This window comes from Cynocephalus volans, chromosome 12 (genome assembly GCF_027409185.1).
Source record: "Cynocephalus volans isolate mCynVol1 chromosome 12, mCynVol1.pri, whole genome shotgun sequence".
Classification (NCBI taxonomy): Eukaryota; Metazoa; Chordata; class Mammalia; order Dermoptera; family Cynocephalidae; genus Cynocephalus; species Cynocephalus volans.
In genome coordinates this window covers 104,818,278-104,962,456 of record NC_084471.1, presented here as the reverse complement: position 1 = coordinate 104,962,456, position 144,179 = coordinate 104,818,278, and the positions used below count along the sequence as shown (strand labels likewise).

Genomic DNA, 144,179 nt, shown 5'->3' with positions numbered 1-144,179 from the left:
ACAGACTTGAAAGACTTTGGGAAGCTCTTATTATCTTTGTCCCCTGGTGTTCATGCTCTTATGTAATCTCTTTCATTACATTGTGGATGGGACCTTTGATTTGGAGTATGTCAAAGGCGATGGAATGTATGTGATCATTTATATGTGATTATATAAGATGTAGTAACTATTATGCTAAAGTCTTTCTTTCTCCTTCTCCTCTCTCTCAATATTTCTTTCTGTCTAGATTTAAAGAAGCAAGCTTACATGGATCCTACAGCCACAAAGAAATGAATTCTGCCTGAGGGAGCTTGTAAGTGGATCCTTCCCCAGTTGAGCCTTTAGATGAATATGCAGTCCAAAAGCCACCTTGTTTGCAGCTTTGTGAGACCATAAGCAGAGGACCCAACTAAGTTGTGCCCACACTTCTGACACACAGATATTATGAGATAATAAATGTGTGCTGTCTGACATTGCTGCTCACATAATTTGTAATATTGTGCTCCACAGCCTATAGCCTAATATAGCCTGTGATAAACTGAATTGTTCTGTCTTGCTTATCTTTCTTAAATCCTCTTACTCACTTTCAGTGCCTCTGATGGTGCCACTTAATACCTACGCTGTGATCCTGACTCATAAGAGACACTTCCTAGTGGAGCTCCCAGTGGTTTCAAGATGGAACTGACTTCTTCTGCTGTATTATCTATTTTTGAAGCCATGGCCGTGGCCCAACGTAATACCCAGTCCTTTATAGCCTGAGGTTGATGCCTCAGAGTAATAAGAGTCCTGGCCTCTATTTCATTGAGGCTTAGAGAGAAAACAAATCTGTGGGGGGCCACCTGACTTAGGCAAGGTCAAAAGGAGAATAATTAAAGGAATCAGAAATAAGCAATTCTTTGGCTACACTTGTTCCAGCAATTGTACAGCAATTCTCTGGAGCACAGGTGAAGAGGTCTGTGCACATGCATCCTCCATTTGTTACACTCCAGTTCCCCAACCACCTAGGTAATAGTTAATGATTAACAAGCTTAATGGAACTACACAAGATCGGATAGGATTGGAATGAGATCATTGCCCTCCACTCCAGCTACCTGCCCTTCTGTACCTGTCCAATGTATACCTTCCTTCATCTTCTCACCTGAGTCCTCTGTCCTCTCTCATCCCCTACACGAAGGCTTTGATAGAGAACTGAACTCAGAGTTAAAACTGCCACAAGGCATAACCACTTTCATTAGGATAAAAAAGAAGTTGTATTTCCCCAGGGAATAATATGGTGAGAAAAAAAGAAATGGCAGTAGGAGTCTAAGAAAGAAAAAAACATGGGGAGGTCATTAACAGAATTCTATTTTGTTCAAACCTGTCAGGAAGCTGGAAGGCAAAAAGATGATGGCAATCATATGGCAGGAATGTGCGATAGGGGAAAATGTCATGCTAATTGGCAAACCTGTTCCAGCAGGTGAAGGCTAGCATGGGTGGGAGAAGAGACTGCCAGGCTAGCAAGGAAAAATATTTAGGAATTGGAATATTAGGAAAGCTTCTTAAAAAAAATAAATTTACTTATTTTTTAATTGAAATGTATTGATTGTTCATATTTATAGGGTACAGAGTTATATTTCAATACATGTATACAATGTATGATGATCAAATCAAGGTGGTTAACATATTCATTGCAAAAATTCACATGTCTTTGTGATGAGAACATTTAAGCTCATCTCTTCTAGCTATTTGAGAACAATAAATTATTGTTAATTATAGATGCCTAGCACTACTATACACCACTAGAACTTATTTTTCCTGTCCAGCTGTAATTTTGTGTCCATTAACCAACCTCTCACTATCCCCCATCCCCTCCCCAATCCCAGCCTCTAGTAACCACAATTCTACTCTCTACTTCTAAAAGTTCAACTTATTATTTTTTTTAGCTCCCGCATATGAGTTAGAACATGTGGTATTTATCCTTCTGTGTCTGACTTATCTTGCTTAACGTAATGTCTTCCAGGCTCATCCACATTGCTGCAAATGACAGGACTTAATGCTTTTTTATGGCTGAGTAGCATTCCATTGAATACATATATCACATTTTCTTTATCCATTCATCTGTCTATGGACACCTACGTTGATTCCATATCTTTGCTATTGTGAACAGTGCTGCAATAAACCTGTGGGTGCAGATATCTCTGACATGCTAATTACCTTTCTATTGGGTAAATACCTAGCAGTGGGATTGCTAAAATATGGTCTGGAGAGGGATTGGTACAAAAATGTACATGAGAGCATAGAGGACATTAATTATCTGACATATTAGGATTAAAGGTCATTGGCAAAACTGAATGAAAATCAAAATAATCTTAGCTAACATGTAAAATACTCATTATCAGGACCTTTACATGCAATTTACACATACTAACTTATTTATCTTTATAAGCCTATGAGGTAAATATTAGTACCCTCGTTCTATATAAAATGAAAGAGTCAACAGAGAGATCGGATAACTTTCCTAATATCATGCAGCTAATATGTGACAAAGCAAGTATTTAATTCCAGGTATCCTGGCTGGGCTCTTAGCCGTAGTACTGTACTGACAAGAAAAAGAGAAGGGAACGGTTTATGATGCTTCCCATGTACATGACACTCTGAATAGAAATACTCTATTCAGAATGCCTTCTTGTCTCTGATTTTACTTTCTCTATGAAAAATCTAAACCAGATCAAATGGGCACTCCACTCCTGTTTTATGAAAGGGAGCATTAAGGACTGGATAAGCTACATAATAATTTAGTGGACAGCCAGAAGTAAAGTTATGTTCTCCTTATTCTAGAAAATACCTCCATCTTGCCAAGTTTTCTATTGAAATTTGGAAAATACTCTTTATCCCAACCCCAGCGGCCTTCCTTGTTTAAAAAAGAATGTCAGTGTCCGTTTTGAAACTGACAAATTTTAAATCACCAGTAACAAACCGAGCTATTCTCTCACTGTTTGTTTCTCTTAGCTGAGAAAAAAGGAAATGTTTATATTCTTCACTCTCATATCACATTGTCATGCTGGGTAAGGGCCACCAGAGTGTGAGGGATCACACCCAATAGTCTCCCCTCGACTGCCACTTAGACTTCCAACATTAGAAAGGATCCGAAAGGTGGTTTTATTCAATTCTCACAAGATAGGTATATCACTGTAAACTAACTTCTAATCTTCTTATAAAATACTCTGTATTAAGTAAAAGATTACCTACATAAGTATAAACCACTTATACAGTATTTATTCCTGTATATATGTTTCTTTACAAGTATTCTATGTCCTTTCCATGTATGTTTATTTTTATTCTGGCTTTAGGTTCTATTTTCTTGAGTGGCAGAGTTTATTTCTCAATCAGAACATCACTTTTCCATAGAAAGAGAGAGAGAGACAAACAAAGAAATAAACCTACAAATATTGGAACCCAGTTTGTGAAAAATATGTCTAACTTATCTGTTTCAATGGGAACTGAAGTCAAGGTAAAGAAAAATGTCATTGTTATCACCTAGAAATTCTAATCTTCAAACCTGCTTTCTCCAAAGACAGGATGGCTTTCCAGTTCATTCGGCGACTTCTCAGTCCTACCCCAATGGTTAGAAATAAATGGCCTGGAACCAGGAGTTGATCATCAACAAAGTGAATGGGAGGGCTTCAAAGAGCAAGGAGGAGGGGGGGGGTGTTAATCCCACGGACGGGGGTAAAAGGAGATTGGCAGGGTGGCTTTCAACCTTCAGCAGTCATCCTGGAGTGCTGTGGTGAAGGATCAAGAATCACTAGTCTTCTGATGAAGAAGAGAAGAAATCTGGTGACCAGCAATCTGCCTTGGACCCTTCTCAAAGCCAAGTTTCTCATCACTGACTACAAAATAATAACTCACTCAGAGGACAAACGTGTACCCTGAATGTCTTCCTTTTGGGGGCAGTAGGAGAAAGAAAGTGAAAGATATAGAGAGGATTAATAGTAGAAAGGAAGGAAAGAAGGCAAGGGAAGCAAATGTATAGACCATAACAGCAGAAATAGAAATAGAGAAGGAAACCAGGAGGAAAGGGGAGATAAAGGCCATAGAAGATAAAAGCCAGAGGGAGTAAGAGCAAACGCTAGAGAGAAAGAGAAGAAAAAACTGAGATTTATTGCTGAGAAAAGTTTCTCTCCTTAAGAATTCTAGGTCAAGAAGTCAAACATGGCCCAGAGCACAGAAAGGAGGCCACGGGCACCCAGTGCGTGATGCTGAAGTTCAGGCTGATGGGAGTCCGAGCCCAGATCGTGATGGCCTCTGCCCTGGTCTGTTTCATCCAGGTGAGTTCAGTTGTGACAAGGCGGGATGAAGGCATTTTTTTTTTTCTCAGATAAATTGACTTTCAAAAGAATGTGGGAAATGGGAATGGATGGGAGGGGAGTGATGAATGTGTGTAGAGCCTAGGGGGTAGTTGGAAAATAAGCAAGGGCGGTGTTTCTGTAGTGTGGTGGGGTTACCTAGATGCATGTGGCAATGCCAGTGAAAAAGGGGACAGAAATTAGGGTAACTGAAGGTACAAGTGGGATAGCTACAGGACTTTAGAAGTGCCACCTATGTATATTTCTCTCTTCTAGCATCTTATCACCAGCTCTCAAAATCCCAAGTAAATTATGAAAACTAACTATTAATTTCCCTTACCGGAGTTTCCTACATCAACCCAAATACTATTCTAGCAGTTTAGGTGCCTCTAGTCCAGAAATAAGTTAAGGGAGGTAGGGTTCTTTGAAAATACTTTGGACCCTTTACTTCTTCCCATTATGAATCAAGAGGCCTTGAGTAATTAATCTGCTGGCTGAAAAAGGGGTCACCGGACTGGGGGATCCTGGACAATTGTCAAAGGGAATTTTATACAGCAATGCAATATGGTAAGAGAGAGAACAGATGAAAAAACTGGGTGTATCAGATTCCTGTACAGCTCCTGGCAGAAAGTGGGCTGTCTATTTTGCTTCCTATATACCACTTAAACTGATCTGAAAATCTGTTTTTTCCTTTCTTTCTCCTGTATTTTCTGTTTGCTTCCTCTTCTCTTTCTTTTCTTTCTATTTCCTTCATTTCTCTTTTCTTCTCTCTTTACAACAAAGCCTGAGAAGTGGCATTTTATCTGCTGAGCACTTTAGGCTTCTCTTAACTTTAGCAAAGAAAGGGACGCGAAGTACCGCAGTTGGGTTAAGGAAACCCACTCTTTCCATCCTTAGTGGCCATCTGTTTTAAATGACACCAAAAACTGATAACCAGGAGTTTCTCAAATATTACCTGCAGAGAATGGCTGTCAATCCTTTTCCAAATCTGTTTCAAGTCCTGAGTACGTGTGTCTCCTTGGCCCCTCACACCTACCATAAACTCTCAGTAAATCTTTCTCTTTTTTAAGGGCCTCTGTTGTTGCTTTCCTGAAATAACAGGTCATTCAAGTTACTGGAGGACAGAAACAGCTTCTAGAACTAATGTTTACCTAGAAGAGTCTTTGAAGGAGAAAGTCAACTGAGATATAAGGTAGAAGAAGGAGTGGAAGGTTTCTTTATGAGGAGTAGATGGGATTTTCACGATTTAATAGAACCGGGGACGAGCAATGTCAAGGGGTTTTAGAGCAAACTTGTCCCGGTTTTATTAATTCATTCAACACATATTTATGATAGAGTTTGATCTGAATTCTGGCTGTATCAATAGAGTGTACAGTTGGTCACATTACTTAAAATCTTGTGTCTTAATCCCTTAACTTTTCAAAATAAGGTTAAATATACCTGCCAGGAGGGTTATTGTGAGCCAATGTTATAAATTATTAAAAATTATTAGCTATTCAATAAATAAGTGTTCCCCCCTTCTTCTCTTGTATGTTTAGTTATTGGCACACTGAGAGGATGAAAAAGGGAAGTGGGGTAGAATTCAATTTGCAACTGGGCAGGAATAAAGACAATAGCAATATCCTACGAGACAGATCAGGAAATTTCTAAGACAAACACATTGATATAATTGACTGCCACCACAAAGGCGGTGATGCTCACCCACCACCAAAAAAGCAATTAGATACTTACTCTTCCAGGCTCCCACCTCAAGTCCAATAGTCAGCAGACACAGGAGCGATGAAAATAACAATTTTAAATATGGACTGACCCTGTGACCCTGTCCTCATCTTTATCAATTGATCTAGCAGAGCGCAGCCATGAGAGATGATTGATAGGCTGCTGAGCACAGCAGATAAAACGATGACCCTGTCTGAGACTCTTTCCCTTCCTACAGCTTCCTGGGGCAAGAGGTGAGGAGAACTGTGTCGATCCAGAACAGTAAGTACCTGATAGTTCAAGCTGAGAGGGAGGGACAGACAAAACACCCCAAAAGGGGTCAAGATGTCATTAGATATCTATGACTTCCCTTTGTTTATTTCTGTTTAAATGGGCATCCACCTACGAATCCCATAGACGGGTTATTAAAAAGTAAAGACATGGGTTTGTGTCATCCTAAGTACTGAAAATAACAACGCTGACAGCGATTTTCCCAAAGCTCGTCTCCCCTTCAAAGCAGCACAGTTAATGTCAGTTTATGTAGTCATTAAGACTTGCGAAAGACTTTCTTACCCACGCTTCTCAGTGACTCATCAGGACAAACTAGAGTCAAAGTCTAGTCACTGACTGCATTTGGGTGATTTCCAAAGTAGCATCACCACTTCAGATCTGAAAAACATTTTCTAGTTTTCAGGACATTTTAGTATTTTCTGCAGACTTCATTTAGCTATCACTTTGATGTAGTTATCACTTAATCTAAACCTGTCACGATTAGGTTTTATGCAGAAACAGAGAACATAAAGAAAAATGCAAGGGATTCATCCTACCTGGAGAAACTATTAAAAACAAACAAACAAACAAAAAGATAAAAGAAAAAAGTAGGGACGGCTTAAATAAAAGACTTGTTCAGGCTGAAGGAAAATGCATATTTAGCCATAGGAAGGGTTTCCCCACAGCCGGTCTGTTCAGCCCAGGGGAAGTGGTGTTGACCTTGATTAGTGTCCTGGGCATGTTGGGTTTTGGCTGCTGGGCACAGGCTGTCAGAGGTTTTAGACGTCTGCTACCATATGAAGAGGCCTCTCCCGTAGAGTCAGAATCTGATGTAGAACTAGAGGGACTTTAACCAAATGTGGAACATGAGAAAACCAAGAAGAGGCCTTCATTGTTCAGTGAAAAAACAAACTGATTTTACAAATGTGTGACCAAAGAGAAGATATAGAAATAGATTTCAGAGAGGCTGGCTGGTTAGCACAGTCGGGTAGAGTGCAGTGGTAGTACTCCAAGGGCAAGGGTTCGTATCCCCATGCTGGTCAGCTGCCAAAAAGAAAAAAGAAATAGATTTCAATAGATCGATATATCAGAAAGTATTATTTTTTATAGTCATATCTTAGGATGGTTTTAATTCACTTTACTCTCTTATTTTTTATTTATACGTGTTTATGGGGTACAGAGTTGACTATCAGTATCTGTGTACACTATGTGATGATCAAATCAGTATTACTATCATGTTCATTATTATAAATCATAATTCCTTTTTGTGTTCCTTACCCAATTACCCCCTATCCTCCCTCCTCTCCCTGTCCCACCTCTAGTAGCTAAAGTTCTGTTCTGTCCTTCTGAAAGTTGGATGTTTTATTATGGTCTTTCTTTCTTTCTTTGTTTCTTAGCTCCCCTGTATGACTGAGGACATGTGGCAAAAGCATTAGAAAAAACAAAATTTACCAGTCTTCAAAGATATGCAAATACTTTCCTTCCCTTCCCCTTCCCCTAATTTTATCTCACACTCCTTTTCCCATGCAATCCCTACTTTTTTCATCCTTGCAGAGAAAATGCACAATTGCCATAGTTAATTCAGAATACAAGTATTTAGTTAGCTTTCATTATGAAGTTGGCTTCTACTTTTTCCATCCTTCCTGTGTAGTCTCAGTGGATATGCATATCAGTTTTGACCCTGGATGTGAAAGTTTAGGCCCTTTGTATGGGGTGAATGTTTGTAACAGCTTGTGAAACATGGATTACAAACTTTATTGCATTGCTGCCATACTTATAACTGAAATTTTCTTTACATTTACATTTTATTGACCTCAAGTATATATAAAACTTAATTTTTACATTTATGTTCAAACGCACTCTTTCCAAACTTGCATTCTAAATTCTTTTTTGGTAATTTTCATCATAATTGCTTACAATAGTCATGGATACCTATTCTATTAACACTTTTCATGATCATTACTTTGGTCTCTTTCTACTGATTTGCAAAATGATTTGAACAATGCCATCTGTAGTGTAAAAAACTATTTAAGGTATGCCATTTCAGAATTGATTCAGCGAGCTACTTTGAAGTTTAAATAATATAACCCATGATGCTTTTATTATAACACAGTTCATAGGCCTACATCTGGAGTTATAGCATGCATTGACTGTATTTTTAATGTGAAAAAACTTTATTCTTTCTTTGTAGTTGCCTGACCACAGGCTGGGTACATCTCTGGTATATATGGTAAGTTTCATTTATAGTACCCTGAAAGACACTTCAGTTCTCAGGGAAAAATCTTTTTTTTAAGTTTTTAAATATATTATCAGCAGGAAAAAACATGTATGAGGCAGCCTGCTGACTTACTTAGCATCTCAAGGAGTAAAGTTTCTTTACCTCATCACTAATCTGTGATGTCACTAATGGTGACAATATTCCTTTTTTAATACTATCTCCTCAGCCAACTTCAAAAGATTACTGTGTCTTTTCCTTAGGGTCTGCTCTAGAAATATCTCTATAGTATATAGAGATTACCTCAGTGTAGTAAAAAGCAGCTTCTCCAAACTACCTGAAACGTTTTATTATTCTAGTGAGCTGACTTAGTCTTTCTCACAAAATAAAGAGGCATAAATGTAAAGTGAAAGCCTAGGAGTTAAAATCTTATAATTATTCTATGAAATATTCAAACAAAAATCAAGACGCAGACAAGACATTAAGGACTGGTCGTGTGGGAGCTGGGAAGCGAGCCTGGTTGCAGAGCTCCGGCTCGCTGCTGGGCTGTTGCAGGTTTCTGGTGGCCATCGGCGTGCTGCTCCTCCTATGTGGCCTGACTTCCCTGTGCCTCCGCTGCTGTTGCCTGAGTCGCCAGCGAAATAGGGAAGACGGGGGCCAACTGCCCTACGAAGTGACAGTCATCACTTTTGATCATGACAACACTCTCCAGAACACTATCACTTGTGAGTACATCGGCCTTATCTCATGCCAGAGGGACGCAGATCTAAATGAATGATTAGGTGGTGCACGCAGAACCACTGATCCAGTGCTATTAACGATTCTAGGACTCAGGGTAGTTTTCATTCCAGAAGCCTGATGGTGCGTGACCTGGGCTCTCCCTGATGCTGTATTCTTAAATATTTGGTTGATGACAGACTGAAGAAAGAAGTAAAATGCTGGAGACAATTTTGAAAATGGTTCATTCTATATCTTTAAAGAAATTAGTGATGTGTACTTTCAGTTTTTTATTCTGCAAGCCTTGGCACACTAAATTTTAGCCCCAGCATCCCCTTGATGATTATAAGATACTTCCCTTTATGTCCTTCTGTTCTATTCTTTGTGTTCTGTTCTTTCCTAAAATTGGGGAATGAATATCAGGCAGACATCAGGTGGCATAACTCCGTGATATTTACTCTGGAAAGAGAACAATATGACTTGTCATTCACCCTTCTTACCTCCCTTGTTCATTGTCATCTTAGACAAAAGATCAACAAAGCAGAAATAGATATCCCTAAGGAGTCTAGATATCAGCAGGTTGGTGTAAAGAGATGTTAGTCTGAGAGGGGAAGAGGCAGGGTTTTGAGATATGAGAACACCATTTAGATTCCTGGAGGATACCAGAGGAGATAGGTTCTTCTAGCAGAGTGGGCCATTCATCAAACTTGTGGTAAAGAGTGACAATGAATTCGGTTACTTGTTAAAAATGAGGGACACTAAGTGTGATTAAGTCTGATTTCTGAGCAGGTCACATGGACTTTAGTCTGCTCCTTTTTTCTCCACAGCCTTGCAGTCAGCATTTGGCCCTGCAGCTCGGAGAATCCTGGCGGTGGCTCACTCTCACAGCTCCCTGGGCCAAATGCCCTCCTCTCTGGACACCCTCCCAGGGCATGAAGAGGCTCTTCACATGACTCGCTTCACAGTGGCAAGGTGTGGGCAGAAAGCACCTGATCCACCACCAGTGCCAGGAGAAAAGCAGCTGCCTGCAGGGGAGAAGGAGTCTCCTCCAATAGAATGCTCTTCAAACTGATGGGCGCTTTGTTCTTCTAAGTGGAGTCTGGGGCATCCACAGACAAATGGTACATCTTCTTTTCTGACTCTCAGAAGGTTTAGGAGGGCATCTAAATGTCATTTTGTGGGAAAGATCGGTTCTGACTCTTCATTCCCAGCCACATATATTTTCTGATACCAAGTGCTCTAATTAGGAACTCTAATTCTTTATCCAGTAGCCAAACTTTGCCACTAATCTCTAGTCATGTTGATTACTACCAAACCAGTAAAGGATCAAGTATCTTGAATTCCTTCGACTCTGGAGTGCATGTAAAATTCCTTTACCCGTATGGTACCGTGAGTTGCTTTTCTCTTTACTGACTACTAGACTGTGGTAAACCTGCGAAAGACGACAGCATGAACACAGTCGTGGACAGGATGCACTGAATGCACGCATCTTTCCTCCTGAGAGAACTCCAGTGTTGTACTAATGACAACGATCATCTTGCACATCATATAATAACCACCTAGATATCTAGAATCCAGGGGTGGGATCGCTGGTATAGGCTAAGAGAACGCTGCATAGTATAGAAGTGCCAAATATCCAAGTCTTCCTTTCACTCGGGTCCTACCCATCTATCAACAGTATGAAAAACCACATAGAGTGAAGTAGTAACACTTCTATTCCTCTAACCGCAAATACATACACATGCACACACATGCACAGACAACTTTTTTTACTCTAAAGGAATAGCATTCGTCACTTTGCTTCTTTCCCCCTTCATGCTCCCACCACTGAAAGCCACAACCCATGTATAGTGACACACACTGGTCTCTAGTAGTGGCCCTCACTGCCACCTAGTGGAGTCATGGCAGAAAATACATTCTCTCCTTTGGGCCCATCTGCCTATCTCTCCAGTTCTTGGAAAACTAAGTGCTGAACTAAGCCTGGATGGGATCCTGCCATGGCACCGTCCTGCTGTGTGCCTAAGCTATCCGTATAACATACTACTTCCCCACAGCACCGATATGGGAAAGTCGAAGAAGCAAATGTATTTGGGGAAAAGCTACTGGCATTAAATAAGTGAAAGAATTCTTTAAAGTGTTTTTTTTCATCTGTAAAATAAGGGATAATAATACCTCACAGGATTGTTTTAAGGACTGAAGAAGCTAAACATATGTGACATGATTTTTAAAGTATTATGCACATGGACTTTTTTATTATTCTTATTATTGTCATCTAATCTTTGCTGCCTGTTCTATGATTCCGCTGAGGGTTTTGTCCTGGTTGGTCTTTCTGCCAGTCCACTACGCTACTGTTCATTCACATCTGAAGTGGATTTTTTTTTAATCCATAAATATTTGTTGTTTGAGGTGAACCACTAAAGATATAAGTGATTCCTCATGATATGTTCTGTCAGAGGTCAGGAACCTTTGAGGAGACTAGTCATGTGTTAGGCACCTGGCTCCAGTGCTTGCTCCGAGAGGCCGTGAGCAGCCAGGGATGGGCTGATGGGAGTAGCACATCATAAATACGTTCCTGGAATGCTCGATCAGCCTGGAGGGAAAAATATTCTAAGCGTGACTCTTCACAAGCATAACCTGCTGGTGAACTGAGTTTATCCTGAATCACATATCAAATTGCCTCTGGAAACTGTTGAAATGCATGAGTTGTTAATAGCACCTGAGGTGACCTTCTTTTACCACTGCCAGGTGAATCGTTCAGTCATCACACATTCCATAAGACAGTCGAGGCTCCTCCGCCCTTCAAGACACCACAGACTTGAGGAGGTTAAAAAGCTGATGGGCATTAACGGGTCTTGGGAGATCTTAAGCTAAAGAAATCTCTCTACCCCATACCCCTTCCCCACCCTCACCACATTATCTGAAGTATGACATCACTTCCATCCATCTATCCTACTTTGTCCTATGTCTCCGTCCTCTAGTGTGTCTTTTCATGTGTGCTTCACACACACAGTCTTATCACTACTCCTCGGCCACATGGAGTCTTTCAGTCCTGTGCTCTCCCATTTTGTCACATGCTATTCGTACCCTTTTAGCTTCACTTCTTTCTCTACTCAGTCTAAGACATCTGTTAATCACCCCAGTCACCTCCACTATTGTTATGAACTTTTTAACCCCTTTTAATTTTCTTCACACCTACTCTTCCACTTTAAACACTGTTTCAATGAAGCTAACTGATTTCTCCCTGATGACTACATGGCTGAGCAGTGCTCGAGAAAATCTCTCAACTCTATTGATTGAGGTCAATATAAGGTTATGGTCTCCAACACCACCTGAATCATTTAACATTCCTTCTAGATTTCCTCAGGTAGTTTCTCCATTCATTTTAGTAGGTATTCAAATTTCAGTGGCTCTCTTAATACTCCACATTCCATTACCAACTCATTGATACTGGGCAGGGGACTTGTTCTCAGAGTTCAGAGTGCAAATCAAAACCTTCAGGAACTCCCTGCCCCAAAGCTGCAAACCTCAATAGGTCTATACCTATCCTTTCCTCCTTCCTTCCAGTCTCGTTGAAATAGGTGTCCTTTCGCATCCCCAGTCATAATACTTCTAATTGTTCTTCATATTACATTGATTCAACAGTCTCTTTGTTCAGCAAGTATTATTTAAGAAATCGTGTGCCAAGAAGAGTGCAGAGTGTACAAGACTGGCAGAGTCTCTGACTCTCAGTCCTCACAGAGCTTACATTCTAAGGAGGGAAAATACATTAAGAAAAAGCAAAAATAAAATGAGAGCAAGCTTTAAAAGTGCAAAGAACCAGGCAAAGGCTGAGATAGGGAATAATAGATAGGAGGGGTAGAGGGAAGGTAGAGCGAGGGAAAAGCATTTTTGAAGATGAGAAAGAGTTTGGTAAATTTGAGAAACAGAGAAAAAAGACTAGAGTTGCTGATTGTAATGAGCAAAGGAGAGAGCTATAGGAAACTGAGTCCAAGAGAGAGAAGGAACCCTGGGAGCAAGAAGTCTGGATTCTATTGTAGGTGCATGGAGAAGCCATGGGAGTATTTGAAATAATGAGTTACTTGATTCTATTTGAATTTTAAGACAGTGACTTTTGATGCTACGGGAGAATGGACTGGAGCAGGACAAGTATGAAAGCAGAAAGGCCAGAAGGGGGGCTGCCGAGGAATAGTAGGTAAGAGGTGATGGGGATAGGACTACTGTGGTGCTAATAGGGGTGGAAACAGAGATAAAGGTAGGGATTTGAGGGAGGCGTTGGGGATAAGATCATCAGGATTTCCTGATGAGTAGGACAGGAGAACATATTAAAGGAAGGGAGTGAAAGATGACTCTGAGATCATTTACCTGAGCAGATATGTGGACGTGGTAGCAACACATTAGCATGGGGAAGACTGAAGACTGGATTTAGGGAGAAATTTAAGACAGTGATTTCTAAAAAAGGAAGAAATCTTTTGATGGTGAAATACACACCAAATTAATCTAAGACAGGCCTACAGCACTAGGTAGCAAGGAAAGCTTAGATGTACCCATGAAGTCAGTTTTCCTTGGAATTGAATGAGGAAAGCCTCGATCTGTAAAACAAACAAACAAACAAACAAATAAATAAAAATTCCACATTAGCCATTTAAAATTCGTAATATTTTATAAGTAATCCACTGGAAATGGCATGGAGACTTTGGATATGCTTTTCCAGGACTCTGGGGTCAGGGCAGGAGGGTAGAAGTTTGGAAGGCATCAAGTTAAAGTTTACGTTTATATATATGGGCATAAGTTAGACCATTTCTCCCTTTCTCGCCCTCCTTCTTCTTGCTCATTCTTTAGTTGTTCACTTTCTATTAGCTTCTTCCCTTTAGTTTAGCGTAGCTGAGCACGAATCGCATACTGTTAAAAGGAGGGGCAGCGTGGAGTTGAAGACGGAAAGTGGCAGATCCCTCAGCCTTGCGCTAAGCAATGTGGACACCGAACTCGAAAACGATGAGGATCTCTTAGTATTTTAGCAGGAGAGCTCCACAACGTGATCGGTGTTTTAGAAGGACGCCCTGATGAAAGTTTGAGGTCTTAGCTGAAGAGTGAAGGGGGCAGGTCTTAATTCTACCTAGGAGCATATTATACCAACTCCTGCTTAAAACTGATGAGAGTGTTGGAAGGATCCCTGGGGGGTGGTAGTGCAGTGATGGTGATTATTTCTTCTTTTTAACAGAAGCCTAAGGTGTGCTCAAATTGAAAAACTAGACAACAAAGTGGTTAGGAAATACAATTTTTCCACAATTGCTCTCCAGGTCTTTCCTCTAATTTTAAGCAGTGGAGAGTCACTAGCACCTCTTTCTCAGCCCAAATCACATAAATATATACACATCCTCGGCAGCCTGGCGGTGCAGCTCCACTCTCCATCCTCTGTAGCTCACACTGGGTTTCCTGGGGTGATTATTGCGGACAAAAACAAGACAAAAAACACATTCTCCACTTTTCTTATGAAAACCATTAGGGCCATATCTAGTGTAATGTCAGTATCCGAAAGCAGGTGTCAAAGTCTACACAGCTGGAGGAAATGACCCCGACAGCACAAAGCTTCTAATCTGGAAGGGAGACCTAAAAGATGGGCATTTATTAATTTCGACAAAGGCAATACAAACTCTCTTTTCATGGGGAAGCTGGGTCTCAGAGAAGATTGGGCTGTGATGACTAATTCTGTCTGTGGCTTGAAGGCAAATAAAATAGTACAGATTGCCTCGCAGTGGCCTGCTGCTGGTTTGAGTCTAGGTCAGAAACTGCAACATCAATTCTTATTGAGTTACAGGGGTGGCTATAGGATCCTTACTAGTGGGTCTGATTAATAAATATGTTAAGAGTTTGCTTTTATATGAAAGGAAATAAAGAAAAAAAAGAATCATTTAACAAGTTTAAAAGGCAGGGGATTGAAATTGCAATGTCTTTTTCTCCTTTGAGGTCAGGATGGAAAGTCTGCCCTTGAGCAAGCCGACCGGGGAAACAATTTCAGTGATTTATGGATTTTCCAAGATACATTGAGAATTCAGCTGTGGAAAATATTTGACATTCTGTCTCTGAGTAATGTCGGCTGGGAGCCTTCCATTGGCACCCACACCTTGGCTAATTCAGAATTGCACTATTTCCCAGATCAGAATTCCTCATAACTTTAAGAGTTTAAAAAGCGTGCCATGAATTTGGTAGTGTTTGAGTTAAAAGCTGAAGGATGATAAAATTTTAAACACCTGTCTGAGCAAAGATGGAAAAAATGAGAATGTGAATCATGAGAATGGTAAGAATTCCAAAAGTGATGTGATAGGAATGAATCTGGAAAGACAGATTGGCATCTTTTTATGGAAGGCATTAAATATGAGCTTAAGCAGTTGGGACGTTGTCCTGCATTCAGTGAAAGCCACTGTAAGTTTTTGAAGAGAGAAAAGGGATAACATAACTTTTAAGATGCTTTGGTTGTCACTAGGAGATGAATAAGAGAAGTGAAATACAGAAGACAGGGTGACCATTACGGCTATTGAACTTCCCCCTCAAAGACAACGCCTCTTTAATTTCTAAGATAAGAGCTTAGTTACACACAAAGCTATGAAATAAAGCAGACTGAATTAATGCCTCTTCTCTATACTTCAGCTTCACCTTTCAATTGTTTATGTTGCCCTTTGTTCTCGCTGTCCCTGTTTGACAAATGCTCTCAGTGCTCTGAATATCTAGTCTTTTCTTGAGTCCCAATTTGCACATCGAACTTGATCTCTCTTGCACTAGACTGGGAACCTGCTCTCCCCTATGATATTAATACTAACAACTAGAAGTGGTAGAGTACTATCCTCTCCCTCTCCCAAAGTATTGTAAGTTCAAACTCAATAAATACCAAAGTAGATCAATGTGAAACCAGTTCTAAGGGGACAAAAGTTCATCAACAATCAAACAGTTGGTTAGTAATCACAACCATTTGAATGTCTACTGTGTCCCTAGTACCTTACTTCATTTAATTCTCCAAAATATGTGTTCCCTTTATTCAGCTCTGGAGGTTGAGTTGCAGGGAAGTAATGTAATTTGCAGAGAGCTATTTTACATTCAACTCTCTCAGACTTCAAATAGCAAACCGAAAAACCCTTTGCTCTTATTGCTTAATAAACTTTTTATTCCTTTTAATCCAATCTACATATCCATACAGATTAAAAGTCAAATAGCTCTGCAAGGCTTGTGAAGTAAAATAGCACCTTCCTACCACACACACATTTTCTACTTCCTACTTTTTAGCTAATACTTTAAAGCCTACATTTCTCCGAATACTAGGCATATGTTACTATTCTTGATTTTAATTTTCTGTTTGGAACGTAATATATTGAATTGCCATTATGGATTAGGTCAGTAGAACGGGAAGCGGGAAAGACACTAAATCCAGGCTCTGCTCCTTACTCCTTATCCATCATGGTGCAGCCACTTAACCACTCTGTGCTTCAATTTCTTCATCTGCAAAATGATGATAAAATGAATACATCTGCATTACATTATTATGTGAGGACTATGGAATACATACATACGTAACATATAAACTAATATACTAATAAGTATTAATCATTTTTATTATCTCGTAGATTATCTTCATTCTCTCGTGTTAAGTCCTGTTTCCTATATCCCATGTCTTTTCCTTTCTTTCTTTCTCTTTCCCCCCCTATTTTTCTCATTTATTTCAACTGGAGCAATTTGAGTGCAGGCTCTATTCACCCTGCAGCTGTTCCCATGCAAGAGGCAGCCGTCAGTGTTGTGTGACCCATTATGACCAGTGAAGCTCCACCAACCTCCAGAAATACCAGAAGCGTTTGGCATGCCTCTGTGTCCTTATCTCATACACACCTGGTCTTGTGTGTCATATCTGAGTTTTAGAATCGCCTTTTATTGGAACATAAGCCAATAGTATCAGGGGCTGGGAAGTCCGCAGCCCAGGGGGAGCATCTGGTGAGGGCCCTCTCCTTCGTGGGAACTCTCTACCGGGTCCTAAGGTGATCAGGGCGAGACACGGCGAGAACAGGCAGAGCAAGGAGAAAGCTCTTCTCACTAGCTCTCCTTATAAAGCCATCCCCATGTCTCTTTCCATCTTGATTTACTTCCTTATTTGGGGGATGCTTCCTGATAACAGGTACACGAGAAGTAAATTTTGGAGAGCTTCCATGTCGGACGACGTCTTGAACTACCTGCATATTTAAGCAATAGTATGGCTTACTATAAAATTCTAGGAAGAAAATAATTCACCTTGAATTTTGAAGGCATAGGTCTTTAAATAAAATCCCACCTCCCTCCCCTTTTCTTTCTCTGAGACTCTTGGTATTTGAGCGCTGGACCTCTAATTTATATCCCTTGCCCCTTTTTCCATGTCTTTATCTTACTGCTTTTACTTTCCAGGAAATTTCCTCAATTTTCTTCTAATATTTCTGAATTTTTCCCTTCTCATACTTTTAACTTTTAAGATTTTTTCTTTGAAGATTTTTTGGTCGCAATTGTTTTTGTTTCATGAGAGGAATATTTTTCTCTTGTTTTTCTGAGACTATTAATGATACCATTTTAACAATTGTTTACCTTCCTGTCTAGTCTTTTTTATTTTCTTTAAATTGTTTTTCACTAATAGTTTGTTTCATAATAATTTTTTTCTTCAAATCTCTATCAATCCTTGGCTCCTTGCTTTCAGCTCATATTTAAAAGTGGGACACTAAAAAGTTCCTCTGAAATTCTACATGCATGTGAAAATCTTGCTAACCATGGTCTTCCGGGCAGGCTGTCAGTGAGGCTGCTAGAATCCTGGGAACAGAGTAGGAGAAAGAAGAGGGGGGTTCCAGAGCCAGTACGCAAGTTCTCACTTAATCCTCCTATTTTCAGTAAGCCATCTTCTGTCTTCTGCTAAGCCCTTTCCCCCCAGCTTTCCCAGTCCATAGACTCTCTACTTCCTCTGTGCAAAGAATAAATTTCCAGTCTGTACAAGGATGGGAGAGAGACAATTGTGTGGCTGTATGGAGCTAGGGAGGTAACTTGGTAGTAAAAAATGTCTGAGACTTTCTAAATTCTCAGGCTACTTAGACTTTCCCTACCACCAGCTTCAGATTCCATTCCTTAAATCTGCTCAGTCAGTTATTTATCATTTGTCAGTCAGCTTTTTAGACTGCAAAATTGATTTCTGTTTTCTCCTCTTCATTTTGATTTTGTGAGTTTTTTACTTCCTTTTTTCCTTTATAGTCTATATGTGTTTTCAAGTGCTGCTGTAACAAAGCACTACAAACTGGGTGGTTTAAACAATGGAAATGTATTGTTTCACTGTTCTACAGGCTACAAGTCTGAAATCAAAGTGTCAGCAGTTAGTTCCTTCTGAGGGCTGAAAGGGAGGATCTGTTTCATGCTGCTCTCCATGCTTCTGGTAGCCTCAGGTGTTCTTTGGCTTGTAGATGACATTCTTCCTTTGTCTCTGTGTCCAAATTTCCTCCCTTTTATAAGAACACCAGTCATATGAGATTAGGACCCACTTTAGGCCCTACGCTTAATTTAATCATCTGTGAAGATCCTGTTTCCAAACAAGGTCACAATCACTAGTACTGGGGGTTAAGATTTTAACATCGTTTTGGAGACAACCAAACAGTTCAAGCCATTACAAAGTTGTTTTAGTGGAGTTCCACGAGATAGCAAAGCTAAATAAATGTTTTCAATCCACCATCTTAACTCAGAAGTTATTTTAGTCTGTTTTTGTGTTGCTATAACAGAATACTCAAGACTGGGTCATTTGTAAAGAGAAAAGTGTTTTTGGCTCATGATTCTGGAACAGCTGCATCTGGCAGGGGCCTCAGGCCACTTCTACTCATGGCTGAAAGTGGCAGGGCAGCTGGCGGGTGCAAGCAGATCACATGGTGAGAGCAGACAGAGGAGAGAGGAGGTGCCAGGATGCTTTCAACAACCAGATCTCTTGAATGAACTAATAGAGTGAGAGCTCAGTCACTGACCCCCTTCCCCCACCAGGGCATTAATCCATTCATGAGGGATCCCTCACCCCATGACCCAAACAGCTCCCAACACTGCCACGTTGGGGATCAGATTTCAACATGAGTTTTGGGGGCAGATAACATATCCAAACTCTATCAGAAGTCTACTCTATTTTTTTGACTATAGCATGCTGCATTTTCTTGAGCCTTTATTTTGTGTCATGAACTAGCTAAGGCACTGAAGATAAAAATACAATAAAATGTGCAGTTTTATGTTTTTCAGTTTTTTTTTTTTCCCATAAGATGGCCAGTCAGGTGTGGCCACAAGAGGAGAGGCTCAGGAAGACAAAATTTACTGTACTCACACATTGTAGAGACACGAGGCACAGCATGCCATGCAGGGTCACATGGGAAAGACATGAGGGTGGTCAGGAGGCAAGGGGAAGGTTTAGGCCAGAACCTTCACTGGGGTTTCTAAGGGAAAGACAAGGCAGGGCAGGGCGAGCAGTTTAGAATTGATACTTCGAATAAACTCCTTGAGCTCTAAACCACAGAGGTAATTCCTAGTGGCCTAATTACACAGAGGTAATTCCTAGATGGTTAAGGCAGAGAAATCTTGGCTCCTGGGGTGTACAGTAGGGATAGAGGAAGTACAGCTCTGGTCAGTTTGCATACTATAAGGTGTGCTCCCAGCTGAGCCCTTGGTTAACCCTGGAAAAGACAGTCTCTCCCCAGGCAGAAATGTTTTTTTAAATCTCAAAACATTATAATACTTAGAAAATAAGACTGAAAATACATTGAGAAGATGGCTGCTATGAGGCAATGAGCCCTCTCCAGGCACCGGATCTGCTGGCTCCTTCATCTTGGACTTTCCAGCTTCCAGAACCATGAGAAATACAACTCTGTTGTTTATAAGCCACTCAGTCTATGGTACTTTGTTTTAGCAACCTGAATGAACTAAGACATAATCCAAACTTTATCATCAAAAACAGTCTTACTTCTTTTAGTTCATATATGAGAAATTCTCAGAAAAATTCTCAGTAGTCTTGTGTAGGCTATCCGGCCTTCTGAATGGTCAAAGCAGTGAGGTTCTATAATTGAGGAGTCCCGGTAGAAAAACCAAGTGGTGTCAGTGTGGGAAGAGTAGTTCTCTCCAAAACCATACATATCCCGCCAAAAAACAGTGAGACAAAATGGCATCATATTATTTAATGAGCAATGCATCATTATAAGGGCTATGACGAGAATAAGCACACAGTGCTTTGGAAGCATCTAGAAGGAATACAGAACACAGGCAAATGAGATCAAAAAGGTTTCCTGGAGAAAGTGATTCCTGAACCAAACCCTAAATGATTTACAGAAATTAGACAGGAAAAAAAAAAAAAAAAGATAATGTTTTTATACGATGAGTTTTTGAGAATAACCAGTGGCCAGAAACAATAGCAATATAGGGAAAGAAGTAACTTAGCATAACTTAGCATGCCTGGAACATAGAGTACAAAGCAGGAAATGGCTAGAAAGAGAAACAGCATCCAGATCATAATACTCTATTTCTCTCCTAAGGAATTTGAACTTTCTCCCAAAGACTACAGAGAAGCGCTGACCACTGAATGATATTGAGAAGATAAACGACACAATGAAATATGGTGTTATTACATTTACTCTGGCATCAGTGAGTTTTCTGTCTTTCTCTATTTTTCCTAGAAGTGACAAGGGCAAGATTGAAGAACCAATTACAAATGGGTTTGAGTAACAGTGGTGGTTTTAAAGCATGTCCACGGATTCTCTAACACTTCCCCCATCTCTAGGTAGAGTCTATGTACCCTCCCTTTGAATCTGGGCAGAAATTTGTGACTATATTGAGAAACAGAATGAGGAAGAAGCTTCTCTGTGGAGCTAAAAAGACTAGCTTATAAGAGGCCATGTGCTTTTTGCTGAGTTCTCTCAGGACATTTGCTCAGAGAGCCTCTCGCTGCCATGGACAGAGCCTAGCCAGCCCGCAACCACTGCGTGAAGAGACCTATGGTGAGAACACACAGAGAAAGAAAGTGGTAGCCAAGGAGCCCCAAATGTTTGAATCTTCACAGCCCCATCACCACAGTGCTAGTTAAAAAGCCTTCATAGAAGATCCTATCACTAGTCACCATCTAACTAAAACCAAATAAGACTCCAAGAAAGAATTGCCATCATCTCAGATTTGTGAGCAAAACAAATGATGTTTTAAAACACTGTTTTGAGGTGGTGTGTGACAACAACAGAAAGCCAGAAATATGAGCCAAATAAAAAACGATGAAGACTAAACTAAGGTAGAGGCAGTTGGGATACAGCAAAGAGGATGCACACATTATTAAGAAGTATGACCCATCCATTCACAGTCCGAGGGGCAAGGACCGGAATCAACCAGTCTCTTCCTGATAGTATGTATTTGGCCCTTGTTTTATGGATGGCAGCTTATTTAAAAATTCAAATTAAATAGCAAAATATCTTGTTTAAATTCTACACCTAGCAAGCAAATTTAGCAAATGGCTGTGAGTAACTGAATCTGTAGTTATTATATTTTTCATTGGTGATCAATACACTAAAATTCTAGTTTTATATATCAGTTTAAGTATGATATTATAAAAGACTCTGAATAAAAGAAATCAGACCTCTCTATATGGTCAATTCCAGCTGTTTTCAGATTCTAAGGCTTGATTGGGGGAAAATATAAAAAGTATTTTAGGGCAATTGAGGAAATATGAATATAAACTTATATTGATAATGTTGGGGAATATCGGTAATATTTTTTAGGCAAAATAGCAGTACTGTGACTATTCTTATGAGGAATATACTACTTTGGGGTGAAGTGTTATGATGTTTGTAATTTACTTCCAAATAGAAAAAAATCTAGGTGATGGATATATTGGTGTTGATCATTCTTTAAAATCCTCTACATGTCTGAAAATGTTCAGAAAAGATAAAATCCTAACCCTGAAAATATAAAAAATCAGAATATTAGAAAAATTTGTAATATATTTTTGAGAAAATGTGAGCTTTTTAATGTAGTATTTTGTCTTTGGTTATAAAAAGGAATTTTGAAATATTTCCATCTGATAGAATGTGTTAATTTATAGGATTGACTTCTGTAAAATAATCTAAATGTCCTGCTGAGAATAAAGGTGAAGAACAAACTGCAGAAATTGACAAAGTATTCTAAGATAAAGTATTAGCATGTAGAAAAGCCTTCTGGCAGAAAGATTAATCCAAATTTCATCTCCAAATTATTTTTCATATATAAATTGCCACTGTGCTTAGGTGTTTTAAAAATAAAGATTAGAATCAGCATTTTAATTAGCTATTTTTTCCAATAGATTTTTTCAGAAAACACCACTCTTAAATCTTTAATCTCCTCCATTATTACCTTTCTCAACTGGTTGTAAAGAACTCTTGAAAGATTTAGGTCTATTTGGGTCAAAGCTAAAATGAGCAAACTAGGAATTAAACTACAAAATAATTCATGGAGTTTCGTATGTAAAAAAGATTGAAAGATGCCATGGCGAAAAATAATTAACATCAAAAAGTGGAACTATGCAATTCATTTTCTTGTTTCAATAACGAAACTTAGTTTCTTTTATTTTGTCGGTTTGTCTTTAAAGAAGAAACGTTGAGGCCCTGACAAAAAAGATAGGCGATAGGGCTGCTGTTGTCTAATATTTAGCAACCACCAGACTTGCAAGGGGCAAAGCAACCCTTTCTCACTCTTATCATTACAGTTTCCCCTGTGCTCCCACTACAGACGCCTGGAATCGCTGCCGATAGCAGTGGTTGGGAAAGCCCCGCGCGTCTCTGCCACCACCCAGTCTTCCACCAGCCTACCAAGTGGCGCTTTCTAGTCACGCGAAGGACATCTAGGAAGTTATACCATATTTTATGTGAATTTTTGCAGAAGAAAAAGAAAGCATCTGAGAACCAGTAAGTTAATCCCCTAAATTGTTTGATATTTTCTTTTCCAGCAGACAGACTGAACTGGGGTAAGAGGAGAAAGTGAATCACTCCCATATTAGAACGTGCATGAAGCTTTTAGCAGTCATCACGGACATCACTTCTGGGGACTTTGATTACACTCCATGCCCTTCACCTTGCACATCTCTTCAAAGGCCTGAGTCATGCTCTGTCTATGTTGCCCTTCCAGGAGCGAATTGCGGCGCGGACCCAAACAAAATGACGCCAACGTGGGGAAGGAGGGGTCACGGTAGGAGGACGGCAGGCTCGCCCTCGAGGTGCCAGGCCGTGCAGCTGAACGGGCGAGGGGCAAGATGCAAGGAAGGGACGTTTCTGCACCGGCCGAAGTGTCCCAGGAGGCCAGCCCTTATCCCCACAGACTCCAGATCCCAAGAAGCGAGCAAAGCCTGGATTTTCGCCCTTTGGATTTGTTTTGGGACACAACCAATTAAACAGCAAAGGAGAGGGAAGAAGACAGCCTCTAGAACATTTTTTTCTGGCTTAAAACCATCTTTAGTGCACAATTACAAAAAAAAAACCAAGTAAAACTTTTGTTATGTTTACAATTTAATCAATTTAGGAAAAGTTTCGGTAGAGAGAAAACACAGTGAAATAGACAACGCTTCTGGCCACCCCTGTCCTGCGACGTCGTAGGACGCGGCGCTGTGACGTCACAAGGCCACCGCGCCGCCGTGGTGCTTTCGTGTGCCCAGCTCCAGGGGAGCGCCGTCGCCGGGATTTCTTCACCTGACTGTCCCCACCCTCCAGACCCGAGATCCCTTCTGAACGCGTGGCCAAGCGCTACTACGACGGGAGCTGACCTTTCTGAAGCGATTCTGATAACACAGCGAAATTGGCGGAGGGAGCAAGACGCGAGAGACGAGTCATCAGCCAGGGAGTCGGCCTCCGTCCGGGGATCTTAGAGACCCTGCGGGCCATCATGAAGTTCCAGTACAAGGAGGACCATCCTTTTGAGTATCGGAAAAAGGAAGGAGAAAAGATCCGGAAGAAATACCCGGACAGGGTCCCGGTGAGTGCAGTGGGGCCGGGGTGGGGGCGGGGGCGTCGCCATGGCTGCCCTAAGGCGCTGACGGGTCCCGGTAGAAGGGAGGCCCCTAAGATGACTTAACCCTGAACGCCCTTCACTACAGCGAGAGCCAGCGTCCGTTCAGACCGAGGACCTCTTTAAGCCCATTTCCCCTGAGCCGGTCCCCATGTTTGGAGCTGACCGCATCTTGAGAGCGGAGCCTACGTCGAGTGACTCAGCAGTATTCAGAACGTGTGTAGGTTGAGATGCGCACAAGATAGGGCGCATTTGTGCGACAGTCATTGGGTTGGGGCCATGGATTTGCTGCCTTTAAAAACGCAGGGAACTTGTGATGGGGACATGTGATGCCGTGGGTTTGCTCCCATAGACGTCTGCCTTCGATGGCTCTCGTTGGTTCAGAAGCCAGCAGATTCTTTCTTGTATTCTTTCCGAATTAGGAAGCGGGGTGGGGGACGGGGGCGGCCCAGACAGGCCTGGCCCAGAAAACAAGGTCACGCTCTCTGCGCAGCAGCCCGCTCGCCTCATCATTCTTGGCTCCAGGGGCAAGTGCGGGGACAGTCAGCCTTCCCCGGTACTGATTCTGATCGGTTGGTTCCTGGACACAACAGGGCAGCCCTGAGGCCTTGTTCTCTCTGATTTGGACCCCGGCTTAAGTAGTTAAAACTAGGGCAGGCAGTGAGGAGGCACCGGGAGAAACGGTGTCTGTCGGCATCCGGGCGTTTCTCCCATCGCCCCTCCCCCGCGCGCTTGCCCGCTCTGCTGTAATGAAGGCTGCGCAGCGCAAGTGGGAGGCAGCGTTTGGAGCGTGGAGAGGGGCAACAGTGCTTGGATACTGGAGGTTTAGGAGCAGAACCCTCAACGTTGTGCTCTTTATTTTCAGGCAGGGACGTTAGGGTAAGTACTACATGAAACTTAAGGGTAAAAGAATTGCAATTTTCTGCTGTCCTTTCTCGAACGACAGGTAATCTTTGGGATTCTTCTCCAATCCTTACCTTTCGTGGTCTTCTAGCTACCAGAAGGAACCTCGGCCCTAGCCCAGCAGTTGAAACCCCCAGCACCCGTTTTCCTGTAAGGAAGAGGAGACATTAGGCGTCTTACATTCCCCAAGAATTACACAGAAAAGGGTTTTCGTCTAAAAACTGGGAGCTAATCCATAACCCTGTAAAGGATCCTTGTCAAATTACATTACGGGTCTCTTTACCTTGGATACCTGCTTTAGAAGTTTCCAACTCTGGTGATACCAATCCCCCTCTCGAATAATAATATTTAAAAATGACTGCTAACCTTTTTTTTTTTTTACTGATAACTTACCATGTACTTGGCAGTATACTACGTACTCTGTCTCTATTCATTCACTTAATCCTCCCACCATTATAATCCCCATTCTACAGATGAAGAATGGAAACAGAAATGAAGTAACTTGCTAAAGGTTTCCCATTGCTCGTCCGTGGCAGAGCCAGGATTCCAGCCCCGTCAGTTAGGCTTTAGAGCTTTGGGAGCCCTTATTCTCCATGCCATATTGTGTCTCAGTGTCTAATACCGTTCTGTTAACCAGAATTAATTGAGTACTGTGTGCCTCACATTGGTAAGTACTGGAAATAGAGAAATAAACTGTGGCTGCCCTCAAGACCTCATGGGGAAAGCAAGATGACTACTACCATTTATTCAGAACTAGCTAAATACAAGGCTGTGTTCCAGTGGCTTTACATAAATCACAAAGTCTGAAATGTACTTGTTTCAAAATCTAGTTAAAATTTCTATATATTTCTTTAAAACTGAGCCATTTCAATCATTTACATGCATTCATCCAGAATACTTCAGTTAATCCTTTCTGTTCTTTTCCTGCTCACAGTTTGTTAAATGTTTTACTCTGTGATAATTCATAGACCATCACTCAGGTCTGATGGTTCCTCCAGTTATGTTTTAACTAGTGATAAGCCACCCAGCTGCTGGTGAGATGCTCAGCCTGTAACTGTCTGTCTGGTTGTGACGCAGGAAGAAGAACTCTGCTCTCAGTTCGGGGATTTGATTCTAGTTCTGGGCTCTAGTAGGAATTTACTGCGCCCTTGGGTAGAACCCTTAAGCTTGCTGTGTTTCTCATGTGTTCTGTTTACAAAAAAGAAGGGTAGAGTGGATGGTTTCTAAAGCCCCTTCCAGATTGTTCACTGGTGTTGTTAAAGCCATCTCATACCCTCACTGCTCCCATAACCTGAGTTTAGCCCCACCACTGTCTCTATAGCTATCATCCAAAGGAATAGGTGTGGCTTGTGCTTTGGGAGAGGAGGAGTTCACGGGATCTTGAAATTATCCTAATAACTACATCATATTGAAAACCTGCAACACAGCAGGAAACTGTTAGGAACAGATTGTCTATTTTTTTTTTAACTTTGGAAACAGCTCTATAGAGAGTATTGTCACATTTCACAGATGGGGAAAACTGAGACCTAAAGAGGCAGAGCATCTAGCCCAGGGCCCACTGCAAGTGAGGAGTAGAGTTGGGATTCCTGGAAAGTCAGGTATTTTCTGGTAAACCAAGGCTTTAATGATCACCCCTCCCCCCCCCCGTTTCTCTCTAGATCCCTCCCTCCCCTCCCGTTATCTTATTGCAGTCCACTCTATTGCTCTCTTTTCTGCCCCCTTCTGTTGTGGTCTTCATCTCTTATTGATAGGAGCTGCCAGGTCTCCGTTTCTGTGAGACAGGATTTAAGCTCCCTCTGTTTTGCTTTGATTTTATGAACTGTGGTGTCTCCTGCTCTTCCTCATTATTGTGTCTTTATTGGTCTCTCCTTGAAGCTCTTCCTACTTTTTCTTTTAAATTGCTGACTCATATCTCTCTATCCCAGTTTTTATTAATTTTTTTGGCAGCTGGCCAGTGTGGGGATCTGAACCTTTGAAGTTGGTGTTATAACACTGCACTCTAACCAACTGAGCTGACTGGCCAGTCCCCAGTTTTTATTTTTACATTTAAATTTAAAGTGTAATCATGTTCCTCTGGTCTTCTTGGTGCTGTATTTTTTTTTTCCCCCATAACACAAAACAAGTTTTTCACTAATTTTAATCTGTTCCCTTTCATTTAAAAGCTTCAAACGCCTCCCTCCAAGTTAATCTGTATGTTTAGATAATTCTTTATAACTTAGAAAGCATTTCCACTTAAAATTTTATGTATTACTCAAGTTTACATCATATAAATACCATGACTTTGTGAAAGATGTGTTGGAAAGTTATCTTCCTTTTATTCATTGGAATACTAAAGCTTATAGAGGTTAAGTCACTGGTTGAAGGTCGCACAGCTATTAGAGATGCTTGTCTAGTGTTCGTTTCTGCTTTTTTACTTTAACTTTTCTGTACTTCCCATATCTTCTTTCTAGAATGATTATTCTCTCTAAACTAAAAATGTAAAGCTCATGGTTTTACAATAGTTATTTTCTAAGTTTCCAGTATATAAAAAAAAATCTTTTGGGCCGAGCCCGTGGCGCACTCGGTAGAGTGCTGCGCTGGGAGCGCGGCGACGCTCCCGTCGCGGGTTCGGATCCTATATAGGAATGACCGGTGCACTCACTGGCTGAGTGCCGGTCACGAAAAAACGACAAAAAAAAAAAATCTTTTTAATGTTATATTTCTTTATATTTTTTTATTACAGAAATACATGATTCTAATAAAATTTGAAGTAAATATTATAGAAATATTTACTGTAGACATTGAAAATCCCTGAAAAGCCTAACAAAATCAATGTTGATAAATGGGTATTGACATCATATTACAGAATGTTATTATAAGGCCTGTTTTAATACTTTTTTAACTTAATAGTGTCTTGACATTTTGTTGCATTCTTGAAAATTTTGACAAAGTATAAAATTTAAACCACATTGTCTGTATCTTTAATCAATGGCATTTATAAGAAAGAATAAAACCAACAGGTGACAGGACCATCTGAGAAAGCCCAGACAGTCAGTCTTCTTGACATTCTAGTTAGGTACCAGAAGATGTATGTCCTACCATGTATCTTGCAGGTAGCTTGTTATTTAAAATTAAGGTTCTTTTTACTTTCATCCTGTGCTCTCTCCATCTTCATCTTTTCGCAGTAATGAAACTATAACTTGATTAAGGAAGCCCATTTCTCCATGTATTTTTTAACGGGTAGGAGAGAATAAAAAATGGAAAAGTTGTATTGGGCCTAGATAAACTCACTTCCATTAGGGCAGCTGTAGGATGTGGAAGGAAAAATACTAGGTTGAGTTCTGTAATTTTCATTCCTGTTCTCCTGCTCTTCTCCCAGGTGATCGTGGAGAAGGCTCCTAAAGCCAGGGTGCCTGATCTGGACAAGAGGAAGTACCTGGTACCCTCTGACCTCACTGGTAATGCTCCTTTTCTCCACCCTTGCTCCCATGGCAAAGCATTCTTGGTCATTATCATAGACATGAGATTGTGAGATCGAGAGGAAGTGCAGAGTCGAAGGAAGTGAGTGGGATTCTCTAGAAAGTTATCTGATTCAAAAATACACTTATGATGGCAAGAACAAAATAGTTCTTCTGCCATTACCAATTCCCTTAAGCATGTCCCATCACCATGTCTTGTTTGATTTAGACACAGCAAAGCACAAAACATGGAAAGAAAAGATCAGATGCCCACTATTTCAACTGGTTTTAGAATTCAGCTTTGTCACTGTGATATCAATTTGTTCCAAAAGGAAAACCAGCCTAGTTTCTTGGTATGATCACATTTTAGAGGTTCTCCACTAAATATTTTATCTCCTCATGCTGTGGTTTTTTTGTAATAAGTTCTGTAGATTCTGTTTGAAATTACAAAGTATACCCACTGTATCCCAGAGACTTTATAGGTTATGTTTGCTCTAGACTTAATTGATTTGAATATCAACCTTCTAGAACTTTTTCAGTATTCTCAGGAAAAGGTAAAGCATTGAACCCCACCCATTGCCCCAACACTGGGTTGAGCGACTGTGCCATGATCCCCAAGTCTAGTAGGCCTGTTTCCATCACTAGGTGTCCTATGGTGGGAGTCAGATTTAGATGATGGTGGGAATATTTTGATCTGCATATACATAGTATCTCCTCAACTTAGTCCTCAGGCTTTAGGTGGATATGTAAACATGAGGCCTGAAGTTGAGTAAGGGTTAAACTCCACTGTGGCATGTCGGGGACTATGTAGGTCTTTTTGAGTTTCACTTTTTTATTTCTAAATCTCCAGGACAGTATTTGGCTCTGCTCAGATGATAAGGCTGGTAGTTAACCTGAAGGACACATGCAGTAGAAATTTTAGGGGGACTTATACTTCTAATCCCTTGTTTTCTTCTCTTCTTGCCTTTTCCTTCTTCCTTCATCCAGTTGGCCAGTTCTACTTTTTAATCCGGAAGAGGATACACCTGAGACCTGAGGACGCTTTATTCTTCTTTGTCAACAACACTATCCCTCCCACTAGTGCTACCATGGGCCAGCTGTATGAGGTAATGCTCCTGGTCACAATACCATGCAGTCTGGCTTTCTCCAGCATTTGTTTCAATTATGTCAATAACACACCTGGGAAGTGGGGCAGAAGGTGTTATTTACCAGGATCCTCTTACACATGGCAGTGTAAGTCTCCAGGAGATTAGATGCCACTTGTCCTTCAGGGATTGAACACTCTACTAGATTTAATCCTTTTGAAGTCTCTTCTCAGTCTTACATGACTATAGTGTTTTAATGCTGGATTGTCCTTATTGATACAGCAGGAAATGGTTCCTGATAGCAAAAATTCTAAAGCCTCTACCTATCATACTTCTGTTATTCTTGTTGGTAACATATAATTTGTAAGTAAATTTTATGCATTTACATCCCAGTTCAGTATTTTATACCTATTTAGCAACAGATTGAGAAAACAAATAATAGTAAAGCTAATCCCTTTGAACTCTGAAGCTAACCTCCTTAGAGTAAAGGTATGTCTTAACAGCTCCCTCTATAAACTCTGAAGTTTTGGCTTAAGACAACCACATAGATCTAAACAAGGGAAAATTTTCTTCTTAGAATAATGATAAGACTGAAGCAGATTCCCCACTATCGGGGTGCAGTGAATCAGATAGAATGAAATTTATAACTAAGGCAAAGTCTTTAAATGGATTGTCTTAACAGATAAACTCAGGGAGAATAATTTATGTGATTTGGTTCAGTTGGTAAATTGTCAGAATCTAATATGAGAAAACTATTGTACTTTAACTTAACTTTATTATACCATAAATATAATCTAAAGATTGTAACTGTATTATTTCTTAAAGAATTACACACAAGGTCCTGCCTTCTCATTGTGCCTCACATAGTGAATTACTTAAACTTCCAATAATCTCTAAGCTGATTTCACTCTATAGCATGTATTCCCTATTAGGATATATTCCAGTGTACGTGTCTGTGGTATCTGAGTTCCCCTTGCTAGAATGAGCTTTTTTAAAAGGTTAAGGACATGCCACTGTCCTCTTCGTATTCCTGGTAACTGTGTGTATTATGTTCTCCATGAAGATTTTTTTGTTTGTGAAATGAGCTCAAAGCTTAATTCTAACCACTTCTTATTCTTTGTTCCTCTTTTTAATGGGGGCTAGTGATACCTGCCTTACCTACTTTACAGGGTTGTGTGAGGCGCAGAATCCTAGACATAATAGATATGAATGTATTTTCTAAAGCGTCTTCTTATCTCTTCTCTTAGGACAACCACGAGGAAGACTATTTTCTGTATGTGGCCTACAGTGATGAGAGTGTCTATGGGAAGTGAGTGGTGGAAGCCCAGCATATGGGAGCACCTGGACTTGGGGGTAGGGGAGGGGTGTGTGTGGGACTTGGGGAAGAAGAGGGAAGGCTCCCACCATGAAGGAGACAGAAGGTGAAGACATCAGGAAACATCACACTGCACACACCATCATCATATTTTCACATGCTCAGTTGATATTTTTTGCTGCTTCCTCAGCCCAGGGAGAAAGCATGTCAGGACAAAACTGTTGGGTTGGCTTTGACAGAGGAATGGGGATGACATAATTTTACAGCGTTGCCGAGAATTCATTTTTGTACAATTTCATAGTAGCATCAGGAGGTGGGCAAGTCAGGGCCAGAGAGGATTGCAGTCCAGCAGCAACTCCCTGCTCTCTCTTCTCTGGGCAGAGATTCTCTTTTTGACATTTGCTCAAGACACACAGGGAAAGGGAGCAGGCATGTTTTAGGACTTGTAGTGGACCATGCCTGGGGACCAAAAGAGACCCACTATAGTTGAAGCACTGATCTCCCATATCGCGCACCTCCTCCCTCTCATCCTAGTCGGAATCTCAGACAAACATCACAGTACCACCCCAGGGTGGCAATAGACATTGACACAGAAATTTAAATGAAGCTCTCTTACTTTAGGAAAACAGAGATCAGGCATGAAGCTGATACGCTTATGAAGATAGTTTCGATAGCATCAAACTGGAATTGACTGAGTGCTGATCATCTCTGTCTAACCCGCTCTCTTTCTGGTGCCCCTTATCCCACAGCCATCTTGGAATTTAATGAGCCTCAGGTATTTCCAGTTGCAGGCTAAAACCACTCCTTGCATTTCCTATGTATAGGGACAGAGATGTCTTATGTATGGAAGGGGCAAGAATGAGGTAAGATAGTCTGTGCCTACCACATGTCCAGAATTCTCGCTCCCTTGCTGCTGTCCCTTCCGTCTCACACACACAGGAATGCTATGTGACGGCCAGCTGCTTCCCTCCTTTGATTTTCATCTACTGCAGCTGCTAGTTAGAGAGTTTGGAGGGATGACTTTCAGTAATTCATGGGGATTTTATTGATTTATTTTCACTTTAGGGGTTATGTGGGGTGGGTGTGGGGAGCAGGAATTGCACTTCAGACATGACATTTCAATTCATCTCTGCTAATGAAAGGGTCCTTCCTGTTGGGGGAAGTCTGTGTCAGTTCTGTCAGCTGAAGGCACTTGTATAATGAAGTCAGTGCTGTCAGGCCAAGGAAATAAAGTATTTGCTTACCTTAAAAATTCACCTGAATTCAGAAGTGTTGACTTTATTTGGTATGTATTAGAATAGATGGTGCAGGGACTCTGAACAAAAAACAGAGGGGCAGCTGTGAGCGAGGAGTGTGCACACGTGGTCAGACACATGTATGTTTGCTCAGCTCTTTTCTGACCAGGAATTGCTGCCCAAGGCCAAATGCTGTAGTGGGCAGTGCACCTGGTGCACTGGTGATGTGTGTGTGTGATTTTCTCCTCCGCACATAAATGCTTTGTCACTGCTTTGTGTTTCTCAAAGCTGACGGTGGAAGATTGCCTACATCAGAGTAGAAGGGGTTGGCTGGGGGTGTGCTAATTACAGATGCAGATATCTAGGCCTTGTCCCGATTTAGCTGACTCAGAATCTCAGCGTAGGCGTTTGATTTTTAACGAGCTCTTCATAAGACTGCTGCACAGTAAGGTTGGAGAGTTATTGCTCTGTGTACCAGGTTTTGCTGTTAAGTCACAACCAAACCTTGTTCTCTCCATGACATCTTGGTCAGTATGAGGCCGTTATCTCCCAAAGCAGCAAATATCACCCAAGTAAGACCCCTGGCATCAGAACATGCTTGGAGTCTTCTCACAATTTGCAAGTCATTCAGTCAGTAGGAACAAATGTGTGGGTGGGCTGTGGGGGTGCAAGTTATATGAGAGAATGAAAAACAGTAGTGGAAACTCCTTTTATGAAGAACCTTAAAACCCATCTTTAACCCTCTTTAATCTTTTGCAGTTATATTCCCAAGTGGTATCTACCTACGTAGAGTTTTATGGAATGTATTAGTCTCCAGAAAGTTAGTAGGAAGTCATAAAAGATCCAAGGCAGGATTCTATCAACCAACAAATCACATCCAGTGTACTGACTGAGAAAGTTAAGTCAGGATTGAGAGGAAAGGAAGAAGCCCAAGTCCAGCAAGCACCACATGCAGAAAATTCAAAGGAATTTTGACCAAAGCATTGAAATTGGGTACCTGTCATTACTGGCAAAAATATTGTGCTGCTGTTCCTTAACAAAGCCAGAAGGAAGCTAATGTTTTAGTTGTTAAGATGTAACTATATTTTGAAACTAATAGACTTCCCTGCTGCCTATGAATGAGATTGGATTAATGTTTAAAAGCAAAGACATGCCAATTCCCAGCCCTCTGTACACACTTGAAACAGTCCAAAGAGGTACTTTGAATTTAGAGGCTCTGTCTTTCCTAAGAGGACTTTGCTTATTTTAGTCCTACTTATCTCTGGATTTTCCTGTGGAAAAATTTTATTCTTGAATAAGACATTGCACACCATTTTAGATCAGCCCTCTGGTTTTACAGATGCATAAAGTTTAACTAACTTAGCTAAATTCAGAGGCCAGGCTGGATATTTCAGTGTTCTGATTTGGATTTGGTGGTCCTTATTTAGTGTCAGTGTCTCAGTGCCACTCACCCATAGTTCTTACTAGTGAAGCTTTTATTTAATTCTTGTTTTATTTTTATTTTTTTTGCTAACAGACTATTGAGTGAGATTTAGCCAAGATACACAATAAAAGATGTTTATCACAGCTAAATCTGGAAAACATAGATGGCTGACATAAATTTTGAAGAACTAATGTAATGAAAACCTATGATGTGTTTAAAATAGAACAATTTTAGGTTGTGCTGTTAAGCAAAAAAAGTAGGCACAAAACTATACATATACAATAATTTTGTGTAAATTAAAGGAATACATATCACCATACATATAAGGTAGCATATAAATGTAAATTCTGGGAGTACACATGAATTTTAGTAATACATTTGGGCAGAAGGAGATCGAGAAAAGGGGGAAGATCCTGCTAACTAAGCTTCTAGCCCCTCAGGCCATTGCGAGGCTTGGCTTGAACTGAAAGTAGTTCAGGAAGTGTCCTTTCATTAACCTGGGCCCGTGTCCCATGGTAGGTGAGTTGATATCGTCCAGTGCTTCCTTTTGGAATGAAGTTTAAATAAGCCCATTCTTTCCCCTGGAGGCCAGTATGAGGTCAGCATCAGAGATGAGTGTGTCTTTAACTCTTCCCATATACTTTGGTAGAAATAAAACATATGGGAAGCACATATCTAGGTTTACCAAGGATAGTCTTGATTTCTGCTTGTTGTCCTGATTGATTTATTAGTGGTTCCTTATTTCACTGTCACAAGTTACCCAATGGACAAAATATATGGTCACTCTTTTTATGCGTAGTATAAGAATTAAAGCTTCTTTTTTTCCATTGAGTGACAAGGTGCCTGTGCCATCCAGATTCAGCACACCCCAGTATGGCTCTTATGCTATGTGGATAGAGGCTAGAAAAGTAATTCCACTTGTGAGTGGCAGACCATTTACTTTACTCCATTTTTTCCCCAGTGCTGAATTGTTTTCTTCCTTCAAAGCATTGTGCGTTAGAAAAAGTTTGTAGACTGTATTGTGCGTTCAGGTTAAAATTGCAAAAGAACGAAACATAAATGATGGTTCATGTACAGTGGAAAGGAGGCAGCTAAGTTCACTTCCTTGTGCACTACCAGGGGTCACTGATGTGAGTAGAGCTCTCCAGAGTCGTGTGGTGTAGTCTCCTGGACACTGCAGTGGCCTTTTGGACACAGTATTGACAGTTACTGGCTTGGGGAGGTTATGCTATTAAGCCTACAATTCTACATTGTATCTCTGTCATCAACCATTACATATAATAGGTATGGTATGATTTAAAGTTGTGTTTGGAGTGGGGACATGCATATACACTTGTGCATGGACATAGCACCAAGTCAGCTGTAATGAAGAAAAAACGAGTCATCTAGTTTTTACTAGATGAAATGTAAAATTTGTAGTCAACTGTTTCTAGCCATGTTTTTTTTTCGTTTTTGTATTTTGGGTTTTTTAGATATTTTAATTTTGACAGATTTGAACAGGTTCCGAGCATTCATTCTTTTTTGCTTTTTTTTTTTTTTTTTTTCCTTTTTTGTGACCGCACTCAGCCAGTGAGCCAACCGGCCATCCCTATATAGGATCTGAACCCGCGGCGGGAGCGCTGCTGCGCTCCCGGCACCGCACTCTCCCGAGTGAGCCACGGGGTTGGCCCTGCTTATTTATTTTTAACTGCATGAAACCATCTAATATTTTCAGAAATGGGTCCATTTTGTCCTTGAGTGGTTTGGTTTTGAGTACAGCTTGTCTCCTTAACGCAACCCTGAGTAATTTGGTATTTTTCTTGCTAGCCCATGTCTTTTGCCCAGCTGTCCACCCCACCCTTTGTTTACCTACGTGTTACTACAGTACAAGGTCCACAGTTTGGTCTCCTCCAGCCCGTGGCTGTTATCCTGTGGGTGACACAGGGCTACACGGCTTGTTTTTCTCAGCTATTTTGATACATAGCTTTAAAAAACAAACAGAAAAACAAATATTAGAGTCCGTGTCCCAAAAGCTGTGAGATTGATGGTGTCAGCTTAATTTCCTTGTTGTGTTATAGGACCATGCCTCATATTCTTTTCCTTTTTTTTTTTTTTTTTTTTGCTTTTATTTTTAGTTATGGGCCCTTTGGTACCTTGTAAATACACAGGGCTGAATTATTTTTAAAGTCTGAAGTAACAGGAAGTGATTACCCTTAGGAGTCAAATGACATTTCAACATGCCATTGTGCAGGTGTGCATATTTTTAGCAGTGACTAACAAAAGATTTAAGTCACTCTCCTGGTGTTTTTTCAGCAGTGTGCAACCATCTATTTTGACAGTTCTGTTTTACACCCTGCAGGATACTTACTGCAGGTCCTCATGACTTTGTGATCATGATCTCTTGGGTGGGGTGTTGAAAGACATTTTCTATTTTTACACTCGTAGTAATCTCAAAGTTGCCTCATGTTATTCATTAAAAACATGATGATTGCTTATTGCTTGATGTAAGCATTGTGCATGTGCTATTAAAGAGTAAAGGTAACAATAAGCCATATTTTGTGCGCTACCATTGGCTAATTCCCAACCTCCTCCAGGTTTTAGCTCAGGTGTCATCTTAACAAGACCTACCTGGATCACTCTCTTCGATGTTTCAGCAACCCCCACCCATTCTCAGTTCTCCCACCCATTCATACCTTGCTCTGCTTTGTCTGTTTTGCTTAGCAGTGCTCATCTAACATAGTTTTCTTGTTTATTGTCTGTCTCCTCTGTCTAGATAGTAAGATCTATGAAGGCAGAAACTTTTTGTTGACTGGTTTACACAAAGTGGTCAGAACAGTGTTTAGCGTATAGTTGGTGCTCAAAAAATAGTGAAATAGTAGTTTCTTACAGTGCTGAAAGACTATACATAATTCAGTTGAGAACTAAATTATCAAGAAAAGCATAAGTTACAAACACGCTATTTAAGGAATTTTAGGAGCCCTTTGTAGCTTACTAGAAAGATCTGGAAGCAGGAAACAGCTCAAATCCCAGCTCTGGGACTTGACTAGCTCTGTGACATGGGCCCATTTATTTTCTATACAAATGAAATTCTAAGATCCCTTCCTGTCAAATAGATAAATAATTACATCATAGGTTATTGTGAATATTAAATAAATCCTTGGCAAACCATTCTTATGTATTGGGAATAGGTTTCATTTAGAAGTAAAATGTCAGTACCTTAGGCTAGCTGGTGGGAATCTTCTTCAATTTGGTTTTTATTTTTTATTCATTGGTTGTAGCAAACGCAGGACCTATGTGTAACAGGTCAAGGAAAATGGATCAGAATATTTTGAACTGGACATCTCAAAAGACAGCTTCCAAACGACATGAAGCACAGCTGTGAGGCCTTTTTCCCTTTCTGTTAAACTCTCCTTTAGGACTGATATTCTTGATGTGAGTAGCTGCCATTTATCCTCAAAGACGGTGCTGTGAGTCTCCTTTTCCACACCTAGACATGAGACAGAGTAGATAGAACATTATTCATCCCTATCAAGCTGGAATTAGTATCATAAATCTTTTAAAACTTATTTTGATATTTTTGGCTAAGTAATTATAAATGTGCAGACAGATATCATGCTATACAGACATTAACCAGTATAACCAACTCCCGTCTGTTGGTTTTTATGCTATCAAGAGCAGAATGAACTCTGTAAAACTCTGCCTTCCAAAGAGGACGCCTTCAGTGCAGGTATCCTCTGCACATGCAGAGCCGCCTGGCAGAAGTAGAAGCACTTTCTCCTTCCTGAATTCACTCATTGCTGGAGAACAGCTAGCTATGGAATGGCAAGTTAGGTGTCCTTTTTTTTTTTTTTTTTTTTTTGCCTGCCTGTATGGCTACAGCAATTGTAGGAATCCTACTGATGCAGCCAATTGTATTGTTAGGGCTAGGGCCCACACACCCTTCAAACCTGTTGTACAGACTGGGTCACAAACCTCTCACATGCCTAGCTGAGTCACCAGACCCCTCACATGCAGGTCTATGAGCTAGGTAATTGGGAAAGATCCTGGGAGACAGTGGCAGACAACACAAGCTCAGTCCTCAGCTTCCTCGACTTCCTCAGTAGCAGCAACCTCCAGCAGCAGCAGCAGCAGCAGTGGCCTTCTGGCGGGTTCTAGGGGCCCTGGCAGCAAGAGCTTGCAGCAATAGCCTCCAGCAGCAGTAGTGGCCTCCCCGTGGCCCTTCCAGTGCATTCTGGGGACAGTGGACACTGTGGATCAGAGCCATTTGTCCTTTATACTTAAGTCCAGTAACCCAGAACACGTGGCTGCGAGTCAGACAACACCAAGTGCACATGCACAATTTGGACAATCACTAAGGAACACCTGGAAGCACAGGCATATTTACTACATCAAATGCTCGGCAAGACTGAACATCTGAGGGGCCCTGACCATTTTCCTATATTTTCTCTACAATTTACCCCTTCAGTGTCCCTCACCATACAGTCTACACATTCGGAATCTTCCGCAATGTTCCCTTAGTGAGGATAACTGACCCTTGCATTCACATATTACACATTCCATCCCAACAGTCCCAAAAGTCTTTAGCTTGTTCCAGCACCAGCTCAAAAGTACAAAGTCCAAAGTCTCATCTGAGACTAAAGGCAAAACTCCTTTCAGCTGTGAACTTGTAAAGGGTCAAAAACAAATTTATCTACTTCCAAGACATAGTGGGACAGACATTGGGTACACATTCCCAATCCAGAAGGGAGAAGTGGACCAGAGGAAAGAAAAAACAGGCTCCAAACAAATCTGAAACCCAGTGGGGCAGACATTAAGCACACTGGGGCACCTGGGCCCCCAAAGCATTGGGCAGCCCTGCTGCTACAACTCTGCCAGGTGCAGCCCACTGAACTGCCCTGGTGCCTGTGGCTTTTCCAGGCTGGCAATATACGTTGCCAGGAGCCCCACATTCTGGGATCCTGGTGGCAGCCCCACCATCCTGACTGTACTAGACATTTCCCCAGTGGGAGCTCCAACCCCACTCCTTTGCTCTGCATTGCTCTGTAGATCACCTCCTCAGTGGCTCCACCCCTGTAGCAGGTCTCTGCCTTCTATACATCTTCTGAAATCTGGGTGGAGGCTGGCAGGCCTCCACAGCTCATGTTCTGCTTGTCTGCAATCTTAACACAACATGATCACCACAAAGGTTTCCGGCTTGTGCTCTCCAGAGTTGCTGCACAAATCACACTTGGGGCCACCTGAGGCAGGACTGCTCCAGCCTGAGCAGCTAGAGTACAGGGAGCAGGTTTCCAAGAGCAGTGGTGTCTCAGGTCTGCCCTTGAGAAAAACCCAGTTCTCCTAGACCTCAGGGTCTGTGATGGGAGGGGCACTCTTCTAAACTTCAGCCCTCAGGGCCTTTCTCCTATTGTCTTGGCTATTAGCATCTAGCTGCCGGATCCCCAGCTCCTGAATTACTTGAATCAGCTCTGCATACACCCACCATTCACTCACAGTCTCGGGCAGTTCTCCAGCACTGGCCCACACAATTTGAATAGCTGCATTCACCCAGCCCATCAAGGAGTGGCTGCTCTGTGCTTGTGCATATCTGTGGCTATCCTGTATGCACTGCCACAGAGACAGACACATAATGGAGCCTAACTTTTCCACCTTTTTACCAGGTGAAAACATTCTTGAAATTCTGCAGGGGCACCCGTCTTTGGGTCATCTGCCCATCTGCAGTCAACACTCTTTTCTCGGGTTTATATGGTACTGGGCCAGCCATCAGGTTTATGTGGCACTCAGTGAGCCTTCTTGGGTTTAAGTGGCACCCAGTGAGTCATCTGCATGTCAGACAAATGTGATATGCGTTTACTACATCTCCAGAGCACATCACACCATCCACCCCTATGTTCCATAGCTCCAGCAGCCAGAGCCTCTCCCTCTTTCTGCTGCTTTACTGTTTCCCCAAGCCAACCCATTTGACCTGGGTGTATTGGACATAGGTAGTGAATTGGGTCACCTGTGGGTTGTCTGCCAGTCCACTCAGTCCCATAGGCTGCTCGTGCTTCACTTTCTGATGAGCAACAGGTCATTCCAAGAGATGCACAGTCTCCTCCAACTCACTATTGGGTTTGTCATGGTCCCCAGTATTGGAAGCAGGACTGACCTGTTGCTGTACTTCAGCTTCCAGGGCATGTACTTGCATTTCCAACCTGTCTGCTTTCTGCTGCAAATCTCAAAACTGTGCTGCTTCACTGCGTTTCTGGTCCAGGCTGGCTTGCAGTATGGTGAGCAGCAGCCAGACCCCGGTCAACAGAAAAGTGGCCACCGGGCACCACATATTCAAGGGTAGCCACATTTTCTCCTCCTCACAAGGGGCTTTCTGCTTCCTTACCTGTTTGGCATCCTACCCACGACACCAATTGCCAGGCTCTTTTACCTGCCTGGAATCCTGCTGACTACGCCAATTGTATAGCGAAAGCAATATCTACGTTAATTGTCTGGTTGGGGTTATGTCACTATGCCAATTGTATGGCTAGGCAATTCATAACTAAAGCCAAAATGTTTCATTATTTTAGGTACACTAAGTTTTCCATTTGTATTGTTCAAGCTAGGGGTTAGGGCCCACAGACCCTTCAAGCCCATTGCACAGACTGGGTCACAAACCCCTCACGTGCCAGGGTGAGTCACCAGACCCCTCACATGCCTGGCTGGGTCACCAGACCCCTCACACACAGGTCCACGCTAGGTAATTTGGAAAAGATCCTGGGAGCCATTGGCAGATGACACAAGCTCAGTCCTCAGCTTCTTTGGCAGTGGTAGTGGTGGCAGCTTATAGCAGATCCAGCAGCAGCGGCAGTGGCAGCAGTGGCAGTGGTGGTGGCAGCCTCCCCATGCCCCCCCCCCAGGGAATCCCCAGGGGCGGGGGGCGGGATCTTTGTGGATCAGAGCCCTCATCCTTTATACTTAAGTCCATAACCAAGAACACCTGGGTGCACATGCATATTTATATCAAATATTCGGCAAGATTCTGAAGATCTGAGGGATGCTGACCATTTTTCTTCACTGTCCCTACACTCACACATCACATTTACTCCACACATATAATTTCTAGCTAAAATATAAGTAATTGCCCTGTTTATTGTACTTCATAAATTGTCCCTCAGATGAACAAATATGAACAATAAAATACTAACAATGCACAGTCTATCTTTGGGTTTTACTCAGCTCTCTTCTTGAAACTTAAAGTTAGAAATACAGGGTTTTTTTGGCAAGAGAAACATATCAGGGAACATTCATTCAATAGGGTGAAAAAGGTAAAAAAAACTATGGAGTGTTTGAAAAGCTGCAGGCAGAAGTTTGTATCGATCTGTAGTTGCTGCTAGAACCCTGAAGAAAATGACACTTGGCTGCATCTGGTGAGGCCCATCTGCAAGCATTTCTGCCAGGGCTCTGATCAACATAGCTGTGATCCAGATGGACACAGATGCCCCAGATTCCTGCAGGCAGTGCAGCCTGCCCAGCTCTCCACTGCTCAGGACATTCAACTTGGGAGGCAGCAGGGCAGAGCTGGTTTTTTGCTTAAGCTCCTGAAAATAGCTACAGGATTCTCATCAGCAAGGCTCATCTGAAAGTTGAATGTTGTCCTCTGTAACTATTGGTTGTTACAACCCATTCCTCAGGCAGCAAACAATGTCTCTTTGTGCTTATTTGGGGGCAAAGCCTCTACCTTTGCTGCTCCGCTTTTGAAAAAATTTTTAAAAATTTTTTATTGAAACATGATTTATTATACATATTTGTGGGGTACAGAGTTGAATATCAAAACCTGTGTACAATATGTGATGATCAAATCAGGATAATTCACCCTATTCACCCCAGATCACCTAGGAGGCCTGAGTCAGGGGAGATATAAGGCTAATTATTATCAAATCATCAAATCATCCGGAAGGGACCTCTGACCTCTCCTCTTCTTTCATTAGCTATTAATTTTCCCTTGCTGCAGATGTGTTTGTGTGTGTTTGTGCTGATTTCAGCAGATACACCAAACCAGTGCAATAAGAACTACAAACATCATATTTGTACTTATTATTTACAAATCCTTTAGAACTCCATTGCCTTATTTAATCCTCACAACAAACTTACAAATTTATCACTCACATTGTGTGGAAACACTGTGGAGGGTTTGTGTCCAATAGATCAGGAGTAGGCAAATGCTTGTCTCTGTCCCTGTTTATCTTCTGTGTCTCTGTTTTCTCATTTATAAATTAGAAGTCATGCCAGCTGCAGCTGTGTGGTGGTGATCAAATGAGATAATAGGAAAGCTTCAAGCAAAGCTCTTGGCTCTGGGTACTGTAGAGATGTTCCCTTTTATAATGTTTAATGAGGAAATAGGCTTAGAGGGTGAAAATATTTATGCATGATTTTATTCCTGGTAATTGACAGAGTTGGATTCCCAACCATACCTGGTAATTTTAAATCTCATGCTTTTTCCCGTATATCAATTGATAATTGTGGGACTTGATTCCTTCCTAATGGCATGGGATAGAAGTAGCTATAAAAAGAAATAATATCATATCATTTGCAGCAACATGGATGGAACTGGAAATAGTCATGTTAAATGAAGTAAGTCAGGCACAGAAAGATAAATACCACATGGTCTCAATCATATGTGGAATCTTTAAAAAAAAAAAAAGTGGTGCTCATAGGAGGAGAGAGTAGAATAATGGTTACCAGAGGCTGGGAGGGGTAGAGGAGAGTAATGATGGACTACCAAGTCCAAAACTATGGTTTACCCTAAGTGAATCATTATGAAGTATACACATGCATTGAAACACACTATAGCCCACAAAAATAAATTAAAATTGGGGGAAGAAAAGTAGGAGAAAAAAACCTAACGAGAAACAGCATCAAAAATCTATCACCAAAATTCTTGAAAACATGAGGCTCTTCCTTGGCAGTGAACCCATGCATTACGAGGGGCAGGAGATGTGACTGAAGACATAGGTCCTACTAGATACTTTACACTCTGCCTTTTGTCACTGTAAAAAAATAAAATGCATACTCCTTGTAACCTCACTATTATAGAAAGGATACTATTAAAATGGTATTAACAAACAAAAAACATCAAGAAGGATGTAGTGGTTTGAGGACACCAGTGGTGCTCAAATTAAGAGAGCATCAGAATCACCTAGAGGGCTGAACTACTTTTGCTGGGCCTGAGAATTTGCATCTCTAAGAAATTCCCAGGTGCTGCTGCTGCTGGTCCAGGGAGGTCAACACTTTGCAAATCACCGTAGTAGAAGACAAATACAAGTATTAGGACATCCTTTATCCAAACCCTGCCTCCCCATGCTCAATGAACCATCAAGTAGCAATATGACTAAGGAATGTTTTTCTGAGATGCAAGAAACCACCTGCATCAGATTTGTCTGTATTGCTTGTTAAACAAGGGAGATTTCTACTCACCACCCAGACTTAATAATGTGATTCTCCCAGGGGTAAATGCATAAAACTACATTTTAAACAAGGTTTTACGTATACAGATGGAATCTTGAGAACCGCAAGGTAAAATGTTATACTTGCCAAAGAATGAGATAATTCACAATCAATATTGAAATATATCTACAGTACATCTAGTCCTAAAAATAAAGGAAGATCAGGGGACTGTTATTTAGAATACTTTTTGTAGAACAGATTTATTGGGGTCTAAGAACATTTATAAAATGATTTGTGGGTTTCTTTTAATCTTCTATTCATTTTTTTGAATTTGGATAATATTAGTTACAATCTTCATAGACTGCTATAGTGTAGGGGGTTTTGTTTGTTTGTGCTTGAACAGAATAACCTGGATTTTGATAGCCACATTAAATTAAAATCACCTATTTTACTGAGCAAGTTTAAGCTATGCGAGGATTTCCAATCTTGGCTGCATGTCACCATCAGTGGTGAGATTTAAAAATGACTGATGCCAGGGCCCCACTTTCATATCACTCTTGAGGAGGACACCAGGGAGGGTCTGGGCATCTTTGTTTATTACAAGCCCCTCAAATGATCTGTGTAGCCAGGGTTATGAACAACTTAATTGGTCTTTTTTAAACAACACTTTGGGAACAGTTTTGGAAATAGGAGCTTGTGATAGTTAATTTCATATGTCAACTTGACTGGGCTAAGGGGGTGCCCACATATCTGGCAAGATATTATTTCTGGGTGTATCTGTAAGGATGTTTCCAGAAGAGATTACCATTTGAATCAGTAGATTGAGCAAAGAAGATCCACCCTCACCAATGTGGGTGGACATCATTCAGTTCCTTTAGTGCCCCCATAGAGCACAGTCCCACTCTTTCTTCTTCAGCTAGGACATCAAACTTCTTCTGCCATCAGACATCAGAATTCCTGGTTCTTGGGCCTTTGGGTCTTAGAACTTACATCATCAGCTCCCCTGGTTTTCAGGCCTTTAGGCTCAGATTTTACTGGTTCTCTTGGTGTCAGACAGTAGATGGCGGGATTTCTTGGCCTCCGTAATCCTATGTGACAATTCCCATAATAAATTTCTTTCTCTAATTGGTTCTGTTCCTCTGAAGAACTTTGACTAATTTAGAACTCCTCTTCTGAATTTGCTTTATTTTACTTCCAAGTAGAATAGGTAAAATAATTCTTTTTTTTTTATTTTTTTTATTTTTTTTTAAATTTTATTTTGTCGATATACATTGTAGCTGATTATTGCTCCCCATCACCAAAACCTCCCTCCCTTCTCCCTCCCCCCCTCCCCCCCAACAATGTCCTTTCTGTTTGCTTGTTGTATCAACTTCAAATAATTGTGGTTGTTATATCTTCTCCCCCCCCCCCCCCCCGGTTTGTGTGTGTGTGTGTGTATGTGTGTGTGTGAATTTATATATTAATTTTTAGCTCCCTCCAATAAGTGAGAACATGTGGAATTTCTCTTTCTGTGCCTGACTTGTTTCACTTAATATAATTCTCTCAAGGTCCATCCATGTTGTTGCAAATGGCAGTATTTCATTCGTTTTTATAGCTGAGTAGTATTCCATTGTGTAGATGTACCACATTTTCCGTATCCACTCATCTGATGATGGGCATTTGGGCTCGTTCCAACTCTTGGCTATTGTAAAGAGTGCTGCGATGAACATTGGGGAACAGGTATACCTTCGACTTGATGATTTCCATTCCTCTGGGTATATTCCCAACAGTGGGATGGCTGGGTCGTATGGTAGATCTATTTGCAATTGTTTAAGGAACCTCCATACCATTTTCCATAGAGGCTGCACCATTTTGCAGTCCCACCAACAATGTATGAGAGTTCCTTTTTCTCCGCAGCCTCGCCAGCATTTATCGTTCATAGTCTTTTGGATTTTAGCCATCCTAACTGGGGTTAGATGGTATCTCAATGTGGTTTTGATTTGCATTTCCCGGATGCTGAGTGATGTTGAGCATTTTTTCATATGTCTGTTGGCCATTTGGATATCTTCCTTAGAGAAATGCCTACTTAGCTCTTTTGCCCATTTTTTAATTGGGTTGCTTGTTTTCTTCTTGTAAAGTTGTTTGAGTTCCTTATATATTCTGGATATTAATCCTTTGTCAGATGTATATTTTGCAAATATTTTCTCCCACTCTGTTGGTTGTCTTTTAACTCTTTTAATTGTTTCTTTTGCTGTGCAGAAGCTTTTTAGTTTGATATAATCCCATTTGTTTATTTTTCCTTTGGTTGCCCGTGCTTTTGGGGTCGTATTCATGAAGTCTGTGCCCAGTCCTATTTCCTGAAGTGTTTCTCCTATGTTTTCTTTAAGAAGTTTTATTGTCTCAGGGTGTATATTTAAATCCTTAATCCATTTTGAGTTGATTTTAGTATACGGTGAGAGGTATGGATCTAGTTTCATTCTCCTGCATATCGATATCCAGTTATCCCAGCACCACTTGCTGAAGAGGCAGTCCCTTCCCCAGTGAATAGGCTTGGTACCTTTGTCAAAGATCAGATGGAAGTAAGTGTGTGGGTTGATTTCTGGATTCTCTATTCTATTCCATTGGTCAGTGTGTCTGTTTTTATGCCAGTACCATACTGTTTTGGTTATTATAGCTTTGTAGTATAGCTTCAAGTCAGGTAGTGTTATGCCTCCAGCTTTATTTTTTTTGCTGAGCATTGCTTTGGCTATTCGTGGTCTTTTATTGTTCCATATAAATGTCTGAATAGTTTTTTCCATTTCTGAGAAAAATGTCTTTGGAATTTTGATGGGGATTGCATTGAATTTGTATATCACTTTGGGTAGTATGGACATTTTCACTATGTTGATTCTTCCAATCCAAGAGCATGGAATATCTTTCCATCTTCTTGTATCCTCTCTAATTTCTCTCAGCAGTGGTTTGTAGTTCTCATTATAGAGATTTTTCACCTCCTTGGTTAACTCAATTCCTAAGTATTTTATTTTTTTGGTGGCTATTGTAAATGGGCAAGCTTTCTTGATTTCTCCTTCTGCATGTTCACTATTGGAGAAAAGAAATGCTACTGATTTTTGTGTGTTGATTTTGTATCCTGCTACTGTGCTGAAATCATTTATCAATTCCAACAGTTTTTTTGTAGAGGTTTTAGGCTGTTCAATATATAGGATCATGTCATCTGCAAACAGGGACAGTTTGACTTCATCTTTTCCAATCTGGATGCCCTTTATTTCCTTCTCTTCTCTGATTGCTCTGGCTAGTACTTCCAACACTATGTTGAATAGGAGTGGTGAGAGTGGGCATCCTTGTCTAGTGCCTGTTCTTAAAGGAAAAGCTTTCAGCTTTTCCCCATTCAGGATGATATTGGCAGTGGGTTTGTCATATATGGCTTTAATTATGTTGAGATACTTTCCCTCTATACCTAACTTATAGAGGGTCTTTGTCATGAATGAGTGCTGAACTTTATCAAATGCTTTTTCAGCATCTATAGAGATGATCATATGGTCCTTGTGTTTGAGTTTATTAATATGGTGTATCACATTTATTGATTTGCGTATGTTGAACCAACCTTGCATCCCTGGGATGAATCCCACTTGATCGTGATGAATAATTTTTCGTATGTGTTGCTGTATTCTGTTTGCTAGTATTTTAGTGAGGATTTTTGCATCTATATTCATCAAGGATATCGGCCTGTAGTTTTCTTTTTTGGTTATATCTTTACCTGGTTTTGGTATCAGGATGATGTTTGCTTCATAGAATGAGTTTGGGAGATTTGCGTCCGTTTCAATCTTTTGGAATAGTTTGTAAAGAATCGGTGTCAATTCCTCTTTGAATGTTTGGTAAAATTCTGCTGTGAATCCATCTGGTCCTGGGCTTTTCTTTGTTGGGAGCCTTCTGATAACAGCTTCAATCTCCTTTATTGTTATTGGTCTGTTCAAATTTTCTACGTCTTCACGGTTCAGTTTTGGGAGCTTGTGTGTGTCCAGAAATTTATCCATTTCCTCCAGATTTTCAAATTTGTTGGCATATAGTTGTTTATAGTAGTCTCGAATGATTCCTTGTATTTCAGATGAATCAGTTGTAATATCGCCTTTTTCATTTCTAATTTTTGTTATTTGAGTCTTCTCTCTTCTTTTTTTTGTTAGCCATGCTAACGGTTTGTCAATTTTATTTATCTTTTCAAAAAACCAACTTTTTGATTCGTTGATCTTTTGAATTGTTTTTTGGTTTTCAATTTCATTCAGTTCTGCTCTGATCTTAATGATTTCTTTCCGTCTGCTAACTTTAGGTTTGGATTGTTCTTGTTTTTCTAGTTCTTTAAGGTGAAGTGTTAGGTTGTTCACTTGCCATCTTTCCATTCTTCTGAAGTGAGCATTTAATGCAATAAATTTTCCCCTCAATACTGCTTTTGCAGTATCCCACAGGTTTTGGTATGATGTATCATTGTTTTCATTAGTTTCAATAAACTTTTTGATTTCCTGCTTGATTTCTTCTTGGACCCATATGTCATTAAGTAGAATGCTGTTTAATTTCCATGTGTTTGTATAGTTTCCAGAGTTTTGTTTGTTATTAATTTCTAGTTTTAATCCATTGTGGTCTGAGAAGATACATGGGATAATTCCAATTCTTTTGAATTTATTGAGACTTGATTTGTGACCTAATATGTGATCTATCCTGGAGAATGATCCATGTGCTGATGAGAAGAATGAATATTCTGAGGTTGTTGGGTGGAATGTTCTGTAGATATCTGCCAATTCCAATTGGTCTAGAGTCTTGTTTAGATCTTGTGTTTCTCTACTGATTCTTTGCCTAGATGATCTGTCTAATATTGACAGTGGAGTGTTCAGGTCCCCTGCTATTATGGTATTAGTGTCTATTTCCTTCTTTAGGTCTAATAGAGTTTGTTTTATAAATCTGGCTGCTCCAACATTGGGTGCGTACATATTTATGTTTGTTATGTCTTCTTGATGGATCAGTCCTTTTATCATTAAGTAGTGTCCCTCATTGTCTCTTTTTATGGTTTTTAGTTTAAAGTCTATTTTGTCAGATATAAGAATAGCCACTCCAGCTCGTTTTTCTTTTCTGTTTGCATGGTAAATCTTTTTCCATCCTTTCACTCTTAGTCTGTGTGAATCTTTATGGGTGAGGTGGGTCTCTTGTAGGCAGCATATAGTTGGGTCCTGCTTTTTGATCCAGTCAGCCAGTCTGTGTCTTTTGATTGGGGAATTTAAGCCTTTAACATTAAGAGTTGTTATTGAAAGGTGTTGATTTATTCCTATCATTTTATTGGTTGTTTGGTTGTCTTAGGTGTCTTTTGTTCCTTGCTTTCTGATTTACTGTTTGGTTTCTGTGTTTGTTGGTTCCTTAGGTTGTAGATAGTGTTTTTGTTAGCTTGTTTTCTCTTCATGAATGCCATTTTTATTGCAGTAGCGGGTTTAGATTTTTCTTAGGTTTTTATGGCAGTGGTAGTTATTTTTCAGGAACCAAACCCAGTACTCCCTTGAGGATTTCTTATAAGGGTGGTCTTGTGGTAGTGAACTCCCGCAGTTTTTGTTTGTCTGAGAAATATACTATTTGCCCCTCATTTCGGAAGGATAGCCTTGCAGGGTAGAGTATTCTTGGCTGGCAATCTTTGTCTTTTAGTATTTTGAAAATATCATCCCATTCCTTTCTAGCTTTTAGGGTTTGTGATGAAAAGTCTGATGTTAACCTGATTGGGGCTCCCTTATAGGTGATTTGACGCTTCTCTCTTGCAGCTTTTAAGATTCTCTCTTTGTCTCTGAGTTTTGCCAATTTGACTATGACATGTCTTGGAGAAGGCCTTTTTGGGTTGAATACGTTTGGAGATCGTTGAGCTTCCTGGATCTGAAGATCTGTGATTTTTCCTATACCTGGGAAGTTTTCTGCCACTATTTTGTTGAATATGTTTTCAATGGAATCTCCATTTTCCTCCCCTTCTGGAATACCCATGACTCGGATATTTGAGCGCTTGAGGTTGTCTGATATCTCTCTCAGATTTTCTTCCATGTCCTTGATTCTTTTTTCTTTCTTTTTGTCTGCTTGTGTTATTTCAAACAGCCCATCTTCAAGTTCAGAGGTTCTCTCTTCAACTTCGACAAGCCTGCTGGTTAAACTCTCCGTTGTGTTTTTTATTTCGCTGAATAACTTCTTCAGTTCAGCAAGTTCTGCTACATTTTTTTTCAGGACATTGATTTCCTTGTATATTTCCTCTTTCAGATCCTGTATACTTTTCCTCATTTCATCATGATGTCTAGCTGAGTTTTCTTGTATCTCATTCAGTTTCCTTAGAATTATCACTCGAAATTCCTTGTCAGTTATTTCAAGGGCTTCTTGTTCTATAGGATCTAGAGTATGAGATTTATTAACTTTTGGTGGTGTACTTTCTTGATTTTTTGTATTTCTGGTGTCTTTTTTTTGGTGTTTATTCATTGTGGCAGGGGGTTTCACAGTCCACCGGTTTGAGACTAATGACTAACTAGGATGTTGCTGTGGTTGCCAATTTGGTATGGCTCCCGCCGTGACTGCTCAGTTGGCCTCTAGTGTCTTGTGTGTGTGGTTGCCTCGGGTCTTGGGCTTCTCTGGGGATCCACCTTTCTGGTCAGCTTGTACTCTGCTGGGCTGGTGGATCACGTACCACAGGGTGTGTAATCTCTGTTGAGCTTTCACTTTCTGTACAGGACTTCTCCCCGTTCCATGTGCTCTGGCCCAGGCTGTTAGATCGTGCAGTGGCGACCCCACCGGGTGTGTGGTTTCTGTCGAGTCTCCGCCTCCCTGGCCGCACGTCTCCCCCCTCTGTGCACACTGTGCTGGGCTGGGGTGTGTCTTCTGCACCCCTCGTCTATCAGCTGGGCCTTCAAGACCCTGCTCAGCACCGCCTCGCCCAGGAAGTCTACCAGGTTTCTGCTAGGCACAGACGACCGGTCTCTCTGGGTGCCTTTGTAGCACTGTGTAGATCTTTCTCGGGTCTTGTTCACCTTTGTATCCCCCCGGTATAAACCGAGTCTAGTGCCCGCCTGCAGCCTGCTCTCCGGCAGGTTCAAGCGGACCTGGGAACTCTCCTACCACACTATTCCCAACCCGAAATTCGTTAGGCTTTTTTCCAAACTGGTGGTCGCAGAGATGGTATCTGCCTCCCAGTAACAGGAAGTTTACCGGGGCCGGAGTCCAGGGTGTGGTGGGGTGACAGTCGGCCCGCCCGTACTTCCTAGCCCTCCCAACACTGGTCGGGACGCCCCACACCCCCAGCCCCGCCAGAGAACCGCGGAGGGAGTGGGAGAGGAGGCCGGCCCGCAGGGTCCGGAAAGCCCTGCGCCAGGCCAAGCAAATGGGCTCAGTGATGGCCGAGCAGGGCGGAGCTGCCCGCACCTGGGAAAATGGAGGCAGCACCGGGGCAGTGAGTGGCCTGGTGGTGCAGGCGGAAGCCGCGTGGGCATCCACCCCCCGAACAGAGCTGTGCCAGGGATGACTCACAGTGCTGTGCCAGGTCGGGCGCTCGCTCTGTCTCTGGTTTGTTGCCTTCCGTGTTCTTGGCGCTGCCGCCTCGGGCTGTTCAGTCGCGGCGCCCAGAATAGGTAAAATAATTCTTGCCAGATCCACATTTCCTTTTTCATCAATTCTCGCAGTGCTGCAAAATCTAAGACAATCCTGGTTGATGAATTAGATTTCTGCTATGGAACGGGGCAGGATATATATAGTATGAGGCTTTGTTCTATATCTTTAAGATAATAACCCTCCTATACTCTACCACCTGTCTTCTACTTTTATCTAACTGAAAGACTTTTTCTTTTTTTCTTTTTTGTTTCATTGTTACACAATATAAACATATTTGGAGGCCCTTTATCAATTTCTCCCTAATCCCCTTTCCCCTTTCCCACGTCTGGCAGCCTCAGTTCCATTCTCTCCTTTTGAAAGTTCAAGGAATAATTGTGATTGTTGTATCCTTTTTTCTTTCTTTTTTTTTCCCGCAGCTCCCACTTATGAGTGAGGACATGCAGTATTTCTCTTTCTGTGCCTGGCTGATTTCACTTCACATAATTTTCTCTAAGTTCATTCATGTTGCTGCAAATGGCAGAATTTCATTCCTTTTTATGGCAGAGTAGTATTTCATTGTGTATATATACCACATTTTCTTTATCTAGTCATCTTTCAATGGACATTTAGGTTGGTTCCAACTCTTGGCTATTGTAAATACAGCTATGATAAACATGGGAGTGCAGGTGTCCCTTTGACATGGTGATTTCCATTCCTTTGGGTATATACCCAGCAGTGGGATTGCTGAATGACAGTTCTATCTGTAGTTGTTTCAGGAATCACCAAACTGTTTTCCATAATGGCTGCACTAATTTTCAGTCCCACCAACAGTGTAGGAGGGGTCCCCTTTCTCTATATCCTCACCAGCATTTGTTATTCTCTGTCTTTGTAATAGCCAATCTAACTGGCATGAGATGATATCCCAATGTGATTTAGATTTGCATTTCCCTGAGTGATGTTGAGCATTTTTCATGTGTCTGTTGTCCATTTGTATGTTTTCCTTTGAGAAATGCCTATTCAGATCCTTTGCCCATTTTTTAATTGGGTTACTTGTTTTTTAATTGGGTTACTAAGTAATTTGAGTTCCTTGTATATTCTGGATATTAATCCCTTGTTGGGTGCATAGTTTGTGAATATTTTCTCCCATTCTGTAGGTTGTCTTTTCACTATGTTAACTGTTTCTTTGCTGTGTAGAAGCTTTTAGTTTGATAGAATCCCATTTATCTATTTTTTCTTTTGTTGCCTGTGCTTTGGAGGTCTTCATAAAGTCTTTGCACAGTCCTACATACTGAAATGTTTCCTCTAAGTTTTCTTTTAATAGTTGCATAGTTTTGGATCTTATATGTCACCTCTCTCCCCCTGAGTGATGGAGACACAAAAAGGATTACTCAAAGCCCATTTCTTCTGAGCAGTGAGAAGCCCCAAAGGGGTTAATTTTCCAGGAACCCTCAAGAGAGAGGCATTCCTCCTTGGAAAAATAACACCAGACTGGGGTCTTCTCCCAGTATTTATTTTCCAGGGCAGGAGGTTACAGAAAAGGAACATAGGTGGAGTTATGGCTAAGTATAGTTTAACAATAGAAGCTGGTAACATCAGTGAAATAACAAAGTGACATTCCATAATGCAATTTGCAAAAGGTTATGTCAATCCACCAACAAAAGCTTGTTCTTAGCAAATACTGTCTTTTCCTGCAGCAATTTCCTCAGTATTTTTACAAAACAATCAGGTAACTTTAAGTTAACCTGCTCCAAGGGCATCTGTTCTTGGGCCAACAACTTTCCTGTGTTAAAATTCTTTATCTACAATAGAGACTTTAGCCTGGGGATAGCTTCCTGTCTTTGGCAAGCTTAACATTTCTATGTGTAATTTTAAAAGTTAGGCTAAACCTGAAACTAAAGGGCTTTGGAGGCTAGGCCCTGTGAAATACATTTGCTTTATAAATGTTAGTATACTCCACACTTATATGTCTTTAATCCATGCTGTGTTGATGTTGATATATGGTGATAAGTATAGGTCTAGCTTCATTCTTCTACATATGGTTGTCCTGTTTTCCGCACGCCATTTGTTGAAGAGGCAGTCCTCTTCCCAGTGTATGATCCTGCTGCTCTTTTCAAATATCAGTTAGCCGTATTGACTGTATTGTTGGTTGATTTCTGGGTTCTCTATTCTGTTCCACTGGTCCGAGTGTCTATTTTTATGCCAGTACCATGCTATTTTGGTTACTATTGTTTTGTAGTATAATTTGAAGTCAGGTAGTGTTGTGACTCCAGCTGTATTTGTTTATTTATTTTACATCAGGATTCATTTTGCTATTTGAGGTCTTTTACTGTTCTTATGAATGTTAAGATTCTTTTTTTTCTATTTCTGCAAACAACGTCATTGTTATTTTGATGGGGATTGCATTGAATCTGTAGATTCCTTTTGGGTAATATGGACATTTTCACAATGTTAATTCTTCCAATCAAAGAGCATGGATATATATGCCAAACCCACTGCCAATATCATACTGAATAGGCAAAAGCTGAAAGCTTTTCCTTTAAGAACAGGAACTAGACAAGGATGCCCACTCTCACCACTCCTATTCAACATAGTATTGGAAGTACTAGCCAGAGCAATCAGAGAAGAGAAGGAAAAAAAGGGCATCCAGATTGGAAAAGATGAAGTCAAACTGTCCCTGTTTGCAGATAACATGATCCTATATATTGAACAGCCTAAAACCTCTACAAAAAAACTGTTGGAATTGATAAATGATTTCAGCACAGTAGCAGGATACAAAATCAACACACAAAAATCAGTAGCATTTCTTTTCTCCAATAGTGAACATGCAGAACGAGAAATCAAGAAAGCCTGCCCATTTACAATAGCCACCAAAAAAATAAAATACTTAGGAATTGAGTTAACCAAGGAGGTGAAAAATCTCTATAATGAGAACTACAAACCACTGCTGAGAGAAATTAGAGAGGATACAAGAAGATGGAAAGATATCCCATGCTCTCGGATTGGAAGAATCAACATAGTGAAAATGTCCATACTTACCCAAAGTGATATACAAATTCAATGCAATCCCCATCAAAATTCCAAAGACATTTTTCTCAGAAATGGAAAAAACTATCCAGACATTTATATGGAGCAAGAAAAGACCACGCATAGCCAAAGCAATGCTGAGCAAAAAAAATAAAGCTGGAGGCATAACACTACCTGACTTTAAGCTATATTACAAAGCTATAATAACCAAAACAGTATGGTACTGGCATAAAAACAGATACACTGACCAATGGAATAGAATAGAGAATCCAGAAATCAACCCACACACTTACTTCCATCTGATCTTTGACAAAGGCACCAAGCCTATCCACTGGGGAAGGGACTGCCTCTTCAGCAAATGGTGTTGGGATAACTGGATATCCATATGCAGGAGAATGAAACTAGATCCATACCTCTCACCGTATACTAACATCAACTCAAAATGGATTAAGGATTTAAATATACACCCTGAAACAATAAAACATCTTAAAGAAAACATAGGAGAAACACTTCAGGAAATAGGACTGGGCACAGACTTCATGAATACGACCCCAAAAGCATGGGCAACCAAAGGAAAAATAAACAAGTGGGATTATATCAAACTAAAAAGCTTCTGCACAGCAAAAGAAACAATTAAAAGAGTTAAAAGACAACCAACAGAGTGGGAGAAAATATTTGCAAAATATACATCTGACAAAGGATTAATATCCAGAATATATAAGGAACTCAAACAACTGTACAAGAAGAAAACAAGCAACCCAATTAAAAAATGGGCAAAAGAACTAAGTAGGCATTTCTCTAAGGAAGATATCCAAATGGCCAACAGACATATGAAAAAATGCTCAACATCACTCAGCATCCGGGAAATGCAAATCAAAACCACATTGAGATACCATCTAACCCCAGTTAGGATGGCTAAAATCCAAAAGACTCTGAACGATAAATGCTGGCGAGGCTGCGGAGAAAAAGGAACTCTCATACATTGTTGGTGGGACTGCAAAATGGTGCAGCCTCTATGGAAAATGGTATGGAGGTTCCTCAAACAATTGCAGGTAGATCTACAATACGACCCAGCTATCCCACTGCTGGGAATATACCCAGAGGAATGGAAATCATCAAGTCGAAGGTATACCTGTTCCCCAATGTTTATCGCAGCACTCTTTACAATAGCCAAGAGTTAGAACCAGCCCAAATGCCCATCATCAGATGAGTGGATACGGAAAATGTGGTACACCTACACAATGGAATACTACTCAGCTATAAAAACGAATGAAATACTGCCATTTGCAACAACATGGATGGACCTTGAGAGAATTATATTAAGTGAAACAAGTCAGGCACAGAAAGAGAAATACCACATGTTCTCACTTATTGGTGGGAGCTAAAAATTAATATATAAATTCACACACACACACACACACACACACACACACACACACACACACACACACACAAAACCGGGGGGGTGGGGGAAGAAGATATAACAAGCACTATTACTTGAAGTTGATATGACAAGCAAACAGAAAGGACACTGTTGGGGGGGAGGGGGGGAGGGAGAAGGGAGGGAGGTTTTGGTGATAGGGAGCAATAATCAGCCACAATGTATATCGACAAAATAAAATTAAAAAAAAAAAAAAAAAGAGCATGGAATGTCTTTCAATCTTTTTGTGTCCTGTTTAATTTCTTCCAGCAGCAATTTGTAGTTCTCACTGTAGAGATCTTTCACCTCTTTTGTTAAATTGATTCCTAGGTATTTTAAATTTTTTGGTGACCATTGTAAATGGCTTGCTTTCCTGATTTCTTTTTCTGCTAGTATGTTAGTGGAGTATAAAAACAGTATTGATTTTTGCGTGTTGATTTTGTATGCTGCAACTTTACTGATTTACGCGGCTCCTGCCTAGGACTCCACGTGTGTTCCTGCCCGCCTAAAGGAATTTGATAAGCTAACTTGCAGGGCAGCTCCCAGGGCTGAGTCTTTCCTCCCACTACTTCATGGTTTAGGGAGGATACATTTCTGAAACAATTATAGTCATCATATTTATGGCCAGTAGGTGGTAGGCCAGATCCATTTATAACCTCCTATAGTCGTACTGTCACTGGCTGCAGCTATCATTTTCTCTTTTCAACCAATCTGTCATTGGTAGAAGAGTGTGACACTTATCTGTAAGCAAAGGCCACGAAATCTTAACAATAGACAAAAATATGAGGCATCATGTTGTTCACTGATTGTCAACTTTTCTTTAAAAAATCTCCATCCAAAGGAAGGAGATGCATTTCGTGGTTTTAATTGTTACCCTGACACTCTAGTGTCTCTTTCAGCATCTAGATAAAATACTAACACTCCTCTTTCAGACATGTGGCCATACTTCTGTACAAAAACTTAACAGTAATGCAGGTAGCAACTATAAATTCCTTTAAATGTCTCTGTTCTCAGAACTGGCTCTCATTTCCTCAGTGTATAGATTGTTACAGATTAATGAAGATCTTCCTTATGCTAAAATGAGTAGGGAAGGAAAGGAAATGAACATCTCTTGAGCATCTTTGCCCAAGGGCACTATACTCTTTGTCTATTTGGGAGATTAAGGATTCTATTGAGGATAAAAAGATTAGAACTGTGGTTAGATACTGTGTTGTCTTTAAAAATAAATAAAAGGCAAACAAAATAATAATAAAAAACAACAGTGGCCACAAAATATACACCTAAGTACTGTGGTTTATAATGTTCCGATTCACTAAAGAGATTACATATGTCAGTTGTCTGTTTTTCTCCCCAGCCTCATGCGTCACATATTAATTGCTCTCTCACTAATTCATCTTAACCCACACTGGCCTTTTATTAGTCTGTAGACCTAAGTTAGTTCTTTCCTGCCTCAAGGCCATGCACATGCTGGTATGTTCTGTTGAATTGCTGCTTCCTTGGCTTTATGTGCATTTCTCATCCTCATCCTTTGTCTTAATTTAAATATTATAGCTTCTGACCACCCAGTAAGAGAGATACAGGTCCCCTCCGCTATTGCTTTGAGTCTCAAACCTTTTTTTGTTTTGTTTATGACACAACTTTATAATACATTTATAATACAACTTGAAACTTGTAAATACTAGGCTAATGGCCAAGGATAGGGAAGGGAATCAAAGATAGGCAACATTTCCAAATTAAGAAAATCATAGCAGACAAACTTACATAACTAATCTCTAGGAGCACGGGTTGGGCAAACGATGTGTGCTCTCTGTGGTTTAGATGCTCCATCTGACAAATCGGGGTAACTAAATCACCTATGTCATAGGGTGGTTGTGGGGGTTCAACATGATAGTACATGAAATGTGCTTGATAGTTTTAAATGCACAATAAATATCACTTTTTATTCTGCTCTTGATTAGATCTTGTTGTTACATCTCTTTCTTAAAACATTCTGCCCAATGCTAGATTTCCTTGCTTGGTTACACCATAGTCATCTGCTTTAGAAGAAAATGACCACAGGTGGACTGTCAAGGTGCTCTGCGATGATCATTCATATGTCCTTTTTTTCTTTTGCTTTCATTGTTTAGCTTCATGTCATGATCTTATTCTGACCATGACTAGATAAGCAGAATAGATCTTCCTTCAATTATTTTTATTATTGTTCTTTTCATGCGCCGTAACTAATGGAGAGACAGGTGTTTTTATATTACGGACTTTCTGTTATGGAAACATTTTGAACACTACATAATGTAGACGCAGTACTTTGAAGAGCTGTCAAGTACCCATCACCCAGCTTCAACGAATATCAATTCACTCCCCAGTCAAAATTAGTTTGAAATATCAGACATCATATCATTTCATTGGTCAGTACATTTCCCTGATTATTTTCTACTTTTAAGAAAATTATATAAGGATTTACTATGTTGACTGGTTAATACATAATTTACTCTTGTTGTTATTCTTTTTTTTTTTAATTGTTGCTGAATAAATTGAGTCATTTGTCTTTAAGGGTTTTCCACACTCTTGGTTTTGTTTATTGTGCCCTCTGTATGGTCTCAACATTTTCTTCTGTTTTCTATATTTCTGTATATTGACAGCAAGGTACATAATTGACAAGATTCTGACTAAATTTATTTTCAGAAAAGGCTCTACTACTTTAAAATAAAGGTTATATACTTGCATTCAGAGGTGTTTATATCTAGTGTTTCTTTTGTATAATAGTAGCAGCAATTGATAAGCATTAACTACATCCATTAATTCATGACAAAAATGGTAATAAAATGATGATATCTTAATTTAAGCATTCCTTCTTCATTTGTTGTCTGAAATGTTTCTCTAAATAGTAACTCACATCATCAATTATTAGGTTAATCTTTATCATAGTTTTTATAGAAAAAAGTTTGCCGAAGAAATATTTGATTCTATTCTTCACTGTTTTTTTTTTAACTAATGAATAAGCTCAGGAGGGGAGAGATTTTTACTTTTGTAAAATAAGGTAAATAATTTCAGACCTACAGAAAAGTTGCGAAAAAGAAACTCCCTTCGGTCGAATGTACCCTGAAAGCTAAATCCCCACTGTTAACTGTTGAGGGTGGGAAATCCTATTATAGTAATTAAAAGGTGGAGCCTTGAAGAAATGATTAGATTATAGGACCATGACATAGTAAATGGATTAATAATGGTGGTCAGGGACATGGTTCTGAAGGCTTTAAAAATATAGCACCTGAGAAGTTAGTCTCTCTTTCTGCTTTCACTATCTTGCAATGTGAGACCCCGGGTCACTGTTGCCACCACCAGATGTGTTCTCTAAACTTTGGACTTCCCAGCCTTAGAAACTGTAAGCAATAAATTTCACTTTCTTTGTAAATCACCCACTTCCAGGCATTTTGTTATAAGCAACAGAACCAGACTAATACAGAAAATTTGTACCAGAGAAGTGGGGTGTTTCTTATGATAAATACTTGAAAATGTGGAAATGGCTTTGGAACTGGGTATTGAGGAGAGGCTGGAGGAATTTGGAGGAAAAGGCTAGAAAACAACCTATCTTCTGGTGGGAACTTAGGAGACAAGAAAACCAGAGATAGTTTGGAATGTTTTAGAGACTGGTTAAATGGTGGTGGACAGAATGCTTATGGAAATATGGACTGTAAAGACCATTCTAAGGAAGTCCCAGGTAGAAATAAGAAGAAACTTATTGGAAACTGGGGCAAAGATTAACCTCGCTATGAACTGGCAAGGAACTTGGCTGCATTGTGTCCATGCCCCAGGACTTTGTGGAAGATGGAACTAAGAATTGTGAACCAGAGTGTTTGGCAAAAGAAACTTCTAAGAGCAAAACAATCAGGAAGCTGCATGGTTACTTCCAACAGCCTACTCTGAGTTATAGAGGAAAAAGCATGACATAAAGCCAGATTTTAAAAGGGAAGCAGAGTGTAAAGATCTAAAAAATTTGCAGCCTGGCCATGTGGTAGAGAAAGCAGAGAGCATTTTCAGAAGAAAAATGAAATGGTGATGAAAAGATTAACACAAAAGAAAGGGATTATTGAAAGAAGGGAGAAAAGGCCATGTAGGCATTGCAGAAGCCTCTGGGGCCAACCCTTCCATTACAGGCCCAAAGGCTTAGGGAGAAAGAATGGTCTTAGGGAACAGGCCAGAGGTGCCCTCCATGAGCTTGCTGCCCAGGACCACCTTGGGAAGCTGCTTCCAGTACCAGCAACCAGGTTGCTTTGGCTGCTGCAGCTGTGTCTAATTTGGCTCAATATGTGGCTGGATCCACAGTTTTGGAAAATACAAGCTGGAAGCCTTGGCAGTGTCTATATGATGTTGAGTTTGCAGGCTTGCAGAATGCCAGAGCTCTGAAGAATTGGGCACCTCCACCCAGATTTCAAAGGATGTATGGAAAAGTCTGGGGGCCCAGGAAGAGATTTGTCACAAAGGTGGGTTCACCACATAGAGTCTTTGCTAGAGTAATGCTGAGTAGAAATTTGGGGTCAAAGTTGCAGCAGAGAAACCCCATCAGTGCCATGCCTAGTGGAGCCGTGGGAGCAGGACTGCCATGGAGACCCCAGACCTGTGGAGCTATCAGAGTGCAACACCAGCCTGTGAGAGCTGAAACATCACTTGAGACTTGGAAAGCCATAGAAGCAAAGCTGCTGGAGGACTTGGGAACCCAACCCCCACACCAGTATGTTGAGGATGATTCAGCAGCTGTAAGATTTGATGCCTGCCCAGTTGTGTTTCTGACTTGTTTAGGGCCTGTTACCCTTTTCTTTTGGCCTAATTTTCCCTTTTTGAAGAAGAATATGTCCCTTTGTTTGATCCACCATTGTATCTTGGCACTAGATAGCTTCTTTTTGATTTCACAGATGAGACTTTGCACTTTGGACTTTTGAGTTAAAACAAGTTAATACTTGGGGATGGAATGAATGTATTTGTATGTGAAAAGGACATGAGTTTTGGGGGCCGAGGCAAAATGCCTTGTATTGATTGTCCCTCCAGAGCTTAATCCCCACTGTTAGCTGTTGAGGGTAGGAAATCCTATTATGGTAATTATAAGGTAGGGCCTTGAAGAAATGATCAGATTGTAGGACCATGACATAGTGAATGGATTAATAATTTTTTTTCCTTTGTAGTGAGGGGCATGGTTCTGAAGGCTCTAAGAGCATAGCACATGAGAGGTTAGTCTCTCTTTCTGCTTCCACTATCTTGCAATGTGAGACCCCGGGTCACTGTTGCTACCACATGTGTTCCCTGAACTTTGGACTTCCTAGCCTCAGAAACTATTAGCAATAAATTTTGTTTTCTTTGTAAATCACCCACTTAAAGGTATTTTGTTATAAGCAACAGCAACAGACTAATAGAGACACAAGGAATAAGATAATAGATAGCTAATCTCGACTTGGATTGCTTAAATGTTAAGGTATTACATTCTTCTCTCTCTCTCTCTCTCTTTCTCCCCCCCCCCCCCCACACCTACATGAAATCAAAGAAATATTGCACTGGACAGAATGAAACAGGCAAGGAAGACTTTATTCAAGACTATTGTAATAGGGGAGAGAGACTGAATTTAATTTCCCTGAAACAATAATCAGGAGAGTTTTTAAGAGCTGGGGTGAGCTAGAGGAAAAAGTACTGGAGGACATCATGAGAGAGGTTGGCCAATGTTATCAGACCTTTATGTTTGCTAATTGGTGCTTATCAAAGTTGGGCTCCTACCCTCCCACAGGGCCTGAATGTCAGGGGCACTATCTTTCTTGATGATTACATTTCAAAGAGTGGCTTCTAGGTCCTTGAGAAAGATATCTTTGGGTTGTAAAACTGCTAAAAGTCTGGAGAAGATTTACATCTCAAAGTGGCAAGAGAAAGGATTTACAATTGCAAGTTTTTTAAAGTAAGTGCTCTAAGAAAAGGGAGGTTAGGGACCTGTAGTCAGGAAGAAACCTGTCTAAAATTTAGCCAAGCTCAGGGGAACTTGACTAATTTTGACAATCTTGACTAATTTTGGCGGATCTTGGGCAGTATGTATGTATATATGCATATGTATGTGCATATATATCTATATACAGGTCGAGCATCCCTAATCTGAAAATGCAAAATCCAAAATGCTCCAAAATCTAAAAATTTTTGAGCACTGACATGATGCTCAAAGGAACATTTCAAATTTGGGGTTTTTGGATTAGGATGCACAACTGGTATGTATTCTGCAAATATTTCAAAACATGTTTTGTCCTGAGCATTTCAGATAGGGGCTATTCAACCTGTATATGTGTGCATATATATGCATATACTATTTACTATTTAAAGTACATTGCAGACATGATGTTCTCTTAACCCCTAAATATGTAAGTGTGTGTTTCCTAAAAAGAGACTACTCATATCTCAATGTTGTTCTTCTCATGTTTGAAAGCCTGACATTACAATCTGCACGGCTTGTTTTTTATAGGCCATTTGGCTTCTCTTGTTGAACCAGATACACTTCCCAAGGACTGACTACACTTGTTTCTTACTGTTCTTTCTCAGTTTTTCAATAAGGAGAAGAGTGATCATCTTGTAACTTCTAGTCAAATGAGAATAAAAGAAAATAGTAGACATATTGATTTTAATTTTTTGCTCAACACTCTGTCTTGATTTGTCCTCTGAAATGTTGACTATGATATTTGCAGTTGCATTTGGATTGTCAATACCATGCTGATTTTATTTTACTAGTGTGGGATAAATTTTTAATTTTATTTTTCACAGTGACATTAATAAAATCATTTATAAATGTTAAACAAAATGCGTTACACAAAGCCATCTCTACTTGCATCAACCTCCGGTTTACATAAACAAGAAAACATTTTCAATCCTTCCTCTCCCCCAAAATCCCAAACAGTTATTTACCCCACCTTCTGGTTGATAATGAATAGTTTACTCAAATGCAAATGAAAGATAAGGGATTGCATATATCTCTTTGACATACAGATTTCAATTCCTTTGGATATATACCCAGAAATGAGATTGCTGGATTGTATGGTAACACAGTTTTTAGTTTTTTGAGGAAACTCCATACTGCTCTTTGCCTGATGGTTGTACTAATTTACATTCCCATCAACAGTGCACAAAAATTTCCTTTTCTTCACATCCTTACTAACACTTGTTTTCCTTTGTCTTTTTGATAATAGCTACTCTACCAGGTGTGAGGTGATATTTCTTTGTGGTTTTAATTTGCATGTCCCTGATGATTAGTGAGTTTGAGCATTTTTAATATACCTTTTGGGCATTTGTATGTCTTCTTTTGCAGCATTATTCACAATAGCCAAGATATGGAAGTTATCTAAGTGTCCATCAACAGATGAATAAATAAAGGTAATGTGGTAAATATATGTAATGGAACACTATCCAATCCTAAAAATGAAGGAAATTCTGCCATTTACAACAACACGAACGAAACTGGAGGGCATTATGCTAAGTGAAATAAGCCAAAGATGGAAAGACAAATATCACATAATCTCACTTATGTGTAGAATTTAAAGAAGTTGACCTTACAAAAGTAGAGTAGAATGGTTGAGTGGGTGTGGAGTATGGGGAAATGATGGTCAAAGGGTCCAGAAGTATAGTTTAGACAGGAATATGCTCTTGAGATCAATCGCACAAAAAATAAGTATGTGAGGTGATGGATATGTTAATTCACTTGATTTAATTGTTCTACAATGTGTATTTATATATATATCAAAACATCACATTAAACACCAAATATATATAAAATTATTTTTTCAAAAAAAATTACTTTTTCAAAATGAAAGATATGGAACAATGTAAAAAATCTGGATATTACTATTTTCTTTATCAGTCCTTGACACCTTCTAATAACAATTTCACAAAATGAGACATCTAACTAGGAGAAAGGGTGTAAAAATAACGGTGTTATATATTGTGGAATATTAAACTTGTTAGGGATTCTCATTGGAAGAGGTTTTATAAACCAGAGTAGAGAAGAATAAATAAAATATGATTTCAAAATGCAATAGTTTCATATTTATTTTTAATAAACATACGACTAACTCATGAATTATTGCGTGCATGCTGGACTAAAACCAGGTGTTAAAACCTCGTGCAAAAGCTTCAAAGAGCTTGGCTGCTGCAGATGTTTCTGTGTGGTTGGAAACCGTTGTTCCGTGGTGAGCTGTTGGTGGGCTTCAGGTTTCTCATTCTGAAATAGCCTAAGACTGGTGGCAAATAGGTCACTCATTAGTCAGAAGTGCAGGCAATTTTATTAAGGAACAGTAAAGTGGTTCTGAAGTCCCTAGCAAGGAGATTTAGGAGAAAATTTCTGTATCATAGAACTCTGTGATTGATGATTTTGCTGCTGGAACCTAAGCATTAAAGAAAAGAGAAAGGGAGACAAGTAAATACCTGAACAGAGATCAGGGAGCAACTTTAGGACAGAGATCAGTAATTAAATCAGTAGCTACCCACCAGGCAGGCTCAGTCTTGCAAACCACTGTTAGTAACAATATACTCATTCACTCCCACTATTAGTCAGTTTATAAAGTATCAAGCTTGGGAAACCAGAAACAAACATGACAAAAAAGGTCTCATTACCAATAAACTCAATTATTGTTAAAATTTTATTGAAGGAACCCATGCTCCATCAATGAAGTGGTAATGTAGTATTGATTTATTTTATATATAACCTACATTTGTAGTTAATATTTATTGGTGTTCGCTATATGCCAGGCTTTGCGATAAGTAACTGCATGCTTAGTTCATGTAATCTTTGTCATAATGCAGTGAGATACATCCATTACTATCTACGTTTTACATATGAGTACACTGAGGCTTATCAATTGACATGCTCAGTTTCATCTAGCCAGCAATTGGGAGAGCTAATAATCTAAGGAAGGTTCATTCAATTCTAGATAGGTAAGCATGGAGGAAGACGTTATACATAATCACATGAAAATCTGTTTTCTTTCTTTTTACCTCAATTATATCAGTAATCTTATAACTCTGCTTGAATTTAGCTATATAAACAAGCATGCATGTATTACATATATGTTGATTATTTAATCATTATTTCTCTACATATTCTTGTCTGTGTACTATCTACCTGTTATCATTGAGCCGAAATACAGATTTTGGCATATGGTTAAACATGCTAACATCTTCTGTAACCAAAGTAGTTGTGGGAGTTTTGTCATGCTTTCATTATGTGCCGTATTTTCTAGTTTCTCTTTCCATGTTGTCTGCCCTTTAAAGAACATGTATTTACTTTAAAAATAACCATCTCTTCCTTTGTTTCTCTATTTGAGAATTTATGATACATTTTAACATAAAACATTTTACCCTATTATGACGTTTTTATTGAGGAGGCCAATTTTGTAACTTCCTTAGGATTAATAGTAAGTCGAATTCTTTGCCCAAAGTGATTATTGGTTGTATGGCAATCCCTTCATTTTCGGTCTGTGTGTGTGTCTATGTAGAACATTCTTACTGGAAAAATGTGAGTGCAAATTTATCACTATATTCTGAATGTAGAAATTGTACAGAATTTTTCCATCCAGTATAAATAAATTTTATGTTTACTATATGCTAGTAAATATAAAATTACTTATTAGTAGTAAACATAGAATTACTGTATACTAGTAATCATAAAACTACCTGGTGGTAAAATTGTGAATACATACTATATCTCCGTTAGGAGCTCATTCCAGTGGAAATACTAATAAATATTAATTATAACACAATGTAATAAATAATATAGGTGAGGTATATACGGCATGCTATCATTAGAGAGTTCACAATTATCCCCTTGGTTTGCTACCTGAACTGCTTCATAATATAGTGTAGGGAACATAATTTGTGACATGGTTGAGAAAAGCTTTTCATGTCATCTACAGAATTTTAATTTACACTATAGTGTACAATAGTGTATGTTGGCATTTAGTATTATACAATAGATAAGTCATGTTAAAAAGTGTATATTTCCTTTAATCCTGTAACTACACATTGTAAAACTACTGAAATAATGAAATTTTGGAGAACATGTTATTTATAAAACCATTCTTGTAATGTATAAATAATTTTTGTTTTTAAAGAAATTGTTAATTTTTTGTTTTGTTTTGTTTTGGCTGTGTCTAGATATATTTTATATCTGTCTGGCTGTGAATTCAGATAATGAACTGCATTGAGATCTTCCTTCAATAACCCCATTAAATTGAGAATCATGGTTTTTAGTCTTAATGAGCAGATAATTTCGATTTTTATCAATAATATTTTTTATAATGCTGAATTCTCTAATACTTCTGATGAGCTAATATCAATTACATTTGAACTTTGTTTAGCCTTTATCATATTGTCTGAGATTTTTATATTTCTAACATCATCTAAGTCACAAGAACAATTGATTGTAGTGCCATTTAATTAGTTTGCAAACTTCATTTTGGCTGGTTTCATAATTCATATTTGTTTAGTCCAAATAAAACAAGAGTTTATTCTATTTCTTTTTATTTTTTTATTTTAACTTACATGTTGTAATTGTACATATTTATGATGTACAATCTGATATTTTGATACATATATATGTATCAGGTCAGCATAGTTAATGTATCAATCACCTCAAGCATTTGTGATTTCTTTGTGGTGAAAACATTCAAAAGCCTTTGCTCTAGCTATTGTGTAAATACAAAACTTAACTGTTAACCATAATCACCCTACTGTGCAACAGAACATCAGAATTTATTCATCCTAATTGTAATTTTGTGCACGTTAGCCAGGCTGCCTGTGTTTACCCTCCCCACTGCCCTTCCCTCCCCAGGCTCAGTGAAACCACTGTTCTCTTCTCTGTCTCTGTAACATCAACTTTTTTTCCCCCTAAGATCCCACATATGAGTGAGGTCATATAGTATATGCCTTTCTGTGCCCGGCTTACTTCACTTAACATAATGTCTTCCAAGTCCATCCATGTTGCTGCAAATGACAAGATTTCATTCTTTTTTTATGGCCGACTATATTCCATTGTGTTTCTATAGCACAGTTTTTTATTCATTCATCTGTTGTTGAGCACCTAGGTTGATTCCATATCTTGGCTATTGTATGTGCTGCAATAAACACAGGAGTGAAGATATCTCTTTGACAGATTGACTTCATTTCTTCTGGGCATATAACAAGTAGTATGATTGCTGGATCAAATTGTAGTTCTATTTTTAATTTTTTGAATAAACTCCACACTGTTTTCCATAATGGCAGTACTAGTTTCTACTCCCACTAACAGAGTGCAAGTGTTCCCTTTTCTCCACATCCTCGCCAACACTTGTTCTTGTCTCTTTGATACTAGCCATTCTAACTGGAGAGAGGTCGTATTTCATTGTTTTGACTTGCATTTCCCTGATGATTAGTAATGTTGACCATTTTTTCATATGCTGTTTTCCACTTGTATGTCTTCATTTGAGAAGCATCTATTAAGATCATTTGCCCATTTCACAACTGGGTTATTTGTTTATTTGCTGTTTAATTTCCGTATATATTCCTGATATTATCTCCTTGTCAGATGTATAGTTTGCAAATATTTTCTCCCCCTCTGTAGGTTGTCTCTTTATTCTTTTAACAGTTTTCTTGGATGTGCAAGAGCTTTTTAGTTTGATGTAATCCCATTTGTCTATTTTTGCTTTTATTGCTTGTGCTTTTGAAGTCTTATTTAAAAAAATCTTTGCCCAACCCCATGTCATGGATTGTTTCCCCTATGTTTTCTTCTAGTAGTTTCATAGTTTCACATTTTACATTTAAATCTTTAATCTATTTTGAGTTAATTTTTGTATATGGTGAGAAGTGGGGGTCTAGTTTCATTGTTTTGCATCCAGTTTTCCATGCACCATTTACTGAAGAGATTGTCTTTTCCACAATATGTATTCTTGGCACCTTTGTCAAAGATCACTTGGCTGTAGATGCATAAATTTATTCCTGAGCTCTCTATTCTGTTCTGTTGTTCAATGTATCTGTTTTTATACCGGTACTCTGCAGTTTGGGGTACTGTAGCCATGTAGTATAGTTTGATGTCAGGTAGTGTGACAACTTCAGCTTTGTTCATTTTTTTTTTTCCCAGGATTTCTTTGGCTCTTTGGGTCTTTATTGGTTCCATATGAATTTTAGGGTTGTTTTTCTATTTCAGTGAAAAATGTCACTGGTATTTTGATAGGGATTGCATTAAATCTGAAGATCACTTTGGGGAGAAAAGCTATTTTAACTATATTAATTCTTCCGATCCACAAACATGGAATATCTTTCCACTTATTTACGTCCTCTTCAATTTCTTTCTTCACAGTTTTATAGTTTTCATTATAGAGGTCTTTCACATCCTTGGTTAAGTTTATTCCTAGGTATTTATTTTTGGTAGTTATTGTAAAAAGATTTGTTTTCTTGATTTCTTGCTTTGGTCATCAAAAACTCAATTTTATATAATTCTATTAGAAAATTCAATAATTTTTCCTTTCAGACTCGATATAATATTTCTTTCTTTTAGATTTATCATACTGATTTATTATTATAATATATTTTATGTTACCTTTAGTTTTTCATATTTTAACATTTCTGAAATAAAAATGCCTCTTAAAATACATGAAGTCTTATCATCCTTGTTGGCCAGTAGGCAGTTGCAAAGTGCACGTGCCTGAGCTTAATCATCACTGGTGATAATGTCATTACTTCAATGAAGCTGTGGTTGTTGGTCCTGCATGTTTCAGTTAACCTTCCATATAGGCACCATTAGATAATGGAATGGGATTCTCTAATTCTGTATTTGTTTCCCCTACAATTTCTCTAATCCTGTTTTTTTTCTGTAAAACTTTCATAGACAGCATCTATCAATCTTTCACAGATCAAGTAATCACCAGCATAAAATCTGAATAATGAGCATAAGAAGCTATGAAGAAAATTTTGGAGACATTAGACTGATGCTCTTTTAGTAAATGCTGCACGAATATTGTTCTTAATGCCACAGAAGATAATACTGTGTTGATAACAATTCTAATCACAATAAGCACATTTTGTTTGCTTTATTGGCACTAATAAACTTTTTAAGATTTTATTTTTGTTTGTGGCAATGTGAAATGAGTTATATTTAAATATACTTTGTCATTGATGATTGTGCATTTCTTTTTGTTTGAACCATGAGCTTAGATAGAACATTATTACCATTCTGTTACAATAAAAGATTTTAACACTTTCACACTTGAAAATACCAATTTTGATTTCCATGTACATTTATGAGTATGTCAGATAGAAACTCATAGAAAGTAAGGTATACATGGCTGACAATGTGTGCTTAATTGTCCCTGCCATAAACTAAGTAAATATGTTTTCAAGTGGGGCTGCTGGCTTCAGCAAATCAGAGGGGAAGATTCTAAATTAGGCATTAAGAGGGGAAAAGGGAATTGCTAACATACTTTATGCTGGACAACTGAGGCTGTCCTTTATTTTGCCATATTATGGAACCTTTAATATATAAGATATTTCCTGAAAGAAAATAAAATGGTAAAGCCATAGCAAAAGAGAAAAGGGTATTGAATTGGAAACAATGAAGGCACAACAATAGTTAATGATATTTTCTTATTCAATCCCTAGAAGAACCCTTTGAAGAGGGTATTTTTTTCTCCTCATTTTGCAGACATGGAAATACCAGGTTAGGGAGTTCAGCTGGACCAAGATGATAATAAACAACACAAATGAAACTAATATCCTGTCTACCTGATATCAAAAATGTGCTCTTAACCATAATATCAACATGTTTCCACAAATATTAAAGATAGGGCTTGGGACCACTGTAGAAAATCTTGAGTAAATCATAAAATTTCTTTTATTTATTGAGAAGCAACCTTTAAAAAAAAACCTTACACGAAAATGTATGAAATGATTTCACATTTGATCGTCTACAAATAACAAATAATGAGACTCTTTGCACATTTATGACACGTATGTGGTGAGAAAGTATCCTGAAGGCTGTGGCAGCTCCTTTCACACAGGAAAGGCTATTTACACTGAACTTTGCTGTGCACAGGGGAGGGAGAGGTCATGGTGGCTTGTAATGAGTTCCTTGACCCAAAGACTTCCTTTGTGGTTTCATCTGAGTACACAGGAGATGCCACCACTCTGGCTTTATCAACTCTAAGGAAGCGAGGGGTGTGTTTTCTCTAAGGCCATTTGTTAGGATCACTTATTGTGCATACCTTTTCCAGCATGCTCAGATTCCCCAGGAATTAAGCTTCTGTCCCGAGTCCCTGTCTTTTTTCCATCCTGGTGCATTAGTCTGTCAACCTAGCAGGAAACATTTATATTTACATTTCCTTAATCTCTATCTTTCTTGAGTCTTTATCAACTTCCTGCTTTTGCAGGGGGTGGAGGGAGGTAGGGGACTCTTAAGAATGGTGCTATTATCAAAGAAAAGATGAGCAAAGGAAAAAAGTCCCCTGGGTTGTTTTGGTCCTAAACATTTTAGCACACCAAAAGCGTCCAAACTCCTTCAGTAATCTAGACTGTTCTTATTAAACATCCTTCCCCTCAGTTTGGGTCTGAACCTAGATGAAGAGAAAGTCGAGGACATCTGCTCCTGTGTCACATTTTCTCAAGCTCTCCTATTTGACATAGATAAAGCTTGGTTATTATTAATTTATCAGTTAACTTTTTAAACAGTCTGCATTTTTAATTTACATTTGCAACACCCCTTTGATTATTAACTTCTATATGTTGAAGCAAGTCAATACAAAGTGGTTTCAAAATGAGATAATACTTTAAAAATAAATAGTGTTTTAGGGTAATATAAAGGAACTTGGGTCTGTGGAGCTGGAGAAGATCCATACCAGGAAAAAGTCTTAGGCATTTAAGACCATGTTTTCTGATTACAAGGAAACAATCATTTGAAGGGCTTCAAGTGGCTGGTAGTCACAAGTGCCTTGTTTCATTCATTTACTGTCATTCTTTAAGCCTTATTTCTGTGTTAATAATTTTGTAATTGGGAAAAATGTCATGTTTTTCAAAACCATCATGACAGGGGGAAATATAAATTAAAATATAAGGTATACATTAGTAAGAAATAAAGAGCACAGGTCAGCAATATGTTGCTATGGTTGAGCGACATACATCCTCTTAAAATCTTTCTTTAGCAATACAAAATGGAAGAGCCTAGTTAATTATATATTTCTTCTTAATTGTGCAGAGAAAACATATGAGTTCCTCAGAGGAAGCAAAGATTTTTTTCTAAAAATATCATCAAATTAAATGTTTTTGTAGCTTATTGAAGTTGGTAATCTTACTCTTATTCCTGTTACTGAAAAGACATCAGATTCTCAAATTATAAGAAGTTAGTTCTGAGGCAAGAGAGCAACACCCAAGGTCCTAGACAGGAGCTGAGGTCAGCCGCCTCTGCCCAGAAGCAGGCAAGAAACAGCACACCTGGGGTCCTTAGGCATGTTCCAAAACATACAAGTAAAAAATTAAATATTAGTTTAATGTAGCTCATGACAAAAGCCAAATGGCAAATCCTATAAATAACTTAAAAGGTAAGCTGAAGAGTTTAGAGATCTCATTGCTACAGTGAGAGTTGATTTAGACTTTAAAGAAAGAATAAGATTTGAGTAGTGAGAAGGATTGGAAAGTAATTCTTGTGCTACAGAAGTTAGGAGTCAAAGTGTGGAAAAATTACTGGGCATGGCTGCTTGAGTGGATTGGGCTTAGACAGGTTGGTCCAACAACCCAGGAATTTTATTGTGAGAGAAGTAATATGTAGTTGGACCTACTGATTTCTGGGCCAGGTGTGGTACATAACTGACACTGTAGTCTTCATTATCATTAAGTTCTGAAACAAACAAAATATTAAAGATTTTGTATAGTATGGTTTAACATAGTTAATTTAATGTAGAGTTGCAGGTTATTGCTTGTTTCTGGAACTTTTCGTTTCACTGCTGCAGGTGTGTCTTTATGACCTGGGGAAGAGAAGAGGCTTAGATGTAGGCTGAAATGACGGAGGCCAGTTTCCTGAGCTTCCTGAAATAACAGAGGCCAGTTTCACAGATTTCTGTCAAAAATAAGTCGTTTTTTGTAAAGACATTGGCATATTTTTATAAGCTTATTTTAAACTGATAAGAAAATTTTAACTGAATATTTCACTTCTAAGGAAAAAGATTATAAATTATAGTTATAGTACTTGTTGGTTAAACAAATACATATTTATTAGAGATAATATTAAAAATACAATATATATTTTAGAAGTCAGCCATAGTGCTGTTTTTCTGTCATATAAGTATATATGATTTGGGATGTATAGTTTTATATTCTTCATATTTTTACTTTCCATTTAATATCATATAATAAACTTTTTCCATATAATATGATTTCATTTATATGACATTTAAATCAAGCCACATTATGTATTGGCAGTAGAAATAAAGATAGTGGTGACTTTTTCACCCTGAGAGGGACCCTGTGGGAAGCTCTATCTTCCTGGTGATGTTCTATATTTTGATTAGGGCAGTGACTGTACAGGTGTGTTCACACTGTGAAAATTCGTTGAGCTATATATGCTTATGATATGTGCACATTTCTGTATATATGCTATACTTCAAACATTTTTCTTAAACAAAATAAGCAAGAAAAATATAAATTATAGTAGTTAAGGGAGGCTCTAAAGGCCCCCCTTTTTATTTGTGACTCAGTGAAGTTTTTTTTTTTTTTTTTTTTTTGCATGCTTTATTGTGTTCTAACCCTCTTATATGTTACAGTATGTCTCAGGGACATCTATGTCAACTCTCTTGCTTTAAAAATCAAATCTTGCTAAAAGACTATTTACTTTTAATAATAAGTAGAGTAATCCCCTTTAATTAAGTTCCAAAATTCTTATTATTAGTTTCATTTGCTTATTTTCCAAAATTACCCTTGAACTGCTTAGTCAAGTTCCAGAACAATTCCTAATATCATTTTTAAAATTGTATTTTATTTGCCCATTTAATTTAAAGTGAGAAAGACTAACATTTTTATAGTAGTCTTTCCAGTTGCAATCATAATTTTTCTGTCCTCTTATTTTATGTGTCACAGAAAGGGTTAGTATGTTTCTACCTTGTGGCAAGATTAAAGGCCATTGCTCCAATTTCTAAATTTGAATCCTTAAACATGGTCCTAGCATGGCTGCTGTCATACCTAATGAGAACACACCGGAGACATATGCTCTAGGAGAGGTCAAGTCAAACAGCTTTTATTTTCTGTCCTAAATGATGTGAAAAAACATTATGCCAAGTCATAAACACCTAGCTTGTTTAGCTAAGCATATCCTCATATAGCCAGGATGATGCTTCCTTCATCTTGAGTCCTACCTCGTTTTGTGCTTGGTTCTCTAAAGGCAGGGGACTCTCAATGAGGAATAGCTTTAGGATTATGTTTTCTGCCACAAGAGAGAGAAAAACATGAGGTAAATGATCCAATAGGAATTCAAATAGTTTAAATCCGAAGAGATTATAATCCAAAGAAAACCCCAATGAAATGACATTTTCCCCTCATAGAAACTTTCCAGTTTTTAGTCTTTTGATCTTTGCTGACTTCCATATGCGAGATAGCTTAAGGTTAGTGAATATTTGAAAAAAATACTGGTGACATAAATGGGAGAAGTTCACCGAAAGTAAATAAAATAATTGTCAAATGCTGCTGAGAATCAAGGTGAAATGTGAGAGTGTAGATGTGAATCAGCACCAGGCTGCTGGACTTCCTTCATCAGGTATCTGCAACCCAGATGCCAGAAGAGAGAAGGCAGAAGGTCGTTCCACTGGACGTGAGCGGTAGCCAGGCAGATGTGCGGGAAATGACCTGCAGGTGGGTGCAGGCTGCACCTCATTCTTCCTGTGTCTCCCCTACTGGGTCTCATTCTCACACGGCACATTGTAAACCTTAATAAATGTCATCGAGTTAAGGATGGGAGGGAGGGAGGAATGGTGGAAGGAAGAAGAATACACCAATGATATTTGTTTGACTTCCTCATTTAGAATGTAGCCATTTTTATTTTTTATGTAGGGGAGAGCTCAGTGCCTAAGTGAGTAAGTTGCCAGTTTGTTTTCAGATGGTTTTCTTGCTCTCTCTCTTTTTTTTTTCCCTTTTCTTGTGGTGGAGAGGGATGATAGAGAGTAGGATTCGGAGACAGAATTTGAGCACTGGGGACTCAGTTCGGCCATTGACTGATAATGTTATCTTAGGCGAAACAGCCTATGTAAAAAATGAGCTTTTTACTTCCTTTATTTTATATCTGAAATTGAGTAAAAATGTTTCCCAGGTTTGTTATTAGAATTAAGAATAAACAAGTCTTTGAATACATTCTTAATGGTAAAATGTTCTATAAACTTGATATTGATTTGTTCTGTCATCTTGTTCTAACTGTACCTCTGCTTTTGATTCTACATTTGGTTTCAGTTCTTTCTCAGAAGATTTCTCACTTCTTCCATGGAGCTCATTTTTCTTTTTCAATTTTTTTATTTTGAATTTATTTTTTTTCAATTGAAAAATAATTGCTTATACATATTTATGGGGTACAGAGTTGACTTTTTGTGTGTGTGCAGTATGTTATGATCAAATCAATATTATTAGCATGTTCATCATTACAAATCGTAAATATTCTTTGTGTCCCTTACCCAGTTACTCCCTAATCTCCCTTCTCCTTCCCTTTCCCCCCTTCCAGTAACTTTAGGCCTGTTTTCTCCTTTTCAAAGTTCAGTGTTTTATCGTGGTCTTTCTTTCTTTCTTAGCTTCCACTTATGAATGAGGACATGTGGTATTTCTCTTTCTGTGTCTGGCATATTTCACTTAACACAATTATCTGTCTCTAAGTTCATCCATGTTGCTGTGAATGGTAGAATTTCATTGTTTTTTATAGCTGAATAGTATTCCATTGTGTATTTATACCACATTTTCCTTATCTAGTCATCTGATGATGGATATTTTGGTTGGTTTCATATCTTGGTTGTCGTAAACAGAGCTATGATGAACATGGGAGTGCAGGTATCCCTCAACGTGATAATTTCCATTCCTTTGGATATACCCAGCAGTGGGATTGCTGGATTGTAGGGTAGTTCTATCTGTTGTCTGAGAAACCACATGGAGTCTCATTTCTAGGGTTATTAGTGTCATGTGCCTTCTCCTGATAGCTACAGCCATTGCAGTGGTTGTTTTCACTGCAAACTGTAAGTAACTACAGAGTCTTCCAAATTGTCTTCCCCATGGGAGCATTACTTATTTCATAGAAGATAATAAAAACTAGGCTCACAGCAATTTTACCTTGTCAAAACTTTTCCATTTTTATTTTCTTTAAAATGCTTATTTACTATTATAGAATATTGCCTTTAGTATTTCATTCTGATGTGTCAATTTAATGGAAGATCTAATTGTGATATTGACTATTTTTGTAACATCTCCTAAAAGAATATCTCTCACAATTTAGCAAAAAACTATGCAGTGATTTTACAGCCTGACTTCTTACACTGATTCATGCAGAAAATACATTTATTATTTGTATCACCTACACAAACATAGAGCCTTCCTAGGAAAAGTACTTTGGTATGTGTTGTGTAAAATGTAAGACATGGTCCCAGGCATTAAATACCTTATATTCATATGAGACAGAGATTTATGTGTAACTAACTGCAATATAAGAATAGAGACGTAAGTTCCTCTTAGGAACTATTGTAAATTACCAAGGTTTGTAGGGGAGTATAATTAATTAATGTGAGAACAAACTTTAGAGAGATAGAGTTTATGTTGAAAGGGCAAAATTTCAACAAAAAATAATCTAACGGTGATGTAAGGAAAAAACATTCCAACTCCAAATGCTATCATAACATGAAGGTAAGAAAACTAATGGTTCAGCTACTCCTTAAACGAATAGACCCCAGCAGACTTGTGTTGTATGGCACATAAAGGGTCTAAAAGGTAGCATCAAGTTGGGAAAAAAATAAAAACAAAAGTTTGCATTGCTAACTTATAATTTTATTATAACTTATTTTTGTCATCTTTATACAACATTGCTATAATGTCATAAACTATCTCTGTTTGCAGGGTATGTTTTTAATGAGTAATAAAATTAGACTTTGTGAATGACTTCAATGCAATGTAAGGAATCTTTGTCTAGGACTTCATTGTCATACTTGTCCAAAGAATTGAGTCTGGTTGAGCTGCAGTTGTTACATGACTCCAAGGGACGTTGACTTGGAGAGAGAGTCAACGTGCCTGCTCATCTCTGAATTCCAGTCTCATGAAGATAAACAGGAAGGAGATGGTGAGTGGTCACTAACCGAGCATCATAATGGTACGTGAGACATGTGACATTAATCAGCTAGATTAAACTGAGGAATAATTTACATTTGCCTAAATTCAGCACTAGACCAATGGCTGAAGGATATAATGAGTTTATCTTTTGTTTCAATTTTCACATGCAAAATATAGAATAGGTCTATATATTTTGTAAAAAAAAGGAGAGAGAAATGTTTTGAAATAATATTTGACATTTTCTATATGAAGAAAAAGTATAAACAATGAATTCATAAGGTGCTGGGAGGTTAGCTCTGTTGGCTGGAGCATGATGCTGATGACAGCAAGGCCCAGGGCTCAATCCCTGTACCAGCCAGCTGCCGAAAAAAAAAAAAAAGAAAAGAAAAAAAAGAAAATGAATTTATAAGGAGACAATTATAACAAAAATTATGTCAGTCAGGGATAAAAGAATGTGGTATAGGTTAGTACCAAGGTGGCTTAGCTTATGTGGTTCCAAAGCTAATACCGCATCATCAGTGCATTCGAATCTGGAGCATCATGTAAGAAGATGGGAGAGTTTTCCCTAACTCCAAGAAGGTACATCAGCATTAAGTTAAAGTACCCACTGTGTGAGTTCCACTGACAGAGAAGATTCTCTTTATTATGCACCTGAAGAGAAAGGAGATAGACACTGGAGGTAAAATTAATCTCCAATAAGTCTATGAAGGTGCTATTCTTTTGAAAGCCTCACTTCCTTATGCCACAATCAACAATATCATTTTACTCATATTTGTTTATTTTCCATATCTCCCATGAGAGAAGTAAATTTGTGTTTTTCATTAGTGTATCATCCGCATATAGACATAGTCTTGTAAAATAGTGTGCATTAATGATTTTGTGGACTGGATGAATTAAATAAATACACATATGATGCTGAATTTTTAAAGGTATATCTTGTACAGTTGATGAAATGATAATAATGAGAACTTTATATCTGCATGTGTTTGCTGACCACCAGCATGTCTTCTCTTTGAAATCTTTCTTGTGGATCGGAGTGTACCGTAAGGGAATTGGCAAGTACAGGCTGTGAGAAAATGATTCAGCTCTGTCCTCTGATATGTAAGTATCTACCTAATATTATGTGCTTAGTTTAATTACTGTATTTGCACAGAGGAACTGCCTTTGTCCCAAGGAACATGAATAAAGGGTGCCTGGGGCATAATTTCAACAACAGATGGGGAATTGTGGAAAGAGACAGTAACTTAAATACAATCCCATATACAGAATTATGGATTATAGAAGCAGAGATCATTCCTCAATTCCTTTATCTGCCCTCTCCTGAGACTTTTTTTTTTTTTTTTTTTTTTTTACGTTTGTATTAGTCTTCTAGAGAAGTTGTAACAAAGTACAATAGACTGATGGTTTAAACAATAGAAATTATTTTCCCTCTCACTCCTGGAGGCTAGAAGTCTAAGAATGAAGTGTCAGCAGGTTGGTTTCTCCTGATGACTCTCTCCTTGGCTTGTAGATGGCTATCTTCTCCCTACGTCTTTATGTGGTCTATCCTCTATACCTGTCTGTGTCTAAATTTCCTCTCCCAATAGGGACACCCATCATACTAGATTAGGGCCCTCCGTAATAACCTCATTTCAACTCATCTTTTTAAAGACCCTATCTTCAAATACATTCTGAAGTACTGGAAGTTAGGATTTTAACATTTAAATTTTGGAGGGACACAATATAATTCATAACACTTTGCTCTCTGGGTCCCCAAACTTCAAATCTTTCTTGCATGCAAAATACTATTCTCTCCAGCCCAATAGCCCCAAACATCTTAACCCATACCACCATCAATTCTAAGTCCAAAATGTCATCCAAGTATCATTTAAACCAGGTATGGGGGAGACTTGAGGTATGACTCATTGTAATGGAAAATTTCTCTATTGTTGTGAACCTGTGAAACCAAGCAGTTATCTGCTTCCAAAATATGATGGTGGGACAGCCACAGATAGACAATCTCATTCCAAAAAGAAGAAAGAGGTGATGGGTTCCAAACAAGTCTGAAACATAGCAGGGCAATCCCATTAAATTTTAAGGCATAAGAATAATCATCTGTGGCTCAATGTTCTGTCCTCTGGGCTCACCAGAGAGGTGACCCTGCACACTTGACCCTGGGCAGTGGTGGCCTGGACTTCTGAAATTGAGGAACTGGCCCTGTCCTCTGAAATTGAGAACATGGCCCCATTCTCTGAAACTATGGAGGAGACAGCCCCACCCCCTAGGACCTTGCCCTCTGGTCCTGTGTTGGCATTGGCAGCCCTGCCAACATCTGAACTAATTTCTGGGTCAGTCTTTCCTTTTCTTGGAGGATAACACATGTTTACAGCTGGGCAGTGCTATGGGTCTGTCTTGTAGAATACCAGATGTCTGACAGCCTAACTCATTTCATTCCATCTTGTCTCTGTCCCCTTTAGCACAATCTTGGAATCTTTCTGCTGCTATAAAGTTGTCAAAAACATTGTTGGCCTCCTAAGCAATTCATGGGGTTCAAGCCAACTGAAAAGAGGTTCTTGCACAAGGGTTCCTGGATAACTTCATCTCTGTTCCTGACTTTTTCTCAGATAGTTGATTGGATCCATAAGTCATATTCATAATCTCTTTAGCAAATATTTTTCTTTTTTTTAAATTTTATTTTATTTTGTCAATATACAATGTGGTTGATTATTGTGGCCCATTACCGAAACCTCCCTCCCCCCTGCCTCCCAACAATGTCCTTTCTGTTTGCTTGTCATATCAACTTCAAGGAATTGTAATTGTTGTGTCTTCTTCCCTCCCCACCCCAGTTTATTTGTGTATTTTTTAATTTATTGTTAGATCCCACAAATAAGTGAGAATATGTGATATTTCTCTTTCTGTGCCTGACTCATTTTACTTAATATAATTCTCTCTAGGTCCCTCCATGTTGTTGCAAATGGCAGTATTTCATTCTTTTTTTATAGCACAGTCGTATTCCATTATGTAGATATAACACATTTTCCGTATCCACTCATTTGATGATGGACATTTGGGCTGGTTCCAACTCTTAGCTATTGTAGAGAGTGCTGCAAAGAATATTGAGGAACAGGTATACCTTCGACTTGATGATTTCCATTCCTCTGGGTATATTCCCAGCAGTGGGATAGCTGGGACATATGGTAGATCTGTCTGCAATTGTTTGAGGAACCTCCATACCATATTCCATAAAGGCCGCATCATTTTGCAGTCCCACCAACAGTGCATGAGAGAATTCCTTTCTCTATGCAACCTCATGATCATTTATCATTCACAGTCTTTTGGATATTAATCATCCTAACTGGTGTGAGATGGTATCTCAGTGTGGGTTTAATTTGCATTTCCTGAATGCTGAGTGATGTTGAGCATTTTTTCATGTGTCTGTTGGCCATTTGTATATCTTCCTTTGAGAAATGCCTGTTCAGCTCTTTTGCCCATTTTTTAATTGGGTTATTTGTTTTTTTTTGTTGTAAAGTTGTTTGAGTTACTAGTATATTCTGGATATTAATCCTTTGTCAGATGTATGTTTTGCAAATATTTTCTCCCACTCTGTTGGTTGTCTTTTAACTCTGTTAATTGTATCTTTTGCTGTGCAGAAGATTTTTAGTTTGATATAATCCCATTTCCTTATTTTTCCTTTGGTTGCCTGTGCTTTTGGGGTCATATTCATGAAGTCTGTACCCAATCCTATTTTCTAGAGTATTTCCCATATGTTTTCTTCAAGGAGTTTTATTGTTTCAGGATGTATATTTAATTCTTTAATCCATTTTGAGTTGATTTTGGTATATGGTGAGAGGTATTGGTTTAGTTTCATTCTCCTGCATATGGATATCCAGTTATTCAAGTACCAGTTGCTGAAGAGGCAGTCTCTTCCCCAGAGTGTGGATTTGGTGCCTTTGTCAATGATCAGATGGCTGTAGGTGTGTGGGTTGATTTCTGGATTCTCTATTCTATTCCATTCATCTGTGTGGCTGTTTTTATGCCTGTACCTAGCTATTTTGGTTTTTATAGCTTTGTAGTATAGTTTAAAGTCAGATAGTGCTGTGCCTCCAGTTTTATTTTTATTTTTATTTTTATTTGCCCTGGATTGCTTTGGCTAGGTGTGGTATTTTGTTATTCCATATAAATATCTGGATAGTTCTTTCCATTTCTGAGAAAACTGTCATTGGAATTTTGATGGAGATTGCATTGAATCTATAGATCACTTTGGGTAATATGGACGTTTTCACAATATTAATTCTTCCAATCCAAGAGCATGGGATATCTTTCCACCTTCTTGTGTCCTTTTTAATTTCTCTCAACAGTGGTTTGTAGTTCTCTTTGTAGAGATTTTTCATATCCTTGGTTAACTCAATTCCTAAGTATTTTATTTTCTTGGTGGCTATTGTAAATGGGCTAGCTTTCTTGATTTCTTTTTCTGCATGTTCACTGTTGGAGTATAGAAATGCTACTGATTTTTGTGTGTTGATTTTGTATCCTGCTACTTTGTTGAAATCATTTATCGACTCTAAGAGTTTTTGTAGAGGCTTTAGGCTATTTGATATACAGGATCATGTAATCTGTAAACAGGGACAGTTTGACTTCATCTTTTCCAATCTGGATGCTCTTTATTTCCTTCTCTTTCCTCATTGCTCTGGCTAGTACTTCCAACACTATGCTGAATAGGAGTGGTGAGAATGGGCATCCTTGTCTACTTCCCTGTGAATTCTGTATTTCTTATTCCTTACATTAGACCTGTTTTCATTTCCTCCTGTGACTCTGCTCCTGAATTCTTTCCTGTGGTGGAGTCAAGAACCTGATAAGAGGAGGGGGTGGGTTGAGGTTGGCCATCAGGCCTCCTCAGACCCTCTCCTCCAGTATCAACAGGATCACTAAGGTAAACTATTACTATGGAACCACATGTGGAAGGGTCAGTAATGGAAAAAAGGGATTTAAAAAGTGTTTTGTAAAGAAAGAAATGAGAATAATTTATTCTATAAACTGATATGAGAGATATATCTCTGGTCCCTTATCCACTATGCTGAAATTCACATATCTGTAGCGTAAATGTTTTTATCTATTGATACCAAAACCTGAACTAAGCCAATTATAGTTTTTACATTTTACATTTTGCTGAAGAAATATTAATGTGCATGGTTGTCAGGTGAATCAAAAGATCCTACTGAGAACTTAATTCATATATGTGTATATGTGTATCCTCATGGAACATTTGTAAAATCTAAAATAATTTGAAACTTAAAATATATTTCTCCCAAAGGATTTTAGATAAAGAACTATGGAATTCCACTTGTACTTCATTTAACTTTTCATTCTACCTCTTTTAAGACATGACGAGAAAACACTGTGTGTAAAAGAACAATTGCTGATGTTGTTTTTTTGATTTCTCCTTATTTTCTGACTTTGCGGAGTGTTGTCTATGTCCCATGTGGGCTATGTTTTATGTTACTCTGGATCAGAATAACATTTCCTTATTTAAAAACAACTTTTGATTTAATCATTCCACAATGTATACTTATAACATCACATTGCATCTATAATATATACAATTATTTGTCAAGTAAAAATAAAATAGAATAAAAAATAAATGAAATAATGTAAAGTATTTAAAAAAATAAAAATAATTTTATTTGTACTTATAAAATAAGTTGTTAATTTCAGATCGTTTTCTTGCTAAAATTGATATTTAACTTCTGATTTGCTGCTGATGCTACTGACTGCTTAAATGGGTTGATTCTTTCAATACATTTTGCAAAATTATGGTTGTTTTATTGATCAACACTCATATTTGTGACTGGGAAGATGAAAAAAATTATGTAGATAATAAAAAAACACATTCCCTTTGTGCTCCATGGTACAATAAGCACACAAAGTGTCAAAATTATTTGTTTTGATAATTTCTTTAGTAAATAAAGGCCATAGAGGCAGTTTTACCACTAACAAGAAATATTTTTTCTACAGACATATGTAATTCTCAGCATTCCCTTGTGTATTAGTCCATTTCTGTTTCTTATAACAAAATACATGGAACTGGTGATTTATGAGAAAATGAAATTTATTTCTTTTATTATTTTTTTAAAGTTTATCTATTAATATATATTTTTTCACATTCTAAGATGCTGCAGAGCAGTTGGGTGGAGGGGGAGCAGGGAAAGGGGAAGTTTGATAGAGGCTGGGGGAAGGAGGAAGGAGGAGGGGCATGATTGAGGCCTGTGGTACCCCCCTCATTCCTGTAGGGGAGGCCAGGGGGCTTCCAATGATGGCTAGTCATTGTTGAGCTAGATGCAGATGTCAGGGGGATATGGCTGAAGCTCTTGGCCCCAGCACCCCGGCTCAGAACCTGGGGTGCTTCTCGTGGCAGATCAGTGGTTGTCACTGGGCTGATTGTGGATGTCAGGGGGCACGGCTAACGCCCCCGGTCCTCCCCCTCCCCAGCTTAGGAGTCCAGGGGACTTCTGGTCCTTCTAGGTTTTATAGGTCTTTGGTGATGTGAGACCTTTACTAGTTAATATCAAACTGTATCTCTGGTCTGTGGGCATATTGTTTTTTCTTTCAGTTCTGTGTCGGATTATTTGCTGTTCCCACCCCTTATACTCTGCACTGGAACTAATTTGTTGTTCTTTGCTTACTTCTAAAATGGGGGAACTTCCTGTGGGGACCAGAACTTGAGCCCTGTGGTTGAGCTAAATTGCTGCTTTGCTGCTGATTCTCTGGGGAAGGCTTTTTGTCCAGCTCAGGTTTTAATGGATGACCTTGTATGTACTTCTGGGTCTTGTGAGTTCCCGTACACCTGGGTTGTGTGGAAACTCTGGTTGCAGTCTGAGACTTTTCAGAAAACGGCACCCTCTGCAGATCTGTATTACTGACCAGTCTCCAGTGAGTGGTCCTGTGCTGTTTGGGGGGCAGATCAGCTGTTCATGTTCCCCCAGTGGGCCCATCTCCCCCACTGTCCAAACTCCAAACAATTCCCGTCAGATGGGCCATGCACTGGTCCCTTGCATTCACTCACCGGCTTCTGAGTGGCTCCTTTTTTCAGCTGTTCTGGCTCCTCACTCCTGTGTGAGTCCATGGGAACCCTGTTAGTGGTCTTGCTGGCCTGAGGGCTACCAAGGCCCTCTTCTCCCCTGCTGCCTCCAAGCAACTTCATACGAAAGGCACAGCTGTGGCTTTTTGCCAACTCTTTCTCCATGTGCTCAGCAGCTCCAGCCTTGAAGTGGCTGGGATTTGAAATGATGGGAGTGATCCTTTCTTTCTCTCCTCATCACTTCTCCTGCCTTCACAAACTCTGTAAGTCTCTCCTCCTCTCCCCTGAGCTCTAGTGGCCCCAGCTTGGCTATTGTGGTTTTTTAATAGTTGTAAATTGGTTGATTTGTGGGAGAGAGTGATGCTGGGGACCATCTATTCTGCCATCTTGAGTATTCAGATACCAGAAAATTAAATTTATTGCTTACAGTTTCAGCGGTTAGGAACTCCAAAGTCTGAGGAGCACATCTGGTGAAGGCTTTCTTTGGTGGTGACCAGTGATGGCAGAGTATCACATTGTGAAAATGGTGGAGCAGAGAAAGCAGAGAGAGCAATACAGACTCTCTTCTTCTTTTAAAGCCCTTAGAACCATACCACTGACCAGCATTATTAGTCCATTCACTACTTCATGGTCCTACAATCCAATTACCTCTTCAAGGCTCCACCTTTAAATTACCATAATAAGGTTTCCCACACTCTTAACAGTCACAGTGGGGCAAAGTTTCTAATACATAAAACTTGGCAGATGTAATTCAAGCTTCAGTGAGTTTTGGGGGGACATAATTCAACTCACTGCATTTTGCCCCTGGCCCACCAAAACTCATGTCCTTTCACATACAAATACATTTATTTCATTCTCAAAGTCTTAACTTGTTTCACTCAAAAGTCCAAAGTTCAAAGTCCCATCTGTGAAATCAAAACAACTTATCTATTTCTAAGATACAGTGGTGGGACAAACTTAGGATATATATTTGGATTCAAAAAGGGACAAGTAGGCACAAAGAAATGGGTAACAGGTCCCAAACAAGTCCAAAACCCAGCAGGGCAGGCATTAAATCTTAAAGCAGGGGAATCAGGTATCTTGACTCCATATTAATGTCCTCTGCACGTTGGTGTGGGGGTTGGGTCCCCAAGTCCTCAGGCAGCTCCACTGCTATGGCTTTCCTGTTCTCACAGACTGCCATTGCACACTGGTAGCTCCACAGGTCTGGGGTCTCCATGGCAGTCCCACTCTCACAGCTCCACTAGGCATGGTGCTGATGGCTTTATCTGCTGCAACACCAACCCCACGTTTCCACTCAGCATTGCTCTAGCAAAGATTGTCTGTGGTGAATCCACCTATACTACAGATCTCTTCCTGGGCCCCCACACTTTTCCATACATCCATTTTATAACATGTATTCAAATTTCATTCTTTTTAAAGGCTGAATAATGTTTCATTGTATGTAATACCACATTTTGTTTATCCATTCATCTGTTTAAAAACAAGTGGATTGTTTCCACTTTGGGACTATTGTGAATAAATGTTGGTATAAACACTGATATAAAAATATTGGCTTCAGTCTGTGCTTTCAGTTTTTTTGGGGTGCATACCTTGAAGTGTAATTACTGAATCATATGGTAATTCTATACTTAATGCTTTGAGGAATCACTATTCTATTTTCTACAGTGGGTGTATCATTTAGCATCACCATTAGCAATAAACAAGAGTTCCAATCTACCCTCATCAGCACTTGTTATTTACTGCTTATTGTTAATAGCCATCCTAATCAGTGTGAAGTCTTAATTCACATTCTTTATTTTGATATGCATTTTCCTAGTGATCCGTGATGCTGAGCATCTTTTCACAGAAGACTGAATTAGTAACTGTTTAGAAAGTAGGGAAGAAGCAATAATGAATACTAGCCATTATTTATTTATTTATTTTTAAATTTTATTTTGTCGATATACATTGTAGCTGATTATTGCTCCCCATCACCAAAATCTCCCTCCCTTCTCCCTCCTCCCCTCCCCCCAACAATGTCCTTTCTGTTTGCTTGTTGTATCAACTTCAAATAATTGTGGTTGTTATATCTTCTTCCCCCCCCCCCCCGTTTGTGTGTGTGTGTGTGTATGTGTGTGTGTGAATTTAGTTAAGTTGATTTAACTAGCCATTATTTAAAAAGAAAAAAGAAAAAAAGGGATTAGCAAGAGAAAGAAAAAAAAAGGCCCTGAAGGCATTGCAGAAGCCTCTGGGACCAAGCCTTCCATTATAGGCCCGAAGGCCTGGGAGACAGAATGGTCTAGGGGGATCAGGCCTGAGGCCCCTCCATGGGCTCACTGCCCGGGGCCACCTCAGCAAGCTGCTCCTGGCACTAGCACCCCAGCTGCTTTTGCTGCTCCAGCCATGGCTTAATTGGCCACAGGTGTGGCTGAACCTGCAGCTTTGGAAAACACAAGTCAGAAGTCCTGGCAGCATCCATGTACTGTTTAGCATTCAAAGAATGCCAGAGTTGGTAAGACTTGAAGACATTATGCTAAGTGAAATAAGCCAGACACAGTGATTCCACTTATATAACCTACCTAGAATAGTCAAGTCTATGGAGAAAGAAATGAGAATAGTGGTTACCAGGGCTGAAGGGAGGGAAAAAAATGGAGAGTAATTGTTTAATGGGTACAGAGTTTCAGTCTGCGATGATGAAAAAGTTCTGCAGATGGATAGTATATACTGGTTGAAGTAAACAATACCACTGACTGTATACTTAAAATGGTTTAAATGGCAAATTTTATATTATATATATTTCATCACAATTAAAAAATGAGATGGTGAATGCAAAACACAGAGCTTAGTACAAAATCACTATGGTAACCTACAAAAGATGCATGGTGTTGTTATAATCATTATTAATATAGTCTGATAAAAGGGCAATATAAATGCTGGATATACTATTTCATGTGCTTATTGGCTTTTTGTATATCTTCTTTGTTGGAGAAATGTCTATTCAAGTCCTTTGCCTATCCTTTAATTGAGTTGCCTGGTTGTTTTTTTGTTTGGTTGGTTTTTTGCTTGTTTGGGATTGTTTTGGTATCAAACTGTAGAAATTTTTACATATTCTGAATATAAATTCCTTATCAGATACATGATTTGAAAATATTTCCTCCCACTCTGCAGATGTTTTTTCACTCTCAAGATAGCATCATTTGATGTGCAAAAACTTAATTTTTGATGAAATCCAGTTTATTTTTCTTCTATTTCTTCTGCTTTTGTTGTCACATCCAAGAAAAAGTTGACAAATTCAATGTTATGAAGTTTGTCCCCCATATTTTCTTCTCATACTTTTATAATTTTTGCTGTTATGTTTATGTCTTTGATCCATTCTGAGGTTTTTTTTTTTTTTCTTTTTATGTAGTGTAAGTTAAGAGTAAACTTCTGTACTCAGCACCAATTTTTGAAAATACCATTCTTTTGCCATTGGTTGGTCTTGACACCCTTACCAAAAATAATTTGAGTATATTTGTGAGGGTTTATTTCTGGCCTCTTTATTTTATTCCATTGTTCTACATGTCTGTATTTATGCCAGTACCACACTCTTTTGATTACTATAGCATTGTGCGTTTGAAAACAGAAAGTATGATTCCTCCAACTTTGTTCTTCTTTTTCACATGTTTTTGCAAGTCAAGTTTCTTTGAGATTTCATATAAATTTTACAATGGGTTTTGTTATTTCTGCAAAAAAATATTACTTTTTTTATTTTTAAATTTTTATTTATTAAGAATATTCATGAGATACAAAGCTAATTGTCACCCCTCTTATTGAGATTTTATAGAGATTGCAATCAATCTATAGATTGCTTTGAATAGTATTGATATCTTTACAATATTAGGTCTTCCAACCCATAAACATAGAATGTCTATTTATCTGTCTTTAATTTCTTTCAGTAATGTTTTGTAGTTTTCCACATATAATAAGTCTTTCACTCCCTTGGTTAAGTTTATTATTAAATATTTTATTATTTTTTATGCTATTGTAAATGTGATTGTTCTTCTAATTTCCTTCTTGAAGTTTTTATTGCTAGTGTATAGAAACTCATCTGATTTTTTGTGTTAATTTTGTATCCTTCAATTTACTTGAAGTGTTTATTAGTTCTAATAATTTTTTACTGGACTGCTTAGGATTTTCTATATGTAATGTCCTGTCATCTGCCAACAGGCAAAATTGATTTCTTCTTTTCCAATTTGGATGCCTTTTATTTCTTCCTCTTACCTCAGTGCTCTGGCTAGAACTACCAATATTATGTTAAACAGAAATGGTAAAGGTGGGCATTATTGCCTTATTTCTGATTTTCAAGGAAAAACTTTCAGTCTTTCACTAGTGAGTGTGTTAGCCATAGCTTTTTTTATATATGACCTTTATAGTGCATTAGTTCATTTTTGTGTTGCTGTAACAGAATACCTGAGATGGGTAATTTATAAAGAAAACAGGTTTATTTGGCTCATGATTCTGTGGGCTGGAAAGTCCATGATTTGGCAACTGCATTTGGCGAGGGTCTCATACTGCTTCCACTCATGGCAGAAAATGGAGGGGGAGCTGGTGGGTGTAAGTGATCACATGGTAAGAGAGGAGAAAGAGAGAGAGGGGAGGTGCCAAGCTCTTTTATAACCCACTTTAGCAGAACTATTCCATTCCTGCTGGTATTCACTCACCCCCCAGCAAGGACATTAATCTATTCATGAGGGATTCACTACTACAACCCAAGCACCTCTCACTAGACCCCACCACCCCACACTGCCACATTGGGAAATCAAATTTCAACATGAGATTTGGTGGGGACAAACCATTATCCAAACTATAGCAGGAAGGTTGCTTTTATTCCTAGATCATTAAGGTTTTTGTTTTTCATGTTTTTTTAAAGCATAAAAGAATGTAGAATTTTTCTTCATTGATTGAGATTATAATGTTGTTTTTCCTTTTATTCTGTTAATGTATTCAGTTATATTGAATTATTTTCATATGTTAAAGCATTGTTGCATTCTGTGAATAAATTTTACTTGGTCATGAAGTGTAATCTTTTTAATATGCTGATAAATTTGGTTTCCTAGAATTTGGTTGAAGATTTTTGCATCAATATTTATAAAGGTTATATGTTTGTAGTTTTCTTTTCTTGTAGTATCTTTGTCTGGCTTTGGTATCTGGGCAATGCTGGCCTCATAAAATGAGTTTGGCTGCATTTCCTCATCTTCAATCTTGTGTAAGAGTTTGAGAAGGATTAGTGTTAATTATTTAAATGTCTGGTAGAATTCATCAGTGAAGCCATCTGGCCCTGGGCTTTTCTTTCTTAGAAAGTTTTGGATTACTGATTCAATCTTTTTGCTAGTTGTATGTCTATTCAGATTTTATATTTCTTCATGATTAAATCTCGGTAGGTTGTACATTTCTAAGAAATTGTCCTTTTGTCTAAGTTAGCCATTTTTTTGGTGTATAAGTTTTCACAATATTCTTTTATTATCCTTTTTTTATTTCTATAATATTGATAGTAATATCTGTCCTCTACTTTTATTTCTGATTTTAGCAATTTGAGTTTTTTTGTTAGCGATTTTGTTTACCAATTTTGTTAACCTTTTCTACAAAGCAGCGTTTGGGTGTGTCTGTTTTCTCTGTTTTTCTACTCTTTATTTATATATCCTTCAATGTTTATTATATTTTTCCTTCTGGTAGCTTTGAGTTTACTTTGTTCTCCTTTCCTTAGTTCCTTAAGGTATAAAGTTAGGTTGTTGGTTTTAGATGTTCCTTTTTGATGTGTTGACAACTGTAAATTTGCCTCTTTGAGCTGCTTTTGCTTTATTACATGTGTTTTATTATGTCATGTTTACATTTTTATTAGCATTAAGGTATTTTCTAATTTCTTTAGTGATTTTTTTCTTTCACGCATTGATTGTTTAAAAATGTTTAAATTCCATATACTTTTCTATTTTCAATTATTCCTTCTATTACTGATTTTAATTTCATTCCATTGTGATTGAAAATGATACTTTGTATGAGTTCAGTCTTTTAAAATTTACTAAATCTAATTTTGTGGCCTAACAATGGTCTGTCCTGAAGAATTTTCCTTATGCACTATTAGCTGTCTATTTCATCCTTCAGCTATGTCTATGTTTTTTTTTCCATATATTTAGAAGCTCTGATGTTTGGTGAATATAAAATATATATATATATATATTTTTTTGGTGAATATATTTTTATAATTGTTATTTTTTATGCATGAATTAACACTTTCAGTAATATATAATTTTCTTTTTTGTCTCATAACACTTTTTGAGTTAATGTATATGTATATATTTAATGTTAATATAGACACTCCAACTCTCTTTTGGTTACTATTTGCCTGGAATATCTTTTTCCATCCTTTCATTTTAACTTATATGTATTTTTAGATCTAAAGTGTCTATCTCTTATAGACAGCGTATAGTTGGATCCTGTTGTTGCTATCAAATCTGCCAAACTACGCCTTTTGATTGGTGACTTCAATACTTTTACGTTTAACGTCATTACTGATAAGGGAGGACTTATGTTTTCCATTTTGATGTTTGTTTTAAGTATGTCTTATACTTTTGTCTCTCTTTTCTTTTATTACTGCCTTTCTTTATGTTTAGTTGATTTTTTTTTTATTGTAGGAACACGTTTTGATTCTCTTCTTATTTCCCTTTGTGTGTATTCTATGTATTTTTTTTGTTTTTATCATAAAGATTATGTATAGTATCCAAAAGTTTTAACAATCTATTTGGAATTTATACTAACAACTTCAATGGCAAACAAAAATTCTACTATACAACTGCCATCCTCTTCACTGTATGTTATTAATCTCACAAATTACATTTATATGTATTGTGTACCCATGAACACAGATTTATTATTACTTTTATTCACTTGTCTTTTAAATCTTGCAGAAAATAAAAAACAAAGTTACAAACCAAAATTTTAATAATGTTGGTTATTATGATTTGCCTTTGTATTTCTCTTTACCAGAGCTCTTTATATTTTTATGTGACTATCAGTTATTGCCTCACATCCTTTTATTTAATTCTATAGAACTCCCTTTAGGGCCGAGCCCGTGGCGCACTCGGTAGAGTGCTGCGCTGGGAGCGCGGCGACGCTCCCACCGCGGGTTCGGATCCTATATAAGAATGACCAGTGCACTCACTGGCTGAGTGCCGGTCACGAAAAAACGACAAACAAACAAACAAACAAACAAAAAAAATAGAACTCCCTTTAGATTTTCTTGTCGGATAGGTTTAGTCCTAATGAACTGCCTCAGTTTTTGTTTATCCTGGAATGTCTTAATTTCTTTCTCATTTTTGAAGAACAGTTTTGTTAGATACAGAATTTTCAGTTGACAGTTTCTAAAATTAATTGATGTAAATATATCACCTCACTGCCTTTCAACTTCTAAGGTTTCTGCTGGACAATCCACTAATAATCTTATCAAGGATCCCTTGTTCATGACAAATATTTGTTTTATTTTATTTTTGCTTTTATTTTGCTCTTTTCAAGATCTTCTCTTTGACTTTGGCTTTTGGCTGTTTCACTTTTGACAGTGTAATTATAATACATCTTATTGTTGGTCTCTTTACATTTATATTACTTTGAGTTGACTGTTTTGGATTTGTAGAGCTTTTTGGATTTGTAGATTCATGTGTTTCATTGAATTTGGTGAATTTTTGGCTGTTATGTTTTCAAATAATCTCCCTTTTCTTTCTCTCTCTCTTTTTATTCTGAGACATCCACAATGGGTATATTGATATGCTTGCTTGTGTTCCTTAAGTCCCTTAGTGTCTCTGTTCACTTTTATTCTATTTTTTTTTTTTTTTTTTGCTTCTGATCTTCAGACTCAATAATTTCAAGTGGGGTGTCATCAAGTTAGCTGATTCCTTCTTGTGCCTGTCAAATCTGCTGTTGAGCCACTGTGGCAAAATTTTCAGTTTAGTAATTTTTCACCTCTAGACTTTTTTTTTCTTTCTTTTTTATTTTCTATTTGTTGACATTCTTGTTCTGTTCATATATAATTTTTGTAATTTTCTTCAGTTTTTTGTTGATGTTTTTCTTTGCTCTTTGAGCATATTTAATATAGTTGTTTTAAAGTCTTAGTTTAGTGAGTTGGATGTTTGTGCTTTCTCATGGTCAGTTTCTGAAGATTTATTTTTTTCTTCCAGTGGGTCACATTTTCCTGTTTCTTTGTATACCTATTTTTTTTTTTTTTTGGAAAAAATCCTCTCCCACTCTTTAAATATTGGCTCTATGCTAGGGCAATTCTTTATGTATTAGCTGTGTGCTTTAAGCCTTGGGATTAGTCTGACATGAAGCCTTAAGCTCTTCTCAGGTCTTTTTGAGCGTGACCTTTGAGTAATTTTTTTTCTATTTCCCCATATACATGGCTGCTTCTCCTTGAGGCTTTAGATGGCCTATTGTATACTTATACCTCTAACCTCTTGCCACAGGTGCCTGTGGGTTTGTAGTCCCCCTATAGCTTTTTTCAGATTTTCTATTGTTTTGCCCAGTATACATCTGAATTTTGCTACTTTTTCTTGTCTGAGCTCCAAGTTAGGCAAAATAAAAAACAGTCCTTCAGGCAGATCCCAAACAGGTGAGAACACTGGAAATACGATTTGCTATGCTACCTCCTATTCTACCTTCAAGGCAGAAAATTGAAAAGTGGGCTTCACCTTCTCCAGACCAGGAGCATGTCAAACCAGTGAGGGGTTGGGACAATCACTTCAACTCTCTTCTATTTTTTATAACACATATTTTTTTTCTATCTGTGACCAAAATACCTATTCAAACATTACTTCTTCACTTAACATTATGAGTATTTTTATGACTGCATAGAGGCAAACATTAGCTTGCTTTGATGGCCTGGTGAATCTAGTTTAGGTCAGATTACCACATTCACCCAAACACCTCTGTAGACATATAAGTCTGAAGGAGATCAGTTTACTTTCCTGTAGTGACATCTATAATATGTTCAGTTGTGCTCAGCCCAAGCTCATTTCTCTTTGATCTGACCAGAGTCTGTGACACCATGTGCCATCCCTTAGTTTCTTGTATATTGTATCATGTGTCATTTGTGGTGTTTTACCTATTTTGTTATTGGACAGCTAGTTTCCAACACAAGATGTAAACTACATTTTCCTAAGATAATGATCTTTTGGAAGTGGAATATATTCTCTCCAGTCATTTGAAACAGGAGGCATTTTCTCTGAGAGTAACAAGGTGAGGCATTCAACCAAAATAGGATAGTCAGTGATAAGATTACCATGGGAATTATGACTAGGGACTACAAAGTCCTAAAGCAGAGTCTCTAATAAAAAATAAAAATTAAGATTATTAATATGTTTAAAATCTCAGCTAATGAAATGATTGGAAGAATTAACTACCACTGAGTTCACATGGGGACAAACTAGGCCTTCCCATAACATATATCTCAAGTGGAGAAAACAGAACTAAAAGGACCTTGAAAATTTATTTCATGCCTTCACTTGAGACTGAAAGAAATGAGGAGCGAAGAATGATGTGGAGATGAGACTCGACGTGGCTTCCTCACACAAAACCTGTGGCTGTTGTTCCACTGGAAAGAGGTTGAGAAAAATTTGTTTATGGATTACCAAACCTGGATGTATGAACCAAACCCTGAGATAAGGGAATCCGTAAGACCTATAAAGACAAAGAAAAATTAGTTTGTAGAAAAAGGACCAATGAGCATATGGTAATGGGGCAAGTGTGATTTACAAAAGTAAATTTTGAAATACTGGACCCTTAGGAGGCATTGCCTTGGCAAATTCATCACTCTTTATACACATTTTTAACTTGCTCTTTGTTCAAAGAGCTACTACTGATGTGGATATATGTTTACTTTGAAGCACCACATGTAGATGGGATGAGAGCAATTCAATTGGAAGTGTGTTCTGGTGTGTTCTGCTAAAAATTATTTAAAGCAAAGTCCAAGCTTAGTAGAGAGGAATGTTGCAATTATGAAGAGTTCCTTCCAAGAGCACCATATGGAAATTGTCAGCACACATACCATAAACTTATCATCACTGATATGGATTGAAGTCTTTATTAAAGGCAACAGCATAACTTGAGTACAATGAAAAATAAATAGTATGGAGATAACAACCACATAGCAAAAGACAACTAAAAAGTAAAAGACCTACATTTTAGGCTTGCTAGGATCTTTTGGAGGAAAAATGTCACTCCTATGAATGGCTTTATTTTACATTCCAAAGAATAATTAGTATAAAAATAATAACTCCTTATGAAGAGATATTATGATATATGATGCTTGAAAGTTTTTTTCTTTTTTCCCTTTTAGAAGATACATCCAGGGGAGAAAAATGTAAATCTGCTTGTATGAGGAGCCCTGACTATTTCCAAAGAAGCAATATCCTTACAAGTTGGCTTGGTATGATTTTGTGTTCTGGGGTCAGCATAGCACAAAGATTATGCTCATGATCTTCAAAACAAGACTACCTTGGTTTAAATTATTCTTCTTATTCTTACTAGTTATGTGACCTTGGAAAATGTCTCATTCTCTCAGGGCCTCTTTTTTCTTATTAATAAGACAATGATGATGATAGTATTTGTCTCATGGGATTGTTGGGAGAGTACATGGGTTAATACATGAGATCACTGAAGTAGTGCCAGGAATATTAGAAGCCATCAATAAGTGTTAGCCATGAGGGTGCTTCAAAAAGTTCATGGAAAGATTAGTACTATTTTTAACTCTATTTATCCACGAACTTTTTGAAGTACGCTTGCATTTTTTAGATGCCGATTGTGACCAGATTCCCTTTATTTTGTATGTCCTGTGTCATTTTCCCCCTTTTATTTACCAAGGTCTGATTTTTTTTATATTTATATTTACTTTTATATGCAAATATATTTAAAATGTAAAAACCATATCATCATTTTAAGGTCATATTTTGATCTTTTGGGTTTTATGTGAGATATCTCCAATTTATAAAATGTTGAGTGTAGCATGCCCGAGTGACCATAAGATGTTAAAAAGTCTCTATTATTATCCAATGTGTAAGAAAATATAAGAATGAATATCACACCATACGCTTTCAATTCTTCCTTGCTATTTGTCTTGATAAGGGAGTTCAGTGCTTCAGAACAATTTCATTGATGCCAAGATTTTATTTTCAGTAGATATAAAATATCAATTTTCTTCAGAGAAGGACCAGTTACCTTGACAAACAAAAGAGTACATGCATGAAAGTAACGTCATCACTCATGGTCACTCAGTGTATTATAATTTTTGCATTATTGTTTTCAATTAGCCTCCCTATCTTCAAAAGAATTCCTGATACATGAGAGTTTTTCTGATAAAACACCATTTACCTAATTTTGATCTTATACAAGGGTACTTCTAAAAGTGCACGGAAAAAATAGAATTAAAAGATAATATGGATTTTTCCATGGACTTTTTGAAGGCCCCTCTTATTTATAATTTAAGTAGCTCATGTGTGTTACCAGAATTCCCATTATGATCCAATACATACCTCTGTTTTGCTGTATTATTTAGCAATGTGCAGTCTCATTGGTTGCCGTATCCAGAATCTCTTCTAGGCACTTAACTAAAATTCACAAAATTTGTAAGAGAAAATATGTCTTAAGATTATTATCACTTTCAAACATTTGGAACTGTAAATAGAATATAAAGCCAAAATCTTAATACAATGTACTCTTTCTTTGATTAAATAAGGAAAAAATTAGAAATTATCATTTGCAATTAATTGTTAATAAAGTGTGAACTTTTACGTAAGACATGTCTGAGAGGTCTTCAGAAAGTTCATGGTAAGATTCATATTATCTTTTAATTCTGTTATTCCATGAAACTTTTGAATTACCCTCTTATTTCTGAGTTAATGACTGGTGTTTTATAAGCACATGTTTGTACATCTGGTTAATGACATTCTACACAGTTAGTAAACCTGGACAGTAGGATAGAATGACCTATGCTACCTTTGCAGCAAACATCTTTGACATAGCACACATCCAGTCAGTCATGAAGTACTGTTTGACTGTTTATTCTAACACTACAATGCTTCATATAGCTGTTTCTTCCTTCACAGTAACATTGATTTCCCTGTTCAGATTGTCATTACTTTTATACTGAGTTATTATTATATTCTGCAACTCTCTGTCTCTAGTTCTCACTTTCCAGTATTTCTCTCAAATTGCCTCTTGAGTTAATACTCCCAAGGTACAGCTTTAATAATGGTACCCTTCCAACCATCTTCATCGGTTATGAATTGTTTATAATGCTAAAATTCAATTCATTAACATTAAAATTATAGCAAATTGTACCATTTAAATAATTGTACCACTTTTCTTTATCAGCTGTATTTCTTACTACATTAATATATGTAAATTTTAACCTACATTATTTCACATTAATATGTTTTATTTTATTTTGAGGAATCTGGCACTCCAGATGCCACACCTTGAATAAAAAAATAAATAAAATGATAATGAAAAAACAAAAACAAAAAAACAAAAGCAGAGTGAATGTTCTTAGGTTGAATTTAATTTATCTGAATAGTCTATGTTTCCTTCTAAGAGTTTTGGAAGATTTCACATGGACTGTAGAGAAAATCAATCTGCATGTCTGCTTTACCAAGATGTGATTCCAGTCATATTATAAAATCATGTAACTTATTGCACACAGGGTTTCAATTTGGTCATGCGCAGACTCATGTCACTGTGACCCAAGTTCTCTGGACCATATTATTCCAATTTGAATCCAGAATGCATTGTGAGACTCATGGAAATAAATATAATAAGCATTGCTGAGTCATTCCTTCACCGGACCACATAAAATATTAAAGTTAAGTACTTTTTCTTATGATAATTCAATGGAAAAAGAAATATGATCTCCAATCTTCCATTCTCTGAAAACTGCAGTTTTCCATATTTGTGTCCAAATAAAATTAACCCATATTTTAAATGTATTCTCATAGGATTGATGTAGCTAGTCATATATATAATGTTACTTGGACATGAAGCAACAACTTCTCTATCTCACTAAAAATGAGATGCCAAATCATCAAGCTAAAACTTAAGGCATTCTGTTGGTTGTCTTTTAACTCTGTTAATTGTTTCTTTAGCTGTGCAGAAGCTTTTTAGTTTGATATAATCTCATTTATTTTTCCTTTGATGGCCCATGCTTTTGGGGTCGTATTCATGAAGTCTGTGCCCAGTCCTACTTCCTGAAGTGTTTCCCCTATGTTTTCTTTAAGAAAATATTTGCAAAATATACATCTGACAAAGGATTAATATCCAGAATATACAAGGAATTGAAACAATTTTACAACAAAAAAACAAGTAACTCAATTAAAAAATGGGCAAAAGAGCTAAATAGGCATTTCTCAAAGGAAGATATACAAATGGCCAACAGACACATGAAAAAGTGCTCAACATCACTCAGCATTCAGGAAATGCAAATCAAAACCACACTGAGATACCATCTCACCACAGTTAGGATGGCTAATATCCAAATGTGAATGATAAATGCTGGTGAGGTTGTGGAGAAAAAGGAACTCTCATACACTATTGGTGGGAATGCAAAATGGTGCAGCCTCTATGGAAAATGGCTTATGGAGGTTCCTCAAACAATTGCAGATAGATCTGCCATATGACCCAGCTATCCCACTGCTGGGAATATACCCAGAGGAATGGAAATTGTCAAGTCAAAGGTATACCTGTCCTCCAATGCTCATTGCAGCACTCTTTACAATAGCTAAGAGTTGGAACCAGCCCAAATGTCCATCATCAGATGAGTGGATATGGAAAATGTGGCATATTTACACAATGGAACACTACTCTGCTATAAAACAGAATGAAATACTGCCATTTGTAACAACATGGGTGGACCTAGAGAGAATTATATTAAGTGAAACAAGTCAGGCACAGAAAGAGAAATATCACACATTCTCACTTATTTGTGGAAGCTAAAAATAAATTTAAAAATACACAAATAAACTAGGGGGGAAGGAAGAAAACACAACAATTATGATTCCTTGAAGTTGAAACAACCAGTGAACAGATATGAGGTTGCTGGGAGGGAGGGGGGAGTGGGAGGAGGGAGGGAGGGAGGTTTCAGTAATGGGCCACAGTAATCAACCACATCTTATACTGATAAAATAAAATAAAATAAAATAATAATAATAAATATAACTTAAGGCATCATTGAATAAGCAAGCCTTGATTGACTAATTTTTCTACCCAAGTATATTCTTGTTTATTTTCAGAGTTTCCCCCTTCATTTCTGTCCTATATTTAATCAGCCCTGATTTATATATGCTAAGTCCTTAATATCCACCTATGGTCTCCTGTCTAATTGGTAACTCACAGATAAGATTAGCTTATATGATACAGGGAACTAGTCTGTTGGTTCAACTGTTTCTCTCCTCCCTCTTAGTTTTTAAGACAAAGTTTAATAATCATAAAATAGTGTAAATAGCTTCTGGATATTTTACCTATTTATTTTACTCATAGGTAAGTATTCTATTTTATCCAAGTGTTTTATAAGTTTATTCTTTTAAAATCTATATGTTTCATAGTAGTAAGACATATCTAGTGCAAGCAATGTGTGGGCTCAGTCCAATATCTTGATCATTTTGTTTCCTTCTTTGATGACTCCTTACCCACTGTCTTCTATTTTCTTTACTAATTTGTCTCTTTAAAATTACCTGACTTTTATGATATAAGCATTATATGCTGCTTACAGGAAACTCATTTCAGTTATAAAGACACACATCAACTAATAGTTAAGGGATGTGTATTAGTCCATTTGTGTTGCTATAAAAGAAATAACTGAGACTGGGCAATTTATAAAGAAAAGAGGTTTACTTGGCTTACGATTCTCAGACAGCTGCTTTTGGCACGGGCCTCAGGCTGCTTCTACTCATGGTAGAAAGCGGCAGGCAGCCGGTGGGTACAAGCAGATCACATGGTGAGAGGAAGCAAGACAGTGAGAGGGGAGGTGCCAGGCTCTTTTAAACAACCAGCTCTTGCAGGAACTAATAGTGCAAGATCTCACTCACTACCCCTCTCCATTCATGAGGGATCCACCCCATGACTCAAGGAGTTTCCTACACTGCCACATTGGGGATCAGATTTCCACATGAGTTCTGGGAGGATAAAACAAACTCCATCAGGAGGGAAAAAAGATATTCCACGCAAAAGGAAACCAAGATCAAGTAGGAGTAGCTATACTTATATTAAATAAAATAGACTTTCATCCAAAAACTGTGAGACAAAGAAGGACATCATGTAATTACAAAAGAATCAATTCATCAAGAGTATATAACAATTAAAAATATATATGCACCGAACATTGGAACACCCATATATATAGAGGAAATATTATTGGTTCTAAAGGTAGAGATAGATACTAATATGATGACAGTTGGAAAGTTCAAACTCCAACACCCCTCTCTCAGGATTGGACATATCATCTAGACAAAAAATCAACAAAGAAGTTAGGTTTAAGTTGTGCTATAGGTGAAATGGACCTGATAGACTTTTACAGAATATTTCATCATACAAATGCAGAACACATTCTTCTCATCAGCACATGGATGCTTAATACAGAATAAACCACATGTTAGGCTGCAAATGAAGGCTTAACAAATTTTTAAAAATTAAGTCATATCAAGAATGTTTTCTGATCACAATAACAAGAGAAACTTACTGTACAAACAAATACATGGAAATTAAACAACATTCTCTTGAATAACCAATGGATCAAAAAAGAAATTAAGCAGAAAATTTTAAAAAATTCCTTGTAACAAATGAAAATAGAAGAATAACATATCAAAACCCGTGGGATACTACAAAGGCAATACTAAGAGGGAAGTTTATTGCAATATGTGCTTACATAAAAAAGTAGAAAAATTTCAGATAAACAACTTAGTATTCTCATGAACTAGAATAACAAGAACAAACCAATCCCAAAATTAGTAGACAAAAAGAAATAATAAAGATCAGAGCAGAATTAAATGAAATAGCAAACAAACAAAAGTGATACGAAAGATTGATGAAACAAAAAGTTGTTTTTTTGAAAAGGTAAACAAAATTGACAAACCATTAGCTAGAATAACTAAGAAAGCAGAGAAGACCCAAATAATAAAAATCAGAAACATAAAAGGAGACATTACAACTGATACCACAGAAATACAAAAATTCGATAGCAACTATTATGAACAACTATAGGCCAACAGATTGGAAAATCTGGAGGAAATGGAAAAATTTCTGGACACATATAACCTACCAAGTCTAAGCCAATACGAAATAGAAAACCTGAATAGACCAATGACGAGCAATGAGATAGAAGCTGTAATTAGCAGTCTCCCAAGAAAGAAAAGTCCAAGACTGGTGGTGGCTCCACTGCTGAATTCTACCAAACGTTTAAAGAAGAATTAATACCAATTCTTCTCAAGCTATCAGAAAACAACCCAAGAAGGGGGAATTCTTCCAAAGTCATTCTAAGAGCTCAGCATCACCCTGATACCAAAATCAGACAAGGATGGAACAAAAAAAGAAAACTACAAGCCAATATCCCTAATAAACATAGATGCAAAAATTCTAACAAAATACTAGCAATCGGAATTCAACAGAACATCAAAAGATTATACACTTTTACACTGTTGGTGGGACTGTAAATTAGTGCTGCCATTTAGGAAAATAGTATGGAGGTTTCTGAAACAATTACAGATAGAACTGCCCTATGATGCAGCAATCCCACTAATGTGTATATACCCAAGGGAATGGAAATCATCATGTTGAAGCGATACCTGCACTCTCATGTTTATCACAGCTATATTTACAATAGCCAAGAAATGGGACTAACCTAAATGTCCATTGATGGACAACTGGATAAGGAAAATGTGGTATATATATGCAATGGAATACTACTATGTTATAAAAAAAGAATGAAATCCTGCCATTTGCAGCAACATAGATGAGCCTGGGGAAAATTATGTTAAGTAAAGCAAGCCAGGCACACAAAGAGAAATACCATATGTCCTCACTCATAAGTGGGAGGTAAAAAATAAACAAAGAAAGAAAGTAAGTAAGAAGGAAAGAAAGAAGAATCACAATAATAGAATTTTCAGAAGAAAAGAATGGCACTGTGGTTACTAGAGGTGGGGAAAAGTTGACATCTTTCCTCTAAGAACAGGAGTAAGACAAGGATGCCAACTCTCACCACTGTTATTTAACATAGTAGTGGAAGTTCTAGCCAGAGCAATTAGGCAAGAGAAAGGAATAGAAGGCATCCAAACTGGAAAAGATGAAGTCAACTGTCCCTGTTTGCAGACAACATATCTATATATCTATATATCTATATCTATTTCTATATCTATATCTATCTATATGTCTCTCTCTCTATATATATATATATAGATTTATATAGATATATGTAGATCTTATATATAGAAAAACCTAAAGACTCACCAAAAAACCCTTAGAATTATTAAGAAAATTCAGTAAAGTTGCCGGATACAAAATCAACATACAAAAAGCAGTAGCATTTCTATACACCAAGAATGGGAAAGATGAAAAATAAATCAAGAAAGCAATCCCACTTACAATAGCTACCAAAAAAATAAAATACTTTGAAATAAATTTAACCAAGCAAATGAAAGATCTCTACAATGAAAATGACAAAACAATGATGATGAAAGGAATTAAAGAGCATAAAAAAAAAAAAAGAAAATGGAAAGGTATTGCATGTTGATGGATTGGAAGAATTTATATTGTCAACCAATCATACTACTTCTAGTAATCTAAAGATTGAACATAATCCCTATCAAAACACCAATGATATTCTTCACAGGAATAGAAAATCCTAAACCACAAAAGACCCTGAAGAGCCAAAGCCTGAGCAAAAAGAACAAAACTGGAAGCACTGCACTGCAAAATGTACTACAAAGCTATAATAATCAAAATAGCTTGGTACTGTCATAAAGACATACATGGGCCAAGAAGAATAGAGAATCCAGACATAAATCCATGTATCTACAGCCAAGTGATTTTTGACAAAGGTGCCAAAACCATACATTGGGGAAATGACAGCCTCTTCAATACATGGTGCTGAAAATACTAGATATACAAATGCAGAAGGAAGAAACTAGATTTCTATCTCTCACCACCTACCAAAATCAACTCTAAATGGGCTACAGACTTAAATGTGAGACCTGAAATTATAGAACTACTAGAAGAATACATAGGAAACACACTCCAAGACATTATTCTGGGCAAAAATTTATGGAGAAGACTTCTAAAGCACAGGTAACAAATATGGCAAAATAAACAATCAACAAAACAAAGATGCAACCAGCAGAATGGGAGAAAATGTTTGCAAAATATTCATTTAACAAGGGATTAATATCCAGAATATACAAGGTACTTAAACAACTCAACAGAATAAAAAATCTGATTAAAAAAAGGACAAATGAGCTGAATAGACATTTCTCAAAAAAGTACATACAAATGGCCAACAGGCATATGAAAAAATTCTGAACATCTCTAACCATCAGGGAAATTCAAATCAAAACCACAAGGAGATATAATCTTACCCCAGTTAGAATGGCTATTAAAAGAAATAAAAATAAAAATGCTGGTTAGGATGTGGAGGAAGGGGAACTCGTACACACTGTTGGTGAGAATGCAAATTGGTACAGCCATTATGGAAAACTGTATGAAGGTTCCTAAAACAAGTAAAATTGAACTATCATATAATCCAGCAATCCCATTCCTGAGTATTTATCCAAAGGAAAGGAAATTAGCATACTGAAGAGATAGCTGCCCACCATGTTTTTTGAAGCACTAGTCACAATAGCCAAGATATAGAATCAACCTAGATGTCCATTGACAGATGAGTGGAGAAAGAAAATGTGGTCTATATACGCAATGGAATACTACTCAGCCATTAAAAAGAATAAAATCCTGTCATTTGTAGCAACATGGATGAGCACGGAAGACATTATGCTAAGTGAAATAAGTCAGGCACAGAAATATAAATACCAAATGTTCTCACTCATATGTAAAAAAATAATAATAAGTTGAACTCTTATAAGTAGAGAGTACGCTTGTGGTTACTAGAGGCTGGGCAGGGGAGAGGAAGGGACGCTAGCAAGAAGTTGGTTAATGGGCTTGAAATCACAGCTAGATAGGAAAAATAAGTTCTAGTCCTGTACAGGAGTAACAGGCATCTATAGTCAACAGTAATTTTTTGTATATTCTCAAATGGCTAAAAGAGAGGAGCTGAAATGTTCTCATCATAAAGAAACAATAATAGATTTTTGCAATGATGAGTTTGCTAACTACCCTGGTGTGATCATTACACATTGTATACATGTATTGAAATACAACTCTCTAACCCATAAATATGTACAATGTTTCAATTAAAAATAAGTAATTTTCCTTAAAAAACAAATAATATTGCCTGACTTGATGCTCTACCAATTAATTTTTAACTTCCTAATCGATGAAGTCTGTAAACTTTTTCACATTTTATTACATCTCACAGTTGGTGAGTCTAATATCAGTAACAATGTGAATTAACTATAGAATGTTTCTACTACTTTCCATTTTTATTAAAATACTCAGCTTATCGGCTTACATCTTTTGATAAGAACACCTGGATCTATGCAATTGTTGATAACTCAAAAACTGAACTGACAAAAATCACACTTATATAATAAAATAACAAATAGGAAATAACCTTGATGAAACCTTAGAACTAATTTTAAAGGCTAATTTTAAAATATATTCTAGGAATTTAAAGCAAATTAATGAAATTGCTCTGAAAAATACTTACCCTTAGCTATCAGAACTGCAGCTATTACCAGGGTAATCAAATAAAGGAAGGCAAATATCACTGCAGCAATGCGCCATGGAAACCCTGTTTGAAAAGAGAGAACTTGTCTATGGGGAAAACTCTAAAAATTATTTTGCAGATTAAGGTACAGCCTGGGAAGATAATAGCATTTTGAAGTAGTACTGAGTTTTTTGTGGACTAGTAAGTTACGCTTCTGAAGAAATCTTCAAGGACTACAGAAGAGCACTTCAGAAATCCTACTACAGATTTAGTTCGTTTCTCTCCCTTAATTTTTCAAAAATTATATTTTTTATCTTTGTAGCAGAATTAGGTTAAGAACAAAACTCCAGCATTGGCTGTAGGCAGACATATTTTGTGACAGTTTTGATAAAAATCCATTCATGAGGTATCTTGCATGCTCCATTTTATCTTTAGATATACTAAAGCATTAAGGATTTACTTACCTTTTGCAAGACTAAAATATCAAACTGAAACAGTGTGTATGAGACATTCTTTCTTTCATGACTATGGCACATTATTCTAAGCCACTGTGGCCATCAGTGGTTCATCGTTCATTCTCACTTGCTCTTAATAAAACATTTTAGGTTCCTATGACCCATTAGAGAGACTGTTAGGAGAGAAGGATCCTGATTCAGAGATTAGCCTAAGAATATTTCTTTTTTATTATTAGTTCATTAAATATTTAAGCAACAAAGGAAATCTAAAGTTTTAAATATTATTTACCTTCTCGCTTCAAAGTTCTAGTTACTTCTCTTTTCTGAATATTTGAAGAACGAGGAACTTTGAGATCTGTGTATATTACACTTTCCTCGGAAAACTCTAGAAAAATATATTTAAAACAATGCATGCAGTAATTGTAATCTCCATATATATATACACACAGACATATAATACATAAACATATCATTAAAAGCTTGATATAAAGTTTAAACAAAAATTGACCCATTTGTGATAATAAGGTTCTAGAATTGTCTTAATCACAGTAGTTGTTTTGTAAAATGTGGTAAGTTCTTAATTCTTTTTTCAAATCTAAGTTTATTTATAAAATAGGGATAATAGCACTAATTATTCATAGATCTATTGTGGAGATTAGTTATTGTATATAACGTCAACAGCACAATGCTTGAAACATGGTAAACACATAAGTGTGCTATTGCAGTAGTAGTAATAGCAGTAGTAGTCTGTAGCAGTTTAATAGAATGGGCAGTAGCACCGGGAGTAGCACTGATAGTAGAAGCAGGAGTAGACATATAAAAATCAATTTAAATGCCTATCTCTATCTCTTCCTATAGTTGAACTTAATTTTAATGAAAGGACCATGAGAAAAAGTCATCCAAGTCTCACTAAATAGATAAATTCTCTCAACAATCTATTGCATGTACTTTTTCAGTGCAAGTGAAGCAGAATTCATGGCCACCAAAAGTCAATAACATTTTTCCAGATAATACTAAATTTGACCCAGTTGTAAATATTTACTTACCAAATAATAATTATCTGAAATTTAAATCTCCCTCAATTAGAAAATGTTAAATTCATTCATAAAGACAACACACTTCATTATTTTAAATGTTATTTTCTCTCCAAATAAAAGGATTATTTAGCAGTAAAAACAGTATCTGATGTTACCTGTATGTATTTCATGGAATTCCGTTGACAAAGTATGAAGATCATGCCAGGAGTTGAGTGGCGCTGACTTCTCTGGTTCCATAATTTAGATTACATTGTACGAACCAATGACAAGCAGAGGGTCACAATGAGAAAGGACAAAGGCAACAGATCTCTTAATACTCCTACAACAGACAGGATGTTTACACTAAGTTTAATATATAAACTACTTTTTCCACTTAAGAAAATTAAAGGCAATGTATGCTAGTTCCTATAGATTAAACTTGTTCTTTTTTTCCTATGTATAATGAACCATTTCATTTCAAAAATAAAGCTAAAAATACTAACCATAATGGTTTCTTCTCTGCCTTAATTATTATTTTTTAAAAACAATGGATAAACAACAAGGACTAAGTAATCTTGTGCAAATAAATGACATTGTAGTTGTATAAGATTTTAACAAATACTGATTTTCAGGAATATCTTTTTGTTATTATAAATATTCATGTTTATTGTAAATAATTCAATGAACACAACATACAACTCTGTTCCCTCAGTATATCTACACTTAACATAATTATTCATAGTTTCTCCTACTTTGTCAAGTAGCAATGGATGTTTTATTTTAAAAAGTGAAAGGAACCATTTAACTGTTAACAAATTAAATAATGAAATATATTCTAATTTATTTCTACAGTAAAACTAATACAGTCACTAAATGTAGATGAGTCAGCTCTTCAAGTATTTATGTGGTTTTTCCATTTCTGTGTTACTGTTTTTAAAGAGCATAATTTATTTTTATCATTGAAAGGATTAAAGTGTGCATATGTGAAATTTTATTTACAGCCTAATGTATTCTCTGAGATATGCACACCACAGTGACCACAGGGGCCCATGCCCTCACCTTTGATGAATAGAAATAAACTTCATAGCAAGAGAACTTGACTGGGAGACCAGGGAGTGTCGTTGGATCTTAAATTGTTTTTGAAGATAGCAGAGGTGATGATCAACTTTGGACATTAATAATTTGAGCACATATGCATTAAATTCTGGAGTAAAGGCTGAATTGATGCACAGCATAACTTCAAAAATTGTAGAAAAAAATGGGTTTAAAAAATCAATAAATCTGAAAGAAGCTATAAAGGAGGGGAAAAAACCCAAGAATAAGCAGGACAAATAGAAAGCACAAAATTAAGTGACATAAGAAATAAAATACATCAGCAGTAAATGTGAGCTCCAAATGTTCCAATAAGTTTATTTCCAATTTATTTATGGGAACTCATTAAGCCTAGAATAAAATGAGTTGTTCCAGAGAATATTTGCATTTTTTTCTTGCTAGATAAAAAATATTATTAATTTACGACAGTTTTAAAATAAAATCTTGGCCTGGTGATCTTTTTAACCAGAGGGTGGTGTTAAAGCAGCCTGCAAATTCACATGAAGATTTGCTTCAGGAATACTATTTCAAAAAAGAAATGTCCCTTTCAGTCATCTGGGGGAAGCTGGATTATTTAAGTTCGCTTTATCCTAAGGATGTAATTAGAACTGAATGTTGCAGGAATTGCTTAGAGACATGAAAAAACAGGTACTTAACGTTCAAAGTAATAATAGAATGCTATTTTAGTCATAGGTCTAATATCAAGTAAGATAATACATGTGAAACAATTTGCATTTGTATGTCCTCCATTTATTTGTTTGTTTGGTTATTTATTTATTTATTGTTTACTTATTTGGTGGCTGGCCTGTACAGGGATCCAAACTCTTGACCTTGGTGTTCTTCCATTTTTTTTTTTTTAAGATAAGCCTTTATGATAAAAACTATAAATTAAATAAGAGAATCATTTGGGAGTTTTTTACTCTGAAATATGACAAACTTACAGGAAAATGCAGAAAGAATATATGTGAAGATCAATCAATAATGGTAGAATAAATGCTAGGTCAAAATTGACATCACCAGACCCCCAGAGTGTCTTCTACATTGGTCCTCTTCCCAAATGCAATACCTCCTCCAAGAGTTAACTGTTCTCCTAATTTTCTTGATTTTCATGGATGCATCTTTAGTTGATAGCTTTTTTTTTTTGCTTCTTTTTAATTTATTGTATATAAATAGAATCAAACTGTACATATTACTTTGCACATTGCTTCTTTCATTTAATATTAAGCTTCTTAGATTCATCTATGTTGCTGTGGACTGCTGTAGTTTGCTCATTTTATCACTGTATGGTATATCATTTTTTTGCTTGTGATAATACCTTTGATCAATTTACCCAAGGCTTTTGATGGACATTTGGTTGTTTTCTATTTTGGACTATTATAAATAATGATGCCATGGATGTTTTTTTTATGCAATTAGGTAGGTACATGGGTATAGAAGTGTATAAATTTCTCTAGAATAGCCTTTCCTAGATGCATCTTTCCCTGCATCACAACTTTTTGGTCTCTTAGTCTTTTAATCACTTGCCATAGGAGAGATAATTTAAGGGCAGTGACAAAAATTTGAAAAAAATTAAAAAAAACAAAATCACACAAAAACAACCTGGAATTGAAAATGGGGAAAGTCGACCAAGAATAAGAAAAATAATTGTCATTGCCACTAATAATCAAGATTAAATTTGAGAGCTTAATGTGAATTAGCACTAGGCAGCTTGAATTCTCTCATCAAGTATTAGTATGCAATCTGGATACAGAAAGAGAGAAGATGGAACTTAATTCAGCTGAATGCAACAGTTAATCAGACATATATAATGAAAAATAAGTGGTTAGTGGCTGTAGAATCATTCAGGTGATCCACTGTCAGGTCTAGGTTTGTGTTTAGGGCATAACACTAACCGTACAAATAAAGAGAAAATAAAAGTCAAGAGATACTATCTAAATGATACAGAAGAAAAAATTAAACAGATTGAAGAATATTAATAGGAAAGATAAATGTTATTCTCATAGATTTCTTTTTATGTATTTGATGTTCCAAAGGTGTAGTTGCTTCTGATCTTCTGTCTCATATATGAACTATGCCTGAGATTGTACCCATTGAGAATGAGATAGGTTTTTCTATATCTCAAATACTACTGGTTTTAATCCTTGCATGCAATATGTAGAACTTTCAAACATATTCACTGAGCTTTGCAGATGACATGATCCAATATATAGAAAAACCTAAAGACTCTGTAAAACAACTCTTAGAGTTGATAAATGATTTCAATAAAGTTGCAGGATACAAAACTAATGTTTGAAAATTAGTAATATTTTTATACTCCAACAATAAGCTAGCAGAAAAATAAATCAAGAAAGCTAGCCCATTTACAATAGTCACAAAAAATAAAATAAAATACCTAGGAAAAAAGTTAACCAAGGAGGTGAATGACCTCTACAACAAGATTCACAAATCATTGTTGAAAGAAATTAAAGCAGACAGAAAAAGATGGAAAGATATTCCATGCTCTTGGGTTGGAAGAGTTAACATTATGAAAATGTCCATACTGCCAAAAGCAATCTACAGATTCAATGCAATCTCCATCGAATTACTAATGACATTCTTCACAGAAACAGAAAAATAATCCTAACATTCATATGGAGCAACAAAAGACTTGGAAGAGCCAAAGAAGTCCTGAGTAAGAAAAAAAAAAAAAAATGCCAGAGGCATAACACTACTTAACTTCAAATTATACAACAAAGCTATAGTAACCAAAACAGCATGGTACTGGCATAAAAATGTACACATGGATCAACAGAACAGAATAGAGAACCCAGAAATCAACCCACATACTTACAGCCAAGTGATCTTCAACAAAGTCACCAAGAACATACACTGGGGAAAAGATTATATCTTCAATAAATGGTGCTGGGAAAACTGGACATCCATCTATAGAAGAATGAATCTAGGCTTGTACCTCCTGCCATATACCAAAATCAACTCAAAATGGATTAAAGACTTGAATGTAAGACCTGAAACTGTAAAATACCTAAAAGAAACACTTCAGGAAGTAAAACTGGACAAGGACTTTGCGAATATGATCCCAACAGCACAGGCAACAAAAGGAAAAATAGGCAAATGGGATTATATCAAACTAAACAGGTTCTGCACAGCAAAAGAAACAATTAACAGAGAAAAGAGAACCAACAGAGTGCGAGAAAAAAATTGCAAACTGTGTATCTGACAAAGGATTAATATCCAAAATACACAAGGAACTCAAGCAGCTTAACAGAAAAAAAAAAAAACACCAAAAAACCATGATTTAAAAAAATGGGCAAAGGAGCTGAATAGGCATTTCCCAAAGAGAGATATATGAATGGCCAACAGACACCTGAAAAGGTGCTCAACATCAGGGAAATGTAAATCAAAACCACATTGAGGTATCATCTCATGCCAGTTGGACTGGATATTATCAAAAAGATAGAGAATAACAAATGCTGGTAAGGATGTGGAGAAAGTGGGTTCCTTCTATACTGTTGGTAGGACTGTACATTGGTGCAGCCATTATGGAAGGTAGTAAGGAGGTTTCTCAAACAACTAGAGATAGAACTGCCATACTATCCAGCAATCCTACTGCTGGGTATATACCCAAATGAATGGAAATCATCATTGTGAAGAGATATCTGCACTCCACTGTTTATTGCCACTCTATTTACATAGCCTGGAGTTGGAACCAACCTAAATGTCCATCAACATATGACTGAATAATAAAGATGTGGTATATTTACACAATGGAATACTACTCAGCCATAAAAAAGAGTGAAATCCTGCCATTCACAGCAACATGGATGAGCTTGGAGCAAATTATTTTAAGTGAAATAAGTCAGGCACAGAGAGAGAGAAATACTGCATGTCCTCACTCAAAAGTGGGAGGTAAAAAATGAAAGAAAGATACAACAATCATATTGAACCTTCAAAAGGAGAGATCAGAACTGAAGTTACCAGAGGTGGGAAAGAGGGAGAGGTGTGGGTAAAGGAAGAATTGGTAGAGAGCTACAAAAATCAATTACATTGTATAGTGTTGATTATACTAATTATCTGATTTGACTATCACACATTGCACACAGGTATTGATATTCAACTCTGTACCCCACACATCTGTACAATCAGCTACATTTCAATATAAAAGGGGGGGGAGAGGAAATGGGAAAGACAGAAGAATTAAACAAATGTTACTGTTTGAATTTCTAATTAATATAGTCATTTTTAATTTTATTATAGGAGAGAGCTCAGAGCTTAAATTAACCAATTGTCATTTTGGTTTTGGATAGTTTTCCTTTTTTTTTTTTTTAAACTTAGCTTATTAGTTTTATTCTTACCTTACGGTGAAGAAGGATGAAAGGAGTAGGGTTTGGAAGCTGAATTTGTAAAGAACTCAGTTCTTTCATTAGTTGATTATGTTATCTTATGCAAATACCCTATGTAAAAAGTGATTTTTTTTTTTACTTCACTCACTTATTTTCTAAAATTGGATAAAAATATTTCACAAGTGGTTGTGAGACTTAAGATTAAAATGTATTTGAATGCATTCTTACCTGTAAAATGCTGTATAAACATTATATTTATTATGTGTCCTGTAATCTTGCTCCATCTAGTCTCTCTACTTTTCTTAAAATTTATAGAATTAGTTTCTCAGAGCAGTTTTATATTACATAAAAAATTGAACAGAAAGTACAAGCAGCTCCAAATATACCTTACATCTTCTAGGTTTTGGCAATTATAAATAAAACTGTTATAAGCTTTTGTAGGCAGGTTTTTGTATGAATATAAGTTTTCAACTCATTGGGAAAATAACAGAGAGCAAGATTGCTGAACTGTATGTAAGGTAATGTTTAGTTTTGTAAAATCAACAACAACAACAACAACAACAACAACAAAAACCAAATACAAACTGCCAGACCATCTTCCAAAGTGGTTGTACTTTTTGTATTTCCACCATCTATCCTTTTGTTCCTCATCCTCACCAGCTTTGGGTGTTGTCAATGTTTGGGATTTTAACCATTCCAATAAATGTGTAATGGCACCTCAGTATTGTTTTAATTTGCAATTCCCTAATGGCATAGGGCTTTGAGCACTTTTTCATATGCATATTTGCCACTTGTATATTTTCCTTGATGTGGGGTCACTTCAGACCTTTTGCTCATGTTTTAATTGACTTTGTTTCTTATTTTGTATATTTGTCTTTTTTAAACCAGAAGTTTTTGATTTTAATTTAATTCAACATTAATTTTTTGCTTCATGGATTGTGCTTTTGGTGTTGTATCTAAAAGTCACCACAAAACACAAGGTCACTTAGAATTTCTCCTATATTATCTCTAGGATTTTTGTAATTTTGCATGTTACATTTATGTCTACGATTCATTTTAAGTTAATTTTTTGTGAAGAGTACAAAGTTTGTGTCTAGACTCATATTTTTACATGTTGATGTCCAGTTGCTCCAGCACCATTTGCTGAAAAGACTGTCTTTTCTCCATTGAATGGTCTATGCTCCGTAGTCAAAGATCAGTTGACAACATCTGTGTGGACTTCCTCTCGTTACTCTGCCTGTGTTTTCACTCTTAAGGGATTTCTTGTCTTTTCCATGGAGGCTAATTTTTAGGGTGCTGGGCATCATGTGACTTTTCCTGATGGCCATAGCCATTTGCAGTGACTGCAAAATGTTAGTCTTTCACATTGTCTTACCCTTGAGGGCATTATTTATTTCATAGAGTAGCATAAGCAGATACTAGGCTCAGAATAATTTTATCTCATCAAAATTACTCCCTTCTTTACTTTCTTTAAAAATGATGATGGACACCTTATACAACATAATCTTTTAATACTCCATTTTTATGTTTAAATTTAAGGGATAATCATTATGATATTTGACTATTTTTGTAGCCTCTTCTAAAAGAACAATTCTCACAATTTGGCAAAAAGTTAGGCAATTGTTATGTCTTAGGCTGTGTCTTAGTCATTTTCTGTTGCTTAGATAGGATATCTGAAATTGGGTAATTTATAAAGAAATAAAATTTATTTCATACAGATCTAGAGGCTGGAAGTCCAAGATCAAGGGGTTACATCTGGTGAGGACCTTCTTGCTGGGGCTTTCTGCAGAGTCCTGAAGTGGCACAGGTTATCACATGGTGAGAGGGCTAGAGATTGCTAGCTCAAGTCTCTCTTCTTCTTTTAAAGAAACCAGTTCCACAACCATAATAACTCATTAATCCATTAATCCATGAATGGCTTAATCCATTCCTCAGGGCAGAGCCTTCATGATCCAATCACCTCTTAAAAGTCCCACCTCTCAATACTGCCACAATGGGGATTAAGTTTCAACATGAGTTTTGGAGAGGACAAATATTTCAGGCGTGCTGCAAAGGCATTCATTATTTTATCAACTCCATGAGCACAAAGCCTTCTATATGCAAGCTATTCTAGTTGCTATTCTAATATGTACCTATTATAGAAAATATAAATATGAATAAGACATGATCTAACTATTAAATGACTTATTTTCTAATTTGATAGATGTTTCTGTGTAACTAACTTAACTACAATATTAAGAATACAGAAGTAAACTCTTCTTAGAGATGCATGTATAATTCCACATGTTTTTAGGAAAGTAAAATTATCATTACAGACAATCTATGATTTGAGGAAAATAAAAGCAAATGTTTTAATTCCTAATTTATAATTTAATCATAACTCACTTTTGTTTTTTTTTCATAATAATAGTGTAATAACAAAAATATATTTCTGTTAAAATTGGACTTGGGAGTCTATTTAATTCATTGATAGAAAACCTCATCTAGGATTTAATTGCTATTCTTATTTAAAGTATTGATTTAGTAAGTATTTTGTTTTTGGTGACTTAGGACTTCATTTGGCAGCCCTACCTCAAGAACCAGATTTCCAGAAACGATTTCATCTCTACTATCTTTAAGGCTTTCAGTAAGGTTTTGATGCAGTGATATTTGTTCTGGTTTGGGAGAGGACAAAACCTTAACATTCTGGGAATCTTCACAATTTGAGCCTTTTCTGAGATATGGTCTTATGAGCAGAATTGACAGTGAGAATTTGGTAGTAGAGCAGGAGGGTGCAAGAAGTCAAGAGGATTCTAGTCAAGAAGTCAAGAAGTCAACCAAAATTTTTCTTAGAACCATGTCAGAGGTCTCCTACAGTCGATAAAGGATTCCGTAGAAAGAGAAAATGAGAAAAAACAGCAGCAAAGACAAGATATTCACACAGATATTTGTTGATTTTTCTCATGAGCTAGGTGGTCTCATGTTAGAAAATTATGTTTAAATTAATTATATAGAGGTGAAAGTGTAGGAAATCAGAAGAGTGCTTTTCAATCTTGATTACTCTTTGAAATTTCTTGTGTTACCCCAAATTCAGATTCCCAGGTTCTGCCACAGAAATTGTGAATCAGTAAGTTTGGGGTGGGGGAAAGGAATCTACAGGATAAGCAAGTACAGTATTAGATCTGTACTTTGCTGATATCCAGGTAAGTGTTTTACTGAACACTCTGTAAGAAAGATTGAAATAAAGAGACGGGAATTGCTTAAATTCATACAGGGGTTTTTAACTTTCATCCTTGTTTGCTTGGTGACTCCTATGACACACAATTCTTTTGTTGTCATATTTTAAGAAAAATCTGTATAACCTTAATTTAGTTACATAGTTCATACTAATTAAGACATTTCTGTGCTCAAGTGTACATTTCTCTAACCCCTACCTTAGTCAAAGTCCATTTGACCACTTCAAATTCAGAATCACCAGAAATCCTCACAAATACTCTGATTTGTAGAAGTCAGTCAGGTCCTTTAGCTTTATTTTCTTTTTTTTTTCTTTTTTCAATTTAATTTTATTTTGTTAATATACAATGTGATTGATTATTGTGGCCCATTACCGAAACCTCCCTCCCAACAAGCTCATATCTGTTTGCTTGTCCTATTAACTTCTTCCCCCCCCACCATTTTATTTGTGTATTTGTTTATTTATTTTTAGCTCCCACAAATAAGGGAGAACATGTGATATTTCTCTTTCTGTGCCTGACTCGTTTTCCTCAATATAATTCTCTCTAGGTCCATCCATGTTGTTGCAAATGGCAGTATTTCATTCTTTTTTATAGCGATGAGTGTATATGGAAAATGTGGTATATCTACACAATGGTCCTTTAGCTTTAACAGAAATGCAGTTTTACTTATTAAAATGTGTTTTACAAAAATATCCAATTCTATGCCTCTAGATTTTTAACACCCATTGCTTGGTTCTCATTATTTCACCTTACAGATACTGTAATTTTTACACTACTGAGACAGTTTGTTAATTTTGACTTCAGTTCATTTTTAAATGCTATTCAAGTTTTTTGAATCTACTTATCACCTGGCTCCATTTACACATTCGCCCATTTGTTTCTTAAACAGGTAATTATTTTAAAAATCTGCTACGGTTTAGGCACAATTTTAGGAACTATCAATTCAGAAGTAAACAAGACAGTTCACTGCCCTCATGTCACTTTTTCTGGCGGGCCTGACAGAGATGGATTATGAAAAGGTGAGCACAGGTTTAGAGTCAGAGCTCCACAGCATGCACGTATATTGTCTTAACTTTTCCACCTTTCCAGTCTTTCATGGAAATGTGTTAATAGAAACTCAATTTGTCACACAATAGAGGGTGTAACAATTTCTTAATTTGAGCATGTTTTTGTCTTTTTGTGTGTTTGTTTTACATCCCGGATCTACCATAACTGTTTATATAGTTTCGTTCATATAATGAAAGTTTTTTTATGATTAAAAATCTTGGATAGACTGTATATAAAGTAAAGATAAACATGCAGTGTAAGGCACAGGTTTGAAGTTAGATCAGAGAGCTAATGGGAGAATGCAAGGGTAGGTATAAAAATAGTACAGTTATTAAATAATTATTTATAAAATACTTCGAAGAGTGCAAGGCATACAGCAAATATGTCTTGGTGTTTGTTACGTAAGTAAATACATGCATAAGTGCAAATTGCTCAGAAAATTTTCTGACTTAACACTCATTCTTCTCATTGATAAGCTGCAAAAAATGTGATGCAAATAATAAGAGCATTTGCCCTCTTTGTTCCGTAGTGCTATAAGCACACAAAAAGTCAGAAGCATTTATTCCAATAGTTTCTTTAGGACATAGAGGCCATATTGGCATGTCATGTATTAATGGGAAATATACTTTCTATAGAAATATGTAATTCTCAACATTCTGAAGTAAGTGCTGACTTTTTATTATCAGCAGTAGCGGTGCCTTACACAGGAACTGACAATGATGCTTTGCTATCGGAGGTGACTGGAAGCATCCCTTCACCAGCCACCAAAGAGAATAATTTAAAAGAGAGTCATGAGGTCCAGAGCCCTACTTTCAGGTGAAGACACATACATTTTATCAATAATGGTATAAACATTTTAAATCTATACTTATATATTTATCTAATTTGGGATTCTTGACTGAATTTTGGCCATTATTTCTTGGTATAGGTAGATGCTGTATAAGGAAGCAGCACATCTAAGACTGGATTACGCATGTCTTAGTAACACTTTGAGGGCTGTATCCCTCCCCAAAAAGGAACCAAATGCACACGTGCACCTCGACCATGGGTGCCACGGAGCACACAGTGCTTCTCCCCCTCTCCTGGCTTCTCTCATTCACCTCTTCTCATGACTTTGCTCAGTTTTCTTCTTCACAGCGAGGCTTTCCCTCATTGTCTGATTTAGGATTTTATCACAGTTCACACCTGTCTCAGCTCTTCCAATCCTCCTTCTTTGTATTATATTTCTCCATGTGAGAAACTCTTTTACACATGTGGTCTTTATTGCTAGACTTCTGCAGTAAAGTAAAAACACTACAAAATAGGGATTTTTATTTCTTTTGTGGGATACTGTATCCATAGCACTCAGAAGAGTGTCTAGCACTTAGTGAGTACCCAGCAATCATTTCTTAAATAAATAAAGCATATTTTACCCCGAAATATTTCAAATCAAGTGTTGATACTTTTTACTGTAATAGTTGGGAAAACATCCCAATAATCGAATTATGAAATGTCTTTTAAAAAGTGATTTATTTTTAAAATATTGATTTTAATTCATTCCAATATTAGCCCCTTCTCCTTTAAAGCTGTTTCTTCTTTGTACCCATGCAAATCTTATAGTTTTAATATAAAGGAAATATTATCCTATTCTTTATAGAATGTTTAAGGGGAAGAGTGAAAATCATTCAAATTAACTAATGGCAGTTTCAAAACATTTAGCATGTGATTTTAAAGACATGACCAAGTAAATGCAAAGATGTGATACTTTTCTTCTTAGATACCTCCACATGTTGATCAACATTCTTACAGTTTTTCAACATCCAACACTCATTTTCTTACATGTCAGGTTACTGAAGAGAGTAAGAGAATCACAACTACATTTAAAGGACACGGAATAAAGTAAACAGGATACTGGTCGTTTCTGTTTCTTTTCCAATTTTCAGGAATCTGAAGGGTTTTATAACCAGGAAAAATCATATTAAACAAGCAAATGATAAAAATTAGTATATATGACATAAAATGTTTTGACTGTGCAAACAGAAAAAAAGTTAAACCTTTTGGTCTGACACAGAATTTTTTCTTAGTTGAGAAAATTTTTATTTTCTAATTTGTCTCATGAAGCTGTTGTAAGGTACCTAATTCTACTCTCTCTGAACATGAGCATGTTCCATGTGTCTGTATTATGTTATTAATAAGCTGTGCTGTAATTATTTAACCTTTTTAGTAGACAGAGAACTTAAAATAAGAAATAACATTTTTTTCATATCATTTTACCCCTTAGAGTCTGCCTGGAACATTGTAAACATGATAACCACATATAGTAAATAAATATGCTTTAACTGTTATAGTCAAATTGTAGTGCTTACTCTGCATTTACATCTCAAAGTTTTCACATTTCTCCCACCACACACACACACACACACACGCACACACACGCACACACATGCACACATACACACACATGCACACACACAGTAAAAGTAAGGAGCAAGGCAGAATTTTTTCCCTCCATGAAACCTAACTTCAAACAAATCCAAGTAAATTCTAAAAAGGGCCATCTACTTTAGTGTCAACATCTTCTTCAAGCAAATTATTTTATATCATGAAGTATCACAAAATTCACATATGGTACACATAGACACTTTTTAAAATTAAATTATGCTTCTTGGAAGACAGAAGGCATGAAAACAAGGATACTAGCAAATACAGCATTTAACTAAAAGCTTACTAGGACTTTAAAAACTTCTCCTAGGTTATGCAAAGTTATGGTGACAACATAGTTTAATTATCTGTCTAAATCTGGATTTTACCTATGTAAGAAAATTCAGACAGTACATAGTCAAGTGTGTACATGCATATATATGTACATGTACACATATATACGTAAAATGTTAATATTATATAATAAATCTAATCCAATATTCGCTATTAAACATTATGAGGTAAGTTATAAAATGTTAACAATATTCCCTTATGTGGCTCTTTTTCTCAGATTTATTTCAGGCCACTAGAGTTTGAAAATGTGTGTGTTGTTTAACACTCACTGAATGAGAGTTTAGTCACAAAAGCTAAAAGGTGAGTTTATTAGACTGACAGATTTTTACTGATGTGATCCTTAATCTCCTGTTTGGGTACCGATGTGTCATTCCTTTAGAGAGTCCTTTTACTTCCCCTGTTGCTTTTTCTTTATGCCCAAGTTTCATCAGCTGATACTGACCATAGATAGAGCTTTGCAATGTAGACATTTTTGCCTAAATGCAAAGAAAGAGGCTCAGTGACATTTCACTGATACTTAGTGAAACTATTTAGGCTTTAGTCTTCACAAAATGACTAATGTAATAACTTTGGTGTGTTATTTCAGAATGAGAACCCAAAAGCCTACCCAACAGCTCACCACAGAGAAACAGTTTCCTGCTACACAGGAGCTGACATGCCACAGCTGCAGCTGAGCTCTTTGCAGCTCTTCAAGAGGTTCTTACACCTTGCTTATGTCCCATGTGAGGCACTAATCTGTTATTTAGAAAAGATGTACATCAAGAAAAAAGTTACATGTTTTCTCCACTCTGGCTTTATAAACTTCTTCCTACCCTAAATAATCAGAGAGAATGCTAATGTATTATTAAAATAGTTATTAGGCAGTGTTGAGTGCCAAGAAAGATCAGTGTATATACAAAACTGGCACACTGTTTCGTTTCTTTCATTTGAATTTGAGTAAGCTATTCCTGAACCAGACTCATAATTAGATGCTGCTTTGGTTTTATTGTTTATCTGCTTATTTCTTTTGATGGGAAGCAGTTGTCCTGGTACTTTTAATTTGATGCTGATGCAAAAGAGGGAAACTGTCTTGTGTAATGTCTCTGGTCAATATCCACGGTTAATTTGTAACTGTCAGTTAAAATTGTAACTAAAATAATACCATATTTGTAAAAACAACAACGCAGTGTCCAAAACCCAAAATATAACTGCAAAGACATTAAATAACATATAAGAGATTCAATTAAAACGCTGTATTGAATAATAACCAAAAGTTAGCATATCTACTAAATATTTACTTTCTTGGCAAATATTTACTTGCTTGGATTGGAGCAACGAGGTGATCCTCTCCGCCCCTCAGAGAAGGCCAGAGAAAGAGCTGTAAAGAACCATCTTAGTAAACTCTTAGAAACATTCCATGGGCAGAACTGAATGACCAGCAGAAATCTGGCTACTTCATTAATATAAAATGATGTCAGGAATACTGTGCCCCACCTCAAAATTTGCCACTTGCACACTAAAATTTGACTTTTTATTCATGCATTCATGCATGCTCATTGATAAAACAATAGAAGATACTAAAAGTATTGAAAATATTAAAAATAAAAATAGCTTAGGTATAATTACTATTAAATGTTGCTGTGATGCTGTGATTTATTCCAATCATTTTTTAAAATATCAGAATGTATGCTTTTTTCTGGTTTTGTTTTAAAACATTGGATCATATACTATTTGATGTCTTCATTTTTCTTTAAACTTAACATTAAACATGAGCTCTTCCAATGTTGTTAACTGTTCTTTGAAATTCTGATTTTCAATGGCACTATTCCATCATATGCTATCCATTGTATTTTGATTCCTTTTGAGTAAATTGATATTTGAAATTATAGATTCATTGAAATATATTGACCATTTTCACATGTTCAACATCAGCTTAACTTTAGTGGTAATCATTTAAGTTTTGTAGGAACTGTGGCACATTCAGTGAACGTACATTCATGTACTCTGTTTTTTTTTAAATAATGGAGTATAAGTTTTACCATGTGCAATAATATTGTTTTCTCTACCAAAAAAATGATGTCAGGATCTTTAACTCTTGGACAAGAATATTCAGAGATAGAAGGGATTTAAATGATACCTATTGCTAGGTATATTTGTGGGATCTTTACATTAAAGAAAATACTGGACATTACATAATTTCTGATGCATTAGTTAATTTCTAAATCAGTAATATAGTGAATATCAAAATATTTCACTGAAATTTATATATGTGTGTGTGTGCGTATGTATGTACATATATATACAAACATAAATACAGAAATGAGACATACACATCAAGCACTAAAATTGGCTCAGTACATATTAAAATTCTCCCCTACTGAACCAAGTCATTAACCTAAAAATTGTTAAACAAAAGAAAAGTTTTATCCTGGCTTTTCTTTAATAACCATACTTCAGAGTAACAAAATAGTTGGTAGTAATTATTTTCTAGAGTACAAACAGAGAGGTTATGTGATGGTGGTCACACAAATTTACATATATGATAAAATTGTATAAGATTACATATATACACACAGAGACACAAGCAAATTAATGCATATAAAACTGATAAAATCTGAATAAAGTCTATAGATTGTATCAATGTCAATTTCTAGGTTTTGATACTGTACTCAAGTTTGTCGAGCATTATCGTTGGGGAAAGGTACTATTGTTTGCAACTTTCTGTCAATCTATATTGATTTCAAAGTTAAAAGTAAAAAAAAAAAAGCACAGAAGTTAACAGAAGGCAGCGGTATTAACACTAGCTATCCTCATTTTCCTTTCCTTCTTACACCTCACCTGCTTTGTGGGTTCTCTAGCTGAAGTAAAATTCTGTTATATTATTTCACAATTTTAAAAAGTTTACTCCACCTCAGAGATGGTAAATGCAGAGACAGTGGATTTGCTGTTTCCAAGTCAAAGGACACAGAAGTCATTGATAATCTATTATAACTTTCTTTCTTGCTGAATCTGGACTCCTGTCTTTTTAACACAACACACCAGAATATGTATTCTTCACTCTCCTCTTTTCCCAATTACTGTGCTGCAACGTGAACCTGCACACGTAGATCACTGTAGATTCATTCAGAGAGACCAATCTTAAGAAAAAACCAAAACCAAAACAAACACAAAAGAGTATGGAACGGAGTCACCAGTTTGCCAAAGTGAATCTTCCTAGAAGTTCAGCGCCTCAGAATTTCCATTGGCTAATTGTTGCTATCCACTTTTGTTTTGGGTGAAGTTGACTCTAGTCCAATATCCAAGTTGGGCCCCACCTGATTTAAGCCAATCAGTGTGTCATACAGGGGCCACAGTAATTCATCCCTAACCTAGTCAGTGTCAGTGCAATGGAAAGGTATTCTTGGGTGACCCTCACAAGAACTTGAGCAAAATAAGCTTGACACAAGAGTTCAGTTATAGTTACATATAAATTTCAAAAAGACTAAAAACTAAGTTATAGTGTTAGAGGTGAAGTTGGTGCTAATATCTGTAAAGGGAAAGAAGGCAGTGATTGAAAGTTTAAATGAGGAGAACTTTGGGGGATGCTGGAAATGTTCTATTTCTTGTCTAGATGGTAGTTACATGGGTGTTGCCTCTCATAAATTATTAAATTGTATGCTTTTATTATTTTTTAATATATGCATTACATTTCATTAAAAATAACAAGAAGAAAGAGCACGTTGAATTTTTTCTGTCTTTTTAGGTTCTGCTATGAGGTATGGCTTTTACCTGTTTCTTGCTTTACAGTCTGGATTTTCAAGTCCTATTTATCCCACAAGATCATGCTCAAATTTCTATTTTATTTTGAGTCTTTTATTCATTTCTCTTTAAAGTTGCCTTTCCCTTACCTGTGACACTGTTCTTCTGCTCCAGAATGGATTGGGCACAGATTCAAGTGTTGCCTCCTTTCTATTCAAGTAAATTTTGAAAGAAATACAGTTTCTCAGTGGTTCCCAGAATTCCAGTCTTTTTCAGTTAAAGAGCCCTCCAGGCTCATCCATGTTTCCACAAATGACAGGATTTTATTCTTTTCTGGATGAAGAGTATTCCATTATGTATATATCCCATATTTTCATTACCCAGTCATCAGGCGATGGATGCTTGGGTTGATTCCATGTCTTCACAATTGTGAATGGTTCTTTTAATGGTTCTTAGTTCTGCAGACTAAGTGAGAGTCCTTTACCTCTTGCTTTGAAACAGTGGTTCACTCAGTGATTGCTTCCAGATTTTCCCCAAAGAAATTTAATCTATGCCCTGGTCATTTCAATTCAGCCCTTTTAACTTTTTCTCTTAGGTGTTTTTGCTAATGTTTCTCCAATGGTAAAGGAATCACTTACCTGTCCTTCTCTCCCTTCCCCTACCATCAATCTAGAAAACACTTTTCCTTAAATATAATGTGTCAAATATTGTAAAACTTTTATGATAATGGTACTCATATACTTAAGAATCTTGAATTGATATTCTTCTTTTGCATCTAATAGTATATTAAAAGCACTAATCATACAATTGAGGTACATATAACTTGATTTCATCATTTTACCATACAACATGCCAATAGGGGAGAAAGCCCTTCATTTATTCCTTAAGTTATAAAAACAGTGTGACTATCAAACTAGAACCATCTGCACACATGAATAGGGTGCAAATTAGGAAAATGAACTTCAGTTATAAATACGGATTAGAAAATACCAACTTTCAAAACATTTGAACTCTAACTAAAATGAGTTATGTACTAGCCATCTTGGAGATTTAATTTTTTTGCTTAATTTTCTATTTATTTAATGAGAACAAAACATGCACATGCTTTAAACATCCATAGTGTAAAAGGGCTTACTATGAAAAACAACAGTTCTATTTCCCTCTTGTGCTTACCCTGGTCCTGTCCCAAGGGGAAACTGATTTTTCCTAGTTTTTAGTATTTTATTACTTTTCCAGCCAAGGATGGATCTTGAATATCATTTGTCTAACCAAACCAAGGTTCAGAAATATTATTTTCATTATTGGAGAATATAAATGCAACTGATTTGGTGGGCATTTATTTTGTATCCTGCAATGTTACTGCCATTATTAACCAGCTCAAGGAGTTTTTTGATAGAGTCTTTAGGTTTTTCTATATATAGTATCATGCCATTTGTAAATAGGAACAGTTTGATTTCATCTTTTCCAATCTGGATACCCTTTATTTATTTCTCTTGCCTGATTTCTCTGGCTAGAACCTCCAGTACTGTGTTAAATAGAAGTGGTGAGAGTGGGAATCCTTGTCATGTTCCTGTTTTTAAGGAAAAAACCTTCAGTTTTTTTCCCATTCAGAATGATACTGTCAGTGGGCTTGTCATAGATGGCTTTTATTGTGTTGAGGTACTTGCTTTCTACACCTAATTTGTTTAGAGTCTTTGTCATGAAGGGATATTGAATTTTGTCAAATGCTTTTTAAGCATCTATTGAGATAATCATATGGTTTTCGTCCTTGAGTTTGTTGATGTGATGTATCAAATTTATTGACTTTCATATGTTGAAACATCCTTGCATCCATGGGATGAATCCCACTTGATCATGGTGTATAATTTTTTTTAATGTGTTGCTGTAAGAAAGTAAACCCTTTACAACAGTCACACAAAAAAATAAAATACCTAGGAATCAATTTAACCAAGGAGGTGAGAAAGATCTCTACAATGACAACTACAAACCACTACTGAAAGAAATTAAAGACAACACAAAAACATGGAAAGACATTCCATGCTCTTGGATTGGAAGAATTAACATTGTGAAAATGTCTATACTACCCAAAACAATCCACACCAAAATACCAATGACATTCTTCACAAAAATGAAAAAAAAAATCTCAACATTCATATGGAACAACAAAAGACCCAGAATAGCCAAAGAAATCCTGAGCAAAAAAAATAAAGCCAGAAGAATAACGTTACCTGACTTCAAATTATACTACAAAGCTATAGTAACCAAAACAGCACGGTACTGGCATAAAAATAGATACTCAGACCAGTAGAGCAGAATAGAGAACTCAGAAATCACCTCTCAGGCTTACAGCCATCTGATATTGGACAAAGGTAACAAAAACCTACATTGGGGAAAAGACTGCCTCTTCAATAAGTGGTGCTGGGAACATTGGATATCCATATGCAGAAGAATGAAACTAGATATGCACCTCTCATCATATACTAAAATTAACTCAAAGTGGATTAAAGACTTTAGTATAAGACCTGAAACTATAAAAGTACTAAGGGAAAATATAGGTGAAACACTTCATGAACTAGGATGGGGCACAGACTTTATGAACATGAGCCTGAAAGCACAGGCAACAAAAGAAAAAATAAACAAATGGGACTATATCAAAATGAAAAGCTTCTGCACAGCAAAGTAAACAATCAACAGAGTGAAACAACAACCTACAGAGTGGGAGAAAATTTTTGCTAATTATGCATCTGACAAAGGGTTAATATCCATAAGATACAAGGAACTCAAGCAATTATACAGTAAAAAGAACAACCCAATTAAAAGTGTGTAAAGGAGCTAAATAGACATTTTTCAAAAGAAGACATACCAATGGCCAACAGGTATATGAAAAAATGCTCAACATCACTAGTCATCAGGGAAATGCAAATTAAAACCACATTGAGGTATCAATTCACCCCAGTTAGACTAGCTATAACCAAAAAGAGAATAGCAAATGCAGACAAGGATGTAGAGAGAAGAGAACACTTCAACACTGTTGGCGGGACTATAAATTAGCACAACCACTATGGGAAACAGTATAGAGGTTCCTCAAACAATTACAGATATATCTTCCATATGATTCAGCAATCCCACTTCCGAGTATATACCTAGAGGAATGGAAATCATCATGTTGAAGGGATAACTGCACTCCCATGTTCATTGCAGCTCTGTTCACAATAGCCAAGATATGAAACCAAACTAAATGTCCATAGATGGACGGTTGGATAAGGAAAATGTGGTATATATACACTATGGAATACTACTCTGCCATAAAAAAAAAATGAAATTCTCCCATTCACAACACGGATGAGCTTGGAGAATCTTATATTGAGTGAAATAAGCAAAGCACAGAGGGATAAGTACCGCATGTGCTCACTCATAAGTGGGAGCTAAGAGAGAAAGAATTAAGGAAAAGAAAGACCACAGTGGTGTGTTGGACTTGCAGAAGGAGAGAGTATACTTAGGGAAACAGAGTGGAGGGGCGGAAAGGAGGCTGAGGAGGGAGGTCGGGGATAATTGGGTGGGGGATATGGGGTAGAATTGCAATTTGTGGTAATGGACATGCTGCCAGTATGGATCTGGCCATCACATCTTGGGCACAAGTGGTGACAATCAGCTTTGTATCTCATAACCAATAAAAAAAAGTACCATGCAGAAAAAAAAAATAAATATAATATCAAGTCAGAAGGAATATGGAAAAACATAGTTATTTATCCAACTTAAAAAAAAAAGGAATATTCATTTCCACATTACTATTAGGGTGTCATCCTGTTTTTTTAGTTGTGTGTGTGTGTGTGTTTTGTTTTTGCTGAAAGCTTACAAGGATTCTTGAATATGGATTCAAGAACAGCAGACAGTGTTAAATAATGTGGATATTATTTCTTTCCAAGGAACATTACCTCCAGATAATAAGAGGAAGAATAGTTAGATTATCCCTCGGGAGCGGGAACTGCATAATATTCATCCATGTAGAGGGTGGGTTGTCTTCAGACACTTGCTCAAGTCTCATTATAATGACTCCGGACACTGATGAAGGGACGTGCTGATCTGGGCCGCAGGCGAGGCCACCCCTGCGGCCCCCTCTTCTCACAGCGCAGCTCTGCACACCCGCAGCCCTAGTGCTGGCTCCCTCAACTCTTTCTTTCATCTTCCCTCCCGCATCCACCATTACACTGTTATTCTTATTCTCCATTCCCTCATATCAGGGGAGTTTTTCTTAGTCCTAGAAATGGGAAACACCTTTTCCCTTCTGTAAGGGAGGGAAAAATAGCTTCCCTCCACCCTCCTATGTTCTTTAACTGGGCTAAAAATTAAATCGATACGAAACAAATTAACAGGAGAAAAAGCATATTTAGGTGTATACCTGTAGGAATCCCACAAAAATATGTCTCAAAGGAGGGCCAGATGATTGAAGCTCATATAACATCCTGAGCTACTGAAAGGAATAGGGTCTGGGGCTTCTGGGGTGTGGTGAAGACAAGTTATGGAAGGGTCAAGGGAGAAAGCGAATGTGGTGAACAAAGATGGCCTTGTTATTCAGGTAAGGATTCTCTCTTGGGTAGTAAAAGTTGTTCAGGGGCAGCCTTCTTCCTAATATAGATAATTTTGCTAACATAGATTTCCTTTAGAGATGTAAATTTCCTTTACAAAAGGGCAGCTTATCAGAGCTATGCCTGTGTCTGCAATTTCTCAAAATAACCAGTTTGAAATATGCCAAAGAGGAATATTTTGGGCTGGCATATTTGGGTCTCCTACAGTCACACTATGGGGTGATGTGTCCTGAGCCCAACAACACATTTCATTTTCAAATATGGATCCCCAAGCAGTCCCTACATATTACAGAAGCAAAAGAAGCTGGGATATTTATATATCAAGTCCTGAGATTCACTGGTTTGAGAGCAGCAAAGCTTTCAGCAGATCTAGAGGGGAAGGGAGGGCCCACACACAGAGATGACGCCCTCCAAACACAGCAAACGTTCCCAGGGACAGGAGAGCGGCCACGGCAACTTCTGCTTCAAGAGAAGGTGAGTGGCAGGGGGTGTTCGATTCTACACATATAATTGTCTGCATATTTCCCATTATCCATGTGGGCAAAACTCATCAGTTTCTCAAAAGAGTAACACGATGGATTGGACTGTCAAGTGAGACTCACATGTATCGTCAGAGATTTCACCCAGTTTTACTAATAATTTCAGTGATAATAATTGTGAGATACAGACAAAGCTGTCAGGAGTCCAGGGCTTGCAATACAGCTACTTAGGTATTTTTTTTTTTGATTTAGGAAACATTCTGATCCAGACTATCATTTTTGCATTTTTACATTTTTTCGAAGAGACTTTACCAGGTAGGATCCTTCGTTTTTTTTTGTTTGTTTGTTTTCTTTTTCAGGAAGCCCTCTCTCCTCCTTCTTAAAAGGAGAATAATTTGCAGTCTGTTATTTGTAGTAATTTGCAGTCTAGCAATTTTCTTTCCATTCAAAGAATGCACGCATTTTCCCAAAGCAGTGAAATTAAAATAAATTTCTCTTTGAGGTTATTGGAATGTATACTGTTATTATGTTCTGTAACATTTTAGTCATAAATTTCTAGCTAGGGAGAAGTCTTCACTGTTCATATTGTAAGTGACCATTAGTTTCTTTTCCCCAGCTCTTTGTTCAGGTTTGAATGATGTTTTAGTTCCTGAAGTCATCCCTTGCTGTGAACCAGGGCACTAGTAAATTGCAGGGGAGAAAGAATGTGGTTGTTTGCAGTGGACACTAGGGAAGGGAGGGTCCTGCAAAGAGAGACGCATCTTTTGGAAGGATACCTAACTTTCAAAAACGAACTTACAAAAGTGAAGATGTACATTTCAGGAGAATTTCAGTCTGGGTTCTCTCTATAGCAGACCTTGAGAAAGGCTTTGAGTACAAAGTTTATTTTGGATGTATGTGGAATAAAGCTAGGAAAAAGAGTGTTGATACAAGAAAGGGAAGGTGGAAGAAAATAAAGGCTGTTTTCCTAATCTAGTTACTAGAGGAAGAGCCTAGGAGCTAAACACAGTTGAGTGATTCTGGAAAATGGAGCAAAACACAATGTTCAGAATTGCCTTACCTTAGGGTCATGATTGCTGGGCTATACCAAATCCTGAGGATCCAGTTGTTGAGGCCCATCCAGGTGATAATTGCTCAGCACTACTGGACTGCCATGAGTGAGAGACGCAAGGCTGTCAGAAGTTCTAGGAGAAGGAAAAAAAAAAAAAGCCTATAGATACAGAGGTGCGGATACCAATTGCCCAGAGTTTACCAAATATCCCAAGGGATAGCCACAAGGAGATGCATGGGAGGGATACCGTGGTGTGAAAACAATTCAAATACCCCTGTACACAAAGGAATGAAAGGATCTACCAGGATTGGCAGTTCAGAGAGAATTAAAGGAAGGGTTAAAAATGTGTGTGTGTGTGTGTGTGTGTGTGTGTGTGTGTGTGTGTGTGTGTGTGTGTGTGTGTGTGTGTGTGTGTGTGTGTGTGTGTGTGTGTGTGTGTGTGTGTGTGTGTGTGTGTGTGTGTGTGTGTGTGTTCAGTTATTTGTGATTTGAGCCTAGAGTTCTTGAAATGAACATGCCATTCCTGGATTTTTACTTCTGAGTCAGTGAACTAAGATGAAAAAAGTGAAAGACAATGATTGATGTAACTCATTGTCTGAAATGGTTCTGAACAAGCATGTTCTGAAAATTTAGGATAACTTCCAAGTAAAGGAGGTCCTGTTAGTTTTGGAAGTGTAGTAACAATCCCTACTGCACATTCTGTCACAGATTTGTATCATTTCGAAACAAAAGCTGAAAGCAAAAGTTGAAACTCCTATTTAACAAAAGCAGTTTTATGTGGGGCCAAAAAAACAATCAAAATTAGGCAGCATTCTGCTAGCTCAGCTTTGTCCTACACAAAAAACTGAAAAACAAAAGATGAAGTAAGTATAGGGTCATTTATAAATCACTACTCTCAACTAGAATTGCATAAAATCTGGATGGAGGAGTTTTCATGTTTATATTCTTCAGTAAAGGTTTATATTTTAGCAATTTTGGTGGTTCAGTGAAAGCAGCTCTATGAATAAAATGCAAGTTTAAAAGATGGAAAACTTTTGACTTCAAGGAAACTGATAAATCAAACCACAGTCCTGTTTTTATGTATTTTGTTTTTTGTTTTATTTTTGGTTTCAGTTGAAAACTCATCTTTGACAAAAAAGGTTCATCTATAGTAACATTACAATGCTTAAAAATAAATAATACAAAACACATCAAAAATATTTGGGGGCCTGACTTTGCTTGGGAATGAATGGTGAATTGTATTTCCATATACTGAATCACAGATTGAGGTCCCTGCTCTCAAGACCCTTATTCTGCCATTCTGCTCCACATTTGACATTCTCGTCAATGAGGTTACACTTCTGAGGACAAAAAAAAGCGAACTGAAGTATCAGCATATGACATGAGTGAATGAGATAACACACTGACCAATTATAATAATTAAAATATTAGTAAAAATAAGGACTATAAAGCAGCTGAAGTCAAGTCGAAAGGACTTTAAGTAAATGGAGTCAGGTATTGAAAGAGGGCTGATGTGAATGGGGCACTGTAGTGTTGGTTTAGAGCAGCAGAGGAGTTTTAGAACACAGGTGTTGTGTGTGTGTGTGTGTGTGTATGTGTGTGTGCGTACGTAGAAGAGTAATGTGAAGTTGCTCTGTTTCTACCTTTTTGACCTTTGCCTGCCATGGATGGATTAATGAGGCAGGGATCAGAAGCATGGGTCCCTGCTTCATTAACCTAACCATGGATCAGGATAAGACACAGAAATGCCAACCACTCGGTGCTAAAGAAAAGAAAAATCTACAAAACATATAGTCACAGAGACATGGGCTTGGTTTGAAATCAATTGCAGGTGTGTTCTGAAGAAAGCCTGGTTGGGTTTCAACCTTACATCGCCACAGGCCGGTTACTTAGCTGTACTCGGTCTTCACCTTCTCATCTGAAAAAAGAACATGTTTATGTATCTTCATTTTGACGTTATTTTCAGAAATAAATAAGCTAACATATATCAAATGCTTTAAACTGTTTTGAAGAAGGTAAATAATAAATGTTTGTTATTATTAGAGGAGGAAAATTCTGTGTGGAATTTATGACACTAAGTAAACTGACCTTTGGTTTGCTCATTTTTTTCTCTATTTTCCAAATAACATTTTAAGATGAATTTGTTGTTCAAATGTTTTTGAAAAAACTCCCTCACCTTCCTTTGTGCTGGTCAAGGCGTTTGCACTACAAAAGTACAGTGAGGATTTCCTGTATTGTGGTTCCTGGAACATTTTAGAAGCATGTGATTTTGCTGCTTCTTATTCATCCTATACATACATGTCTCACCGATAGATGATTCAAGAACATGATTTAAATACACAATTTTTCTTTCTCTTTTTATTTTAAATTTTTTTCATGCTCAACATTGCATTCCTCAGCCTCCACGATCTAACACCTTTTCTCCTGAACAAGCACACTTTGTTCCTTCTCTGCATTGACCTTGGAACATCATTTCTCATGGCAGGTATGTGCGGCCTCAGTCATAAAATTAAAAAATAAAAAATAACCAGAAATGGTATCTCATGGATTGGATAATTTCAGGGCAGTCCTTTTTTTTAAAAAAAAAAAGATGTGATTAACAGTGGATATCTTTAGACTGTGTGTGTATCATCCCTTTCTACATTTATTTCATTTTCCTAATTCTTCATTCTGTAATTTAGACTTTATTTAATGAAGCTTTTCCAAAAGGTTTAAAGAGTGGTTTCTGACAGGGATACCTTTAAATTCTGAACAAGAATGAACTTACCTGGTTAAATTTTGAGCAATGTAATTCTAACATAGAAATAAATAAAGAATGCCAAATATTAATGACAGAATGCTTATTTTTTAAAAAATCTACTATTTGCATTGTCATATCCAAAACTGACACAGATTAACACTTTGACACATTGTACTGTTGTTAATGACATCACACTTTGAGATTGCGCTAATGTTAATGTAGAATCTCTTAATATGCAGATTAATTGATAAATTAAAATAAAAAATTAGTTGATTCTTGAAATAAAATCTGTTAAATAGTTGGTTAATTTAATGGAGACAACCAGTTGACTACTTTATATTTTAGTGTTATATGTAGTTCCTAGTGCATACAAGCTGCTAAGATTCAGGAATTATTGGTAAACCTCCAGATATAACCATTTACTATTGATGAATATATATTTGTCTTGTGAATAAGTGATATTGCTGGTATAACAAACTTTGGCTAAGCACGTATACTAAAATCAACACTTAGCAATTGCTTGTTAAGTAAATGAAAAAGATGGTTATGGAACCTCAGCAAAAAAAAAAAAATGTTTTAGGGAAAAAGTCTACAAGCAAGTAATTTTGAGTATGAGCAAATGTACTGTTCTTGTATAAAACAAGATCCTTTATGTATCATAATTCAATGTACTGTGAAATGAAACCAGATCCCCGAGGTATTAACCACACGTGGTTGTGGAAGCTCCTATCACACCAGGTCCAGAATGCTCCTATGCCTTCTTTTCCCTATAATACCGCTGCAAACCTACGAACAGCTAGACATCTGTCGGAGCAGAACCTGCACTGAGATTAGGAGGGGGCACACTCCCAAGTAGTAGTATTGTGACAATGACAGAATATGTTAAATGAAAGACTCTCCACCTGGACAAACTTTCATTTGATTTCTGAGCTGGATACTTATTAGCTTTGATATTTTGAGAAAATAACATTATGGATCCTAACCTTTCTCATCTACTTAATGGTAATCATTCTATCTATCTTGTGCTTTTATTAAGATAATAAAAGTAAATGTCTGTTATGTAAAAGCCCACGCAGCACAGCTTGGTTCCTGTTGCTTTCTTCTCACTCCAGATCTCTAAGTTTCTCTGCCAATTTAAAAACTAAATGGTAAATCCACTTTACTGAGACAGAGTTGGTAGAGAAAAAAATGTATGGATAATCCCACTGAAGAATAAGGTATAACACATTGAAACGTTGCATATTGGGTGAAGTTCTGAATGGAATGTGTTCATTTTCTAGTGTTTCATTGGCAAGATGACTATATTATGAAATGAAAGACTTATTTGTATTCTCTCCCACTGGTTTCTTCTTTTAAGAACTTCAGCTCCTATGCTTGTTCTTGAAGTCACTATCCTATACCTGTTTCTCTACAGCTTATCAGACCACTGTGTGGAAGTTGATTTCTGGGACCTTGGGAATAATATGCCTTTCGTTGATGGCTACCTTGGGAATTTTGTTGAAAAATTGTAAGTTTTTCTGGACAAGTGTACATAAAGATCAAAACTGTGATGAAATCATTTAATGATAAAGGTTCATTTTACTGATGTGTAATGTTTTATTATTTCACAAACACTTTCCTTAGTAAGTAAATTTCTAATCATTTCTTGTAGTATTGACTCAAGCAAGTTTTCAGTCAACATCCTCCCCAGAACCCATCACACAACTCCAAAATGGTAGGTTCCATACTTTGGAAAACCTTAATATTGGTAAAGGATTAAGTAGACAATTTCTTATTTTTCACACACTGGAGCAAGATGGACCCTTACACTTAGTAATACAAGTTTTCCTGCTAATTGTAGGAATCTCATTTAATTGTTCTATGATATAAAGAATGATATTTTTCCTGAGGGCTCATGATTAAGCAATGACGACAACAACAACAAAACTCTAGTACACATTATAACTAATCTAAATTACCTTCCTGTGTTTGCTTGTAACCTGTACTTTCATACCTCTTCGCCTTTTCTTCTTTCTGCTTTTTTCATGATTCAGAATACAGAGCAGACTTCTGCAATTCTACACATTACTTATCCAGGGAAAGCCAACTCAAAGTCCAGTCTTTTTTCTGTGTTCTTTTCTAAATACTTCTCAAGCTGTCTCACTACCTTCTGTGATCATACAGCATTTCATTTATCTGTCATCTCAACAACTTCAGCACCATTCATTTGACAAAGACTTGAGTCCCTACTGCATCATAACTTTTATTACATAGGGTAATAGTGAAGACACTATCATAATAATCTATATGACTGCACTTCAAACTAATTGGCTTATTTATCTTCCTTCTTGAAAAATAAAATATTCAAATACATATCAGAATTCTCCCAATGTACCATATTATTTTCATATTCAGAAAATACACTAAAGTGGTTTCCTTCTTTAAATCTTTCCTTCATCTGGTTAACTCTTATTTACACTATAGTGCTCAGCTTTGTGTCACTTCTGCAAAAAAGGTTCTTCTAACTGCACCCCATCCTGTACTCTGATACATGCTGTTTTAACATTTTGAGTCTCTTTTGTATACTTGTATAAGTTATTATTAAATATAATTAATAAATGATTGGAAACTATATAATTCTGAATCTATCTCTAAGATATAATCTCCATGAAGAAAAAAAATCATGTCTAATTTGTTCATATTAATATCCTCTGGACATGTTTTATTTTTTTCTTTTAGGTTCTGACTGTTGTTCTTGCCAAGAAAAGTGGATTGGGTACCAATGCAACTGTTACTTCATTTCTAGTGAAATAAAAACTTGGGAAGAAAGTAAGCATTTCTGTGCTTCTCAGAATTCCAGTCTACTTCAGCTTCAAAAAAGAAATGAACTGGCATGTATTTATTTCTGGTTTCCTGCATTTTCTTTGACCTAGAAAAATATATGATCTAAGTAAGCCGAATACTTTGATTCAAGTCTTTAATCAGATAGTAAATGGGTGGTTATATTTGAGCTAATGACCTGTCAATTTTATGTACCTAGAAACAATCATTGTAAAACCTATATAACATTTCTCAAAGATTTACACTACGGATAAAAATCAAGATAGATGCCAGATAAAGTGCAAGAAACTTTTTAGGGAGAATTCAAAGAAGAAATAATAAGTTATTATTTTTACCTATTATATTCAAAGAACCAACGAAGTGACTTTGTAATTTTTAGTTCTTTTAATGGAATTTATAATGTCTTTTGTAATAGTTTTTGTCATCTTTCTGGGATATGGTATGAAACCAGCATGAAGAGTATGATCATAAAAGTAATTGAGTTCTTAAGAAAAAAATGAACAAATTCTCCAGCTGCATGCAGAACCTGTGCTTTGTATAGGCTGAGCAGGTTATACCCATGGGTTTATTGTGTCGATACCGTAATTTGGGCTCACAGTTTATCATCGATCAAAGGCTGTGTTCCATGAAAACTCTAACTCCTTTAATAATGTTTAATTCCTGGGAGAAGTGGGACTTTGTGGTATTTTTTCTCTCCATGAATAAACAGGCCTGATAAATGAGAAATTTGAGGCATGCGATTATACCTTCTAAATTAGAAGTTAAAAATAATTTCAGTTTGTGTGGTGGACAGGCTGAATCTTATTCTGAACACTTTCTTATTCCCAGAGTAGATTCAAATTATGTTAATGTGACTGTTTCTGTTTCCAAGCAGTTTTTCATGAACTCCAGTCAAAACTTTTATTGGATTGGACTCTCTTATAGTAAAGAATACAAAGCTTGGTTGTGGGAAGATGGCTCAGCTCCCTGCCCGGATCTGTAAGGTTTTTTTTGTTGTTGTTTGTTTTTTTTTTTTTGCTCTTTGTGAATTTATTCCCAGGTCTGACTAGTGAAGGTAACATTTAGGAGCACTGTAGCTAAAACAACCTGTCAGGGGCACAAGAATACAGAAAACAGTATAGGAACAGCAGAATAATAATTTTAGCTCCACCTAGACGTTTATGCCTAAGAGACATGAAAGTTAGTGTACTTGTGGCCATTAAAGAACATTTGATATATAGTTTTTTTTTTTTGGCCTTAGTATAAGCACATGGAGATATATATATGTGTGTTTACAGATGCTCACATACTCAGAGACAGTCCAGAGAAAATGGTATACCCACTGTCTTCTTTATTCTGGTGGAGTCTAACATTCTCAGCATCCTTCCAGGTTACAAATATTCTGGGCTTATTTTCTGTATGTATTTTTGTCATTTTTGAATCTCATTTTAATTCATAAGGATGTGATTTGCAGCGTCATACAATGAGAAAGTTGATGCTCTGGTTTGTTTCCTAGACTAGACCAGCCAATTCACCTTAAGCAAAATACAAGTAAAGCACATCATACATCACAACCATTAATGACAACAGCAAAAACCGAAAAAAACGGTGGCCTCAATGCTATTGATAATTGAAGGAGTAAATGAGTGTTTTGCAGCACTGCACTCTAAAATCATGAAAACTGTGGTGATGGAAAGAAAAAAAAAATGACTCGATATGTTAATATTTCATTTGAAGGCTTTTAAAATTTCTATCATTTAATAAAAAAAAATTATCCCTGAACTTCTTGCATATGTTAACATTTTCTTATTCATTACAGATTTTTATCACCTCAAACTTTAAATCCAGAAAACTGCATACAGTATAGTCCAAGCGGTAATGTTTGGGATGAACCCTGTGGAAGCAAAAGTTATTACATTTGTAAGCAAAAGTCATTACAACTGTAATGTAAGCAATAGCTTCTTAAAGTGTTTCTTAGTACAGAAGGGGTGAGAATAAATGTCTAGGATTGCTAAGAATATTACCTGTACCTCTTATATTATTACTAACTATCTACTTCTGGGGTCAGTTAAATGTTTCAAACTGTGTCTTATTATACAATTTCTATGTGTTTGAAACCATGTGTTTTAAAATAGATGGAATTTGTACACATACACCTGAAATTATAAAGCATCAAGATAAAGAATTTTGTAAATATTTTGATTTAATGCATATCTCATATTAAATTCAATTTAGTTTTATTGCACATTTATATAGTGTATTCTCTGTATAAATTTAAATAAAATTTAATTCACATCAAATTATAAATACATATGTATATATATATATACACACACATACATCAACATCATTTCAGTCCTTTGTGTGGTGTACTAAATTGAGAAATTCCAGGCTCATCTCACTTTTCTGAAAGTAAAATAATTTCAGTATTTTTTATTAATTCTTTGTGCATATCGATATTTCCATATGTTTTAATTTAGAGCTGAAAGTGCCATATGACAGTATCCTCATATGTATTATCCTGTTTCAAAGGAGGATACATCTGTCTGTCTTCTCTCGATGCTCTTGAGTTATGTGGAACAATTGGAAGTCTTTGGCCAAATATTGGTTCCCTTGCGATTGTGTCTGGATTTTGCAAGAGTAAAGGGAATCCCAGCCCTGGTCCCATGAATTTATAATACTTACTTCTTTACTCCATGGATTGTTCTTCCCTTATGCTTATCTGCCAGTAAAAGAGTCACTTACATGTGCCCTGAAGGACTTATTCCCTTCCCTAAAAGACATGTGTCTAATACTAAACAATTCCCTTTTTTGGAAGGAAGGGGTCCACCCATGTTACTGAGGGGTTTCTGAGTATGTCACCAAAGGGATGGGGCAACAGTCAGGTCCAATCCGTGTGATTTGGATGGGATTCTCCTGACCTCACAGCTATAAAAAGCAACTCCCTTTTATAACCGTTGCATATACGAGGATACAGATACTTCAAAAAGTTCACGGAAAAATAGAACTAAAAGATAACATGAAGTTTGGGCCGAGCCCGTGGCGCACTCGGGAGAGTGCGGCGCTGGGAGCGTGGCGACGCTCCCACCGCGGGTTCGGATCCTATATAGGAATGGCCGGTGCACTCACTGGCTGAGTGTCGGTCACGAAAAAGACAAAAAAAAAAAAAAAAAAAAAAGGATAACATGAAGTTTCCATTAACTTTTTGAAGAGCCCTGTGGGTATTAAGAAATTTGTATTGACATCTCTATTTGCTCTATAATTTTGTATTTTCCGGAAATGAAAAATAATGAGGAGCACAAAGTTGATTTTCAATATACAAAAAGCCAGGAAGAAGAAAGAACCTCTTAAATTTTATTTCTCAAAATATAAATATGAGAGGACTACTAACTGAACTCTTCACATTTTGGATGAAGATTGGCTTTGGAAACATGCACTTAAGTTACATGATGAAAAATATAAGATAGAGCATAATGTCTTTGAAATGTTTAACGAGGGAGATTCGAAATGTTTTGGTTTTGCTATCCACATAATTGCAAAATAATATATCTTTAATTAAAATTTTAAAAATAGTGTAGACAAGCTTGTAATGAAAATCGGTAGTTTTCAGTAGCAACTATCCCATCACCCTGTCCACCTCCCATAAGGCAATATCTTCGGTTTGGGTTTTGATGTTTAGTGTGGTTTTCTCTGTAGTTGGTCTATTTTCTTCATTTTTGTTCAGGAGAAATCTCAGCTGTTTCCATTTAGCCTCACCCAAATACAAGTTCCAGTTGTTACTTTTCATATCATCACCTTATCAGGGGCCAAAGCCCAATCTTCCTTTTTTCTGAGAACTCATGAACATTTATTACAGTTGCCAGAATAATGAAAAAAACAGAAAGTTTTAAATATGATAGATAATGTCTAATTTCAGAGTCATCTACGCCAACAATTGTCCCCACTGGGAAAAGAAAATTCCTGTTGTTTACCCAATTATAACTCAGATGTTATTTTTCAGCTCCCATGTCATTTCAGGGCATTTTGATGGAAAGTTCTAGCTTGGATGGAGGACGCTGGTTGCCCAAGGCAGTGTCCTTCTCATGACATGCTTCCACCATTTTAGTCCCACTCGATCCAGGCCGTCGGACCTGTTTCGCTGCTATTTCTCTTCCTCTCACTTCTTGCCTGCATTCTGCTTTTCTTCATCCTGAAAATATCTTTTTAGTCTTTGGAATGGGAAAATACTTCTTTTATATATAGCACTTTCTATAATTTTTTTTTTTCTGTCTGATATGAAATTTCTGATATATTATCTGGGGAGAGACACTATTTTTCTTTTGCTCTCTGTCTTTTGCTATGAAATGGACTAACACACACGGAAGGATTTAGTTAGTCAGTTAGTGACACTCTTTGTTTGGATATAGAACAGGAGAGGGTAAAAAAAAACCTTGCAAAACCCACACACAATAGCAAAATAGTATTGCCAATTGTCAATTTATGTTTCTTAATTTTATCCTGATACTTTGAACATATTATCCTAAATATATGTAATATTTGCTACATGACATATTACCATAAATTTAGAGACTCAAAACAATGCATGTTATTTCACAGTTTCTGTGGGTCAGGAATCTGGACATGTCTTAGTTGGTTTATTTGTTCAGGGTCTCACAAGGCTGGAATCAAAGTTTTGCCCAGCCCGCCTTCTAATTTAAAACTTGAGCCCTCTTCCAAACTTATTAAAGTTATTGACAGAATTTAGTTTCTTGCGGTTATGGGATAGAGACCCTCAGCTCTCAGAGGCTACCCGCCCCCCAGCCCCCGAAAACAAGCAGTCACAGCACAGCCGTTTGCTTCCTCAAGGCCAGAAGGACAGCGACTCTGACTTCCTCTCTCTTTGACCTCTAGGGTCTCTTTTAAGTGTTCACCTGGTTAGGACAGTCCCACCCATGATAATCAATCTTGATGAACTTAAAATTTAAGAATATGGAACCTTAATCACATCTGAAAAATTTTCTCACTTTTGTCATTTAGTGTAATTTAACCACAGAGTAACGTTCCATTATATTCACAAATCTTACTCAACCTCAAGGTGAGGGGATTATATGGGTGTACACCAGGGCATGGGAATTTTGGGAACCATCTTAGAGTTTTGCCTGTCATACCAACATATCCCTAAAAATATGTTACAATTGCTATTTCCTAGTTTATTTAATGTAAACACTGCCTTTTTATTTCTAAGATAAGCAAGAACTTAATTCACATATGCCACAAGCAATCATTCTTTATTTTTCCCAATATATTAATTCTTAGTTTCTCCATTAGTGACATCTGTAACTTCATAGAGTTTGCCTATGAAAGTTATTTAACAGCTAACTGAGATAGCTATTTGCTTATCTCCAGAGATGCCTGGGAGTCTGTTTTTAACTCTTGGCAGTAAGCCAACTAACTACCTAACTAATGGTTTATGGTGAGTTGTTTTAAGTTCAAAATCCCTGAGTGGAATGCAGGGCCAACTTTTTTTTTTGATGGCTTGCATCCGAGATCATCAGCTAGCTACCCTGTCTCTGCTAGGTGACCAGGTGAGCTTCAGAGACTGCAGGAATAAGCACACTTCTACTCTCCACTTCTATGAGCTCAACTTTTTAAACTCGCACATGTAATGAGAACATGCAATATTTATCTTTCTGTGCCTGTCTTATTATATTTAACATATTGTCCTCTAAGCTCATCCATGTTGCTGCCAATGACAGGATTTCATTCTTTTGTATGGGTGAATAATATTCTGCTGCATATATATACTACATTATCTTTATCCAGGGAAAGGTAGTGGGGAGGGGAGGATTGGGAGAGCTTGATTAACACATACAAAATTATAGCTAGATAGGAGAAATAAGTTCTAGTGTTCTATAGCACTTTAGGGTGACCATAGTTAACAATAACTTATTGTATATTTTCAAATAGCTAGAAGTGAGGATTCGGGATGTTTCCAACATGAAGAAATAATCAATGTTTGAGGTGATGGATATGCTGGTTTCCCTGACTTGATCATTGCACATTGTGTACATGTATTGAAACATCATTCTGTATTCCATAAATATATAATATTATTACTTGTCAATTAAAAATAATAAAAAAACTGCAGAAAAATTCAGCCTCAGCTCTCCTGAAACTAAATTTGATCACACAAATTTCAGCAGTTTTATCTGAAGACGAAGCATGTCTTTGTGCAAATAAAAACATTTGGAGTGCTTGTTCCCAGATGTCTCTTGGTCTCTCACTGCTTATTTGATTTCTCTTTCTTATGCTGTGTAATATTCTTTGCCCTTATTAAAAGCCTTACAAAATTATGCTCAGTGAACCCTTATAATTTTTTTTTTTTTTTTTTTTTTTGTCTTTTTCGTGACCGGCACTCAGCCAGTGAGTACACCGGCCATTCCCATATAGGATCCGAACCCGCGGCGGGAGCGTCACCGCGCTCCCAGCACCGCACTCTCCTGAGTGCACCACGGGCTCGGCCCGAACCCTTATAATTTTTAAGCAGTGTTTTTAATTTTCCTAATTTTGGACCCATTGAACCTTTTTCCTTTATATTCTAGTGCAGGGTTGGAAAACTTTCTCTAAAGACCTGGACATTTTTAACTTTGTGGGCCAGTCTCTTTTGAATCTACTCAATCTTGCCACTGTAGTACTAAAGAAGATATAAATAATACATAAATGAATGGTTTGACTATGTTACAAAATAACTTTATTTGCAAAAACATATGGTGGCACAGATTTGGTTCACAGGCCATAGTTTGCCAAACCCTGTCAAAGTGCATAAGATAAAAATACAAAGGCATCAACCCTACTCTCAACTTTGCCTACTCCTTTTCCAGGTGGCATCTTACCAGTTGTAAATGTACTTATAAATTTCGCTGTATAAAAACAATTATACCTTTTATCTGTCTGTGTTCATTCTAAAAGGTGAAAATCTATACAGGATGGGTTATGGCTAACCTATAAGATGTCCACCAATGATTCCCACCTTCTGATGTACATGCCTTTGTGTGATTTCCTTCTACATTGTTTGAGGTTGATGTATGTGACCAGTGGAATACAATGTAAATCATCGTCTGTCACTTTTGAGGATAGGTCATAAGAGATATGACCTTTCTGTCTCTCAGATCACTTGATCAGGGGAAACCTGTTACAGTATCATGAGCAGTCCTCTTGAAAGGACTATGCGGCTAGGAACTGAAGCCTCTTATGGACAGCCAGCAAGGAACTGAAGTCTATTTTTAATAGCCATATAGTAAGCCTTCTTTGCAAGCACACTCTTCGGCCCTTCAGATGACTACAGCCCCAGCCAACATCTTGAAGGCAACCTCATGAGATTCTGAGCCACGTTCATCCTGCTGAACTGTTCAAGGATTACTAACCCTCAGAAACAGAGTGATATAGTAATAATTTGCTCTTTTAAGCTGCTGAGTGTTGGAGTAATGTGTTACATAGCAATAGATAACTAATACATATTGTGGTACCCAAGGAGGGTGGTATGGTCATAAAAGAAAAAACAAACAAACGAACAAACAAACATAAACCTATATTTTGGGAGTGTTTTAAAGTTGGTAGTGGATAGAAGCTAGAAGGATTGAAAAGACTGAAAACTTCTAGTGAGGGCTTACAGGAAAGTAAAAACGTGTTATTACAAACTGGAGCAAGTAGAAATTTTTCTATTTAGTGCCTGCATGTTTAGTGACACTATTGTCTGTAGTATTGTGAAAAGTAGAAAATGTACTTAATGAATTGGGAGAAATATCTGAAGTTATTTCCAGTCAGAGTGTTGAACTGCCTGGTTTCTTCCTACTACTTATATTACTATGCTAATGGAAGAAGCTATGGATATGACTGTAAAATCCCCTGTTAAGATCACAGAAAGAGCAAAGACTGTGCCTCAATTCAGTCAGACAAAGGATCTATAAAGGGTATATATACTAAACAGATTGTCTTGCTCAAACAACAGGACTTATAAGAAGATTTAGAGCATTGTCTCTTAGGCATTTCAACAGAAGATCCAGGTGGAGAAACTCAAAGAAATTTAAGTGTGTGGTTTTTACAAGTGAAATAAACCCCAATAATATTCATAAGAAATGTCCCCAATTTTTAAGATAATTATATCAGTATAAGCATGGCTACCTTGGAGTAAAAGATACAAAGACAGTAAAACAAAATACATGCAAAAATGTATTCATGTTTACAAATTCATACATATTTTTGGTTCCCACACAATTGCAAGTGGAAAGCACAATAAGAAAGCTACACAATCATAAGCAAGTGTTATCTTTCATTAAAGAAAATAAAAATTATAATGTTTGTCAGTGGGGATAACTTTGGGATCATATTATTTGGTATCTTCTGTTCTTCTTGAATCTGGATGTCCATTTCTTTCCCCAGATATTCCCCAGTTTTCGTCTATTATTTCTTGAATATAATTTCTGGGTCTTTCTCTTTCTCTCTCTTCCTCCAGAGGTTCCCATCATGTACCTACTCAATGGTGTCCCATAAGTCCCTTAAGCTTTCTTCACTCTTTGTTTTTGTTGTTCTTTTCACTCTTCTATCTGAATAATTTCCACAAACTTATCTTTATGTTTGCTGATCTTTTTTTCTTCTTTATCTAGTCTGCTGTTGAAATTCTTTAGTAAATATTTTAGTTCCTGTAGTGGATTGAGAAATGTCCCCCCAAAACTCACTGGAGCTTGAATTGTGTCCCCCAAGTTCGATATAATAGAAAGTTAGCCCCCACTGTGACTGTGAAGAGGGTGGGAAATCCTATTATGGTAGTTGAAAGGTGGAACCTTGAAGAGGTGATTGGATTGTAGGACTGTGAAGTAGTGAATGGATTAAAGACGGTGGTCAGGGGTATGGTTCTGAGTGCTTTTAAAAAAGAGAGTCTGTCTCTCTTGCTCTCTCTGCTCCCACCATCTTGCAATGTGAGACCCCTGGGTCATTGTCACTATCACCACATGGACTTTGGACTTCTCAGCTTCAGAAACCATAAGCAATAAATTTCATTTTTCTTTATAAGTTACCCAGTTTCAGGTGTTCTGTTATAGTAACACAAAACAGATGAATACAGTTCCATTATTATATTCTTCAGCTCCATGATTTCTGTTTGGTACTTTTTAATATTTTATATCTCTGTTGAAATTCTCACTTTATTTACGCATTGTTCCCCTGACCTCAGTGAGCATCTTCATGACAGTTATTTTGAATTCTCTGTCAGGTTAATTATATAACTATTTTATTAGGGTTGATTTCTGGTGATTTATCTCATTTCGTTTTTTGAAACATATTTCCTTGTTTCTTCATTTTCCTCAGCTTTCTGTGTTGATGTCTATGCATTAGACAAAATAGCCACTTCTCTCAGTCTTCATGAACTGGCTTTGGACAGGAGATCTTTACCAATCAGCCTGGCCAGAGATTCTGGGGGCCTCTCCATCCTTAGTGCTCATTCAACATCATTCCTTGTTTTTAATGGCCTGACCTTCTAGAGAATGTCAGTCCCATCAGTGTTCATAGATAAGTGAGGCTGAAGTTAGCTCTTCAGGCAGACCCCAGAAAATTTGGATTGTCAGATGATCTTTCCAACTCTTTGCCTCCTCTCCAAAAAAGTTTGAAGCTGGGGTTTTTTGTCCAATCCTTCTGTGTTGAGCTGGGGGAAGGCTCTACTGGGTTATGACAACTGCCAGCCCACACCATTATCTGTTCTCACTGGTCCCAGGCGGCCAGACTATTCTGGGTTCCACCAGCACTCTGAGACAGGCTTGACAGAAGCCAGCCTTCTGGGTAGCCCCTGGAAAAGTTGGAGCATTGGACATGAGGTCAACTTTTTTCCCTCTCCAGAAAGAAACTGGGAGCTGGTGAGTGTCCTCTTGATCATATAGGGTGCTGTGCTGGCAGTAGGGAACGTGCTGGCAGAAAGGTATTTTTAATTTCCCTGCTGGCTTCAATATGGGTAGTTTCACATTTACCAAGGGTGCAGGAGCATCCCAACTAGTCTCTGAATTTCTCACAAAGGGAATTTGTCCACAAATTGTTGGTTGGTGTGTCTGTGGGGGGATGGAGGATCCATGGCTATGTATTCTGCCATCTTGCTAATGTCTTTCTGCTAATTTGTTTTCTTAGAATTATAATACATATAAATATTATGTATTCATAATTTATATATACGCAAATTTCCAGCTCTAGGTTCTATAAAAATATATATTTATTCATTGCATTTTAAATTTATATCTAAATTAGATTTGAAATACAATTAAATAAAATTTAAATGCATTTTCAATGGACAAAAATGTTGCCATGTTTAAGAAGAAGAAATTGTGGCTGGAGTCATTTCATGACTGGGAGAAAAATTGCCATTGAAAACAATGCCATAAATCATCCCCAGGAACTATGATAAAACAATTCCACACAGTACTACTTAGAACTTCCAGCATATTCTAATTGCCTGCCAAGTTTTTCCTAAACATATTCTTAGAAGTGCTTCTAGCTATGAAGAAGCTATGTTGTAAAATCTAATGTGACACTCTTCCTTTGTTTGATTTTACTTGGTCTAGGATCAAAATTGTCAGGCTTACTTTCTTTCCTGAGTCATCATGAATGAAAGCTGTTTTTTAAAACACTAAACAAATAATGCAAATGGCTACAAGAAAGTAAACACACAGTTTGAGAACGCAGTCACCTCAAGTTACCATTTTATAATGCTTATTCACTAAGAGCTCATAAAAAGTCTTCCATATAATGTTTTACTAGTTAAGAGTGTGAAATAGATTTTGGAGTAAGAATTTTTTTAAAAGGGTACTTTAAAAAATAATAGCTAAATCCTCAGTTTCATATTGCAAAGACGATTGCCTGATCTTGAATATACCCCATTTCTCCCCAAACTTATAAAATCAATAAAGAAAGCAAATAAATTTAAATAATACTGTGCTGTCACAGCATCTCCAGGAGTCACAGTGTACCACAACCTTCAAATTACCTATAAACAGAGAAAATGAATTCCAGCAGAGCTCTTGCTCCTGTCTAGCACTGAACACCTATGGTGCAGAGTAGGGGGATGAGTCCTCAAAACACTTTATACAAAAGAGGAGATTAGAGGACCTAGATGAAGTACAAACATAATTAATCCAGGAAGATAAAACGGCAACAGCCAGTGTCAAAATATGTAACACAGTTTGGAACTTGGTAGTTCATAACACTGAGGGAGGATTTGAAATGTAAGACCAGAAGTGTGAACTTGGAATAACATTGTTTCTGTGGGAGGTGCAGATAATAAAGAAGGGGTCGCATCTCTTAGAGATGTGACTGTGGAAGCAAATAAGTAATTTGGGAAACTTGAGGATGCTGAAGAAGAACAAGGAAAAAAACGCAGAACAACACTTTGCCTTCCCCACCTCAATCGCTAATACCACACATAAAGAAAACTGCACCGAGTAGGGCAGAACTGACAGAAAAGGGAGCTCTCAAACTAGGAACCTTTTCCATAAAGGTAATAGGAATAGAGGGGGAAAAAAAACCCAAGCAAACAAACAACAACAACAAACAAACCACATCTATACAAAAGTTCTTTAAAAATTCAGAGAATGAGAATAAAATATTTTATTCCTATGAAAAGTCAACCACTCAGAAAAGGAGACTACAAAGCTGATGAAAACTGTTAACACAACACTGCAGATTGAATGGGACATCCTCGCACAGTCATAAAAACAAGAACAGAAATGCAGAGGAAAGGTTGAAACGGTACAGAAGCTAAGCTCTGGAAAGTGGCAGCACGCTAACAGTAAAAATGACGAGCAAAGAGCCACAAGGCAAATGGAAGCAACGAGAAAGAGCCACGGCAATCCTGGTTCCAGACACAAATGTAGACGGAAAAAGAGCCAAATGAGGCAAAGAAAGACACTGTGTCATGTTAAAAGCCACATACCACGGCGAAGATTAAATAGTTACATACCTAACCAGTAACTAACACAGTGACCATTCACATAAATTAAGACCTACAGAAGATGTAAGGAGAAATAGCAACACATAAAAGGAGATCTTAACATATCATTCTCAACACAAGACAGAAAATGTGGACAAAAAATATATTATTTAGTAGAAGACCTAAATAGTATAGACAGAATAGTAGGTATTTTGGATACATACTGATCACTAGACACTGAGAATAGAAAACATACCTTCTTTTCCAATGCACCTGAAACAGTCACAAAAATCAAACATATAAAACTCTTGAAAAAAGTAAAAAAATAGATGGATACTTCCTTAAGTGGACAAAGTGTACACACACACACACACATACACACACACACATACACACACACACACACACACACACACACACACACACGCTAACATACAGGTATCCATGGGGGACTGGTTCCAGGACCCCATTCAGGTAACCTAAATCTGTGGATTCTCAAGTCTTATATAGTATTTGCAAGTAACCTATGCATATCCTCCTGTGTATTTTAAATCATCTCTAGATTACTTATAATACCTAATACAATGTAAATGGTGTGATGTTATGTAACAGTTTTTAAGTTATATTTTATGTGTATTATTTTTAATTAGTGTATTGCTATTTTTGCTTTGTTTTGTTTTGTTTGACCGGTAAGGGAATCAC

The 144,179-nt window shown here is 37.2% G+C and overlaps 3 protein-coding genes across 3 annotated transcripts; all 3 read left to right on the top strand.

The window, feature by feature from the left end:
* The first annotated feature begins 4,232 nt into the window (after window positions 1-4,232).
* On the top strand, window positions 4,233-10,276 carry TMEM52B (transmembrane protein 52B). The gene is made up of 5 exons (XM_063115752.1): window positions 4,233-4,286; window positions 6,241-6,284; window positions 8,464-8,502; window positions 9,043-9,212; window positions 10,032-10,276. The coding sequence occupies exons 1-5, from the start codon at window positions 4,233-4,235 to the stop codon at window positions 10,274-10,276; spliced, it is 552 nt and encodes a 183-aa protein (XP_062971822.1).
* A 13,159-nt stretch (window positions 10,277-23,435) lies between these two features.
* On the top strand, window positions 23,436-92,766 carry GABARAPL1 (GABA type A receptor associated protein like 1). Its single transcript, XM_063075374.1, has 5 exons — window positions 23,436-24,192; window positions 28,487-28,565; window positions 29,553-29,671; window positions 30,898-30,959; window positions 92,724-92,766. The coding sequence occupies exons 1-5, from the start codon at window positions 24,103-24,105 to the stop codon at window positions 92,749-92,751; spliced, it is 378 nt and encodes a 125-aa protein (XP_062931444.1). The 5' UTR covers window positions 23,436-24,102; the 3' UTR covers window positions 92,752-92,766.
* Window positions 92,767-124,864: 32,098 nt separating this feature from the next.
* KLRD1 (killer cell lectin like receptor D1) lies at window positions 124,865-133,479 on the top strand. Its single transcript, XM_063115751.1, has 6 exons — window positions 124,865-124,938; window positions 128,394-128,479; window positions 130,149-130,241; window positions 131,453-131,604; window positions 132,429-132,532; window positions 133,353-133,479. Exons 1-6 carry the CDS (start codon window positions 124,865-124,867, stop codon window positions 133,477-133,479), a joined length of 636 nt encoding a protein of 211 aa, XP_062971821.1.
* The last annotated feature ends 10,700 nt before the right edge of the window (window positions 133,480-144,179 follow it).

Coding starts and splice junctions, on each gene's coding strand:
- GABARAPL1 (XM_063075374.1), top strand. CDS start 24,103: ATGAAGTTCCAGTACAAGGAGGACCATCCTTTTGAGTATCGGAAAAAG. Junction 28,566..29,552: donor GGTACCCTCTGACCTCACTG/GTAATGCTCCTT, acceptor TCCTTCATCCAG/TTGGCCAGTTCTACTTTTTA. Junction 29,672..30,897: donor CCATGGGCCAGCTGTATGAG/GTAATGCTCCTG, acceptor CTCTTCTCTTAG/GACAACCACGAGGAAGACTA.
- TMEM52B (XM_063115752.1), top strand. CDS start 4,233: ATGGGAGTCCGAGCCCAGATCGTGATGGCCTCTGCCCTGGTCTGTTTC. Junction 4,287..6,240: donor CCCTGGTCTGTTTCATCCAG/GTGAGTTCAGTT, acceptor CCCTTCCTACAG/CTTCCTGGGGCAAGAGGTGA. Junction 6,285..8,463: donor AACTGTGTCGATCCAGAACA/GTAAGTACCTGA, acceptor CTTTCTTTGTAG/TTGCCTGACCACAGGCTGGG.
- KLRD1 (XM_063115751.1), top strand. CDS start 124,865: ATGACGCCCTCCAAACACAGCAAACGTTCCCAGGGACAGGAGAGCGGC. Junction 130,242..131,452: donor GGGAATTTTGTTGAAAAATT/GTAAGTTTTTCT, acceptor TTTTTCTTTTAG/GTTCTGACTGTTGTTCTTGC. Junction 132,533..133,352: donor TCAGCTCCCTGCCCGGATCT/GTAAGGTTTTTT, acceptor TATTCATTACAG/ATTTTTATCACCTCAAACTT.